Raw genomic sequence first — 144,179 nt, forward strand, 5'->3', positions numbered from 1 at the left:
GGGAGCATTTTTATTGGGCCATCATGATGGGTTTTAAAACATCCTATAATTACAAAGAAGCTACAGCATTTTTTCCTCTCTTGAGTTGAGGGTCTGCATTATCTTCAATTGATAGATTAAGAATCTGAGAATCAAGAGTATTAACTAACTTGCAAGGACACATGAAAGTTATCACACAAAAAAGCAGAGTCATAATATATCCAAATAGTCCCCATGGGTCACATATGTTAAGGGTTCTGGGTACTTTGAGAGAACATAGAATGGTTTAGCTGATGTAGTGGGCAGAATTCCAAATGGCCCCCAAGATTTTCACCCTCTGTATAATCATTTGCCCTTGAGTGGGATGAGACCTGTGATCAGGGGTCCTTTGAATATGATCTATAATATTCCCATGATTATGCTATCTTATGTAGCAAAGTAGGAGAGATATTTTAAAGATATTAGCAAGGTCCCTGAGAACTTTATGCTCAATTAGTAAAAAAGGAAGAAGCTCCTAAACAGGTCTCATCTAGCTGATTAAGCCCTGTTAAACAGACAGAATTGTTAGAAAGGCAATTTTGTCCTTGGAAGTTTGTTTTTTGTTTGTTTGTTTGTTTGTTTTAATGGAAAAAGGTACCTTCTCAGAATTGAGGGCCTCAAACACATGGCAAGAAACTAAATTTGGCTCACAGTCTGATTAAACTTGAAAAAGGATCTTTAGATGCAAATGGAAATATAACCTGGTCAACTTTGATTGCTGCCCTGTGAATACCTAAAGAGATGGCTCCTCTAAATATGCCTTGCCTCTTACACATAAAATTGTGAGATAAAAAAATAGGCATTTTATTAGGAAGACACCTGGTTTAATTTTTTATAAAGAAATAGAAAATATCATTACTTTTGGCATAAGAAGTGGTATAACCACTTAAACGTGGGAGATGCTTTAGAACTGGGCAATGGGCTCTGACAGAACATGAGAGAGCATGATGGAGAAAGGAAAAATCAATCTGACATACTGTTAGTAGAAACCTACATATTGAGGATGCTAAAGACTCAGAAGGAATCCAGGAACATGCTATTGAGGAATTAGAGGATGTAGGACAATTTTTATGTAGTAACAGAAAACTTAGAAAAATTCTGGCCTGTAGTTGTATGGAGAATGTGTAAGGCATTAACCTAGATAGACCAAAGGAGACTGCCAAGTCAAGTGGTGAAGGGGTTGCAACTTACAGAAAGATGTGAGGAAAGAACAATAATCGAGGGAAGAACAATTAAACATAAGTAACAAGGATGGGATGATTTTGAAAAGCCTCAGCCTTTCACAAAGGCAAATGATGTTAAAATCTGGAATTGGCTAAGGAAAGCATGGCAAATAGAATAGGCTAAGCATGTGACTGCAAAGCCTTTTGCTAAAACTCCACAAAGACAAAGAAACACATGCACACAAACAACTTTATAAAGATCGAAAGGTCAGAATACAAAGCGACCCAAGGAATTTTTTGAAGGGATTAAGAGTGTGCCTCTCAAAACCTCTCAAATAAACCAGAGGGCCCCTAGGAAGGACACTGTCTCTCAGCCATCTTAGCAGGAGCCAAATATACAGAAAATACTATCTCAAAAATGTCTGTAGCTGTCGTTTTTGTCTAATGAATTTAATCCCCTTGAAATCCATCAAGGTTCAGAGAGTTCTTGAGAAAACTGTTTCAAGAGAACTACTGTCAGCTTGCATGGAAAAGGATAGAGTAGATAACAAAATCAAGATGTCAGTCTCACAATATTTTTTTTTTTTTCAGGAAGGAACATGAGAGGACTATTCAGCTGCAAACACATATTTTTCATGAAAAAGGAATAATGACTCATAGGACAGAACCAAGATCCCAGAGATAAAGTCAAGTGTCACAGAGGGTTATTTTCAGACCTTGAAACCTAATCAAGGAAAATCCACCATTTACCTTGCTGGATTTCAGGACTCTTAGGGTCCAGTGACACTTTCACCTTCCACTCTTTTTCGTTTTGAGCCAAATATCTATAGTAACATTTATAGCCCCACCTGACCCACTAATTATGTTGGGAGTGTTTTAGGGCCTTCAGATTTATCCAAAATGGAGAAAATGTGCACCTGTCCTTAGATGATGCCTATAATGATATTTATGCACTTTTAGATGATACTCCAATTCAATGAGTGTCTTAGGAGGTCTTTTATGAGAATAACATATTCTGAAAGTGGGAGGGAATAAAACATTGATTTTAGAAGATGGACTGTGGAAGTCATAAGGGTAAGGTGGCCCCCAAGATTAGACTCCTCATTCTTGGAATGAACTCTGCAACATAAACTGAGTATCTGTGTCTCCCCAAATTCTTCTATGAAAATCCTACCCCCTAATGTGATGGTATTGGAGAAGGCAATGTCACCCCACTCCAGTACTCTTGCTTGGAAAATCCCATGGGCGGAGGAGCCTGGTAGGCTGCAGTCCATGGGGTCGCTAAGAGTCAGACACGACTGAGCGACTTCACTTTCAATTTTTACTTTCATGCATTGGAGAAGGCAATGGCAACCCACTCCAGTGTTCTTGCCTGGAAAATCCCAGGGATGGGGGAGCCTGGTGGGCTGCCATCTATGGGGTCACACAGAGTCGGACATGACTGAAGTGACTTAGCAGCAGCAGCAATGTGATGGTATAAGAGGTGGTGCCTTTGGGAGATATTTAGCATTAGAAGAGGTCATGAGGGTGAAGCCCTCATGAATGGGATTTGTGCCCTCAAAAGAGTCAGAAGAGGGTTTCCTTCATCTTTCTGCTCTCTAACATGTGAAGATAACAATAAGAAATAGGCAGTCTGTAACCCAGAATAGACTTTTCACCAGAACTGACCACATTGGTGCACTGCTATTGAACTTGCAGTCTCCAGACCTGAGAAATAAAAGTCTGTTACTTATAAATCACCAAGATTATAGTATTTTGTCACAACATCTGTTCTGAATAAGATATACTCCTTATATAATACATACTTTTGATTATGTGCAAGGCTTGTTATGTGGAGAAGGGATTTTTTTTTTAGGTCTTTACTACTTGTATTCACTTTATCAAAAGCAAAATTACTCTAGATTGCCTCACCTAACTAGATAAGCCCTTAAATGATGATTTAGTAGTTAGAGAGTCTCTACTGATGAAGTTCATATAGTAAAAACTATGGTTTTGCCAGTAATTATGTACAGATGTGAGAGCTGGACAATAAAGAAAGCAGAGCACCAAAGAATTTATGCCTTCAAACTATGGTGCTGGAGAAGACTCTTCAGAGTACCTTGGACAGCAAGGAGATCAAACCACTCTGGGTGTTGGTGATGGACAGGGAAGCCTGGAGTGCTGCAGCCCGTGGAGTCACAAAGAGTTGGACAAGACTGAGTGACTGAACTAAACTGAACATGCCACTTTATAATAATGCTGTAAAGTTAATAATGTTGTAAACTCATTTCTGATTGCACAACTGTGATCATCACATAAAACCACCTAAAGCCAGCACATTAGAACATAGTCCTCTTATCATGGTCTTTGCAGTAAGGTGGAAAGATACCTCTGGACAGCAGAGGTTAGACTAGGGGTACATGAATTCTTGGTAAACTACTATTCTCTGCAGTCGATAGGTACATTATTTCTTCCAAAATCACTAGCAATTAAGTATAAGGTAGGATTTAAATTTGATCGAAAAATAATAGCCATTGTATTAAAAGAATTACATTTGTATATGTGATCTAGAGCTTTATGGTATTATCTCAAATCATTGATGGCTTTCACTAGTGAAAGAGCATTTGATGTGTGTCACGTCATGTCTCCAGTTTAAATGTGTATTCAGAATCAGCTGTGCTGTGCTGTGCTTAATCATTCAGTCCTGTCCAACTCTTTGCGACCCCACAGACTGTAGCCCGCCAGTCTCCTCTGTCCATGGGGATTCTCCAGGCAAGAATACTTGAGTGGGTTGTCATGTCCTTCTTCAGGGCATCTTCCCAGTGCAGAAATCGAGCCCAGCTCTCCCACATTGCAGCCAGATACTTTACATCTGAGCCACCAAGGAATTACAAGAATACTGGAGTGGGTAGACTCCAAGGAGATCTTCCCAACCCAGGAATTGAACTGTGGATTACAAGCGGATTCTTTACCATTTGAGCTACCAGGGAAGCCCTCAGAATCAGCTAATACAATTCAAATAAATAAAAACTCCATATATCTTTACAATATTTTATAACACCCTAAAATCTTTACCAATGTCACAATTATTATTTGGTATTTTTAAATTTTGTTTTAATTTGGTGAGAAACCCAGACAATGTATTAAAAAGTAGAGAAATCACTTTGCTGACAAAGGTCTGTATAGCCCAAGTTATGGTTTTCCCAGTGGTCATGTATGGATGCGAGTATTGGACCATAAAGAAAGGTGAGCGCCAAAGAACTGATGCTTTCAAACTGGGGTGTTGAAGAAGACTCTTGAGAATCTTTTGGACTGCAAGAAGATCAAACCAGTCAGTCTTAAAGGAAATCAATCCTGAATATTCATTGGAAGGACGGATGCTGAGGCTGAAGATCCAATACTTTGGCCACCTGATGCGAAGATAAGTCTCATTGGAAAAGACCCTGATGCTGGGAAAGGGTAAAGGCAGGAGGAGAAGGGGGTGACAGAGGATGAGATGGTTAGATGGCATCATTGACTCAATGGACATGAATTTGAACAAACTCTGGGAGATAATGATGCACAGGGAAGCCTGGCGTGCTGCAGTCCAAGGGGTCGCAAAGAGTCGGACATGACTTAGTCACCGAAGAACAATGACAAAATTAATTAGTAATGTGAAACTGACAAGAAAGAAAATATAATTATTTAAAATGACATAGACTCTCAATGTGGGGCTCCAGGACTTCTGTGAAGTGTAATGTTACAGCTACCATTTTTTATTCACCTAGTAATGGAATTTATATTAGTGTCTAACTCTTACACCTTCTTTTGAGTCTCAAATAAATTAACAATGTATAATTTTATGGATCAGTGCCTGACAAATGGTAGAGTCTTCTGAAGTCATAGTGTAAACTGGCTTTAGATTTGAAGGACTCATTTGATCCCTGTCTTTTATATTATGCTGAGGATTATCATGACTGCATTGTGGCTGTTTGCTGTTAACAACATGGTCCATGAATACAAGTATCATCCAGAGGCTGTTAGAAATTCAGAACTTGGGGTAAAATCCCAAACTCTTGATTTAACTTTTAATAATCTAAAATGATTCCCATGCACATTAAATTTATGAATACTGATATAAATGATTCTTTTAATTATTCTTCATAACACTTTATCATAACATCTCTGTATAGCTAAGTCATTTCACTATTACATTATAGTAGTTGACTTTCTACACGAAGAATCTTTTTTTTTTAATTTCACTCAATTTAAAAATATAATTTCAAGCTAAAACCCAATTCAAAATGAAGTGGATAACCAGATGAAAACATAGAATACAAAATACTAAAGTGAAGAAACAGGAGGAGGAGGAGAAATAAACAAATTACATTTAAAGGCTCATCAATTCCCTGAAAATTTATCAACTAAAAAAATATATTTTTCTACTGCCATTTGATTTGTATTTATAGCCGACAGTTTGATCAGACGTGAAGGGAAAAGTGCAGTGAACATTTACAATCTTTGATTGATGTTCTGTGTAACAGTCAAGTTATGGAGGTTATTGCAAAGCACTGTCCAGCACTTTGAAGCTTTAAAAAAGCAAAACAAGAAAATATGAATTATTGCAGAGTTTCCTAGAGCAAAATGCACCAGAGTACAACATAAGTAAACTGTGGCTCAATGATTTCCACTCCATAGAAAGAGATTTAGATTGTGATGTATACGAAATAAAATACCTTAGATGTATTCACCTACAAAGTCACCCAAAGGGGACCATGATAGGGAGTCAAGTGGGGGATCAATGATGACAGGTTATTCAGAGCCTGTTGATAAATTCCTAGAAGGGAACATCTACCACTCCAGTATTCTTGCCTGGAGAATTTCACGGACATAGGAGCTTGGCAGACTATAGTCCATGGGGTTGCAAACAGTTGGATATGATTGAAATACTATTTAAAAGAATAGCACAGCTGTACTATAAAAACCACCTGTAGTTTTGCTGGGGCAGAATTTGAACACCAATGTCAGTGTAATCTTCCATGTCTTTCTTAATAACTTTTTTTTTTTAGGATCATGACTTCGATTGACATTTCTCTTTCCAACATTCTTTGAGTATCTGCTGCATGGAAGGATTTATCACACAGTTTGCCTTCTTATCTTTAATAATACACATATACACAAATGTGCCCTCATTTTATTTTATTTTATTTTTTATTTTTTTACTTTTAAAATCTTTAATTCTTACATGCGTTCCCAAACATGAACCCCCCTCCCACCTCCCTCCTCATAACATCTCTCTGGGTCATCCCCATGCACCAGCCCCAAGCATGCTGTATCCTGCGTCAGACATAGACTGGCGATTCAATTCTTACATGATAGTATACATGTTAGAATACCATTCTCCCAAATCATCCCACCCTCTCCCTCTCCCTCTGAGTCCAAAAGTCCGTTATACACCTGTGTCTTTTTTGCTGTCTTGCATACAGGGTCGTCATTGCCATCTTTCTAAATTCCATATATATGTGTTAGTATACTGTATTGGTGTTTTTCTTTCTGGCTTACTTCACTCTGTATAATCGGCTCCAGTTTCATCCATCTCATCAGAACTGATTCAAATGAATTCTTTTTAACGGCTGAGTAATACTCCATTGTGTATATGTACCACAGCTTCCTTATCCATTCATCTGCTGATGGACATCTAGGTTGTTTCCATGTCCTGGCTATTATAAACAGTGCTGCGATGAACATTGGGGTACATGTGTCTCTTTCAATTCTGGTTTCCTCGGTGTGTATGCCCAGCAGTGGGATTGCTGGGTCATAAGGTAGTTCTATTTGCAATTTTTTAAGGAATCTCCACACTGTTCTCCATAGTGGCTGTACTAGTTTGCATTCCCACCAACAGGGTAGGAGGGTTCCCTTTTCTCCACACCCTCATTTTAAAAGGATAAGGTTATATTGGTATATTAACAAGTATTTTACAATGAAACACATCAATAAAATATGTATACAGACTTTCCATAACTTATGAAAGGGTTACACCCCAATAAACCCGCTGCAAGTCGAAACTATCTTGAGTCCAAAATGTACTTAATACACCCAATATTCTAAACATCAGGGCTTAGAATAGCCTACCTTAAACGTACTCAGAACACATTAGCCTACAATTGGGCAAAATTGTATAACACAAAGCCTATTTTATCACAGACTGTTGACTATCTCATGTTATGCACTAAATACTGTATTAAAACTGAAAACTAGTATAGCTGTATGGACTGGATGATTGTGAAGTGTATTGGTTGTTTACCCTAGTGATCACATGGTTTAATGGGAGCTGTGCCTTGCTGCCACACCCCAGCATCACAACAGTGTCCTATGGCATATTGCTAGCTGGGGAAAGATCAAAATTCAAAATTTGAATAAGGTTTCTAATGAACACATATTGCTTTCAAACCATCATAAAGTAGAAAAATTGCAAGTTGAACCATTATAAGTCAGGGACCATCTATACACATATACAGAAAAATATTTACTTTTTAAAGTAAGCTCATTTAACTGTAGAGTCTTAGTTGAGTGCAGAATCTGCTGGGGGAGGCTTACAAGCTGTAGACTCAGGAAAGAGTTGCAGTTCAAGTTCAAGGGTAATCTACTGGAGCATTTCCTCTTCTTACCAGGAGCATCAGCCCTTTGTTCTGTTCAGGCCTTCAACTGATTGACTGAGGCCCACTCACATTATAGAAAGTAATTTGCATTACTTAAAATTCACAGATTTCAATGTATATCTCATCAAAACACTCTCATAGAAATATCCAGAAAAATGTCAGGCCAAATTTCTGGGTACCACGGCCCAGATATGTTTATAAATAGAATTAATTATGACAATAAGTTTAAACAACCTAAAATATCTAACAAAAATGAAAAGAAAAATAAATAGTTCCAGGAGACATCAGATAAATATTGAAAGAGGCTATCTCAGAAAAACAGAGATCTAACAGGATACTAATTACTTCTACTATATCAATTATTATTTTATACTAAATTTATTAGCATGTCATCTCTTTATCATGCTGCATTTATAATAACTTGCTATCATCTCTATATCCATATTTAACAATGTCAGTGTGTAAATGGTGTATGTGTACATATCCCCTATTGACAATCTGAATAAACTATATCACTCATTCACTCATTAGTTCACTTTCAAATATTTGAAATATTCACTCAACAAATATTTACTATGTTCCAAATGCTCGGAATGAACATAATTAACACAGTGGAAAAAATTAAGTTTCTTTATCCACCATGCCTACTTGATAGCATCCCTCCATTGAGATGGGGTGAAATTTTCTGTTAAGTACTGTTCCTGCAATCAGCTTTGCATAATATAATTAAATGTCCACATAACAGAAAAAGTTAGTTTTAAAAGTCAAATTTTAAAAATATTTATTCTTTGTTACTTTCAACCGTAACTTAGCCACCTACATACCTCTCAATGATTTGGCCCTTCCTACTTCTCAGACTTACTCTCATTTCACTTGTTAACACTCTTTATTCCAGCGATATGGACATCTTCTCTCCTGACACTCTGGATCTTGAACATGCACTTTCAATGACCGGAAATATATTTTCTTTGATTGACAATTCATATACATATTTCAGATTTTTGCTTATCATCAATTTCTTAAGGATGCTTCCTTAACTCCTAAATTAATGTAGATATGATCATATGATCCCTCAGCTTTATATTACATTTAATTGCACTAGTTAGTTCATAAGCATGCGTCATTATTTGTTTTTTGGCTGTATTCCCAGTCAGACAAACAGCTTCATAAAATATGCAATCAGGTCTGCCTTACCTATTCCAGTGCTTAGCAGCAAAACTTAACTAGAGTGTGTTTAGTTAATAACTGTTGAATTAATAAAGGAATAAAAGATTATTTAAACACAGAAACAGGTGCTTAGAGGAGAGTGATTTTTAATGACCCACAGATTCCCATTTATTTTCTACCAGTTTCACTATAGTGTGAATCTACCAGCATTTCTTTCTCAAATAACAGCTGATTTCTTCTTTAAATGGTATGGATCAAACTTAAACTTCTCTGTTTACATTTTCTCAGCTTCTGTATATTCTTATTCAGAATCATCCTAGAGAAGATCCTTTGCTTGAAGGTGTCATAAAGCCTACTCAACTCATATTTGCAAATGATTCCATAGTTAATCATCTAGTCTTAAAACCACTTCATTTTCCTTTTGATTGCCCATCTCTCAAATCTAATTATTTTTCACCATGATATTATGATTTTAGTTGAATGCTTCACACTGTGCTGACTGCTGAAAATCTAATTCCTAAACTTTAAAAGTGTAAATGTTTTTTAAAAGTGTTAATTTGTAAATCTTTACATTCCAATAAAATCTGTCATCATTATTTCAAAAGTTTCAGAAATTTATTTAGACTGCATAATTGTAATATTATATAAATTGTGGGCTAAAGCTAATTGATTCTATGTGATTACAAACAAAATGTATTCAACTTAAAAATTATTAAGCTAATAAATTGAAGCTAAATAGCCACATTATATTAATTTTTTAGATGAAGAATTTTATTTGTGCTTCTGAGTGATTCAGGCTGTTAATTGCCCTTGTCCTACTTTGACTACTTCACAAAGATAAAGCAAACAATGGCTATACCTTTATTTTTTTTTAAATAAGTTGTCTAAATCATTCACTTGGGCTAACTAAAGTACATTAATAGCATACAGAATTACCTTAATATGTGTTTGTGTGACATCTTAACAGCATAGTAGTTACTACAATTCCAACTTTGAACAAAAAAAAATGAAATAAACTATAAAATATAAATTAATTAGGTTACTGAAATGGCACATTATTTATATGAAGGAGAGAGAACTGAAACAAGCAGAGAAATGGGGTTTCATGTGCTCATTTTTTTCTATTATTTGATAATACTTGTCTTCACATATTCTACATAATTAAGACGTGAATATGTTTTCCTGTAATTACCCTAACTAATTGGCTCAGAGGATAAAGCATTTGCCTGCAATGCAGGAGACCCAGGTTCGATCCCTGTGTTGGCAAGATCCCCTGGAGAAGGAAATGGCAATCCACTCCAGTATTCTTGCCTGGAGAATCCCATGGAGAGAGGAACTTGGCGGGCTACAGGCCACAGGGTCTCAAAGAGTCAGACATGACTGAGTGACTTCACACACACAAAAAATAATTACTACAGTTTATAGCATAAGTTTAACATTGGGCATTTTCAGTGTAAAATAAATTATAACTGGCCTCATATTAAGAGATTAAAAATAACATTTACAAAAACATTAACATCTGCTCCAGGAATCTTTACTTGCTATATGATATACAATATTTCAGTCAGTTCAGTTCAGTCGCTCAGTCGTGTCCAACTCTTTGAGACCCCATGAATCACAGCACGCCAGGCCTCCCTGTTCATCACCATCTCCCGGAGTTCACTCAGACTCATGTCCATCGAGTCCGTGATGCCATCCAGCCATCTCATCCTCAGTCGTCCCTTTCTCCTACTGCCTCCAATCCCTCCCAGCATCAGAGTCTTTTCTAATGAGTCAACTCTTCTCATGAGGTGGCCAAAGTACTGGAGTTTCAGCTTTAGCATCATTCCCTCCAAAGAAATCCCAGGGTTGATCTCCTTCAGAATGGACTGGTTGGGTCACCTTGCAGTCCAAGGGACTCTCAAGAGTCTTTTCCAACACCATAGTTCAAAAGCATCAAATCTTCGGGCTCAGCCTTCTTCACAGTCCAACTCTCACATCCATACATGACCACTGGAAAAACCATAGCCTTAACTAGACGGACCTTAGTCGGCAAAGTAATGTCCCTGCTTTTGAATATGCTATCTAGGTTGGTCATAACTTTTCTCCCAAGGAGTAAGCATCTTTTAATTTAATGGCTGCAGTCACCATCTGCGGTGATTTTGGAGCCCCCAAAAATAAAGTCTGACACTGTTTCCACTCTTTCCCTGTCTCTTTCCCATGAAGTGATGGGACCAGATGCCATGATCTTTGTTTTCTGAATGTTGAGCTTTAAGCCAACTTTTTCACTCTCCTCTTTCACTTTCATCAAGAGGCTTTTTAGCTCCTCTTCACTTTCTGCCATAAGGGTGGTGTCATCTGCATATCTGAGGTTATTGATATTTCTCCCGGCAAACTTGATTCCAGCTTGTGTTTCTTCCAGTCCAGCGTTTCTCATGATGTCCTCTGCATATAAGTTAAATAAGCAGGGTGACAATATACAGCCTTGACGTACACCTTTTCCTATTTGGAACCAGCCTGTTGTTCCATGTCCAGTTCTAACTGTTGCTTCCTGACCTGCATACAGATTTCTCAAGAGGCAGGTTAAATAGTCTGGTATTCCCATCTCTTTCAGAATTTTCCACAGTTTATTGTGATCCACACAGTGATATGTAATATTATACAGCTCTGAAGCACATGTATGCGTAGAATGTAGACTCTACTGTTTGAAAAAGACTTGAACTTCTTGAAACTATTTTTCTAAGTGTTGACCTTGGACAATTTGCTTTGGCAAGCTTTGATTTCCTCCTTAAGGTGCAAAAATAATTATAGAATTTTATATAGCTGGTATAATGATTATATGATATTAATAATGATAATGAACATCTGATAGATGAATGACTACTTTCATTCAAATCAATAATTTAAGAATTCCTGAATCCAACTATTAAAGTCACAAAATCTCAATGTAGCTGTTTGATTGCATACACATCCTATTTTTTAAAGTGAGAAAATTCAATTAACTATGCAGAATATCCAAACATACTTAAGTAAATTCTGTAATTACAGTATTACTGTTAAAAATATATTTTTCTTGAGAAAGCAAACATAAGGAGTAAGAAAAAAAAACATAGACAATCAATAGCTTTATTCTAAAAATTCTAGAATATCTACAAATATTACCATCCATTGATTCAACTAAAATATCCTACTAGAAATCATAATTTAAGATTTTATGCCTCCTTTTTACTCCCAATTTGGCCTATGGTGACATTAAGGGCTCTATCAGTAGAATGTTTCCCATTGTGTATCTCTATGAAATAACTGCACCACATGGCATATAAAAGGTTTATATTCAGACTGTTATTTTGGTTTCTTTAGTGACATAAATGCACCTGTTCTCAACATAATTAGGAAGGACCATATTGAAGATAATCAAAACAAATAATGAAAAATGGTTTGCTTGATTTGGAAAATAAAGCATACTGCCTACTCAGGCATTGGGAAAGCTTTGATAGTGATGCTGTTTGGAATGAACATGTTTAATGAAAATTGATTTTGTTTATGTACAGATGTAATGGATAACCCTGTATAATTTCTGGGCACTGGATCTTAGTTATTAATTACTATTTTATAATTTACCCAAAACAATTCAAACCAAGGTAGCATCTGTTTGGCACTGAAGTTCTACTTAGATAATTTTCCAGTTCAAGAGAAATAGTTACAGAGAGTCAAATAAACTATTCAAGGTCACAAAAACAGTAATCTGCCTTGATTAGATGGGTGTAATCTACTGCAATCCAGATAGTCCATTACGAGAGTTACCAAGAAAATTAAACTTCTGTGTATATATTATAAGGGCAAAAAAATCAGGCAGTAGATAAAGAATCAGAATGAGATCTTTCTTTAATAGAAATCCTCTATCCCTTTAAAATTTCTAAAATCATATTAATAATTTATATGTTAAGCTTTCTAACAATGTAATATTCTCATTATCTTTCTCACTCAGAAAGTTAAAAAAAATCACAATGCCTCTGTTACCAAATTGTAAATAATCTTTTAAATTAATAAATATCTGATAACTTTAGCCATTTGACTAAAATGGAACTTCTTTAAAATTAATTATTTTTTAGTTTACTTTACAATACTGTATCGGTTTTGCCATACATTGACATGAATCTGCCACAAGTGTATATGAGTTCCCAATCCTGAATACCCCTCCCACCTCTCTCCACAAAACTTGTTTAAAAGATGTTGGCCTATAAACTACTCTTTAGATAATTCAGTTCAGTTCAGTTCAGTTCAGTCGCTCAGTCGTGTCCGACTCTTTGTGACCCCATGAATTGCAACACACCAGGCCTCCCTGTCCATCACCAACTCCCGGAGTTCACTCAAACTCAAGTCCATTGAGTCGGTGATGCCATCCAGCCATCTCATGCTCTGTCGTCCCCTTCTCCTCCTGCCCCTAATCCCTCCCAGCATCAAAGTCTTTTCCAATGAGTCAGCTCTTCTCATGAGGTGGCCAAAGTACTGGAGCTTCAGCTTTAGCATTATTCCTTCCAAAGAACACCCAGGGCTGATCTCCTTTAGAATGGACTGGTTGGATCTCCTTGCAGTCCAAGGGACTCTCAAGAGTCTTCTCCAACACCACAGCTCAAAAGCATCAATTTTTCGTCACTCAGCTTTCTTCACAGTCCAACGCTCACATCCATACATGACTAGATGGACCTTAGTCGGCAAAGTAATGTCTCTGCTTTTGAATATGCTATCTAAGTTGGTCATAACTTTCCTTCTAAAGGAGTAAATATCTTTTAATTTCACAGCTGCAGTCACCATCCACAGGGATTTTGGAGCCCAAAAAACTAAAGTCTGACACTGTTTCCCCTGTGTCCCCATCTATTTGCCATGAAGTGATGGGATCAGATGCCATGATCTTCGTTTTCTGAATGTTGAGCTTTAAGCCAACTTTTTCACTCTCCTCTTTCACTTTCTGAAAATTCTAATATCATAAACAATCACTGTGAAGAGTAAATAGTCACTATCTTCTTCCTATATAAACTATCTTATAACAATTTATCCCAGAACCTCATGCCATGCATTGGTAGAGTGCTCCCAGTTGTCAAGCTGATGTTTTGGTATATGCGTGATAAGCTTTACTATTAATTATACTTTGGTGATTTCCTGATTTTACTTCTCTTATTTCTGAATTCTTGACAATACAATAATTACTATATATAACCCACAATATTCTATATACATGTGCATAACACATGCACATATAATATGATTAAATATTTTAATATTAATTCTGAAGATTATTAATAATTTGAGATCTACACATTAAAATTGCAGATCTAAAATTTAGAGAACAAAACTGACTGGTTGCTTTGGACTTGACATAAAGAATGCTTAAGGAATATATTTGTGTAAAAAATAAATCAAGCTAGGAAAATATCTCTTTGCAAAAATTAAGAAAAAAACAAAACTTCCTATCCCACAGAATCAAAAGACTGTTCTATACGTCTAGTATGGGGAGAGAGGTGGGAGGGGGTTCAGGATTGGGAACACGTGTACACCCATGGCGGATGCATGTTGATGTATAGCAAAACCAACACAGTATTGTAAAGTAAAATAAAAAACAAACAAGCAAACAAAAAAAAAACTTCCTGGGGAGGTGCTAGTGTCCAATGTACAGAGAATAATATTACAACACAATAGCTAGTGTTATAATATCAGTACTGGGAACATGTAAGTATTCTTTGCACAGTAAATCTGGTTAAAGAAAAAAAAAATACTATACCATGATCATTAGAAGATTGTTACATAATGACAGCTCAAATATATGGATTCATTTTTAAATATTCTTTTTGTATCTGGAAATAAAGATTTAAATTCTACCTTTTTAAAAAGTATGCATTAAATATTTGTATATGCAATTATTTTGCAACATTCTCTTTTTATTTACATTTTAGAAATCTGTCAAGTTAAAAGATGAAATCACTTGTTTTCAAATTGCCCATATTTAAAGAATTTATGACAGAAATATTATAAAATTAGATTATGAAGTTTAGGAAAATGTTCTTTTAAAATATGCTTGCAATTTGGAATTCTTTAAAATTTAAGTGACCATTTGCAAAACTTTACATTTTACACATTCTTATTCTTCTCAATAAATGATTCTACCACAACTATTATTTTTATAGCATTAAAAATAAAAGAAAATATTTCATATGCATCATCACATACAGACAGGAAGGGCAGGCATTAATTTCTTCAGTTGTAGAACAGGCACTTGGAGGCTTAGAGAATTTGATATTTGTTTTAAGTTACTCTGATGTACAGAGTCAAATAATAAATAATATATTGTCAATCAATAAATGGTGAACAACTTATTGTGTAACATCAATGGACTCCACAGACCCTGGGTCAGGAAGATCTCCTGGAGGAGGGCATGGCAACCCACTCCTGTATTCTTGCCGGGAGAATCCATCCCCATGGACAGAGGAGCCTGGTGAGCTATAGTACTTGGGCTTGCAAAGAGTTGGACACAGCTGAGCGACTAAGCACAACAGAGCAGTGTACCCCATACACCATATTATAGTACGGTATGAATTTATATCTGGCTCATGGAAGAAGTCAGTATACTGGTTTGTACATACCTATATACGTATGGATAACACACACATATATAAAATTTCACATTTGCTGTTATTCAGTCACTCAGTCATGTCCAGCTCTAGTCATGTTATACCCTCTAGGTCTGTCCATGTTGTCAAAAATGGCACAATTTCATTCTTCTTTATGGATGAGTAGTATCCATGTGTATGTGTGTGTATGTGTGTGTTTGTGTATGTATACCACATATTTTCTGTCCATCTATCTATTGATGGACACTTAGGTTGCTTCCATATCTTGGCTATTGTAAATAACACTTCAGTGAACATAGGAGGGCAAATATCTTTTATAATTAGTACTTTGGTTTTGTCTGCATAAATAAACAGACTTGGAATTGTTGGATTGCATAGTACTTCTATTTTTAATTTTTTGAGAAATCTCCATTTTTTTTTCCATAGTTGCTGTACCAATTTACATTCTCAACAACAGTGCATGAGGATTTCCTTTTCACTACATCCTGGCCAACACCTGTTATTTGTTGTCTTTTGGATAATATCCATTCTTACAGATGTAAGATGATACCTCATTGTGTTCATTATTTGCATGTCCTTGGTGATTAATGAGAGCTTTCTAAGTGGTGCAGAATCCGGCTGTTAATGATGGGGACTCAGGTTCGATCCTTGGGTAGGGAAGAACCCCTGGAATAGGAAATGGCAAACCATTCCAGTATTCTTGCCTGGGAAATCCCACAGACAGAGGAGCCTGACAGGCTTCAGACCATGGGGTCACAGAGAGTCAGACACGAATGACTGACATGAATGAGCACACATGATGATGGTGATTAATGAAATTGAGCACCTTTTCTGTGGCCTCTGTGTTGTTTCTGTTGAAAAATGTTTATTCAAGTCTTCTTTCCACTTTTTAATCAAATTTCTTGTTTGTGACGTTGAGCTGATGTTGCTCTTTTTGGTTTGGATGCCCATGAACAAAAAAGACAAGTATCTGCACCACCTGCTTCCAAATACATTTTTTTTTTAATTTAAACAAAAAAGAACAGGACCAGGGCACATCACAATCATTGGTTTGTAGAAACTAGAAATCCTAGTGGGGAGGTATTGTTTAGTATTAAATACTTGTAACTGGTAGTTCCTCTTCAAGTTTAATTTTGTCATGTGGAAGAGGCTCTTTAGTCTTTTCCCTCCATACTCTTGACACTGCTGCTGCTGCTGCTGCTAAGTCGCTTCAGTCGTGTCCGACTCTGTGCGACCCCATAGACGGCAGCCCACCAGGCTCCCCCGTCCCTGGGATTCTCCAGGCAAGAACACTGGAGTGGGTTCCCATTTCCAACTCCAATGCATGAAAGTGAAAAGTGAAAGTGAAGTCGCTCAGTCGTGTCCGACCCTCAGCGACCCCATGGACTGCAGCCTTCCAGGCTACTCCGTCCATGGGATTTTCCAGGCAAGAGTACTGGAATGCATTGCCATTGCCTTCTCTGACTCTTGACACTACCCTCTGAGAAATTCTGTATTTTCTATCCACCTTAAACTTGTTTGAAATGAGCATTAGAGAATAGGAACTGCTAATTTTCTGAGCAGATTTCTCAAGCCTATTTTCTGCTTCTAGATGCTCGGTGTCCATGGATGTTTTAATAATTATACATTCACATATGATTTTCATCTGTTTGGCTGCTTGGTTTTATTTATTTATTAATTGTTTGCTGTTAATATTTTTCTGTGAAAGCCACCATGAATTTGTTAAGAAACTTTATCAACAACTTATTTGATTCCAATTTGTCCTCAAAGCCTATACCCATGCCCACAGGTGTTTGCTGAAATTACTTTCTAGGTATTTTATGCCTTTTTAGGTATTATGTCTTTATATCTTGTGACTTAATTTTAGGTAACTTGGGTCTTTCAGACTTCCATGGAAAAATCACTTTTTTCTATGCACCATGTTTTTCAAATAAAAGAATTGAATATGTCACCATCATTAATACAGGAATTTTAATGTGTGTGGAACTCATACTCTTAATTTAATAATTGCTTATGAATATGATTCTCCAAAAATTATTCAGTTTTATACTTTACTGAATTTTGCAAGAATTATTTTCCCTTTCTTGTGCATAACTCTTGAATTGTGTGCCTCCTTGCTAGTCTTATTCTTCCTAGTTTCAAATGACCCAATTATTTTGAACACATATCTCTTGCTAGTAATATCTTGCCAAGCACAGAAACAAATACCAACTAATAATTTCCTTTCTAGTCTCATTCTGTAGGTCTACCAAGTTTATTAAGTACATTACTTGCTTTCCTAGTTATTGCTAGTGACAGTTTTACCAAATATAAAGCCAGTGAATTGTATCAGTCACCATTCTTCAAGAGTTTCTTAGCCAATTGTTGTTGTTATGGGAACACCTGATTACTAGGTGCCAATGTCTGTTTTAGACAAGATGAATTATGGTATAATGTGCTAACAAATCACTCTGAAATTCCATGAAGTTAACCAATAAAATTTAGTTCTCTAGCATACTAAATATCTACTTAATGTTGGTGCAGGAGGAGTTAAGGGGACAAAGTGTCTTTGATTACCAAAGTCACTCAAGTAAGCAGAATAAAGATATTTTAATCTCTGCAGTGCTCCCATGAGACGGGAAGCAATGTGCCAGCAGAGCCACTGCCTATTACACTTTCAGCCAGGAAGGGATACGTATCAATTCTGCTCATATTTTACTAGACAGGATAAGTCAGCTGGCAGTAATGAAGAGTGAAGTGGTGGAGAAATAGCCTCTTATCATGTGGGAAAAAGTAGAAGAATAAAACATACTCATTGTAAAGTTTTAATGCCTTCCACTGCTAGTCATTTGTGCCATTTAACTTAAATCTATTAATTTTATGATTAGAATATATGAACTTTCGGAGAAGGCAATGACAACTTACTCCAGTACTCTTGTCTGGAAAATCCCATGGACGGAGGAGCCTGGTAGGCTGCCGTCCATGGGGTTGCTAAGAGTCGGACACGACTGAGCTGCCACATTTTCACTTTTCTCTTTCATGCATTGGAGAAGGAAATGGTAACCCACTCCAGTGTTCTTGCCTGGAGAATCCCAGGGACGGGGAAGCCTGGTGGGCTGCCATCTATGGGGTCACACAAGTTGGACACGACTGAAGCAACTTAGCACAGCAGCAGCATGTGAACTTTATGAAGGAAAGACTGCATGTAAGAAAATGCTGAACTAATTTTTAAAAATGAAAGAGAAATTCAGTTATGCATGCTGTAACATAGTAGTACAAAAGACCTTGTCAAAATACACACATGTATTGTTTTCTATAATGGCAGTTGATGATTATTAAAGACAGAGTTAAAGGGCAAGATCCTTTACCTTAAACACTAGTTTTCAGCATGCTCAAATTTTCCTGTTTATATTTTCCAAGAATGAGAAATCAGGAGTATTTGTATTTATACTATATAACCCTACTGAAATTTGAGTTTATCTAATGATTCTATACATAAAGTTTAAATATAGTTTACTTATATTCAATCAAATCCCAAAACTGGTGTTATAATTTTCACTTTTATACCTCCACTGACTAGGGATCAAGTGTAAATACTTAACCGTTCAATGATTTATACATGCTCTGAGTTTTTAAAGAAAGGTGTCAACCCACTCCAGTACTCTTGCCTGGAAAATCCCATGGACGGAGTAGCCTGGTGGGCTGTAGTCCATGGGATAGCTAAGAGTCAGACACGACTGAGTGACTTCACTTTTCACTTTCATGCATTGGAGAAGGAAATGGCAACCCACTTCAGTGTTCTTGCCTGGAGAATACCAGGGATGTGAGAGCCTGGTGGGCTGCCACCTATGGGGTCGCACAGAGTCAGACACAACTGAAGTGACTTAGCAGCAGCAGCAGCAGCACCAGAGTCTAGTTAGATTCTTTAAGATTAGGGAACTTAACAAAGTCTCAGGACTTCATCTATTTCCTTTTGATTCATGAACTCAAGCTATATATAGGTGATTATTTAGATGATTTTCCCAGGTAGTGAAGAGAATTGATTTTCTCCTTCTGTATGAGCAATATTATGTTCACTTGGAGTGATGAAGTATGTTCTTTAGGCATAGGTTCTATATACTCTCCTAGGGTTAAGGTGATTCAACATCCAGTGTTATGTAATGTGAGAAAGATAATTATATACTGAGGCCTTACAAATGAGGTTGGTATTATTATGAAACTTATAACAATTGTAAAGATGTGTGATGTATATAATAATGTTATTGTTGTGTAGTTGCTCAGTCATGCCCCACACTTTGTGACCAAATAGACTGCAATAAACTAGGCTTCCTTGTCCTTCACCATCTCCCAGAGCTTGTTCAAACTCATGTCAGTTGAGTTGGTGATGCCATCCAACCATCTAATCCTCTGTTGCCCCCTTCTTCTCTTGCCCTCCAACCTTTCCCAGCATCAGAATCTTTTCCAGTGAGTCAGATCTTTGTGTCAGGTGGCCAGAGTACTGGAGCTTCAGCATCAGTCTTACCAATGAATATTCAGGACTGATTTCCTTTAGGATTAGTTAGTTTGATCTCCTTGCAGTCCAATGGACCCTAAAGAGTCTTCTTGAGCACCACAGTTCAAAAGCATCAATTCTTCAGCCCTCAGCCTTCTTAATCATCCAACTCTAGATGTAGTGGTCATCTACATGACTACTGGAAAAGCCATAGCTTTGACTATATGGACCTTTGATAATAACAGCAATACTTAACTTACTATGTAGATATTTGACTTATGTACTATTGCTGTACTTACTACACACATGAAGTTAGTTTTTGAGTGTAGGCATGGCATGAAGATTACTCTAATCAGCCTCCTGGTGGCCTGTACACATATAATTGCAATTTATATCACCTGCTGCCTTGCAATTTGTCAGATCTCCCCTGTTACCACTTTGGCTCCAAAATCACTGCAGATGGTGACTACAGCCATGAAATTAAAAGATGCTTGCTTCTTCGAAGAAAATATACGACCAACCTAGACAGCATATTAAAAAAACAGAGACATTACTTTGCAAACAAAAGTCAGTCTAGGTAAAGCTATGATTTTTTCAGTAGTCATGTATGAATGTGAGAGTTGGACTATCAAAAAAGCTGAGCACCGAAGAAGTGTTTCTTTTGAACTGTGGTGTTGGAGAAGACTCTTGAGAGCCCCTGGACTGCAAGGAGATCCAACCAGTCCATCCTAAAGGAAATCAGTCCTGAATATTCATTGGCAGGACTGATGCTGAAGCTGAAGATCCAGTAATTGGGCCACCTGATACGTAGAACTGACTCATTGGAAAAGACTCATGCTGGGAAATATTGAAGGCAGGAGAAGAAGGGGATGACAGAGGATGAGACGGTTGGATGGCATCACTGACTCTATGAAAATGAGTTTGAGTAAGTTCAGGGAGGTGGTGATGGACGGGGAAGCATGGTGTACTGGATTCCATGGGGTTGCAAAGAGTCAGACACGACTGAGTGACTGAACTGAGGTGTGTTCTCTTTGCTCCCTGTCAGAAAAAGTGGTTGAAGATATTGCAGTTATTCCTGGTTTAGTTTGGATGAAAGCATATGTATCCTGTTTGCACTTGTTATATATAGTGAAAAAAAGTGAAAGTAAAAGCCGTTCATTTGTGTCCGACTCTTTGAATCCCATAGACTGTAGCCTGCCAGGCTCTTCTGTCGATGGAATTCTCCAGGAGAGAATACTGGAGTGGATACCCTTTCCCTTTTCCAGGGGATCTCAACCCAGGAATTGAACCAAGGTCTCCCATATTGCAGGCAGATTCTTTACCATCTGAATCATCAGAGAAGCCCAAGGATACTGGACTGGGTAGGCTGTCCCTTCTCCAGGAGATCTTCCTGACCCAGGAATGGAACCAGGATCTCCTGTATTGCAGGGAGATTTTTTTTAAGAAGCTCAGGACCACATTCTTATAATCTAGAGGTAATCAAGTTTTTTGAATCAATCTTTCCAACACACATGCTTTTATAGACAGTTCTTCTTTAGCCTTTGGATTCATGCGCCACAAAATAAACATATTATCTTCAAAATCACTGTCCATTCCTTTATTTCACTGGACATTTTGCTGTTTAACCACAGTCACCAAGAAAGTATTTGATTCCAGATTACCAATGCAACTATTCTACAACTTTTTATCTCTGTATGAATGGAAAAGTGTTTTGCTTTCAGAGCCTTAAATATCAGAGCCTTGAGAATGTGCTATCCTTTATATTTCAGGCTATAGGCAGTGATCTTAACTTGTAATGAAACCAACAGAATGCAAGGGTTAAGGTAAAAGAAACAGATCCAATATGGAGTCAGATTTGTTCTTCCTTGTTTATTTAAATATAAACCTAGATTGTTTACTCAAATGAACAAAGTTATTACTGTTTGGCTTCTATTTGAAAATGGAAAGGGGAAACAAAAAATAATGTAAATATCAGACATAGAAAGATATCTAAAAATAATAGAAAAAATATTAATCTAACAAAATATAATTCAACTTCTGAAGAAATTAGTTATCTTGAAATACATTTATTTTGTGTTTAATATTAGTCAGTCATCATATCAGTAGAAATCAAATATACTATGTTTAATCTAAATACCAACTCTTTGTACCCCGTAGACTAGGTAGGAACTATGAGCTTTTCCTTTTTAATTTGGTTCCTTTTGGGGTGAGTGAAGAAAATAAAATTCAAGTTTCGGAGTTGATGTGTGACTATGTCCGGTCAGAACTAAATCTGTCTTGGGGTCCAATGATATGATATGACCACTTAATTTATACTATAGACATTCTATTTAAAGTTTTCCAGTGAAATCATCACTCTAGATTTTTCAATGACTATAGTATAAAATTTGAAAATAAGATTTTTCAACAGTGTATAATAAAAGTGTTTTATTTTAGCAGTTAAATTTTGTATAATTGTTACAGTTACTTTTAGTGGTAGCCCCTTATTTTGTTTCCATCTAAATATTTTGAGCTGTAAAAAATCTCAAGTATTGACATACCCAAATATTTGGATAAAGAAAATTCCAGTGGCTTATTAAACATTTGACTTTGTTGATTATAAAGGTTGTTTTCTCTAAATTGATTTTATTGGTATCTGAATATAGAAAATACTAATAACCTTTGTGACATGTAATTCTCTTGGTGGCATTATTCTAGACTACGAACAAAATGATTTTACAATGTAAATGCTTCTTTTATTTTATTTATTAGTATTTATTACTTGTCAAAAATCTTTATTGCCTTGTCTTCATAGATAATTTCACTTCCAATTTTATCCATTATATATGGTGATTTTTTAGAGTAACAAATTTGTGCCTATTTTAGTCACTTGGCTTTTCCTCAGGTAGTAGCATATGTATGTGGGAGGATACTTGCTATGTATAATAAGTACAATCAATCATACCGCATTCCCTAAAAGCAGCCTTATAGTCACATGGGATGGACCAGGGCAAAGAGACAAGAACATCAAATAAGCAGGAAAACTTTAATTTAAAAATGTTCTGCAGGTGGAGAATCTAGTTGAATTCTCTTGAGAATTTGCTAGATTGCTAAAATGTTTAAAAGAAATAGCAAAGAATGTTATAAACTGAATCAAGGATATACAAGGATATACAATCAGGATATAAAAGGTCCTGAGATTTTTAAATGCCATTTTACACAGACCCACTCTTTCATTTGTTCATTTCAATAATATACACATAATTCACTGGATATTTATTGAGTTTCTGCTACCCTACTCAGTTAACTGTATTAGATACAGAAAATTCCAATATTAAAATTGAGTTTTTTCACTTCTTAAAGGGTTCAGAAATGTACTTCAATCTAAATTTCCTTTAAAGAAATATCCTGTAGCATGCTGGGGGGTACATAATAAAATGGAGGTGTGAGGCATATTTAAAAATGGAAAAAAAATCTACTCTCTTTCCACATAGAGAGGTCTTGGGTGATGTGGAGAAGAAAAAAAGGAGACAAAAGTGAGGTAAGCTTCAGACAGAAGTGATATTTATTTGGTATTGTTTAGTTGCTCAGTTGTGTCTGACTCTTTGCAACCCCATGAATGGTAGCATGCCAGACTCCCCTGTCCTTCACCATCTCCTGGAGCTTGCTGCAACTCATGTCCATTAGGTCAATGATGCCATCTAAGTATCTCATCCTCGGTCATGCTGCTCACCTCCTACCATCAGACTTTCCCAGCATCAGGGTCTTTTCCAGTGATTCAGCACTTTGCATGAGAAGGCAAAACAACTGAAGTTTCAGCTTCAGCATCAGTCCTTCCAATGAATATTCAGGACTGATTTCCTTTAGGATTAACTGAATTGATGTCCCTGGAGTTCAAAGGACTCTCAAGAGTCTTCTCCAACACTACAGTTCAAAAGCATCAATTCTTTGGCACTCTGCCTGCTTTATAGTCCAACTCTAACTTCCATACATGACTACTGGAAAAAAACATAGTTTTGACTAGATGAACCTTTGTCAGCAAAGTAATGTCTCTGCTTTTTAATATGCTGTCTAGATTTGTTATAGTTTTCCTTCCAAGAAGCAGCATCTTTTAATTTCATTGCTGCAGCCACCATCTGCAGTGATTTTGGAGCCCAAGGAAAGTCTGTTACTGCTTCTCAAAGAATAGGGGTTTGGGTAGAAGGATAGGAAGAGTACAGTGTCAAACACAGAAATTTGAGTTTTCTGGCATAACTTATTTACTGTAATGCATAGTCTTTGGAGCTGAGAATATAATGGTTTATAATGATATCATGGTTCTATTCTCATGAAGCATATAGTTAGCAGTCATTATACCAGAGAATCTCTACTTACATCTCCAGATCCACAAGCCATCTTCTCTGCTCAATCTGATGCCATTCAAAGCTTATTCCCATGGGTTTCATCATTCCAAAACCCCTGCTTTCTGGCTCATAACTATATTTGGTTAAAGGGAAGCTCTGGGAGGTGACTGAAGTGTGAATGGAATGGAAAATCAAGGCACTTGTGGCCAACATTCTAACACCTGATACCTCTGTACCAAGTGGAGTGTTTGTCAAAGACTGCACTGTTCAAATAGAAGCCAAGACTGTCATCACAACCTTGACTGGATTGCATTCCTGGACGCCTGAACAATCCCCAGACTATTATAGGCACTCAGATGTCTTTACTGGCAGAAAGCAAAGTAACACTTTTCACATAAATCAGGTCACAGTCATTATGACCAACATTTTCAAATACTATTCATTGAATTAACAGTAAAGCTAAAAATCTTTATCATCATCAGTAGGCTTCACAGTATCCTTCCTTCCCTAGCCCCTACAGCCCCAAAAACTATGTCCTTGGATATACCTCAATCATCTCTCCCCTTCTTTCTCTCTACAGTCTTATAATCCTTACTGTTTCTCATTGGTTACACCACTCATGCTTTAGGACCTCTGCATTTGATATCCCTTTGTTCATCACAAACTTCTTACTGCAAAATTCAGAATTAAATTAAAGAAAGCAAAGAAAACCGCTAGACCATTTAGGTATGACCTAAATCAAATCCCTTATGATTATTCAGTTGAAATGACAAACAGATTCAGAGGATTAGATCTAACAGGCAGGGTGCCTGAAGAACTATGGACAGAGTTTCGTGACATTGTAGAGGAAGCAGAGATCAAAACCCTCCCCAAGAGAAAGAAATGCCAAAAGGCAAAATGGTTGCCTGAGGAGGCCTTTCAAATAGCTGTGAAAAGAAGAGAAGATAAAGGCAAAGGAGAAAAAGATACACACACTTGAAAACAGAGTTCAAAGAATAGCAAGGAGAGATAAGAAAGTCTTCCTCAGGGATCAATGTAAAGAAATACAGAAAAACAATAGAATGGGAAAGATTAGAAATCTCATAAAGAAAATTAGAAATAACAAAAACATTTCATGCAAAGATGAGCACAATAAAACAAACAAACAAACAAACAAAAAAAAACCAGTATGGACTTAACAGAAGCAGAAGATGTTAAGAAGATGTGGCAAGAATACACAAAACTATACAAAAAGGGCCTTCATGACCCAGATAACCATGATGGTGTGATCACTCAACTAGGACAACACAACCTAGAATATGAAGTCAAGTGGCCTTTAGGCAGCATCACTAGAGCAAAGCTAGTTGAGGTGATGGAATTCCAGTTGAGCTATTTCAAATCTTAAAAGATGAAGCTGTGAAAGTGCTACACTCAATATGTCAGCAAATTTGGAAAACTCAGCAGTGGCCACAGGACTGGAAAAGGTCAGTTCTCATTCCAATCCCAAAGAAAGGCAATGCCAAAGAATGCTCAAGTTCAGTTCAGTTCAGTTCAGTTCAGTTCAATTCAGTCACTCAGTTGTGTCTGACTCTTTGCAACCCCATGAACTGCAGCACGCCAGGCCTCCCAGTCCATCACCATCCCCTGGAGTTCACTCAGACTCATGTCCATCGAGTCCGTGATGCCATCCAGCCATCTCATCCTCGGTGGTCCCCTTGTCCTCCTGCCCCCAATCTCTCCCAGCATCAGACTCTTTACCAATGAGTCAACACTTCTCATGAGGTGGCCAAAGTACTGGAGCTTCAGCTTTAGCATCATTCCTTCCAAAGAAATCCCAGGGTTGATATCCTTCAGAATGGACTGGTTGGATCACCTTGCAGTCCAAGGGACTCTCAAGAGTCTTCTCCAACACCACAGTTCAAAAGCATCAATTCTTCGGCGCTTAGCCTTCTTCACAGTCCAACTCTCACATCCATACATGATCACAGGAAGAACCATAGCCTTGACTAGATGGACCTTAGTCGGCAAAGTAATGTCCCTGCTTTTGAATATACTATCTAGGTTGGTTATAACTTTTCTTCCAAGGAGTAAGTGTCTTTTAATTTCATGGCTGCAGTCACGCTCAATAAAGGACAGAAATGGTTTGGACCTAACAGAAGCAGAAGATATTAAGAAGAGGTGACAAGAATACACAGAAGAACTGTACAAAAAAGATTTCACGACCCAGATAATCATGTTGATGTGATCACTAATCTAGAGCCAGACATCTTGGAATGTGAAGTCAAATGGGCCTTAGAAAGCATCAGTACGAACAAAGCTAGTGGAGGTGATGGAATTCCAGTTGAGTTGTTTCAAATCCTGAAAGATGATGCTGTGAAAGTGCTGCAGTCAATATGCCAGCAAGTTTGGAAAACTTAGCAGTGGCCACAGGACTGGAAAATGTCAGATTTCATTCCAATTCCAAAGAAAAGCAATGCAAAAGAATGCTCAAATTACTGCACAATTGCACTCATCTCACATGCTAATAAAGTAATGCTCAAGAATGCTCAAACTACTGCACAATTGTACTCATCTCACACACTAGTAAAGTAATGCTTAAAATTCTCCAAGCCAGGCTTCAACAGTACTTGAACTATGATCTTCCAAATGTTCAAGCTGGATTTAGAAAAGTCAGAAGAACTAGAAATCAAATTACCAACATCTATTGGCTCATCAAATAAACAAGAGAGTTCCAGAAAAAACATCAATTTCTGTTTTATTTACTATGCCAAAGCCTTTGATTATATGGATCACAACAAACTGTGGAAAATTCTTGAAGAAATGGGAATACCAAACCACCTGACCTGCCTTCTGAGAAATCTGAGAAATGCAGGACAGGAAGGAACAGTTACTAGACATGGAACAACAGACTGGCTCCAAATTGGGAAAGGAGTACATCAAGGCTGTATTTTGTCACCCTGCCTATTTAACTTATATGCAGAGTACATTAGGAGAAATGCTGGGCTGGATGAAGCACAAGCTGGAATCAAGACTGCCAGGAGAAATATCAATAACCTCAGATATGCAGATGATACCTCCCTTATGGCAGAAAGTGAAGAAAACTAAAGGGCCTCTTGGAGAAAGTGAAGGGGGAAAGTGAAAAAGTTGGCTTAAAGCTCAACATTTAGAAAACAAAGATCATGGGATCCAGTCCCATCACTCCATGGCAAATAAATGGAGAAACAGTAGAAATAGTCACAGACTTTATTTTTTTGATCTCCAAAATCACTGCAGATGATGACTGCAGCCATGAAATTAAAAGATGCTAGCTTCTTGCAAGAAAAGGTATGACCAACCTAGATAGCATATTAAAAAGCAGAAGTATTACTTTGCCAGCAAAGGTTGATTTAGTCAAAGAGACCTGGTTTTTCCAGGTCATGTATGGATGTGAGAGTTGGACTATAAATAAAGCTTAGCACTGAAGCATTAATGCTTTTGAACTGTGGTGTTGGAGAAGACTCTTGAGAGTCCTTTGAATGCAAGGTGATAAAACTAGTCAATCCTAGAGGAAATCAGTCCTCAATATTCATTGGAAGGACTGATGCTGAAGCTGAAGCTCCAATACTTTTGCCAGCTGATGCAAAGAACTGACTCATTGGAAATGACCCTGATGCTGGGAAAGATTGAAGGCAGGAGGAGAAGGGGACAACAGAGGATGAGAAGGTTGGATGGCACCACTGGCTTGATGGACATGAGTGAGCAAGCTCCACATTCGGTGATGGACAGGGAAGCTTGACATGCTGCATCCATGGAGTTGCAAAGGGTCAGGAACAACTGAGCGACTGAACAGAACTGACTTGTTCAAACAGCTCATCTTATTTCTCCAAAGCTTACCCTAAATTCTGACCCTATGCCACTTGTACAGAGAGGCCTCCCCTGACTATCCTGTGCCTACTGTGTATTTGGTAATCATTATTTTTCTCCGTAGCACTTATCCATAAATTGTTTCTTATCTATACATAGTCTGTGGAATTAGTTCGTAGAAATTTTTTATGTCTTATGTGGCTAGAAGCTGTATGAAGGGGAAAAATTGCTTTACCATTGTGTCATCATTATTAACATTTATTCAAAGAATAAATTAGTGGATAAAATGTTCATGATTTATTAAATAGTATTTATTTACCATCAGGGTCTAAACTCTTTATTTTTTTTAGATATAATTTTGTGTCCCAGAAGAGTTAGGTAATCTTTCTAATAATAAGACATATAATTTCAGGATTTTATGAAAAGAGAAGCCCCAAGAAGCAAAACAGTTAACTAGATATATGAGGAATGGTTAAAAATAGCCTGTGCAAAAATCAAAATTTATGAGTTGTATGTAATGGACATATTTGTACCAATTGCTATTCTCCAGTATACTTCCATTTGAAAAAAATTGAGACATGAGATTAAACTTTTTCATGTTTATTTGAAATATGAAAATATAGAGTCATGAATATAGATTTTTCATAAAGTAATTATAATTTTATAGGCTATTTATATTTAGTTCATTAGTTTAATTTGTTTTTCTGAAAGTATATTAGCAAGAAAATGATTTTATACTTGGACAAGAGCATAAGTACAAGGTGAGAAGGATATTACTGCATTTCCATAAAAACATTGAATAATTCTGTTGTAAGCTTTACAAAATTCTTAGCTTAATAATGCTGTATTTTCTATACTAGGATAATATTACTAACCAACCATCAGTAAGAAATGTGATTTGAGTGGTTTTCTTTCAGTAATTATCAAGGTGAGTGAATATCCACTAAATAAACTTGTGGAATTTGTAAAGACCACTTGGGAGAATCTGTGCATTAAACAGCATAGTCTTTCTATAATCACTATGCTTTAAACCTAATTAAACTCAAGAGAATCTAATTAAATGAAAGGGAACAATAAAGCAATGAAATGATTTGCAGATGAGTTTGATACTTGTAATCCAAAATTCTTTAAGAGTTAAACCCTATGATTAAAGTTTTAGGAAGGGGTAAATGGACTACTTGCAAAATAACAAACTCCGAATTTTAAATTCACTTGCAATTCTATTTTTAGATGAAATCCTTAAAGACAACTTAGAAAAAGAATGCTGATTTAAACACTGTGAGTAGTTTCATTGGCTCAAGGATATTTCTATTATCTGCCTCTTTTCTATATTAGCATATATGATATATATCAATATGAACATTTTTGAGCTCTATTATAGCCCCTGCATAGTTAAAAATATAATAACTTTTAATGAAGTAATTAGAGCATATGTAATAAAATTTAGAATTATTCAAATTAAATGACATTAAAATTAGTGAATCAAATATTTCAAAAATATCATCAAAAAGCTAAGGCATACTTCTGAGATTTTCTTTTGGAAATTAAATATGTATAATGTGTGCTTTTACACAATGACTATTTATCTCTAAATAGTTCCAAGAGCCTAATCATCCTAAGAGAAGTAATCTTTGCCACAAAGGTAGAATACAGTCCAAAAAAAAAATATATTATGGCTTCATCAGTTAACTCAAATGCCATTTAACTCTTTGGTCTGATTTTTTTTAATCAATGTAAAGAATTGTTAGCAAATTGTGAGAGAAATTGTGGGGAAATGTACTTATTAGTTTACGAACCAGTAAATCAGACTTTATGCAGAGATTCTATGGAAGTTGCTCCCAATATTATATCATAGTAAGCTGGAAAAAATAAAACTAATACATATTCATTTAATAGATATTAATATCTCTAGTGAGGACAACTCAAAATGAAAGTTTAAATATGAAACTGTTGATGATAAAGTTCACATGCATTATAATGTTATTAAGAAATTTAAATGCCTAATTGTACCTATTTTGTTCACTAGAGTATTAAATTCTTACTTCATTATAAAGTAATATTATTTTTTGTAAATTCCCATTTACCATATCACAAAATGCAATAAAAATTTAAAGCTTATGGCAATTATATGTATATTTATCATATATTGTATGTACATGTATATTTAAAAAATAAATCTCAGCTTTAACAATTAAACACATTTAAATGTTCATGTTAAATATTAAAGCACACCTGACAGTTTAGACATATATCAAAAATATAATTAAATAATATCTTATTAAACATTCTACTGTTAAAGTTTTTCAAAATAACTACCCTTCTTTTGTTAAACCTCTGATTAGCACTAAGACAGCCCAACTGATTTTGCATGTGCATATGAATTATTTCCAATTTATAGTCCATGTCTGTGTTACAGATTCACTCACCAGTTTTGCAGAGTGGCCGTTTTATAAAGAAAAATTTTGAAGATACCTGAGTTCAGGGTGGCAAAGCAGATATTTTTCATTGCTCTTTCTTCATTCAGATCATCCTTAAACAATGCAACATGATAGAAAATAAAAAATTTGTTCTATATTTAATGAATATTAGAGGTGTCTGTGTCCTCAAATTGTACTAGATGACCATGAAAAATGAGGAAAAAGAGCAAATAACAATGAGATGGTGACTCTAAACCTGGTGTGTATGTGTATGTGTGTGTGTGTGTGTGTGTGAACTGGTTTGCATAGAGTAAAGTCATGTTTCAGGAGCTGAAGTCATGATGCTACACAGAAAATGCAGATAAGGAAAGTGTGACAGTGGAAAAGAAAATTTGAAAGAGCATCAAAGTTGCCCTTCATCTTCTGACTTAAATCTTGCACAGTTGAGTGAGGAAAAGCTCCTCCACCAAGCCGAACAGACTTATGTCTCCTGGAATATCTGAAGCCTCTGAGAATAAGAGTGGCAATGTAGCATGATAAAAATGAGAATGATGTATCTTTGAAAAATAAGGAAACAAATTTCTTTTCCACACAGGAGATTGGAGGATATTTCTGTTAATGATCTAAACTGTTCAAGATAAAAGACCATTAAGTAATGAGAGTGCCAGTTTCACGGTTGCAGAAAATTATATGTATAATTTGATCCATGTAAAATATGGAATACTGGCTCTCATAGAACTGTAAAATACATTCCTCAGGATCTCTTGTATATAAGGTTATGGATTAAAATTTAACTTTAAATATACTAAATTTTGAAAAATAGAAATGGGTGGCAATCATCTGTCTGATGCTGATGCTAGACAGTTACTTTACCGGATCTGATTGTAACAGCAAAACTTATCTTGTTTAAATTCCACATACAGTGTGTACATAGTCATAAAGTGCTGCTTTCTAATGTATCACTGTTTGTTCAAAATTATGGGTTATTAGTTAAGTAAAAATAATTATTGTAGGTGTTGTTATTCTAGACTTAATAATATGAAACTCAGTGAACTTTATATAAAGCAAAAATCATGTGTATAAAATTTTGAAAGCAAACAGCTTTTAAAAAACATTCTCTTTTAATATTTACCACAATGTGGGTTTGAAGTTCCATGCTGTTTTATGAACTAAAGGAATAAAAATGAAAGAGATTAAAATTGAAAGGAGATGAGCAGTAGTTTATTGATTTTCATTTTAAATAAAGACCTTAAGCCCCAAGGACATCAGCCAACTGCTTTATTCCATCTCTTTTTGAGTTTCAAATACAGTAATTGGAAAAAGTTTATGTCTATTTGGGATAATAACGAAAAAGATATCTATTTCCTTATTTTTAAATTGAGCTTTCTCCACTTTTTGTTAAGATGTGTGACTACAAATACCAAAAATGCCATTAATCTATCCATTTGACTTCAATCAGAACTGACTAAAGTTGTTACTTGTCTATTATCGGTTACATTAACTATCATATCTCCTTTATTAATGTAAAATTTCTGTCCTGGAATATAAAGACATTAGTTTGTTTTATCTTTATTTCACTTTCTAAATTGATGTTTAGTTGCTTGAATGTAGGAAAATTATTATTCTTGAAATATGTGATATTATGTGCTGATAAGTAGACAAAGTGACTCATGTAACCGCATTAATTTGGATAAACACTAGAAGTTCATGAAATATATTAATAGCTTTAGGACTATTAACATCTCTTCATTCTCCAAAGCATTTAGTATGCCACAGCTTGAAAAGTTTTGAATTAACAATAGAAAAGGAAAAAGTATTCTGTGTGATTAGATGTGAAGAAGATAAATATAATCATGGCATCTGGGTGCTAGTGGGAAGTCCACTCATTGTGACTCTTGACTGAGAGCAATTGACTGAATGAATGCCTGTGGGGATACTCAGCAGATTAAGTTCCTGGGGATGTATGAACTCTGTAACCTTTTTTCATTGAATGTTGCCTTTTGTAAAGAAGTTAAACCTCTGAAAAATCAGTTGCAAAATCTGCCTGGCAGTGGTGTAATGATAATTTTGTTAGTCTTAAAAGACTTGATCTCATTTTAAAATCAAGTCATCAACCCATCAAGCACATTTGTAAATGTTGGTAGAGATTATTTGGTTATAGGGCATAAACAGTCTAAGAAATGGAACCCACGTCTCCTGCATTGCAGGTGGATTCCTTACCTGCTGAGCTGTTGGGGAAGCCTGCAGAAGACACTTAAAATGTACCCCCAGACAACTATATATAAGTAATATATATATAATATTATTAATATAATTAATATTATGTTATAATTATTATATATTATATATAAATATTAATATAATTAATATATATTATAATATTATTATATTAAAATATAATATAAAACTTATATTTGTAAGGTTTGGAAAATGAGTAAATGGAGGGCAAAAATTTAAAATAATTTACCATGGAAAGGTTGAAGTGTATCAGGTGAGAACTGTGAGTTATGTTTAGAGTCTTCCCAGAACTCCCCTCAGATAGAAAAAAACATAATTTTGTAAGCTCAAGGGATGAATAATACAGTTTAGAGCAGCTGAGTCACTGGAAATTTAAAAGAAACCTCTTAGAATTGAGACAGCCAGATAGTTTGAGAGTTAAAATCTAAACCTAAACTCTATTCTTATTGATTCTTATCCCTGGATGATTATTAAATACTGCATGTTATGGGAGGCCACAAGGAATCTGGCAAAAAAGTAGATAGAAATCCATACACAACTCAGCAGTTGGAAGCCTTCTGGCTTATGTTATATAGTTGTTTTTTGATTCTTGATATATATATAGGGGAGAAATATAGGGAAGACCCAGAAACAAAAGAACTGCAGAAATACAGTCCATATATCTTGAAGTCTGTCCAAATTTACTGGTAGTCTGAAAAGTTGTGGGAGAAATACTCACAAAGAGAAATCTAAAGAGAGTTTAAATTAGCTGAGGAGAGACATCATCTTCTGCACATTGTAATAATCTAGCAGTCCCTAGGGAAAAAAAAAAGTCACAATATCATTGACATGTAATTTACAATGTCTAGTTTTCAACCAAAAAATACTGAATGTGACAAAAACTCAGAAAATTATCACTTATGATCAGGGAAAAAAAAAAGTAGTAAATAGACAGTGACTTCTTATGTCCCTTGTTGTTTGGTTGCTTAGTCATGTCCAACTCTTTGTGACCCCATGGACTCTAGCACACCAGGCTTCCCAGTCCTTCATGATCTGGAGTTTGTCAAACTCATGTCAATGATACTATCTAACCATCTCATCCTCTGCTACCGATTTTTCCTTTTGCATTCAATCTTTCCCTGCATCAGGGTTTTTTTTCCAATGAGTCAGTTCTTCGCATCAGGTGCCCAAAGTAGTGGAGCTTCATCTCCATCATCTATGCTTCAAAAGACTGTGCCGGATTGATCTCCTTTAGGATTGACTGGTTTGATCTTCTTGCAGTCCAAGGCACTCTCAAGGGTCTTCTCTAGCACCACAATTCGAAAACATGAATTCTTTGGTGCTCAGCCTTCTTTATGGTCCAACTCTCACATCTGTACATGACTACTGGAAAAACCATAGCCTTTGACTAACAGTCGTTTGTTAGCAAAGTGATGTCTCTGCTTTTTAATATGCTGTGTCAGTTCAGTTCAGTTCAGTCACTCAGTCATGTCAGACTCTTTGCGACCCCATGAATCGCAGAACGCCAGGCCTCCCTGTCCATCACCAACTCCAGGAGTTCACTCAAACTCACGTTCATCGAGTCAGTGATGCCATCCAGCCATCTCATCCTCTGTCGCCCCCTTCTCCTCCTGCTCCCAATCCCTCCCAGCATCATAGTCTTTTCCAATGAGTCAACTCTTCGCATGAGGTGGCCAAAGTACTGAAGTTTCAGCTTTAGCATCATTCCCTCCAAAGAAATCCCAGGGCTGATCTCCTTCAGAATGGACTGGTTGGATCTCCTTTGCAGTCCAAGGGACTCTCAAGAGTCTTCTCCAACACCACAGTTCAAAAGCATCAATTCTTCAGCGCTCAGCTTTCTTCATAGTCCAACTCTCACATCCATACATGACCACTGGAAAAACCATAGTCTTGACTAGATGGACCTTTGTTGGCAAAGTAATGTCTCTGCTTTTTAATATGCTATCTAGGTTGGTCATAACTTTCCTTCCAAGGAGTAAGCGTCTTTTAATTTGGTTTGTCAAAACTTTTCTTCCAAGGAGCAAGAATCTATTAATTTTATGGCTTCAGTATTTTAAATAAAACACCAATATAAATTAGAGAAATTAACCTCTCAAATTAATCTCTTTCTTTCTAATATAGCAGTAATCTCATTGCCTATTGCAGCAGTCGTGAGTAAAGTCTCCCATACAAGTGTTCACAGTTGTCAGAACATTCTTTATAGGTGTTAAAGTTATTGAGTGAGTGAGTGAGTGAAGTTGCTCAGTCATGTCCGACTCTTTGTGACCCCGTGGACTGTGTAGCCCACCAGGCTCCTCCATCCATGGGATTCTCCAGGCAAGAATACTGGAGTGGGTTGCCATTTCCTTCTCCAGGGGATCTTCCCAACCCAGGGATCGAACCCAGGTCTCCAGCATTGCAGGCAGATGCTTTAACCTCTGAGTTATTAGGCAACTAAAAACATGGAAGCTCAATGTTTCTGAAAATATATTAGCCAAATTTTTTATAATGACAATACAAATCATATGGCAGTAAAAATATTAAAATGGTAATTAAATATGGCTAGGAGTCAAATTAATAAAACTGATCTGTGGTGGTTCAGGTGGTAAAAATTCTGCCTAAAGCACAGAGACCTGGGTTCAATCCCTAGATTGGGAAGATCCCCTGGAGAAGAGAATGGCAACCCACTCCAGTATTCTTACCTAGAGGATCTTGACAAAGGGGCCTGGTGGGCTACAGTTCATGAGGTCGCAAAGAGTGGCACACAACTGAGCAGCAGCAGCTGTGAGCCAGAGCTCACTGGCAGAGTAGGGCAGTAAATAATAAGAAATTTTATTTTATTTTTTTGTATATTATGTTCAGTAAATACACAATTGAAGGTACAGGAACATAAGGGATAACATACATGGTTTGACCTTGAATAATAAAATTTAAAAAGAACAAAGGCTTTTGCTCTTTTTGTTCTTAGAAGAAAATTAAGAAGACAATTGTTTTATGAAACTAATTTTTTTTTTTTTTTTGGCTGGCCCAATTCATTTATTTCTGAAAGATCACATAGTTTAGAAGACTTCTTGCAGTTCTAGATAAATGGAGTGTCTGGCCACCCATGACAGTCCCCATAGGTTTCAACTTACATGAATTATTAGAAAGCAGTTGTACTCTTTGGATCTTAAAATAATTAATAATTTGCCTGAATATTTAGAATTTGATAGATAGAACTATTTTAATATCTTCATCACTTTCTGTTGGTTCACATTTTTAAATTTTCACTCTCAGTACTTTTACAACTATTTTTCTGGCATCTGTAATTATGCTGTTTCATCTCCACAGAATTAAGATATGTAATGTAACAACTTGAAATGTGAGCACACTCATGAACACATTTCTTTATATTGAAAAACATAATGTTATCCATAATGATAAGATCAATTTGCTTAAGTGTATACCTGGATATACTTTACCTGGGGGGAAAAAGTACTTTCTACATATTATAAAGGACACAGATTTCAAAAAATCAGACAATATGTTTCATATTCAAAAAGTTGTATCCCCCAAATCAATGGATTTTAAATATTTCCTTTCAGGTTTAAATTAGGAAAAATCAGATAAATCATTGGACAGGGTGAAAATAGTGTGTCATGTTCCATTTTGGGGCCTTAAATGGAGTTTTTAATTGCAATTTGGTAGACTACACTTCTATAGAGAAAGAATGGGTGAGTCATGTAAATGTTTATCCATGAAAACAACATGATTCCTCTCAGTTCAGTTCAATTCAGTCACTCAGTCATGTCCGACTCTGTGGCGGCCCCATGGATTGCAGCACAGCAGGCTTCCCTGCTCATCATCAACTCCTGGAGCTTTCTCAAACTCATGTCCCTCAAGTTGATGATGCCATCCAATCATCTCGTCCTCTGTTGTCCCCTTCTCCTCCTGACTTCAATCTTTCCCAAAGTCAAAATCTTCCCTTAAAGTCAGTCTCTCCCCTCAGGAAGGTTGCACAAGCCTCTTATCCTTATCTATTAGAGGGCAGACAGAATGAAAACCACAATCACAGAAAACTAATGAAACTGATCACATGGACCACAGCCTTGTCTAACTCAGTGAAGCTATGAGCCATGCCATGTTCTGTTCAGTTCAGTTCAGTAGCTCAGTTGTGTCCGACTCTTTGCGACTCCATGAATTGCAGCACGCCAGGCCTCCCTGTCCATCACCATCTCCCGGAGTTCACCCAGACTCATGTCCATCGAGTCAGTGATGCCATCCAGCCATCTCATCCTCGGTCGTCCCCTTCTCCTCCTGCCCCCAATCCCTCCCAGCATCAGAGTTTTTTCAATGAGTCAACTCTTCACATGAGGTGGCCAAAGTACTGGAGTTTCAGCTTTAGCATCATTCCTTCCAAAGAAATCCCAGGGTTGATATCCTTCAGAATGGACTGGTTGGATCTCCTTGCAGTCCAAGGGACTCTCAAGAGTCTTCTCCAACACCACAGTTCAAAAGCATCAATTCTTCGGTGCTCAGCCTTCTTCACAGTCCAACTCTCACATCCATACATGACCACAGGAAAAACCATAGCCTTGACTAGACGGACCTTAGTTGGCAAAGTAATGTCTCTGCTTTTGAATATGCTATCTAGGTTAATCATAACTTTTCTTCCAAGGAGTAAGCGTCTTTTAATCCCAAAACAGATGGGTCATAGGAGAGAGTTCTGACAAAATGTGGCCCACTGGAGAAAGAAATGGCAAACCTCTTCGGTATTCTTGCCTTGAGAAACCCATGAACAGTATAAAAAGTGAAAAAGATATGATCCCTATATATATTTTAATTCCAATGATACTATCAGTTTCATATACTGATATTTGGTATACTATGATATACAAAATTAAGTTGTATATGTATGCTAAAAGATATGTGAGATGAATGATATCTTTCTGTGATTTGCTTCTTATTTTTCCCTTTGTGGGAATCAGTGCTGTCAGAATAGGTATAAATGGAACAAGATTAGCAATGAGCTAATAACTTTTGCAAGTAGTTGGTGAGCACATGATGTTTTTAAAATATATCATTCCTTTCATTTCTGCATTTTTGGAACAAGTTAAAAAAATAAAATATCTGTGGAATTTGATATTTCATGTAGTGGTTTCTTCCTCTCTGGTAAATTAGTATTAAATATTTTTCTTACAAAAGTAGATTTTTTTTTCCCCCACAAGGTATATTTCTAATATTATTACTTACTTCAAACTCCATTACCCTCAACACAATATAACATTCAATTGTCCCCACTTTTCTATCCTGATTACAGTTTCCATACCTGCACACAGACATCCTGTGTTCAAAGCAACCTGGTCAATTGAGTGGCTCTTGGGAAAAGAGACCACTTCTATTTCAGTACACCAGGCTTTGTACTTCCTACCTCCTGCAGATCTTCACATTCCTTCACTCATCAGATCTCAGTGAGTAATCAGTGACTAATAAGTTAAGTCATATTTTCCTCATCTTCCTTCATAACAATTTAAACATTTCCTTAGCAACTTTCAAAATTTATTATAATTTTTTTGCCTAATTGTATGGCTACACTGTGACCATATTGTTCAATATTGTGTTTGGTTGTAACTACTGGTACCCTGTAGATGGTATGGATACTCAGTAAATATATATTTAATTAACATATTAATGTAAGTCTTTCATTCACTAACTTCCTTGGGCAAGGAGAATATTATATCAGAAAATTCAGTTACATTTTAACTATGGAGTAGTCATAATTTTGTGTAAATTTACTTTGTGTATGTATGGTTAGGAAGAGCCTCTCCATGAAGGTGAAAGAAGAGAGTGAAAAAGTTGGCTTAAAACTCAACATTCCAAAGGCTAAGATCATGGCATCTAGTCCCATTACTTAATGGCAAATAGGGAAACAAAGGAAACAGTGACAGACTTTATTTTCTTGTGCTCCAAAATCACTGCAGATGGTGACTGCAGCCATGAAATTAAATACGCTTGCTCCATGGAAGAAAAGCTATGACAGACCTAGACAGCATAATAAAAAGCAGATATATTATTTTTCCAAAAAAGGTCCATATAGCCAAAGCTATGGTTTTTCCAGAAGTCAGGTAAGGGTGTGCAAGTTGGACCATAAAGAAGGCTGAGTGCCAAAGAATTGATGATTTTGAATTGTAGTGTTGGAGAAGACTTTTGAGAGTCTGTTGAACTTCAAGGAGATCATACCAGTCAATCCTAAAGGAAAAAAACCCTGAATATTATAGAAGGACTGATGCTAAAGCTCCAAAATCTTTGTCCACCTGATAAGAACTGACTTTTTGAAAAAGATCCTGATGCTGGGAAAGACTGAAGGCAGGAGGAGAAGGGGATGACAGAGGGTGAGATGCTTGGATGGCATTAGCAACTCAATGGCCATGAGTTTGAGCAAGTTCCACTAGATGGTGAAGTACAGGGAAGCCTGCTGCTGCTGCTGCTGCTAAGTCGCTTCAGTCGTGTCCGACTCTGTGCGACCCCATAGACGGCAGCCCACCAGGCTCCCACGTCCCTGGGATTCTCCAGGCAAGAATGGAGTGGGTTGCCATTTCCTTCTCCAGTGCATGAAAGTGAGAAGTGAAAGTGAAGTCGCTCAGTCGTGTCTGACTCCTAGCGACCCCATGGACTGCAGCCTACCAGGCCCCTCTGCTCATGGGATTTTCCAGGCAAGAGCACTGGAGTGGGGTGCCATTGCCTTCTCCACAGGGAAGCCTACCGTGCTGCAGTTCATGAGGTTGCAAAGAGTCAGACATGGCTGATCAACTGAACAATGACAACAAGGAATTATGTATATCAAATTATACACTTAATTTATCTTTTGATTAAAAAATGATTTTAAAGAGAATAAACAACAGGGAAATGTTTAACTCATGAACTTGAATGGTAGTTCATTGTGTTGCAAGTTAATGAATTTGCAAATTCTTAAAATTTTCAATGATATGTGAAAGCAAGGTGCATAAGACACTTAATAAATTAAACTCATTCAGTCACGCTTGCTGGGGCAAGTGCTGAGAAGTAAAATATGATGTAAATAGATGACTGAATTTTTTAAGGACGCTCTGTTGTATCTGTTGGTATAATTGGAAGACCTGTATTGACAAGATAACATTTGAGCAAAGCCCTGGACTTAAGTGAGAATGCAGGTCAAGTTGCTGTCTGGGGAAGAAACTAGACTAAAGGGATTTTTGTTACAAAGGCCTTGAGGCAGGGTTATGATTGGCAGCTCTAAGGAAAAGCCAAAGGAACAAGGTGGCTAAAGCAGCGATAGGTAATTTGTCATGAAATTTTACCAGTTTTCATAACTTAGTTGAAAGGAAGGAAGGGAGGGTGAAAGGAAGAAAAAAAAGATCCTAAAACTATGCAAAGGACTTTTATCTCCACTCTCCATCATTTCCATACACACGTTTGATTTTTTTCCTCTTATTATAACTCATAAGAATAAGCTATAAATGTGACAGAAGCTCTTTATTCCTCAATTAGTGAGACACCATTAACAACCCTAGTGAATTTGCCTGCTGGGATAATGTACTACTGTGAATGCCTTTTTTGTTTCTAAAATGTTTGTTAAATGTCTCCGTTGACATGGTAACATGTGTCCTGTAACTGATTTTTTAAATGAGTGTTGGTTTACCTTTGTGACCCTCATTTTATATGCACTTAATTGGAACTGAACAGTCAAAAATTTTTCAAGCAGCCTAGAAAATATTATTTTTTCTTCTTTTATGTGTATTGCATACTTTTGAAATCAAAGACAAATGAACTCATATGTTTTAAAAGAAAGTTAAATTAGAAGATCAGAAAACATAACAAAAAAACTTCAAATGGTGATTTTTGGGAGAATTGTATGATTTGTATATTTTACCAAGTTGGTTTAAGAATAGCTTACTTTAAATAGAAATAATATATACTTAATGTGGGTTTTTTTTTAATTGAAATAATTACCTGCAAAGGCTACTAATTATGTTGGGAAACCTTTTGGCAGTTGCTTGTGGAGATGAACATGTACTCACCATATTAACCAGGAATCTTACTGGTTACCCAAGTTCAAGAAAGAACTATGTGTGGGTTTTTAAAATACCTTTATTCTGATTCCAATTCCTTCAACTGGTGCATGGGAAACAAGAAAAGTGATTCATGCAATTAAATATTAATACACAGAGTGAACTATTGAGATATACAATATAAGTATCACTCTCAGATGCATACATAAATCAATATTCAATAAAAAGATAAACACAAAATACTGTGTATCACATGATTTTATTTCTATGAATTGCTTGCAAAAGTGAAACTATAGAGACAAAAAACAAACAAACAAAAAACTGATCAGTTGTTGATCGGAGTCAGGGATAGAAAAATTCCCTGCAGAAGAGCACAGGGAAGTGTTTTGAGGTGATTCAGGTTTATGTATATATCTAATGTTGGTAGATATATGAATGCATATGTTTATCACAACTCATAGAAATGAGCATAAAAATGGTGAATTTTACCGTATGTAAAGTATTGTTAAATATCTCCTGCTCCCCCCCACAAAAAAAAAAAAAAACACACACATACACACACAAAGAAAAGCCTAGAGAAAAGCTTAACAATCTGTTAAGCCTAGAGTCCTCACAATAGACAGCTGAGAATCTAGTGCAAATTGTGTATGATTATTACTAACTACATTCTAGTAAGAAATACAGTATTAGTGATTACTAGTTACCAAAAGCACTTTTCTTTTCTACCTATACATACATTAAACTGTGTTTCCTAGGTTCCCTCAAAATTCAGTATGGTCATATGTTGAGTTGTACACAGTGGAGTAAGAGTTAGATGGGTGTGACTTCTTGGCTTAAAACAATTTCATACTCATTCTCTTTCTGTCACCTTGACTGATGCACAGGATGATTTTAGAAGTTGTGGTTTGAAGGTATTGGAGCTAAAGATGGAAGTTGTTTTATATTTATAAAAGTGAGCAAAGAAAATGCTCAATCATGATAAGCCTTTGAAATGTTTTTGTTTTTTTCATTAATGCTCCTGCTTAAGTTCTGTTTAAAACTCTGTCCTGATTTCATTGGAAATTTTTATTCAATGACATACAAAAGAAAATTGTCAAATAATTCAAGTTCTATACTTTAGTATCTCCCTAATATTTGGCTATTAGTTCTGTATATCACTTAAAACAATATATTGCTCCACAGTTCCATAAAAATAAAACTTTCTGCTGTATCTAGTGGATTTTTCAATCTAGATATTCCTGCATAGCTCCCATTAGTCAATTATTCCTTTCATCAGTTTACCCTTCACCAAACATTTGCTGGTGTTTAATTGAAAGCATATGAATTTGCTAATATTTAACTTCTGTTGGCCGTTAAGCATGACAATTCACATGGTCCTATCATAATTACTTTCTGTAGATATAATTATGTAATGCATATCTTTCTAATCATTTAGCTTTTTAATTTAAGGAACAGTGGTAATATAGTTACCACTCTTGTGGCTAAATATCTTGTTTTCATTTTAATAGAGAATCTTTTTTATGTATATTCAGTCGACTTAATTCCAATTCTAATTTGCATGCAGCCCCAATTTTGTTTCTGTATTTTGCAAAAACTTCTGATAATTCCAAGTAAAAGATAAATAACTAAGTTATTTTCTACAAACACAGTCATACTTAGTTCTTGTATTCTGATTTTTACATGTTACATTTAACTACCTAATCCTTGGCATTCTTGTCATTTAATTATATTACATACTTTTTTTTAATCAGAAAAAGATGTTTGAAAGGATATGTGAAGTCAAACTATACAAAACTGTCATTTCCAGTGAAAGTTTTATCCTATTAAATTATTTATGTTCTGGAATTGTGAATGATAAGCATTCATTTTCAAGTGAGTGAGTGAGTGAAGTCGCTCAGTCATGTCCGACTCTTTGCGACCCCATGAACTGTAACCTACCAGGCTCCTCCATCCATGGGATTTTCCAGGCAAGAATACTGGAGTGGGTTGCCATTTCCTTCTCCAGGAGATCTTCCTGACCCAGGGATTGAACCCAGGTCTCCCACATTGTAGGCAGACACTTAACCGTCTGAGCCACCAGGGAAGTGGAGGGAGGAAAAAAAAAAACAGAAATTTTCAAGCTAATTGCTTGCATACTGTTGTTATTATGAGATCATTTTAGTTAGTGATGATCTTTTAGCTGATAAAATTAGCAACTCTTCATGCATATTAAATTTATGAATAAATTTGTAGGGAGAAGCAAAAGTAGTTCTAGTGATTATTAATCAGTCATAAAGAAAAGATGAGATGGCTCAAGTCATATTCAGTGTTTAATTTTTGGTTTTTATTATTTATAATCTCCATCTCTCTCTCTTTATATATATATATATATGTATATGTATATATATATATATCCATAGACTGTTGAAAATATAAAATTATGTTTTCAGATCAAAGAGTTCATTTATAGCAAGAATCATGCTCAAAATAATGTGACATCAACAAGGAAATGATGAATAATGGAATTAGTTATAATTTAAGTAGTAAATAATATAAGCAAGCACCCATTAGATTACCCAGAAGTTGTCTCCATGTATTGATTTTTTCTCTCCTCAAGGATCGGCATACACTTTCAAATGTTGTAGATGCTGAATAAGCATTTGCTAAATGAGGTGATTTTCTAAAATTCAAGGTGAAAACACACATGTTCATGGAGTGATCTTTCTATACTGGTTTCCAGTCTTTTCTTGGACAATTCTGAATGTGTTGCTTTCCTTGATGCACTGGTATCTTTGCCGATATTATGCAGCATTTGGTGACACAGCTAAAATGAGTGAGGCAAAGAGAGAAAATCAGCAACAGATGCTGATAAGCAAATGCACCTTTAATGTACCAATACGAAATATATTCTCATCTTTCTAGTGATCATACTGTCACTTGCTTTTGCACTTAGATTTCTTCCCATTTTGTAATAGTTTTATGAAGCACATAATAGTGATTTAAGTGACTTTTCTTAGTGTTTATACACTTATTTTTCTTCAAAATATTTAAACCACTGAAGTTTTAAACATTAATAGCTTTGATTTACAGGTTAGGTAACAGCTCAGTGCAATCAGATGATTTGCCCAAAGTCTTAGAATTAATAGTAGTCACTTCTGTGGTTAAGCAGGATGTCTGTGTTGGGTGGAGGTGGATTGTTGTAAGAGCTTTTTGTGCTATTTTCATAGCTTTACTTGGGATATTCTCCATAGAAACAGAAGGAGAAGCTAAGACAGTTTATTTGGAAAGGTCCATATACATTGGCAGGAGAGCTGGCAGGTGGTATAGGGAAGGGAATGCAACCATGAGGAATACTTTCTGTACCCAGTTACATAGAGTAATCCTACAAGGACCACTCTGAGTAATTGCAGAGTACATGCCTTTGGTGTATTGTGGCCAACAAAGAACGGAAATAGGAATATTCATTAAGACTTAATCAGAACTTAATCCTAGGTCTATTCCATTTCTAGATTGTGTGGGCTTGAGTAAGTCTCTGAACGTCAAGTCTGTAGTATTAATCACTTTTTGAACAAGTCTTCAAAGACGTTAATTTATTACAGAGACACCATCAGAATGGGCTTACCTTGTGGCTCAGACAGTAAAGAAGATCCCTTGGAGGAGGGAATGGCTACCTGCTCCAGTATCCTTGCCTGGAGATTTCAGGCTACAGCCCACGGTGTCAAAAAGAGTTAGACACAACTGAGCAACTAACACTTCACTTTCACCCTCATCACACTTCATGGAAAATCATTACACCCATACAAGTATGTTCAGATGTTATATTAATTCATATATAATGAATACAGAGATAGGAATAAAGTTGGAATATAAGGAATATATTAGCTTTAGGAACAATTCTAGAAAGGCAGGCAAATCTGAAGGAATTATGGCTATACAGAAAACACTTTTCTTTTGAAAATTAAAAAAAATGTATTGCAGTTTCAACATGGTAATCACAAGATGTATATTCTTATACAAATTTTACAGTTTTGGCTTTGCTTTATCCCACTTTGAAAACTCCACTCTCTATATATTCATTGAGGACCTGCCATGAACCCTTTATTATGTTTTGCTTACAGAAGTGACCAGTTTTCTGCCCATGAAGTATAAAACAGACAGGTAATAAACAAATAACAGGTAATACTGAGGACTGTAATGAAAATGAAAACATGCAATGCTATCAGGAGGGATGAAAAAAATCCTTTATGTTGGGAATTCAAGAAGGGGATCGCAGAGAAAGTGAGATTTAAGATAAATGAGAGCATATATGAGCCATGAACGCATATCAAACAGTAAAAATTGTTAGTACCAAGATCCATAGCAGAGGTGAGTACCCTGTGATTAAGGAACAAGGAAAGACAGGTGACTGAATCACTTTTTAAACAAAGGGTAGGGGAAGTAGATGAGGTTGTAAAGTTAGCCAGGAATCTCATCTTGTATTGCGTAGAGCTAGATAATTCACAATAAAAGGCTCTGATTTCATTCTGAACAAAATAAAAAGCTAATAAAAGATTTTGGAAAAGGGTAATACATAAAAATAGTATCTGTTATTTTCTTATCTGTATATCTATCTAGCTGTATAATTCAGACCATTGAACATAGACATAAGTAGGTCAATTTAGAAAATGATTTCGAGGTATAATAAATAGAGATTGATTGTCTTTTTTTTAACATTTTAAGAAAGAAGAAACACACTAGGTAGGACGAGGATGAGAGAGGAAGAAAAATGAAAGAGAAGAAGAAAAGAAATTAAAAAAAAGACAATAGTTATCCATTAGAAAGGTATATTGGTCTATACTCTGTTGGTTGTAAGTTTCAAAAGCTTAATTTGACAAAATTTATTTTTTCCTGGACAGTGTACATAAATAAAAACATGATTGTAAGAAGTAGAAAAATTAGACACTAGGCTTTCTCTCTTTGAATGTCTTGACTAATTTTTTTTTTTTCTTGTGAAGGTCTCTAAGACCCCTGACTTGGGTCAAATACTTGTTCTGTAGTAATCAATGTATCAAGTTTCCATGGAAAGGAAACTATAGTTTCATCAGTATGGTCATATGATCATTTCTGTGTGTAGGTAGAAACTTTTCCTATTCAAAAGACCGCTTCTCCGTCAGTCAATCCTTACTATAACTCAGTGAATAATCAGTTCTGCATGGAAAACTCTGGGAAGGCTTGCCTAAGGAGTGATATCTGAGCTGGATTTTGAAGGAGCAAATAACTCAGTGTAACTCAATATGTATTGACGGCTTATTAAATTCAAGGTACTCTACTAAGGTGCATTGAAGCATACAGAAGTGAATAAAATACAGTTTCTTCAATATGGGGATTTACAGTCTAATGAAGGAAACTGACACTTATACATAAGCCGCTGTGGAAGTTCTCTTGACATCATTAAGTTTAATCCTGAGACACACTGGGACGCCAGGCATTCTTAAATGGCTTAGATATTATAATATATGCAGCCATGACTTGGGACAAGTTAGCTGGATAAAAATTAGCCCATGGAGGATGGGCTTAGCTATAAATCAACAATATATTCATTCAATAAACAGTTATAGACTGCCTGTGTGGCCAGAAAAAGACAAGGCCCAATGAGGACAGAGATAAACATTCATTATGACTTCAACAAAGAACTTGTAATATACTGAAGAATATGGATTAATTATAATTCAGTTAAATTCATACTTTGTCAGAGCATCAAATCAGGAGTGTTTTAAATCATAGATGGTTTGTAAACAGGGCTTTCAGTTGCGTAGGACTCATCAGTTCAGTGCAGTTCAGTCACTCAGTCATGTCCGACTCTGCATACCAGGCCTCCCTGTCTATCACCAACTCCCAGAGTTTATTCAGACTCATGTCCATTGAGTCAGTGATGCCATCCAACAATCTAATCCTCTGTCGTCCCTTTCTCCTCCTGCCTTAGATCTTTCCCATTATCAGGGTCTTTCCAGATAAGTCAGTTCTTCATATCAGGTGGCCAAAATATTGGAGTTTCAGCTTCAGCATCACTCCTTCCAATGAATATTCAGAACTGATCTCCTTTAGGATGGACTTGTTGGATCTCCTTTGTGTACTTATATACTCATTAGTACTCATTGATTCAACTTACTTATTCCTTATGATGACCCTCATAAGGAGGTATGATTGTGATCACCATTTGAAAATGTGAAAATCAATGTGCTGAAAAGTTAATGAGCGTGCTCCATAGAATAAGTGAAAGATTGGTATTTAAATTGAGGTGATGCTATCAAGATAAGACAGTATGGTGCCAATAAGTATAGAAAATGTAGAAGGTTCCAGATCTTGAATTGTAAAGTATGGGAATAGAGGTGGTGGAAATAACTGAGTGGGAAAGTTGGTAAAGAAGGAAGATGAGATCAGACTGGACTGTTTCATGTACAGATTTCCAAATTGTAATATTTTTTAGGGATCAAGTGGTGCAATATTTGGCTCTGGAAGTTAATTGTTGGAAAGATATCATTAAAATGAGAGTTAGTGTTATTTCATAGATTTTTTTCATTTTTAGATAGAGTTTTCCAGAATGATGTTTAGGTACATGTGTGTGCTGCCACTCCAAAATATCCCTTATATGGGTCTTTGTTTCTAACCCATTGTAGCTTACAGAGTGTGTGGAATGCTAACACAATTGCCATAACTCTGACTCATCCTCTTTCTCATGATTTCTATGCTGAAGGTCAGTTGGCTCAATTTCTAAGTCTATTTTTGAATCCATCCTGTTATCATCATTCTAGGTGTCAGTATAATTGTATACTAGTTCAAAGTGTGACATGAAATGAACGTGAAGGTCACTCACTTGTGTCAAGCTCTTTGTGACCCCTCCAACAATAGAGTACATGGAATTCTCCAGGCCAGAATACTGGATTGGGTTGCCTTTCCTTTCTCCAGGGATCTTCCCAAAAGAGGGATCTACCTGGGGTCTCCTGCATTGCAGGCAGATTCTTCAGCAGTTGAGCTACTAGGGAAGTATGATATATTTCTATCTTAAATTAGAGCAGCAATCTCTTAAGTGTTCTTGCTGATCCAGACTTACCTATTTTTAATTACCTCAAAATATTTAACTAATAGGGTTTCCAAGAAAGTTCTGTGTTAAAAGTCCAGTTAGCCCCAGCAAATAAAATCAGATTCCTTGAAGTAGATTAAATGGACCAACAAGACCCAACTGCTGACCATTTTTCCTTCCTTGTCAATCTCAACCCTCAACTCTAATTCTTTTAACCATTCTAGTCTCCAAAGATTACCTTTCTCTCACTTTAAGGATTTTCTGGGTTTCTCTAGTTATTTTCTTTACTATTGACTATTCTGTATTGCTCGATAAAGGACAGAAATGGTAAGGACCTAACAGAAGCAGATGATATTAAGAAGAGGTGGCAAGAATACACAGAACTACACAAAAAAGATCTTCATGACCAAGATAACCACGATGGTATGATCACTCACCTAGAGCCAGATATCCTGGAATGTAAAGTCAAGTGGGTCTTAGAAAGCATCACTACAAACAAAGCTAGTGGAGGTGATGGAATTCCAGTTGAGCCACTTCAAATTCTAAAAGATGACACTGTGAAACTGCTGCACTCAATATGCCAGCAAATTTGGAAAACTCAGCAGTGGCTGCAGGACTGTAAAAGGTCAGTTTTCATTCCAATCCCAAAGAAAGGCAATGCCAAAAAATGCTCAGTCTACCACACAATTGCACTCATCTCACACGCTAATAAAGTAATGCTCAAAATTCTCCAAGCCAGGCTTCAGCACTATGTAAACTGTGAACTTCCAGATGTTCAAGCTGGTTTTGGAAACCAGAGATCAAATTGCCAACCTCTACTGGATCGTGGAAAAAGCAAGAGAGTTCCAGAAGAACATCTATTTCTGCTTTATTGATTATGCCAAAGCCTTTGACTGTGTGGATCACAATAAACTGTGGAAAATTCTGAAAGAGATGGGAATACCAGGCCATCTGACCTGCCTCTTGAGAAACCTATATGCAGGTCAGGAAGCAACAGTTAGAACTGGACAAGGAACAACTGTTTCCAAATATGAAAAGGAGTACGTTAAGGCTGTATATTGTCACCCTACTTATTTAACTTCTATGCAGAGTACATCATGAGAAATACTGTACTGGAAGAAGCACAAGCTGGAATCAAGATTGCTGGGAGAAATATCAATAACATCAGATATGCAGATGACACCACCCTTATGGCAGAAAGTGAAGAGGAACTAAAAAGCCTCTTGATGAAAGTGAAAGTGGAGAGTGAAAAAGTTGGCTTAAAGCTCGACATTCATAAAACAAAGATCATGGCATCTGGTCCCATCACTTCATGCCAAATAGATGGGGAAACAGTGGAAACAGTGGCTGAGTTTATTTTTCTCCAAAATCACTGCAGATGCTGATTGCAGCCATGAAATTAAAACACACTTACCCCTTGGAAGAAAAGGTATGACAAACCTAGATAGCATATTGAAAAGCAGAGACATTACTTTGCCGACTAAGGTCCATCTAGTCATTGTTATTCAGTCAGTCGTGCCCGACTCTTTGTGACCCCATGGACTGCAGCCCACAGGGCTCCTCTGTCCATGAGATTTTTCCAGGCAAGGATACCGGAGTGGGTTGCCATTTCCTTCTCCGGGGATCTTCTCAACCCAGCCAGGGATCGAACCCGGGTCTCCTGCACTGCAGGCAGATTCTTTACCGAGTGAGCTACAAGGGAAGCCAGGCTATGGTTTTTCCAGTAGTCATGTATGGATGTGAGAGTTGGACTGTGAAGAAAACTGAGTGACGAAGAACTGATGCTTTTGAACTGTGGTGTTGGAGAAGACTCTTGAGAGTCCCTTGGACTGCAAGGAGATTCAACCAGTCCATTCTGAAGGATATCAGCCCTGGGATTTCTTTGGAAGGAATGATGCTAAAGCTGAAACTCCAGTACTTTTGGCCACCTCATGCGAAGAGTTGACTCATTGGAAAAGACTCTGATGCTGGGGGGGATTGGGAGCAGGAGGAGAAGGGGACGACAGGGAATGAGATGGCTGGATGGCATCATTGGCTGGATGGCATCATTGACTCGATGGACATGAGTCTGAGTGAACTCCAGGAGTTGGTGTTGGACAGGGAGTCCTGGCGTGCTGTGATTCATGGGGTCGCAGAGTCGGACACAACTGAACTGAACTGATCCTATATTGTAAGCTTGAGCTTACATGTCAATTCCTCATGTAAGCCTTTCACTTCTTCCTTCTTAATCTTCAGTGATTCTATGATTATTCATGTTTTAGCCGTTTTATTATTGTTATTTTAAGCATCATTATTATTACTTATTTTCTATACCTATAGTCTGCTAAATAATCCACCTACAATGCAGTAATCACAGATTCATTCCCTGGGTTGGGAAGATTCCCTGGAGGAGGGCATGGCAACCCACCCCAATATTCTTACCAGAAGAATCTTACAGACAAAGGAGCCTGGAGGGCTACAGTCCATGGGGTCGCAAAGAGTCATACACCACTGAAGCGACTGAGCATGCATACCTATAGGCAGGTTGCATGTTCTGTGATTAGTTGCTCAGTCTTGCATGACCCTTTGCAACCCCATGGACTGTAGCCTGCCAAGCTCCTCTGTCCATCAGGATTCTCCAGGCAAGAATACTGGATGGGCAAGTTACATGCATACTATATTCATTCACAAGTTTGTTTAGTTTGGATTTTGATCCATTTATCATTTGTCTCTCTCTCTCTCAATTTGTATATGCACAGAGAGTATATACATACAGTACACATACACACACATATGTATACACACATTTTATATAATAGTATATACAATATCCTTAATATATACACATATATGCCTCTACATGTATATATACAGTCATTCACTATATGAATATATATGTATATATGACAAATAACAAAACAGAGAATATACACACACCACATACTTGTGCAGCATCACTATGCTTTCTCAGTATATGTTTATACAAAACTTGCATTGTGCATTATTCTTTTTATTCTTTTCTGTAAAAGTCTTTCAGAATTGTATCCATTTATCCTGTAAGTCTGTGATTTGAAACTGTTATTTTCCTGTGAAAAGACATTTTCTTTGACCAGATACAATTCACATATTTTCTGTTAATCTGTAATTGAAAAATTATGCTTCTTGAAAACTTTGAAGCATGTATGTATTCATAAATATTAACTTGTTGGTGTTGAATTCCTGTTAGAAAATTTTACTCTAAGGATGCCTTACGCATAGCATGTGCTAGGTTCTTTAAATGTAGGTAATCACATGCTCTGTTGCCCTCCCATAATGTTCAGTGACATAACATGCAGAGAATTTCTTACATTTTTAGATCTTGTTACAGTTAAGGCTTCCCAGGTGGCCCTAGTAGTAAAGAATCTGCCTACCAGTGCAGCAGACATAAGAGACATGGGTTTGATCCCTGAGTCGAGAAGTTCTTCTGGAGTAGGACTTATCAACCCACATTGATATTTTTGCCTGGAAAATTCCCTGGACACAGAAGCCTGGCAGGCTACAGTCTGTGGGGCCACAAAAAGCAGGGCAGGACTGAGCACAAAGCACATACTACAATTAGTGAGAAAATTTTGTTCTCCTCAAGTAAGATTTTCTGTTTTAAACCTCCTTTGAAAGTGAAGGTAAATAATCTTTTCTGTGGTGGTTGTTTTCTGCCATCATATTATGCTTACTCTTTTCCCCTAAACATAAATAACAGGTTAGCATAGGTAGCTTATTTGCACAAGACACAGACACACCTGTCATCTGCAAAGCCTGGGAAATACTACATTAATTTGGGTATGTCAACCTTCTTGAGAACAGGAAGGGTATAATAATGGTATGTGAAGTTACTAATAGCCAGGAAAGGTTATATTCAGGACTTCTGGCTATATCCTTCATCTAATGGAATATTTATATATTAGGCTAATTTCTATTGCACTACAGTGTGATATTGAGATCCTAAAATTCACATGAAATATAAATGTGCAATTATTTCTAAGAAAATTGTTTTAAGTAGAATAATGAGCCTTAGGCCATGTTGTAAGGGATGAGTAAAAGTTGGATTCACAGAATATGGGTCAGGAGAGGTCACTGAAACCAGAAGGAAAAGGTTTTTTCATCAAAATGAGTGAAAGCAGTAGAGCAGAGTACACTTGGAAAACTGTACATCAAGCCTTGTTATCGTCTGTAAGGTTGACCTTGTGCTTTTTAAGTCTAGTGTTCAAATAAGTGTTGATTTTTATTTTTCTACAGAGCTTACTTCATTATGACTGACTGTGGGCAGTTTTAATCTCCTGCTTCCTTGCATGGTCATGATCTTTGCCTTTGTTCAGAGATCCTCCCAGCACCTCTGTGAAAAAGAAAAAACAAGCACAGTATTTTAAAACAAAATAAAGAGGTTCTTTGCACTGCGTACTTATGTGTTGCATGCTTATTACAGATATAAAAGGATTCAAGATTCCTAGTGTTCTTTAATAATCACTTTCTTCATGCTCAGTCCAGCACAAGATTCTCCTTATATCATATTCTCCTATGGTATTTTTTCACATTATCTTAGGAAATAATCCACCTCAAAAGAACCCAGCTACTTTCACACAAACATTGGCAACTATTATCCATATTTCTTAATTTTAACATCTTTGTGGCTTTTTTTCTTAAAACTTTGTCTTCACTAGTCATGATTTATTTTGGTGAAAAGTGGCATTTGGATGTCCTAATCACTGGAGCAAGATGGTCTCCAGCAGTTTTTACCATTCTTGAAAATAATTTGTTTCATGGGTGATATTTTATTGGTATAAGTATCTGTCCAAATATAACTCAGATATATTCCCTAAAATTCCATGGTATGGGGATGGCTATCATATACTAGGCATGAATTGATTTTTTTTTAATTGTCTTCATATTCACTTCAGAAAAGTGTTTGAAAGGTCACTGAGCTGTTATATTGAGCTTGAAGTGAAGTGAAATCACCGTCGTGTCCAACTCTTCGTGACCCCATGGGCTGTAGCCTAACAGGCTTCTCCATTCATGGGATTCTCCAGGCAAGAACACGGGAGTGGGTTCCCATTTCCTTCTCCAATGCATGAAAGTGAAAAGTGAAAGTGAAGTTGCTCAGTCTTGTCCGACTCTTTGTGACCCCATGGACTGCAGCCTACCAGGCTCCTCTGTCCACGGGATTTTCCAGGCAAGAGCACTGAAGTAGGGTGCCATCACCTTCTCCGTATATTGAGCTTGAAGTGAAGTGAAATCACGCAGTCGTGTCCGACTCTTTGTGACCCCATGGGCTGTAGCCTAACAGGCTTCTCCGTTCGTGGGATTCTCCAGGCAAGAATACTGGAGTAGGTTACCGTTTCCTTTTCCAGGGGATCTTCCGGACCCAGGGATCGAACCCAGGTCTCCGGCATTGGAGGCAGACACTTGAACCTCTGAGCCACCAGAGCTTAAATCAGCTTAATTCTTTCCAGTTGCGACTAGGGCTTCCTTCATTTCTTCTCTTCAGCTGATGAAATTTCAAATTATATTTTTCACTTCTGTGAAGTATTTTTATAAAGATGACACTGGTTTCCCGATATCTGTCACTGGAGAGGGAGTTAGAGTTAACAGATCAAATTGTAGAAAGGCTGTGTTGAATTGAAGTAAGAATAGATTTTATCATTGAAAATCTGATTAACTACTGTAAGAGGTTCTTGAACAAAAGTAGAGGATTTTTGTCCCTAGACAATCAGGCAGTTTATTTATTTATTTTTTTAAACGTAGTTGTTTTAAAGGAAAATTAAATAGATAATCTATTGCTTCAACTTAATTAAGATTTGTGATTTTCCAACAATATAAAGCTATTATCTTAATCCATGAGAGAGACAGCATGGTGGTAGAGAACATAGCATTTAAAACCACCATTCCTAAGTTCAAGTCTTGGTTCCACCTCTTACAAGCTTTGTGATCTTGATGTGCACACGCATGGGAGCTTAGTCATGTCCGACTCTGAGCAACCCCATAGACTATAGCCCATCAGGCTCCTCTGTCCATGGGATTTTCCAGGTAGTGATCCTGATAACTTCTTCACTATAGCCTCCAAATATAAGCCTGGTATAAGATGTGGACAATTATAGTACCTGCTACATATATTAAGATAATTCAATAAAATTTGTAAAGGATGCTTAATAAAGTACATGACATAAATAGGCCTTTCATAAAATAAGTTGTAAATCTGGTATATTCTTCAAATAGAAACCTCAGAAACAGTGAACATGGTCATGGTTCTAGGGTGAAAAACTTAAAAATGCATTGTGTATAAAGGATTCATAGGTGTTTTAGTTTTTAAATCTTTCATGTTTAAGAATGGTCTTTGTGTTAAGAAAGTGTGCTATGATCACATATATTTAAGCTGCATTTTTTTTCTAAGATTTTAGATGCTGCTTCCTTGCTATGTGGTTTTGAATTTTGCTAGGACAAAAGCCTACAGATAGTCTGTGATTTTCTGCTGTTATAACAGAATTGTATTTAATTTCACTGAGGTATCCTAAATGTAAAGTTGTCCCATCAAAATCAGTGACATGGCATAACAAATTCTGCTCTTCTTTTTAATATTAAATATTTTAAAACTAAAGAAAAGTATAATGTAATAAAGTAAACACTGATAAATATAGGACTCAATTTTTTTTTTTACTGTACAAATGAATTTTGGTAATTACTACTAATAACTGTTGAAAGTCAATTAATATTATTTGTATTCTTTTGAGGATAGCCATTTTAACAGGTGTGAGGTAATACCTCCTTGTGATTCTGAGTTGCATTTCCCTGATCATTAGTGATGTTGAGCATCTTTTCATGTGCCTGTCAGCCATCTGCATTTCCTCTTGGGAAAAACGTCTACTCAGTTCGTCTTCCTATTTTTAATTGATTGTTTTTTGATATTGAGTTGTATAAGCTGTTTATATATTTTGGATATTAACTCTATATCAGTATTGTCATTTGAAAATATCTTCTCCCGTTCAGTAGGTTGTCTTTTCATTTTGTTGATGGTTTCCTTTGCTGTGAAAAAGCTTTTATGTTTAATTAGGTCCCATTTGTTTATTTTTGCTCTTGTTTCCTTTGTTTTAGCAGATGAATCAAAAAAAAAGAAAATGTTGCTATGATGTATGTCAAAATGTTCTGCCTATATTTTCCTCTAGGAGTTTTAGAGTATCAGGTCATACATATAGGTCTTAAATCCATTTTGAGTTTATTTTTGTGTATGGTGCTAAAGTATGTTCTGATTTTATCTTTTAATAAGTATCTTTCCAGTTTTTCCAGCATCAAGAGACTGTCCTTTCTCCATTGTATATTGTTGACTAATTTGTCATATATTAGGCTAAGTAGCTTCCGTTGTGTCAGACTCTCTGCAACCGTACGGAATGTAGCCTACGAGGCTCCTTTGTCCATGGGATTCTCCAGGCAAGAATACTGGAGTGGGTTGTCATGCCCTCCTCCAGGGGACCTTCCCAACCCAGAGATTGAACCCGCATTTTTTGTCTCATGAATTGACAGGTGGGTTCTTTATCAGTAGTGCCATCTAGGAAGCCCTTGTCATATATTAATTGACCATAAAAGTGTTAGTCACTCAGTCATGTCCTATTCTCTACAGCCCTGTGGATTGTAGTTCATTCAGCTAAGTGGGTTGCCATTTCTTTCTCCAGGCAATCTTCCTGACCCAGGTTCGAACCCAGGCCCCTAACATTGCAGGCAGATTCTTTACTATATTGGCTTTGATTATGTGTTTATTTCTGGGCTCTCTATTCTGTCCCATTGATCTGTATGTCTGTTTTTTTTTTTTTTCTCCTAATACCATGCTGTTTTGATTATTAAGGCTTTGTAGTATTAGGAAAAAATTAACATTAGAGGTCCAGTTGATGACTACTCTGAAATAGGAATTAATCTATCATTTTTGTTTCATTTTACTTTTTTCTTATTCAACAATACTGAAAAGTAAAAGTGTTAGTTACTCTGTTAGTTACTCATCTGTGTCTGACTCTTTGTGACCCCCATGGACTGTAACCTTCCAAGCTCCTCTGTCCATGAAATTCTCCCGGTAAGGATATTGGAGTGGGTTGCCATTTCCTTCTCCAGGGAATTTTCCTGACTGAGGGATCAAAACTGGGTCTCCTGCATTGCAGGCAGATTCTTTGCCATCTGAGCAACCAGAAAAGCCCAAACAGTTCTCAACATAATTTTATATTTGAGTACAGTTTTGTACATGCATTTTAGTGTTGTACTTACAATTTCCATCACCTGTGAATTGCCCCTATTTTTATTAGCTCATTAACTTTTGAAGAATTATATATATTAAAATATAATATTAATAGATAGTTTGATCACTTAAATTTAAATATAAATGGAGTCTAGACTAGAGATTTCCTTAAGTAGACAAAACTATTGAAAGCATGTAAGCAAAACTAAATCTGGCTTATTTCATGAACTCAAAACTTAATTTAGATTATTTCTTTAAATGCTTCTGATAATCATAAAGCAAATCTAATTAATCTTCCTAAAATGAAGTATGATAAGCAATTTAACCAATCATTTACTATTTTGAAACTTCCTTTATAATAACCTATAATACTGAAGGTTAAAAATGTCCTAATTTTCATTTTTTTATGTCATCATGTAATGTCATTTCTCTGAGCTTCACATCAGTTTTGGATCTGAATCCCCCCAGTTGATAACTCTTCATACATACAAAATAAAATCTTACTAAACACTATTTTATTGATCTAGTGGTTTTAATTTTTCTATTTCTGGATTTTTTTTTTTACTTTTTTTACTTACATTTGTAGCTTATATTTCTTCTGGCTTTATGTATTTAAAATAATCACCCTTTTTTGTTCTCTATGGGTCAATAGTTAGAGTACAAGAGGAGTTTGTTCCTATATCACAGTGTCTAGAGCCTTGGCTAGGAAGGATCAAAGAAGTTGTACTCAGATCTCTTGGAGGCTTCCTCATTCACATGTCTGGCATTTGGACCAAATGGTTCCAAACCTAACATGCTCAGTTGGAAGTTTCAAACAGAGCCCTGGATGAATGTGACCTTTCCTTGTGTCTTGAACTTCTCAGTGCCTTGTAGCTGGGGTTCCAAGTAGAGTGTCCCATAAGGAAGTGATAGCAAATGTTCTAAGAGAGTCTGAAAGAAGCTTTAGGACTTTTCCTGACCCAGATTAAAATTTCTGTCACCACATCCTCTTGCACGTAATCAAAATGGACAGTTTGGATTCAAAGGAAATGGTTAGTGTGTCTAACCTCTTAAGTATTAAGAAAGTATTAAGTGTGTCTATCTTATTGTTACGGCCTTCTTACTTTTTCTTCAGTAATTAACATTGTGCATGGTACACAGACACCTCTCTGTTAATATTTTTTGAATTAAGGAAAATATGATTACTTTCTACTTTTCAAAACTCCTTTATTTCTATGCCCATTTTTGAATTGATCAATCCCATTTTTATGGTAGTTTTAGATTTATAGAAATATTGAGTGGAAAGTACAAGCTTGCGTGCGCACACACACACACACACACACATGCACTCACACACACATACACACAACACAGTTTCTCCAGCTGTCAGCTTCTTGCCTTAGTGTGGTATATCTACTGCAGTTAATGAGTCAATATGACACATTATTACTAACTAAAATCTGTAGTTTATATTGAGGCTCCCTCTTGGTACAGTGTGTTTTGTGACTTTCATGAATGTATAATGACTTGTATCCACCATTATAGTATTATACATAATAGTTTCACTGCCCTGAAAATCTGCTACTCTACCTGTTAATTCATATCTACCCTGCCTTCCTGCCACCTGCTGGAAACAACTGATCTTTTTGATTTTATAATACCATTGTTTTGATTTTTCTATATTTTCATATAGTTAGAATCACACTAATGTAATTTTTTCAGATTGATGTCTTTCACTTAGCAGAATGCATGCAGTGTCCCTCCATGTCTTCTTCTCGCTTGCTGTCTCAACTCATTTTATTGCTGTATAATAGTCCACTACATAGCTATACCATGGTTTATTTATCTATTCACTTATCAAAGGGTATCTTGGTTGCTTCCAAGTTCCTTGGCTTATTTTTCAATTTACTTTTCTTTTTTTTTTTTTTGGTTAGTTTTTATTAGCTTTCTTAGTGCTATAACAGTTTCCATCAGCAATTTACAGGCATAGGAATGACTCATCTGGCTAAGGATACTTATAATATTCTAAATGTCATCTCTCAATATTGCAAGCAATTATGTGGAATTCACCTATCACCTAATTGTCTGTGCATCATAACTTTTTCTTCACAACACTTGAACTTGTAAGATTTCAGATGAATATTGTTAGGCCTTTTCTGCATATATAGTCTATTTTTTTCAATTATATAAAACTTAAAATCATATCATGTTAGTATTTTTGAGTATTGTCTAGAATTTTTCAAGTTTTGTTCATGGATAATTGCTTTCCTGCTCCTCAGTTTATAAGATTCACGTTATTGAGGTCTCTTGCAGTCTCCCTGTTGCGATTGCTGTTGTGTGCTCAGTCTTGTTTGACTCTTTGTGACCCCATGGACTCTAGCCCACCAGGCTTCTCTGTCCATGGAATTTTCCAGGCAAGAATACAGAAGTGAGTTGCTGTTTCCTACTCCTGTGATATTCTTCCTAACTATTTTCAATATTCACGGCTCCACTATTGGTAAGTTTCAGGAATCTAGATTCACATTCTGAACTATTTTTTTTTTAATTTTTGTCAGTTTTTCCCCCAAATTTCGAATTTTTTCAAAGTAAGTTAGTATAACTACATTCAAAGTTCTGATATAGAGTTGGCATTTGACAAATGCATAGTTATTTGATGAAAATAATTGCAAATTAATTCTTAAACTATATTTTACCCTAAACTTGTTACTTACATAATGAATTTACTAAACTGATTTGTTTTGATGAGGTCCAGTTCCATTCTCCCTGGTGTCATCTGTGGATTCTCACTGAAACTTATTCTCAAATGTTCTATTAACAATTAACAGTTTAATTTTCACGTTACCTAATAGAAACTAATAATGAATTTTGTTGATTGTATTAAATGATGATATTAAAAATAACTTAATGGTAAACAACAGCTTAAAGGAGAAGAGAGACAGATGGATGGTGCATACTGATAATAACACTGAGTTCCAGAAAGGGAGAACAAATGGAAGAGAGGAAGGAAGATAAAGAGAAAAGGAATGAAGGAAAAAAGGAAGTCTTAAGGTAGGAGCCATTAAATTTTATGAGACTTTTCCTTACCCTAACTTTTAAAAGCAAATGAGAGCTGAGAAAGTAGAAATAAAGCTTGCCAGCATAATAAAATTTGGCAGATAATTCTACTTTCTGACAACTTTATTTCAGAATGACAGTGCCAAGAATATCAGTTAGGCCCACCGCCTTGTCAGACTAATAAGGAAGAGTCTGTCATTTTCTGTGCCCCTAGTTTACTTCATGTCCCAAAGCAGACCTGTAGCCTGACTTTGGTATTTTTAAGGCTGTCCTTTTAAGTTTAATATTGTAATAAGGGTGAACATTGTCATTCAGACACTTCTCCACCCAGTATTATGCTAGGAAAACTGGTATGTGTCACCAGGATAGTTGTAACTGTCTCACTCAGAAATGTGACTAGCTTATTTTTAGTTTCTTATAAATCTCACTTTGTGAGATCATTTTAAAGTAGCATTAGTTAAAGCTGTTTTGTTTTAATATTATGGTAATTTAGTCAGTGTTATTTTTTCAAAGGCAAGTATTTACGCACTTATTAACAGAAAAAGTTAAAATTTACTCTGTTAAAGTCTTTAGCAGAAAGTTAAATTTCTTTTACAAAGTCTTCTTTAATTAAAATTCCTATTTCCAATGATGTGGAGGTATCAGAAAGGGGTATAATGTAAATGCAAAGTAAGATGTCTGTGGAATAAGCAGATTGCTAGGCTTTTCCACATTTCAAAAGCAAGTTATGTTTTATAATGACCTTTCTTTATATTTTGAAATAGGATAATCAAGAAAACATAGAATATAGAGATTATGAAACAATAAAAGGATATCAGTATACTAAATATAATTAAATAAAACATTATATGATATATATATAGAATGTTATTATTGTTGTTTATTTGCTAAATTGTCTCTGACACTTTGTGACCCCATGGACTGTAACCCACCAGTTTCCTCTGTCCATGGGATTCCCCAGGCAAGAATACTGGAATGGGTTGCCCTTTCCTCTGCCGGGGGATCTTCCTGATCCAAGAATCAAACTTAAATCATGTATCTTGCATTGCAGGTGGATTCTTTCCCACTGAGCTACCTGGGAACTGATTATCCCTCAGTAAAACATATTGTAAGAGCTCACATGATATCTTTCTACCTTTCTGTAACTTTTCTTATTTTTATATCCACCCTCTGTATTGCAGAGTGATTATGTGTAATTCAGGGTAAGTTTTTTTCTGGAGATATAAATCTAGGATCATTCAATAGGTTGTTATATTTGCAGTAAGAAATTCACATTATGTGAAAGGATTCTGCCAGCCCTATCACAGAGTATGTTTCTTTACTAAAGTGGAAAAGGAGAGAATGGGAGGAAGAGAGGAAAAAACAGAGACTTGAAACTGGGAGTTCTGGAAATTTCTCAGTTGACAAGTATGCCTCAAAAGAAGCTGTTGGATACTTATCAAAATAATCCATGCTTAATCACAGCACTTATTACTAAGTTCTATTTTTAAACACATTTTTAATGTGTCGAAACTAAATTTTAGATACATCAGGTTTAGAACATGGGATTCAAATAAATGCTTTTGTGGATGTACAAATCCACTAGGAGAAATGTGTTTCCTTTACATAGAACAAGACCTTGAGGAAAATTGTATAATCAAAGTGGGTAGTATCAGAACTTGACTGCCTCTAAGTCTGAACGATAACAAAAAACCAATATTTGAACTCCAGTTGCCATCAGTTCAACCTTTTGTTGATCTAGTCAATTTATTTGGCTTTTGTGATGGTCAACGGTGTAGCATGTAATTACATTGGGAATAGTCAGCTTGAAAACATAAACATAATCAATTATATAAGCCCAGTTGTACTGTATGACCTTCACAGAGTACTTTTTCTTTTATACTTTTAAGTCTTTGTTACTTTTTTTTTAACACTATCAATGGTAGAATAAAAATCCTTATATTTCTATTGATATGATTTTAAATAATATAAAAGAGATATATTTAGACTTCTAATTAAATTGTTTACTATATATATTTTTCCATGGGTTGTACATCCACGGATTCAGTTATTCATGAATGAAAAATATATTAAAAATTTCCATTAAGTTGCCATAGATATGGAGGGCTGCTGTGTTTTATAATGAGTCCACCTATCATTCAAGGATCAAGTCTATAGAAAAAATAATTTTCTATACATATCAATATAAGGAAATCTACTTCTATGCAGATTTGTTGAGGAATCTAATATTTGATTTTCCAAATTTTTGCACCTAAAATTCAGAATAAAATATTGAAAAACAACATAGTTCAGTTCGGTTCAGTCACTCAGTCGTGTCCAACTCTGCAACCCCATGAACTGCAACACACCAGGCCTCCCTGTCCATCACCAACTCCCAGAGTTCACTCAAACTCATGTCCATCGAGTCGGTGATGCCATCCAACCATCTCATCCTCTGTTGTCCCTTTCTTCTCCTGCCCCCAATTCCACCCAGCATCAGGATCTTTCCAATGAGTCAACTCTTCTCATGATGTGGCCAAAGTACTGGAGTTTAAGCTTCAGCATCAGTCCTTCCAAAGAATACCCGGGACTGATCTCCTTTAGAATGGACTGGTCGGATCTCCTCGCAGCCCAAAGAACTCTCAAGAGTCTTCTCAAACACCACGGTTCAAAAGCATCAATTCTTCAGTGCTCAGCTTTCTTCACAGTCCAACTCTCACATCCACACATGACCACTGGAAAAACTATAGCCTTGACTAGACGGACCTTTGTTGCCAAAGTAATGTCTCTGCTTTTGAATATGCTATCTAGGTTGGTCATAACTTTCTTCCATTGAGTAAGCATCTTTTAATTTCATGGCTGCAATCACCATCTGCAGTGATTTTGGAGCCCAGAAAAATAAAGTCTGACACTGCTTACACTCTTTCCCCATCTATTTCCCACGGAGTGATGGGACAGGATGCCATGATCTTCGTTTTCTTAATGTTGAGCTTTAGGTCAACTTTTCCACTCCTCTTTCACTTTCATCAAGAGGTTTTTAGTTCCTCTTCAATTTCTGCCATAAGGATGGTGTCATCTGCATTTCTGAGGTTATTGATATATTTTTCAGCAACATGATTCCAGTTTGTGCTTCTTCCAGCCCAGCATTTCTCATGATGTACTCTGCATAGAAGTTAAATAAGCATGGTGACAATATACAGCCTTGACAAACTCCTTTTCCTATTTGGAACAAGTCTGTTGTTCCATGTCCAGTTCTAACTGTTGCTTCCTGACCTTCATACAAGCTTCTCAAGAGGCAGGTCAGGTGGTCTGGTATTCCCATCTCTTTCAGAATTTTCCACAGTTTATTGTGATCCACACAGTCAAAGGCTTTGGCATAGTCAATAAAACAGAAATAGATGTTTTTCTGGAACTCTCTTGCTTTTTCCAAGATCCAGCAGATGTTGGCAATTTGATCTCTGGTTCCTCTGCCTTTTCTAAAACCAGCTTGAACATCAGGAAGTTCATGGTTCACATACTGCTGAAGCCTGGCTTGGAGAATTTTGATCATTACTTTACCAGCGTGTGAGATGAGTGCAGTTGTGCGGTAGAGTGATTATTCTTTTGCATTGCCCTTCTTTGGGATTGGAATGAAAACTGACCTTTTCCAGTCCTGTGGCCACAGCTGAGTTTTCCAAATTTGCTGGCATGTTGAGTGCAGCACTTTCACAGCATCATCTTTCAGGATTTGAAGTAGCTCAACTGGAATTCCATCACCTCCACTAGCTTTGTTCATAGTGATGCTTTCTAAGGCCCATTTCACTTCACATTCCAGGATGTCTTGCTCTAGGTGAGTGATCACACCATCGTGATTATCTTGATCATGAAGATCTTTTTTGTACATTTCTTCTTTGTATTCTCGCCACCTCTACTTCTGTTAGGTCCATACAATTTCTGTCCTTTATTGAGCCCATCTTTGCATGAAATGTTCCCTTGGAATCTCTAATTTTCTTGAAGAAATCTCTAGTCTTTCCCATTCTATTGTTTTCCTCTATTTCTTTGCATTGGTCGCTGAGGAATGCTTTCTTATCTCTCCTTGTTCTTCTTTGGAACTCTGCATTCTGATGCTTATATCTTTCCTTTTCTCCTTTGCTTTTTGCTTCTCTTCTTTTCACAGCTATTTGTAAGGCTTCCTCAGACAGCCATGTTGCTTTTTTGCATTTCTTTTCCATGGGGATGGTCTTGATACCTGTCTCCTGAACAATGTCGTGAACCTCCATCCATAGTTCATCCGTCATAATTCATCTATCTATCAGATTTAGTCCCTTAAATCTATTTCTCACTTCCACTGTATAATCAATCATAAGGAATTTGATTTAGGTCATACCTGAATGGTCTAGTGGTTTTCCCGACTTCCTTCAATTTAAGTCTGAATTTGGAGATAAGGAGTTCATGTTCTGAGCCACAGTCAGCCCCCGGTCTTATTTTTGCTGACTGTATAGAGCTTTTCCATCTTTGGCTGCAAAGAAAAACAACATATGCACCTTATGTACCTAAATATTAACCTATAGCTATATTTCCAATACCAGTTGATATATCATGGTTATTATTTGTGCATGTTGGCAGATATTTCTTTATATCCAATGATCACTGGAGTTCATATAAACTCAAAGTTTAATATTTAAGTAAATGTGTAAAGCATTCTTTGCATTGCATTCTTAAATAAGTCTATAACCAACAGAATTACCAAAAATTATGCAGTTTTCAAACTAAAACATTTTGTGAGCATCTCCTAGTATTACAGTTTTTTAGCCAGCCTTAGCAGCTGAATTTCGGAAATTGGTGCTTCTCCAAGTAGCACGCTTCATGCAAATTGAACCCAGATGAAAAGAACTGAAAATAGCTAGTATGTCTGTTTAACATTTGTGTAACTGCATAAGCAAATAGCACATGAGATCTTCATCTTCCAGAATATAACTGATAGCTACCACACCTTTATGTAACAATGTTTAAAGTGAGTATTTGGGGGCTATTATTTAAGAGCAGGATTTTATTCATGATATTCATTAATAATAAACTAATTATTGTTGTTCAGTCACTCAGTCCAACTCTGCAACCCCACAGACTGTAGCCCACCAGGCTCCTCTGTCACTGGGGTACTCCAGACCAGAATACTGGAATGCATTTCCTTCTCCAGGGGATCTTCTCGGCAGGGATCAAACCCACATCCCTGAATTGGCAGGCAGATTCTTTACCAATGAGCAACCAATCTATCATTAATCTAAGAATATGTCAGATAGTAATTTAGTTCTTATAACAAACACTTTAAAATTTGTGTTAATACTTCGATAACAGGAGTAAAGAAAACAATATCAAATGCTTGATTAAAATCCCATCCTCTTGCAAGGTCTGTTCAGAAATAGTGCTAGCTAGTTACATATTATAACTGAAACTTTCAATGAACGGAATGTATAATCAGAAAACAAATGCAAATTACTGAAAAATCAGTTAATATCAAATTTACAAAATAAGCTATTAGTAGTTCTTGAATATGAAATAATAATTGTTAGAGTTCATACTTTACTAACTAATCAGTGCCAAGTATGAATATATTCAACGTTGAATTATTTTATGATTCCATCATTTTATAAACAAAGCTTGCCTAAGCATGTGGGGAGAATGTTACTTTATATGTTTATCCAGGAACAGCAGACATCCAATCTCACCCTTCATGGAAACCTGTGAATACAGGATTACATTCACCTTATAGCAATATCTGCTTGTGGAATAGTATCAAATTTAAAACTGAATTTCAACTATTTTTATTTAGGAATTGTGATGAGAAAAAGGATATATTTTAATATTGCTGATTTTTTCCCTTTCTCAGCTTTACTGCAGGTAATCTCAGTGCACTGTGCTCAGCCGCTTCATGACTGAGCTCTCTCTTTACTGCAACCAATGTTCAAAAAATTCTCTTGTGATTTACACCAGCTTCATCAGAACTAAAATGCTGAGGCATATATTTGTAACTCTATAACCCAAACATTTTACATAATATATTCCCGTTAGATATTTACAATGCAATTATCATTTACCTTTGATGCAACAGACTCATTTTCCTGAAACAAGAGTATAGTTCAATTTAATAGTGGTAAAAATACACATTAGGTAACAAAGTGAAAGGAAATACACTTTACCATAAGACACACGCAGCTTCTAATTATTATATCTTCATCCTTTGCAAATTGTGCCACCAAAGAGTTTGAGAATGTGGGAAGTTTTTTCCTTAGACATGAGCTAATGCATCTTATTTTTTTTAAATTGTGTCACCATTGATATTATTGAGTATTAGACATTTTCAACATATTTTCTTTGTTACAATTATAAAATGTGTATTATAGAACATGCATGAATTTTTATGTCATGTAGAAATATATTTTCTCTTATTACTGATTATTTTCACTGACTTGTAGGCATATTCTGAGAGCACAAAAAAGATTCTTGTTATTAGAGTTCAATATATTACATGAATAAATTTTCAGATTTCACTCAGTGTTTTGTAATGTTACTTCAGAACAGTTATTTTATTGGCTACTGCTAAATCAACTCAACAGATGAATTGCTTAAAAGTGTTGTTGGCAAGGTCTCACACAGTGGTGGATATGTTATATGTACTTTAGAATATTTCTAATTGTTTTCCAGGCTTAGAATTTGAAAAGTAAAAGATATAGAGTGACCCAGAATATTTTATTTATATCAATGATCAGTATTAAAAGAACACAACAAAAAATATCACTGTAGTTTATCAAGCAAAAAAATGTTTTATCAACAAAAATGTAAGAAAAAATTATAGGAGATAATCCTTTCAGTCAAATCACTTTTATATGTATAAAACATCTAAAATAATATCTTCATTTTTCTCATCTTGCAATCAGTGATGAAAATAATTTTTATAAATAATAATGATCTATTCATTTTTTAACTATTCATGTAGACTGAACTAAAGTGTCTACAATCCCAATTAACATTTATTCAGTAACCCAAATTAAATATTTCAACACTGAAACAGATTTTAGCAATATAGGACACCTGGCATGAAAATATTCTCAGTGATGAATATGGTAGCATTTTGATAGCATAGCGCTTTAAACTTGTGCCTGGTGAAAGTTTTATCCAGAATTTAGACTAATTTCTTCAATGAGATCTTGGCGTACGTACTGCCTTGAATAATTATATATATATATATATATTTTTTTTTTTCACTACCTCTGTTCCTCTCATGGGCTTCCCAGGTGGCACAGTGGTTAAAAATCCTCTTGCCAATAAAGGAGATGCAGGAAACATGGGTTTAATCCCCAGGTCAGGAAGATTCACTGGAGTTGGAAATGGTAACCCACTCCAGTATTGTTGCTCGAGAAATCCCATGGAAAGAGGAGCCTGGAGGCTACAGTCCATGCAGTGGCAAAGATTCAGATGCTACTGAGCACACAAGTGTTCTTCTTCTCAGAGAATGTGTTACCATATTTGGAGAAGGTCATACAGGATGCCCCATTGTCGGTCTCGGTTCTTGGTAAGGACACAAAGAAGAATTTGAGGTCATACTCATGGCAAAAACACATTTATTAAGGAAAGAACAGAAAGAACACCTCAAGGGAGAGGTGGGCCAAGCCAAGACAGGTAGTGACCCTGAAGTACAGGGGTTTTCAAGACAAGGCTTTTACATATTTCTTTAGGTGGGTGTGGACTGAACAGTTTTGATTGACAGTTGCAAGTTGCATAACAACAAGCTCTCTTGTGCTTGTCTTTCCCATAATTTGGTCTATTATAACCAGATATACAAATGTATAGAATATTTATGAACATTTAATGGACTCCTGGCTGCCTAAGTTCACTTGCAGACACAGTTGTGCACCATGGGCACAAGTGCCAGAGTTGGAGAAGCCCGTATGTATAAATTTGTATCCACTGTGTGCCTAGCACCCATGCACCTGAGTTGGAAAGGCCTCTGTGGTTATTTTGTAGCATATCTGTGAGCTCTCCTGGGCCCCTTTAGGGCATGTCTGAGGGAGAGGTGCCAAAAAAGGTCCCTCTAGTCAAGGCTATGGTTTTTCCTGTGGTCATGTATGGACGTGAGAGCTGGACTGTGAAGAAAGCTGAGCACCGAAGAATTGATGCTTTTGAACTGTGGTGTTGGAGAAGACTCTTGAGAGTCCCTTGGACTGCAAGGAGATCCAACCAGTCCATTCTGAAGGAAATCAGTCCTGGGTGTTCTTTGGAAAGAATGATGCTAAAGCTGAAACTCCAGGACTTCGGCCACCTCATGCGAAGAGTTGACTCATTGGAAAAGACTCTGATGCTGGGAGGGATTAGGGGCAGGAGGAGAAGGGAATGACAGAGGATGAGATGGCTGGATGGCATCACGGACTTGATGGACGTGAGTCTGAGTGAACTCCGGGAGTTGGTGATGGACAGGGAGGCCTGGCGTGCTGCAATTCATGGGATCTCAAAGAGTCGGACACGACTGAGCAACTGAACTGACTGAGTACTTAATAATTAGTCATGTCTCACATCACATATCACTTGTTCATTAATTTAAACTTTTAATCATTATATGTTTTATTGAAAATAAAGGAAAAACAATTGTAGACCTAAATCTTCTCTAAAAGCAAAAAGTTTTAATAAAAAGTGATGAAAAAGGGAAACATTTCTGATACAATGTCTTCATATCATAGGTGATGCATTTTTCACTTCTGTTTATGTGCCAGGTACATTAAAGTACCCATGGGTATAGAGCAAGCAATCAAACAGATTTAGTGTAGTCCAGAATTCAATGAATTCATAATCTTCAAATGTTAGAAGCAACCCCAGTTAGCATTAGCTAGAGATGATAAGTGTTTATGTTACCCAAGAACTGTCCTGGAATTCGTGTTTTGTTTTTTTGTTTTTATTTTTTTCTTTGGCCAACAAGGGATACATTTCACATAAAATTGATGAATAAAATAAACCCGACATATATTTTATATCAGAGGGTTAAAGAAAATCACAGAATATAGACACAGAAGGCAAAGAAAAACAGAAAACTTTGATATCTGTATTGCAGTAAGCATTTTTAAAGTATGATCAAAGGAAATAGAGTTTTCTTAACAGTGCAGTTAGCTGTGACCAGGTACTTCAAGTGAGTTGTCAGCGACTCACTTGAAGTATCTGGTCACAGCTCACTGTTAAGAGAGACATATGGAAATAGTGCTAAGATATCTGATCAGAAAACAGTCTCTGGTTAGTGATCAGTGTAGATCAAGCACAAAGTGAGATTCATATTCTACGAGTAAGAGAAAATCAGTAATGAAAAAAGACAGTTATGAAACAGAACTTTTTATTTGTAACCTTTGGAAGTCCCTGGGTAAAATTTGAAACTCATATTCAGAATGCAAGCAGAAGCCAAAGAAAGAGTCAGACCACCCCAGATTGGTAAATGACAGTTTTAATTAGCAAGGAAACTTATTTATATGTGAGGCTTATCCAATATAGCCTCAAGTAAGTTGTCTTTGCAAGTAAGCCTCTAGATCACCCCGCAGAACCTGGTAAGTTTTTATAGATGCCTTAATGGGGTTCAATCACATACATCACCCAGATGTTACTCTCTCAAGGCTGTATGCTTGGTAACCACTCACACCATGAAAATGGTAGACAGAATGTACATTTCAAGACAGAGGACAGGTATTGTTCAGTCGCTAAGTCACATCTGACACTCTTCGACTCCACAGACTTCAACACGCCAGGCTTTCCTGTCCTTCACTATCTCCCGGAGTTTTCTCAAATTCATGTGTGTTGAGTCTGTGATGCTGTCTAACCGGTGAAGACTCTCCTACTGCCTGAGTCCCACTTAGAGGTCAATCAGCAGTCTCATCTTTCAATGACCTCCCATGATAGGAACATAAAGAAATGATTCTGTTTCTGTAAAGATGTAAAACATGTCATCGTCTTCAGTTATGAGATGAAAAGAAAAATCAGTGTCAAATCCCTACTGCTGAATATAAGTAGATAATTTATTACATTATTTTAGATCAATAAATAATAGTAGTTCTATATCATGCCCTCAATTTTTTTTTCAAATAAGTCAGTTATCAATTTCTTGATATCATGTTTTAAGAAGTAAAACATGTTGGGGATCTTTGGATAGTGAAGCACCTGACTGGTTTTGTCATTGCATCAGCTCCACTCTGACTTCCTTTGCAGAGCTGTTAGCACACCCCTACTGCAGCCTCATTCACATTCCTGTTCTGTTTCTTTGTCGATTTACTAATACATGATCCAAGCAAGACAATTAATAGAGACTTTTTACAGAATATCATTGTTTATTTCTTTCCAAGAATCTTCTAAACCAGCTTCAAAAGTAACTGCTAAAGATGGCAGAAGATTGATAAAATGAAGCTGATTGTAAGCATCCAGCCAAAATAATTGTTTCTATCATGGATATTTAAATGCATGACAGAACAAAATGCAATCTATTTTGGCCCAGAGAAGTTTCAGAATCAGATTAGTCCATGAAAGGTGACTTTGTTTATTTCAATTATCTTAACAATTCAATCCTGGGTTTATTGTAATTTAACTCTATTATGGTTTGATTCAACCTTTTAAACCTAAATAATTGGATTCAGTTTTCTGAATTAGCTAATATTCTTTCAGAATCATAATATTATGAAACTAGCAGAGATAAAGAGCACAATTTAAAAATATCTCTTAAACAATTCCAGGACAATTTACCCTGCATATATATGATATTTTTTAAAAATATACAAAATAAAAGGCACTCAATTTAAACTCTGAATAAAAGGACAAAGAAAGGACAGTTACCTATATTTAACCACTTTAAATTCCAGTAAACAGAAATTGAAACAGCACTAAGTGTCTTCCAATTTGGGTTAAAAGGTAGAGAGTTGCAATGATCTGTCAACCCTTCCTAATAGAGTAAAAAACAGTACAAATGATAAAATCCTATTTTATGTATATATGGATGGATATGGGTATGTGTTATTTATCTCTTTATTCTTACCATCAGAATGCTGAGGACTCATCAAAGAAACCTGCCTAAATAAATGGGAAAATGGAATGTGCAAATGCAAATTCTAGCAGAGAGGAGACCTGTGGGAACTTCCATCCTTCTGGCCACTGGAAAGTGCAGAGCAAACACATCACAGAGAGGGGTAAGGAGTGAGCCAAACTTTAATGCCCTTTTAATAGCTGCATGTGGCCTGCTGTGAGGAGTGGGATTCTGAAAGACAGCACATCCATATCCAAAAGCCAGTTCTTTCCCAAGGCTTTTGGCAACTGTATGGTTTCAGTTCAACTCAAGCCAAAAGCAAGCCAGGAGGGCTTAGAGAAATGGCATGCCCAAGTGACCAGGCCTCTAGCTCAGTATGCAAGGTCATAGATGGTCCAGATGTAGGGCAAGGCAAAAAGCTAAGCAAGTTCTTCTGGAGGCCTGCAGGATCCTCACCACTAACTCCATGACACACAAAGGATTTAGGGAAGGCCAGGAGGATGATGGGAACCAATGGAGGCACAAGGACTTCCCTCCAGGCAGAGGGGCGGAGGCGGAAGTACTGTTGTTTCAGCCACTCTTATCCCTAGCCCACCTGTGCAGGTTCTGCAACACCGATTAATAGTTGCTCCAAGAAAGCAACAAATGAACCTGGAAAACCCATCCACACTCATCTTCTTCCTCTCTTCCTGAAACATAGATGTAGCCCAGCATCCTTCTTTCCATTCATATGGTTGACAGCACTGGTGCTGTGAGTGAGCCACCTTGGAACATATTTTAATAATTGCTAGACAGTTTCCAGTGGTCATGTATGGATGTGAGAGTTGGACTGTGAAGAAGGCTGAACGCTGAAGAATTGATGCCTTTGAACTGTGGTGTTGGAGAAGACTCTTGAGAGTCCCTTGGACTGCAAAGAGATCCAACCAGTCCATTCTGAAGGAGATCAGCCCTGGGATTTCTTTGGAAGGAATGATGCTAAAGCTGAAACTCCAGTACTTTGGCCACCTCACGCGAAGAGTTGACTCATTGGAAAAGAGTCTGATGCTGGGAGAGATTGGGGCCAGGAGGAGAAGGGGACGACCCAGGATGAGATGGCTGGATGCCATCACGGACTCGATGGACGTGAGTCTCAGTGAACTCTGGGAATTGGCGATGGACAGGGAGGCCTGGCGTGCTGTGATTCTTGGGGTTGCAAAGACTTGGACATGACTAAGCGACTGAACTGAACTGAAAGAGTTTTTATTCCTAATGAAGTCACAGCACCATTTAATAAGCATAACATGCCTTAGAGTTTGATATACAGCCCTAGCCTAGCAGCAAGGTTGGAGATTTTAATAGGCTTTTACAAGATTCTATGAACCATCCCAAATTTCCTTTAACACAAGTGGTAGAACATGTTGTTATTGTTGTTCAGTCACTAAGTTGTGTCCCACTTTTTGTGACCTCATGGACTGCAGCACTCCAGGCTTCCCTGTCCTTCACTGTCTCCCAGAGCTTGTTTGTTTGTTTGTTCAGATTCATGTCCAGTGAGTCCCTGATGCTATCTAACCATCTCATCCTCTGCCACCCCCTTCTCCTTTTGCCTTCAATTTCTCCAGGCATCAGGGTCTTTTCCAATAAGTCAGCTCATCCCACCAGATGGCCAAAGTGCATACATTTGCATCTACATATATTATTGATTCTGTTGTCTGAAGAACCCCTGCCCAATCCACTTGTCAAATATGCCTTGTTCTCTTGAAACATGATTGTTTATTGTGTTTACTGAGTGTAATATTCTACAATTTTTAATTAGGTCATTTTTTTTTGATAGCATTGCTCAAAACTTCCAAACTCTTGCTAAATTTTTCTACTTGTATAACAATTACTGAGAGAGAAGCATTGAAATTTGAACTGTATGTGTGGAGTTTCCTTTCCCCCCCACACACAATTTATCATTTTTTCATTTTTGTATTTATAAGCTCTGTGTTTAAGTGCTTGCACATTATCCACTTAATCGTGTGATTATCTCCCAATATCCTTTCTAATATGGAAAAATCTAAAATTTTAATATATAGGCATTCAGACTTACTTATTAGTTTATATAAAATATATATTTTATATCCTTCTTTATTTTAATCTACCTGTTTATTTTTCATTTAAAATGGATTTCTTGAAGTCTGAAAATCTTTGTTTAAATTGAAACATCTTTTTTGTTTAATTTCAAAATATATACTTTCTAAGTGAAATATTATCACATTTACCAGTAAATATTTCTATTATTTAATATTTTACTAATATTTTATACTGTTATTCTGGTGGTGCTAGTGGTAAAGAACCTGCCTGCCAGTTCAGGAGATGTAAGAGACGTGGTTCAATCTCTCGGTGGGAAAGATCAAGAAGGGCATGGCAACCCACTCCAGTAATCTTGCCTGGAGAATTCCATGGACAGAGCAGCTTGGCGGGCTACAGACCACAGGGCTGCAAAGAGTTGAACACTAATGAAGTAATTTAGGAAATATGCAGCATGTACTATTATTCTGTCTCACATTTTAAAAAATATTTTTTCTACCTCTAGAATTTAGTATTATATTAGTCTACTCGAGCTGCCATAACAAAAATCCAAAAGATTTAATAGCTTCAAGAACAGAACATTTATTTGCACAGAGTTCTAAAAGTAAGAAGTTTAAGATCAAGGTGCCAACGTTGGTTTCTGTTGAGGCCTCTTTCCTTGGCTTTGAGATGGCCTTCTCCCTCTGTCTTCATGTGGTTTTCCCTCTGTGTGGCTTTGTCCTAATTTCATGCTGTCCTGTGACTAGCATGGATACTGGTTATATTGATTACCCTTCATGATAATTTGGCAAAGTTGTTAGAATGCAAAATTAATACACAGAAATCAGTCCCATTTTTATACACAAACAGTGAAATATCAGAAGGGAAATTAAAGAAACAGTTCAATTTACCATTCCTTTTAAAAGGACAAAATACCTAGGGATAAACCTACCTAAGGAGGCAAAAGATCTGTACTCAGAAAGCAATAAAGTACTAATGAAGAAATTAAAAGATGACACATACAGATGGAGAAATACGCCATGTTCTTGGATTGGAACAATCAATAATATGAAAATTACCATACTACCCAAAGCAATCTAGAGGTTCAGTGTAATACCTATCAAGTTATTAATGGTGTTTTTCACAGAATTAGAACAACACCACCAACAAACCTTTTACAATTTGTACAGAAATAAAAAAGATCCAGAATAGCCAAACCAATCTTGATAAAGTAGAACAGAGCTGGAGGGATCATGCTCCCTGACTTCAACCTTACGCTACAAAACTAGAGTAATAAAAACAGTATGTTACTGGCACAAAAATAGACATATAGATCAATGAAACGGGATAAGAAGCCCAGAAATAATCCCACATACCTATGTTCTATCAGTCTATAACAAAAGAAGTAAGAATCAATTGAGAAAAGACAACGTCTTCAATAAAAGGTGCTGGGACAACTGGTCAGCTTCATGCAAAAAAATGAAATTAGGATGTTCTCCACCACCATATATAAAAATAAACTCAAAATGGATTAAAGACCTAAATAAAAGATCAGATACTATAAAAAGCCTAATGGAAAACATAGGAAGAACACCATTTGACGTGAATAGGAGTAATATCTTTATGGTTTCATCTCCTAGAGTAATGGAATTGAAAACAAAAAATAAAAAAAGGGAGCTAATTACACTTCAAAGTTTTTGCACAGGACTTCTCTGGTGGTACAGTGGATAAGAATCTGCCTACCAATGCAGGGGACATGGGTTTAATACCTGGTCTAGGAAGATCCCACATGCTGTGGAGCACTGAGCCCCCCTGTAGGGCCTGCAAGTCACATCTACTAAGGCTGCCTGCTGCAACTACTGAAGATCGTGCACCTAGAGCCTGTTCTCCACAACAAGAGAAGTCACCACAGTGAGGAGTCCATGCACCAGAGCAAAGAGTAGCCCCTTCCTCATCACAAGTAGAGAAAGCCCTCACAGAGTAAAGAAGATCCAGGGCAAACAAAAATAAATATTTTTCTTTAAAAGTTTTTCCACCACAGTTTATGGTTTCAAAACCATAAACAAAATAAAAATATAATCTACAGACTAGGAGAAAATATTTGCAAACAATGCTACTGACAAGGATTAATTTTCAAAATATACAGTCCTAGGCATACATCTGGAGAAAGCTATAATCAAAAAGATACATGCACCCCCATATTCATAACAGCACTATTTATAATAGCCAATATAAGGTTGGATAAGAGAGATGTGGCATATATGTACAATAGAATACTGTTGTTATTTACTAAGTTGTGTCTGATTATTTTGCAACCCCGTGAACTGTATCCGACCAGACTCCTCTGTCCATGGGGATTCCCAGGCAAGAAAACTGGAATGGATTGCCATTCCCTGCTTCAGGGGATCTTCCCAACTCAGGGACTGAACTTAAATCTCCTGAGTCTCCTGCAGGTGGGTTCTTTACCATTGAGTCACCTGGGAAGCCCACAGTGGAATATTCAGTTCAGTTCAGTCACTCAGTTGTGTCCAACTCCTTGTGACCCCATGAATCACAGCGCTCCAAGCCTCCCTATTCATCACCATCTCCCGGAGTTCACTCAGAATCATGTCCATCGAGTCAGTGATGCCATCCAGCCATCTCATCCTCGGTCGTCCCCTTCTCCACCTGCCCCCAATCCCTCCCAGCATCAGGGTATTTTCCAATGAGTCAACTCTTCTCATGAGGTGGCCAAAGTACTGGAGTTTCAGCTTCAGCATCATTCCTTTCAAAGAAATCCCAGGGTTGATCTCCTTCAGAATCACTGGTTAGATCTCCTTGCCATCCAAGGGACTCTCAAGTGTCTACTCCAACACCACAGTTCAAAAGCATCAATACTTCAGTGCTCAGCCTTCTTCACAGTCCAACTCTCACATCCATACATGACCACAGGAAAAACCATAGCCTTGACTAGACGGACCTTTGTCGGCAAAGTAATGTCTCTGCTTTTGAATATACTATCTAGGTTGGTCATAACTTTTCTTCCAAGGAGTAAGTGTCTTTTAATTTCATGGCCAGTCACCATCTGCAGTGATTTTGGAGCCCAAAAACGTAAAGTCTGACACTGTTTCCACTGCTTCCCCATCTATTTCCCATGAAGTGATGGGACTGGATGCCATGATCTTCATTTTCTGAATGTTGAGCTTTAAGCCAAATTTTTTCACTCTCTTCTTTCACTTTCATCAAGAGGCTTTTTAGCTCCTCTTCACTTTCTGCTATAAGGGTGGTGTCATCTGCATATCTGAGGTTATTGATATTTCTTCTGGCAATTTTGATTCCAGCTTGTGTTTCTTCCAGTCCAGCGTTTCTCATGATATACTGTGCATAGAAGATAAATAAGCAGGGTGACAATATACAGACTTGACGTACTCCTTTTCATATTTGGAACCAGTCTGTTTTTCCATGTCCAGTTCTAACTATTGCTTCTGGACCTGCATACAAATTGCTCAAGAGGCAGGTTAGGTGGTCTGGTATTCCCATCTCTTTCAGAATTTTCCACAGTGTGTTGTGATCCACACAGTCAAAGGCTTTGGCATAGTCAATAAAGCAGAAGTAGATGTTTTTCTGGAACTCTCCTGCTTTTTCCATGATCCAGCAGTTGTTGGCAATTTGATCTCTGGTTCCTCTGCCTTTTTGAAAACCAGCTTGAACATCAGGGAGTTCACGGTTCACATAATGCTGAAGCCTCACTTGGAGAATTTTGAGCATTACTTTACTAGCATGTGAGATGAGTGCAATTGTGCGGTAGTTTGAGCATTCTTTTACATTGCCTTTCTTTGGGATTGAAATGCAAACTGACCTTTTGCAGTCCTGTGGCCACTGCTGAGTTTTCCAAACTTGATGGCATATTGAGTGCAGCTCTTTCACAGCATCATCTTTCAGGATTTGAAACAGCTCAACTGGAATTCCATCACCTCCATTAGCTTTGTTCGTAGTGATGCTTTCTGAGGCCCACTTGACTTCACATTCCAAGATGTCTGGCTCTAGATTAGTAATCACATCATCATGATTATCTGGGTCGTGAAGATCTTTTTTTGTACAGTTCTTCCATGTATTCTTGCCACCTCTTCTTAATATCTTCTGCTTCTGTTAGGTCCAGACCATTTCTGTCCTTTATCAAGCCCATCTTTGCATGAAATGTTCCCTTGGTATCTCTAATTTTCTTGAAGAGATCTCTAGTCTTTCCCAATCTGTTCCTTTCCTCTATTTCTTTGCACTGATCGCTGAAGAAGGCTTTCCTATCTCTCCTTGCTATTCTTTGGAACTCTGCATTCAGATGCTTATGTCTTTCCTTTCCTCCTTGGCTTTTTGCCTCTGTTCTTTTCACAGCTCTTTGAAAGGCCTCCCCAGACAGCCATTTTGCTTTATTGCATTCCTTTTCCATGGGGATGATCTTGATCCATGTCTCCTGTATAATGTCATGAACTTCATTCCATAGTTTATCAGGCAATCTATAGGCCCTTAAATCTATTTCTCACTTCCACTGAATAATCATAAGGGATTTGATTTAGGTCATACCTGAATGGTCTAGTGGTTTTCCCTACTTTCTTCAATTTAAGTCTGAATTTGGCAATAAGGAGTTCATGATCTGAGCCACAGTCAGCTCTTGGTCTGGTTTTTGTTGACTATATAGAGCTTCTCCATCTTTGGCTGCATAGAATATAATCAATCTGACTTTGGTGTTGACCATCTGGTGATGCCCATGTGTAGAGTCTTCTCTTGTGTTGTTGGAAGAGAATGTTTGCTATGACCAGTGCATTTTTTTTGGCAAAACTCTGTTAGTCTTTGCCCTGCTTCATTCCACATTCCAAGGCCAAATTTGCCTGTTATTCCAGGTGTTTCTTGACTTCCTACTTTTGCATTCCAGTCCCCCATAATGAAAAGGACATCTTTTGGGGGTGTTAGTTCTAAAATGTCATGTAGGTCTTTATAAAACCGTTCAACTTCAGCTTCTTCAGCATTACTGGTTGGGGCATAGACTTGGATAACTGTGATATTGAATGGTTTGCCTTGGAGATGAACAGAGATCATTCTGTCGTTTTTGAGATTGCATCCAAGTCCTGCATTTTGGACTCTTTTGTTGACCGTGATGGCTACTCCATTTCTTCTGAGGGATTCCTGCCCTCAGTAGTAGATAAAATGGTCATCTGAGTTAAATTCATCCATTCCAGTCCATTTTAGTTTGCTGATTCCTAGAATGTTGACGTTCACCCTTGCCATCTCTTGTTTGACCACTTCCAATTTGCCTTGATTCATGTACCTGACATTCCAGGTTCCTATGCAATATTGCTCTTTACAGCATTGGATCTTGCTTCTATCACCAGTCACATCCACAACTGGGTATTGTTTTTGCTTTGGCTCCAATGAACTCCTTTCATTCTTTCTGGAGTTATTTCTCCACTGATCTCCAGTAGCATATTGTGCACCTAATGACCTGGGGAGTTCCTCTTTCAGTATCCTATCATTTTACCTTTTCATACTGTTGATAAAAAAGAATGAAATAATGCCATTTGCAGAGAATATATGAGTGGACCTAAAGATTATCACTTTAAGTGAAACAAATCAGAGAGAGAGAGAGACAGATAACATTTGATATCACTTACATGCAGAATTTAACAAAAAAATGATACAATGAACTTATTTAAAAAATAGAAACAGGCAAACAGATATAGAAACCAAATATATGGTTACCAAAGGGGAAAGAAGTGAAGAGGATGAATTAAGAATTTGGGATTAATGAATACCCAATACTATATATAAAATAGATAAACAACAAAGACTTACTATATAGCACAGGGAACTATATTCAATAACATGTAGATATTGGAGCGATAATGGAAAAGAATTTGTAAAAGAGTGTCTATGTATATGTACACACACACACACATGCACACTTATAAAACTGGGTCACTTTGAAGTATACCTGAAACTGACACATCATTGTAAATGAACTATATTTCAATTAAAAATAATCCTAAAAGATATCAAAATTCCCTACAAAATAAGGTACTGCAGTAGTTTTAACATTCTTTGGCATTGCCCTACTTTGGGATTGAAATGAAAACTGACCTTTTCCAGTCCTGTGGCCTCTGCTGAGTTTTCCAAATTTGATGACATATTTAGTGCAGCACTTTAATAGCATCATCTTTTAGGATTTGAAATAGCTCATCTGGAATTCCATCACCTCCACCAGCTTTGTTCATGCTACTGCTTCCTAAGGCCCACTTGACTTCGCATTCCAAGATGTCTAACTCTAGGTAAGTGACCATATCTTCGTGATTACCTGGGTCAATAAGACCTTTTTTGTACAGTTCATCTGTGTATTCTTGCCACCCCTTATTAATCTCTTCTGCTTCTGTTAGGTCCTTGACATTTTTGTTCTTTATTGTGCCCATCTTTGCATGAAATGTTCTCTTGATATCTCTGATTTTCTTGAAGACATCTCTAGTATCTCCCATTCTATTATTTTTGTCTATTTCTTCTCACTGTTCACTTAAGAAGGCTGTCTTATTTCTCCTGAACTGAGACACAGAAGAGTCTTATACACATTTATTCTTATGATCAAAATAAGTAACAAAGAGCCATAATGATAAAAGTTGAAATTTTAGTTATTGGTTGCAAGAAAGAAGGTGATTGCCTTCAGCATGAACTTTTGCTGTCCTTATAGTTTTCTCTTTCTTGATCTAGAGAATGGAGATAAGATTATGCTGACTTAAAAAATCACCAAGAAACTCACTTTAAATGAATATTGATTCCCTCAAATATACCATATGTCGACCACTTGGGGAACATTTTATATAGATATTTTTTCTTCCGTCAAGTTTTTGCTCATAATTTTGAAAACAGGAAAATCAAATTAGGCAAGATAGGGATTGGCTATTGACATGAAAACTGAGAAAATTATTTTAATTATATTTTCTGAAGCTGCTGTACGGACAAAAATGAAGACATACCATGCTTAACAATCTGATATGTGGTAAAGTACAAATAGCAAATATTTTTTCATAAAAATTTATTTTAAGTTCTCCAAGATATAATTAAAATAGAGAAGTAGACTTTAAGGTTGACAATAATTCATTTTAAGTTAGAGAAAATTTTATATAAAATTGAGAAAAAATATGCTATGAAGAGGATAAAATTGTGTTATTAAGTATATTACAGGATAAAACTAGTCTGCTGGAAATATTTCCCATGCTGTTGTAAAATTTAAAATGACCAGATAAGCAAGATTGAAAAATAATTATTGCAGCAAATAACTGTAAATGATCATAAATTTAAAACCAATTCTTTAGAGTTACACATTTTCATGTATTCACTAAAAATAATTTGTAGAGTAGTTTTTTATTTTAAGGAAAGTTTAGGGGAACATAAATGCTGAAGACTCTAGAAATTAGAAAAACATCAGATGAAAATTTTGAGTAAATTTACATGATTACTGAATTTCATTAATTGCATACTAAAGTTAATAATCAAAACCTTTAGTACTAACTGAAGTCTTATGTGAATTCAGAACTCTTTGAAGGCTCTTTATAAGTTCTAAGAATGTTGACATTTTACAAAAGTTTTATTAATGAATCTTCTGCAGTATTGCAAACAAACTATCATAAAATATTTTGTGAATGTCTACAAGGAAAAAGGTAGCACTGAGTTAAGCCATGGGGGCCTAACCCCATGCAGTCATGAGTTCCTGATCTTTTGCCAGATTGAAAGGTTTACCGGTTGTCTGCCAGTTACACTAACTTGCCCTCTAAATCTTAGAGCCTCTGTTTGGAGAACAAGACTCTTTTATCTTTTTTTCTTTTTGAAGTTAGGCATAGCATAAACTAAACATTTCAAGCAATTATGCTCAACGACACTGTATAAAAAAATGCTTTTTAAAAGTACAGCTTATGATGATCTGAAATATCTCTTCCAATCAGTGGATGCTTGGTTTATATTAATCATCCTGCTCCTTCTTAGAGATATTGATATCTGAGAGAAAGACAGCGGTAGTAAAATAAAAGTAATGATCCAACACAAAGTTTTTAAGCATAATTTAATTGTACTCAATCTGGTGTCTGAGGATAACTTAATTGAAAGGAAACAACAGCATATCTGTACTAACATCATCTTTACAGAAAGAACTGGGGTAATATTTTTATGTATATTAAACCTCCAGCTCACAAAAGCAGGTTAATAGAACATAATGCTTGGTCTGTTACACAGTTTTATAAAAGAATTGTTCAAAGATTTACTTTGTATTTAATGCTAAAATAATCAACACAGAGAAACCACCTCATTTTTTCTGGACTAAGACATGGCCAAACTTGTCAATCTACATTGATTCTGGAACAGTTGCTAGTGATTTGACTGGAAAGTCAGATTTTAAGGAAAGAAAAATTTTGAAAGAAAAATTTTTGGTTACAGGAAGATGTGGGAATGAGGTATGTGAGTGGACCTCTTAGACTAGGCTAATGTGAAGATATTTAGTCCCTCCTGAATGACTAACACAAGCTGGAATCAAGATTGCTGGGAGAAATATCAATAACCTCAGATATGCAGATGACACCACTGTTATGGCATAAAGTGAAGAAAAACTAAAGAGCCTCTTGATGAAAGGGAAAGAGGAGAGTGAAAAAGTTGGCGTAAAGCTCAACATTCAGGAAACTAAGATCATGGCATCTGGTGCCATCACTTCACGGCAAATAGATGGGGAAACAGTGTCTGATTTTACTTTTGGGGGCTCCAAAATTACTGCAGATGGCGACTGCAGCCATGAAATTAAAAGACACTTACTCCTTGAAAGGAAAGTTATGACCAACCTAGACAGCGTATTAAAAAGCAGAGACATTACTTTGTCAACAAAGGTCCATCTAGTCAAAGCTATGGTTTTTCCAATGTTCATGTATGGATGTGAGAGTTGGACTCTAAAGAAAGCTGAGCGCTGAAGAATTGATGCTTTTGAACTGTGGTGTTGGAGAAGACTCTTGAGAGTTCCTTGGACTGCAAGGAGATCCAACCAGTCCATCCTAAAGGACATCAGTCCTGGGTGTTCATTTGAAGGACTGATGTTGAAGCTGAAGCTCCCATATTTTGGCCACCTCATGTGAAGAGCTGACTCATTGGAAAAGATCCTGATGCTGGGAAAGGTTGAGGGCAGGAGGGGAAGGGGATGACAAAGGATGAGATGGTTGGATGACATCACCGACTCAATGGACATGAGTTTGGGTGAACTCCAAAAGTTGGTGATGGACAGGGAGGCCTGGCATGCTGTCGTTCATAGGGTCGCAAAGGGTAGGACATGACTGAGCGACTGAACTGAACCAAACTGAAATGACTAACCAAGGGCCTCATAGCAGAGGAGACTCAGCACTCATGGGAATAAAATGACTGATTCTGTGGGAAACCAGTAGCCTGTCTTCTCAGTTAGACTGGCATTTACTCAATGTGTTTGGGTTAGTCTCTCAGTAGTGTCCAACTCTTTGCAACCCATGGACTGTAGGCCACCAGACTCCTCTGTCCATGGAAATCTCCCTAGGCATGTTACTGGAGTGGGTTGTCATGCCCTCTCTTCCTTCTTCCCTTTTACATATGCTTATGCTAAAAACAAACAAACAAACAAAACAACAAAAAACCATGGTAATAGATTCATAGTCTCAAAATCATGTGCTTCTCTTCACCAAACTAACTGCCATGTCTTGTTTAAAATTACAAAGCAAAGATAAACCCTGAACCCCTACTCCCAAGGGAGGGCAAACAGGTAATGAAATGCTTTTATATATTGCAATCCATCTATCATCATATGAGCAAAGAAAGTGGTTTTTCTTGTTACATTGAATATCAAATGTTTATGGATGGATGTTTGTGGATGCCAGTTAGCTAAAGTATGAAGTATTTCAATTATTAAGCTACTGTCTCTCACCTCCAAAATATACTAGTCTGTGCTAAGTTTTGTGACGCTGAGCTGGGATGATACAAGCCTTGTCTCTGCTTTATCAGCTCTCTCCTTGGGAGTTTCTATCAATAAAATTACTGGAGGGAGACTGCAGGTTGGAGGATGAAGGCATTTTCTCCTATTGTTTGCTTCCTCTTGGATTCCTATCTGTTTTGTCTTCCTCTGAGATTTGCCTTCACGATACTTCTTCACCTTGGCAGTCGGTCAGCTTCTGTAGCAACAGAGCTTTTTAGCACCAGCTCCTTGGTGTGCATTAAATAGACTGATTTCCACAGAGGCTTATTGGAGTTAAATTTCACCTCCACTACATTACTTTTTTGAACTTCCAAGTATTAATATTTCCAAATTCTTCCCTTAATTTTCTCTGCCCTTAGTTTGATAGCTGCTTAATGCCTGGGAATACATCAGTGCTCTTTAAAAAAATATATCAAATTAATAACCTTAAATCCAGCTAAGCATTCCTTTTATTAAATTCTCTCTGTTAAAATATCTTGAGTGATTTCTATTCCCTAACTGAACTCTGATCAATAAATATAGCATACCCTTTTTAATTATTTTATTTGTTCACTGTTTTCTATATCTTTGAATTTAAATACATTTCTTTTAAGGAACTTAGAACTTAGTTTAATTATTTATTCAGCTTGAAAATCACTTTTTATAGAAAATCAAATTTTATTGGAATCAATTTGAAATTAATTAATTTTATTATGCTTTATGACATGACTGGCATATTTTGTTTAATATAAGTTTTCTGAATAAATATTAAAATATCTATTATCTGGTTGCATAGAATAGATAGATGATAACTAGCTAGATAGAAAATAGAGGCAAAGATAATGGAAATATTTAGTCAGTATTCTATGAAAGCAATGTATTTTATAAAAATATATTGTGTTATTTTATTAGCTTGGGAAAAATCTCCATTTGCTCCAACTTTAGTTTCTTCATCAACTTAAGTAGATGACATTTACTTCAAATGTTGTTGTTTGATTTAAAAGAGATAATGTTATAATTCATAAACTTATAACTTATGAACAAAGAGTGAGATATACATTTGAAGCCGAGATACTAGAGAGGAGGCTTTTAAATATCTTGCAATACATGATAGGAACATTAACTGAGATGATAATGATGGACAAAGTGACAAATAGATTGTGGATTTTGTTTGAAGTGTCCTTAAGTTTGTTCATGTGTTTAGAGACAAAGAGGAGTCAAGCAAAACATGAAAGTCTGATACTAAATAACTGGAAGGAGAGACTTGCCATTTAGTGAAATAGAGAGAGCAGTGAGAGGAGCAGGGTTAGGTTTAAAAATTAAGCATGGATATAGTAAGTTAAAAGATGGTCCTGTGAAAGCAAAGCTAAGCATTGTATATGTATATAATTCTGTTATTCAGAGAAAAGGGTTACATTGACTGGAGATACATAAATTTTTAGATTTAATTCATGTAGATATCATTTAACAAAATGAAATTCAGAAACGGAATGAAAACATGGGAGAAAATAAATGAATAACCCATTGTATCAAATATCTCAAGTAGAATGAAGGTTTTGGAAACAGGGAGTTCAACTATGACTAAAGCCAAAGACAGTATTTTTTTTAATTAATATATTTTTATTGAAAGATGATTGCTTTACAGAATTTTGCTGTTTTCTGTCAAACTGCAACATGAAACAGCCATAGGTATACAGTATTTTTATATGGATAATAAAATCATCAAGAATTAGTTGCAAATAGTATTGGAGAAAGTGAATAATCCAGGCACCTGTGATGTGGATTGAAAGACTATATTTAAGAAGAAAAATTGCTACTATTTTATTTTTTTAGTGGATACATACATTTATTTTTTTTACATATATTCTTTTTAATTTATTTTTGGGTGAACTATAGGGTATTTATTATTTTTTAATATATTTTACTTTACAATACTGTATTGGTTTTGCCATACATCAACATGAATCCACCACGGGCATACACATGTTCCAAATGCTGAACTCCCCTCCCGTCTCCCTCCCCATACCACCTCCCTTCCCATACCCTCTCTCTGGTTCATCCTAGTGCACCAGCCCCAAACATCCTGTATCCTGCATCAAACCTAGACTGGCGATTCACTTCTTATATGATATTATACATGTTTCAATGTCATTCTCCCAAATCATCCCACCCTCTCCCTCTTCCACAGAGTCCAAAAGACTGTTCTATACATCTGTGTCTCTTTTGCTGTCTCGCATCATTACCATCTTTCTAAAATCCATATATATGTGTTAGTATACTGTATTGCTACTATTTTAGTAATGTATTTTATTTAAACATTTGCTAAATTCATCAAGAGACAAATTTTCAGCTAAAAAAGAAATTTTCTTACATACATACTGTTGAATCACTTTGCCAATAGTATAATTCTTTATTTTTCTATCACAGAGTTTTCCTTGTAATTGTTCTAAGTACTTGCAAATATTAATAGTTTTCCAAAGAGAAGTTTTCTGTGTTTGTAGAAGTTTGGAAAGTGAGGCATGTTATATTCTGTATAGTGGAAACATTAAAAAATTTTATACTGAAAAAAATAATTTATGGTAACTGTAGTCCATGATACTTAAATAGTGAACACTTTTTTATAGCAGACATTTAAAATATAATAAGAGTTTCCCCTGTTGCTCAGTGGTAAAGAATCCACCTGCCAGTGCAGGAGACCACCCATCCCTAAGTTGAGAAGAATCCTGGAGAAGGAAATGGCTACCCACTCCAGTATTCTTGCCTGAAAAAGTCCATGGACAGAGGAGCCTGGTGGGCTACAGTTCATGGGATTGCAAAGAGTCAGACAAGACAGACTAATTCTTTCACTTCACTTTTAAAATATAGAATAAATAAATAAATAAATAAATAAATAAAATATAGAATAGTGTCTGAGGGACATTTATTTATGAAATATTGCTCTGAAGATATAATCATGTGATAATAATCTTGGTTCATAGACAGAATAATTATTACAAGGACTAATTATTGACTCTGGCACATGGGAAAAAGACAGTGAGCAAATATTGTCTGTGATAGAACTGTTTTATTAGGCTTCCACTCCATTATTGAGTTGTAATCTAAACTATAGGAATTTATGAACTACAGATTTACAGAGAGTCAGAACAACCTTTGTCAGGAAACTACATTTGCCATCATAATTAGTTTGTCATTGTGAATTTACAGAGCTTCGTATAATATTGAAATTTCTCTTTGTTTCCTTAACAGTTATACTATCTTGAAATTAAACCTGTCAAGCAAAATATTCTCTAATATAAAGTAAAATTTAGTCCAGACATTTTTATTGCATGAGAACTGTGAACACCACAGAGTTTAGATTTATATATTTGACATAATTGCCCATTAAAGTCTAGGAGGAGGTATAGTGTTCATTCTAAGTAAAGAAGAATCACTGAACTCAATTCTAAAATGTATGTTAAGGTGTAATCCATTCCTGGTGTATTTCCTAGACATTCGAGTGAATGAAATTTTCCCCATTAACATTCCCTTTTATAAGGTTTAAAACCTCTTAATGTGACTCTGCTGGGATTTTTGTTTGTCCTGACAGTTATTTCAGTACACTTAATGATTTACTCAGTTTGTTTGGAATGGATTTGGCATCTATTCTTATGTACCAAGTACTCGTCTAAAAGCTCATATGTTAACTTTTTAATCCTCAGACTAATCCATTACGGTAGATCTTACTCTCATTATGGTCCAGTCTGAACATTTGAATAAATTAAGTCATAGAGCAGTTAATTTATCCAAAGTAGAATAGATAGTTAGTTCCAAAGTCTGAGTTTGCACCCAGTTGTCTGACTTCAGGCCAGAATACTGGAGTGGATAGCCTTTCCCTTCTCCAGGGGATTTTCCCAACCCAGGGATCAAACCCAGGTCTTCCTCACTGCAAGCAGATTCTTTACCAGCTGAGCCACAAGGGAATAGTATAATTTATATGAATCTAATTTTTTTAAGAAATCATGAAATATAGCTGATATAAGAAATTATATCCATTAATCCCGACTTATGTTAAAATATAATAGAATACTTTGATGATTTAAAAATGTATTTTGATAATCTTTCAGTCAATCCTAATCACAAATACATTTTAATAGCATTTTGGTGAGAGAGAATACAAATCTACAGATTATTTAAAACCGTTAACTACCACATCTGAAAAATCTGAAACAATACTTTCCATAGGGTACAAATTCAATAATTATTTTAAATACATTAATAAGGGAAGTATTACTAATCAACTTGTAATAATGGCTTCTGTATAAAATTTAAAAATAGCTTCTGTTTAAAATTCCATATAAAATTTCATGTTGTATCCAAAATTTGGTAGTATGGCATATAATAACTCTTGTATTCTGTACTTTTCACATTTCATCTAAACTTATTCTAGACAACGTTTTGATTTATATGCTGCATCCTATCTCTGATACATTTATTTTTATTTTAAAAATGAAGTTTGAAAGATTATAGTATATTTGACACAAACAGGCAAAACTTGGGATGAATGAAATCACTGTTTTTAGATGGTTGCTAGTCTTACATTACTAGTAGTAGTTATATTAATAATATTTTAAGTAAATAATATTAACCTGCCAATTTAAAAATCCTTCAATTTATATAGTAAATAAATTGAACTATTATAAATATGAATTTAAGTAAATTTATAACAATAGAGTGAATCAATTATACTATAAAGAAGTAGCAATTTGAAAAAACTTCACTGGTAATATTCTGAAGACATTAATATTTCTAATGTCAGTATTGGAGAGCCACTCAAAGAACTGCAACATTTATGAATAATATCACTTCTTCAGATAGCTTAATCACATGAAGAAAGGAACATCATTTTGGTTAACTGATAAATGGATATAAAAAATGCTTCAAAATTAAAAATAGCAGCCTGTTTTATTGACTAAACTGGAGCAATAAATAGAAAAGTTAGTTTTATTATTATCTATATTTTTACAAATCAGTTATTGATATGTTTTTTAAAGTATTTAATAGTAACTTATTTTAATAACAACTTTCTCAGGCTATTTCATTAAGTTATTTAAAAATTATTTAAAAATTAGCCCTCGAAAATGCGAAGAACAATGGCTTTTGTTAGTTCTATCAGCTCTGAAATAATCACCATTGTCTTTCTTTTTAATTTGCGTTCTGGATATGCTAGTGGAGAATTCTGTGTCATAGGAAAGCAGGTGCAAGGGGCTAGAACTGCTCAAATAGCTGTAAGTCACATTAAGATGAAATTATTCAATGCAGAAGAAAATATTTTTCTTTATTTTTAGTGATTTCTTTATAAATGCCACCTATACTATATAGAAATAGTATGTTTGCTAGTAGCCTCCAGTTCCCATTTTCATATTTTTAAAAATTCCCAAAGAGATTCTACACAGCTGCTAATGCTAGGCTTGCTCTTAATTTAGATAATGATAGTGATCAATTACTCATTTCAAACTAATTTCAATTGTAATAATATGTAAGGATAGAACAATATGTGAGAATGTATATCTGTTAATTATCTAATAGTGTAAGTCTTTTCTGTATTAAGCTTCAGCATGAGGACCTGAAATTCCAGGTGAGTTAATTATACAGGCAGCAGCGGGCCATGGAAAAGAGTCCCAGCATGTCTTTCGCTGAGCCCACACCCATTTATGCAAAACCATTCTTTTGTTGAAGTTATGTGATTTCTCACAATTATAGGCCTGGGGAGAAATATTATAAAGTGTTCAGAGCCTCCCTGGATTTCATTCATCTGAATCAAATGATTACTGTTTGCCTTGGACCTGTAGCCAATTTAAGTGATCCCCTAAGCAAAATTGTAAACAACTGACAAATAAATCCAAGCATATTTTAAGAATTTTTACCTATAGAAATAGGTTTATCTTCATATCAATTTATATTTCACCTTTCCCCTGGGAATACATGGATCTTTTTACTCCTTCCTGTCTCAATCGGATTAAATATTGCTCTTGCAAGACAGCTAAGCTGCACAAATCTTTATTCATTAAAAGTTAAAAAAGCATCTCATATATTGATGAATTCATCTTTTAAGCATATGGCTGCAGAAACAGATGAAAGCTTAGTGGTTTATTATTGAAAAAATGGTAACCACTGCTGCCCACTTTTAATGAAAGGTATAAAAGTATTTTAGATACTGTAGGAGAATACCATTTAAAACAAAGGTTATCACTACTAAGAATATTAAACTTGAAAATGAATCATTATATTACTTCTGGTCCTCTCAGCTCACTGACAATTATCACTACCAAAAATATATTAATCTTCTAAATTCTATAATAATGTTGGATATTTACAAGGTATTAGCACAAACAGGAGAGAAGGCAATGGCACCGCACTCCAGTACTCTTGCCTGGAAAATCCCAGGGATGGAGGAGCCTGGTAGGCTGCAGTCCATGGGGTCGCGAAGAGTCGGGTACGACTGAGTGACTTCACTTTCACTTTTCACTTTCATGCATTGGAGAAGGAAATGGCAACCCACTCCAGGGTTCTTGCCTGGAGAATCCCAGGGATGGGGAAGCTTGGTGGGCTGCCGTCGATGGGGACGCGCAGAGTCAGACACGACTGAAGTGACTTAGCAGCAGCAGCACAAACAGAGGAAGTTGTTAGTAATTAATGAATAAGAGAGAAGTGAAGTGGAAAAATATTGAAAGCCTGAATACTAAATTGAACAGTAAATAAAGACTGTAGTTTTTACAGCTGGCTGGGAGCAGCACATTGTTAAACCATTTGTATAAACGGTCCTTATTGTAAAAATGTAATATAGTAAAATAATAAACTAATAACCAACTGTAAAGTTTTATTATATTCCTATAAAAAGTTATTTTCATATACACAGTCCTGAAGTTCACTTGTGGTTAAGCTTTGTTGGTTAAGTCATTCAGATCAACTTTATAAGTCTCATGTTGGGATCTAGGCTGACGAAGCATTGTTAGTGACTATTCTCTGTATGTTATTCTCACCATGGGTCAACAGAGTTCAGGAGCAAAAACACGTCCTGTTGATCTCCTCATACACACTCACATTCCATTCAGCAGTGTCACCTCATACTGATATGCCCATTATCAATGGGTCAGTGAATGATACTATGTCCAAAATTCAGTTCAGTTGCTCAGTCATGTCCAACTATTTGTGACCTCATGAATCGCAGCACACCAGGCCTCCCTGTCCATCACCAACTCTTGGAGTTCACCCAAACTCATGTGCATCGAGTCGGTGATGCCATCCAACCATCTCATCCTCTGTCGTCCCCTTCTCCTCCTGCCCCCAATCCCTCCCAGCACCAGTCTTTTCTAATGAGTCAACTTTTCACATGAGGTGGCCAAAGTATTGGAGTTTCAGCCTCAGGATCGTTCCTTCCAATGAACACCCAGGACTGATCTCCTTTAGGATGGACTGGTTGGATCTCCTTGCAGTCCAAGGGACTCACAAGAGTCTTCTCCAGCACCACAGTTCAAAAGTATCAATTCGGCACTCAGCTTTCTTCACAGTCCAACTCTCACATCTATACGTGACCACTGGAAAAACCATAGTCTTGACTAGACTGACCTTTGTTGGCAAAGTAATATCTCTGCTTTTCAATATGCTATCTAGTTTGGTCATAACTTTCCTTCCAGGGAGTAAGCGTCTTTTAACATCATGGCTGCAGTCACCATTTGCAGTGATTTTGGAGCCCCTCAAAAATAAAGTCTGACACTGTTTCCACTGTTTCCCCATCTATTTCCCATGAAATGATAGGTCCAGATGCCATGATCTTAGTTTTCTGAATGTTGAGCTTTAAGCCAACTTTTTCACTCTCCTCTTTCACTTTCATCAAGAGGCTTTTTAGTTCCCCTTCACTTTCTGTCCAAAATTTTAATCACTGAAATATTAGCACCTCAGAGAAATGAGTATAACACTACAAGGAAGAAAAACAAGTAATTGATCACCCAATCTAGTACATCATCCTAAAACTATTTTGAAATGATAACTTAGAACTAAGCATTTTCCAATTTATTTTCATATTTTTTCTTAGTTTCAAAATCTATAAACTACATAATCCTCTGTCATTTAAATAAAATGTATTTTAACTAATGAGATCTAGAACAAATTAATGCCTTTTGCCTTTACTTTTTATTCCTCTATGCAGACTTCCTCCTCCCAGGGTACTGTAGAATCTTATTTATTGGCTTTAATTAATATCAAATATAAATGTATCTTAAAACCATGATCATCTTTATGGGAAAAATGATAGAAAAATAAATTAGATTTGCAGTAGAATAATCATTGTTGTTGTTCATTTCCTCAGTCGTATCTGATTCTTTGCAACCCCATGGACTGTAGCACACCAGGCTTTCCTGTTCTTCATTAGTCTCCTGGAGTCTGCCCAAACTCATGCCCATTGAGTCAATGATGCCACCCAACCATCTCAATCCTCTGTTATCCCCAACCTGTCTCATACCGAATGTCACAAAAATGCACAATTATATCCACTTTCTACTGATGTTCTTATGTAGCCTGAGATTACCCTATTGAAGTGAAACTATGAAATTTACCACAAATAGAATTAAATGAAAGTAATATCTAAAATGCTTAAGGGTACCAAAATAAATTAAGAAAAGTAACTAAATGCCCAAATCATCCTTGAAATTTTATTGACAATCTTTAAAGTATGTGTTCATATATTCAGTATAATGAGATAATCTAACTGAATTGCTTTTTCATACTGTTCATGGGGTTCTCAAGGCAACAGTACTGAAGTGGTTTGCCATTCCGTTCTCCAGTGGATCGCATTTTGTCAGACCTCTCCACCATGACCCATCCATCTTTGGTGGTCTACATGGCATGGCTCATAGTTCCACTGAGTTAGACAAGGCTGTGGTCTATGTGATTAGATTGGTTAGTTTCCTGTGACTGTGGTTTTCAGTCTGTCTGCCCTCTGATGGAGAAGGATAAGAGGCTTATGAAAGCATCCTGATGGGAGAGACTGACTGAAGGGAAAACTGGATTTTGTTCTGATTGGTGGGGCCATGCTCAGTAAGTCTTTAATCCAATTTTATGTTGATGCAGCCTTGTCTAACTTAATGAAACCAAGTCATGCCTGTGGGGCAACCCAAGAAGGGGGGGTCATGGTAGAGAGGTCTGACAGAATGTGGTCCACTGGAGAAGGGAATGGCAAGCCACTTCAGTATTCTTGCCTTGAGAACCCCATGAACAGTATGAAAAGGAAAAATGATAGGATACCAAAAGAGGAACTCCCCAGGTCATTAGGTGCCCAATATGCTACTGGAGATCAGTGGAGAAATAAATCCAGAAAGAATGAAGGAACGGAGCCAAAGCAAAAACAATACCCAGTTGTGGATGTGACTGGTGATAGAAGCAAGATTCGATGCTGTAAAGAGCAATATCGCATGGGAACCTGGAATTTCAGGTCCATGAATCAAGGCAAATTGGGAGTGGTCAAACAAGAGATGGCAAGGGTGAACGCCAGCAAATTTGGAAAACTCAGCTGCGGCCACAGGACTGGAAAAGGTCAGTTTTCATTCCAATCCCAAAGAAAGGCAATGCCAAAGAATGCTCAAACTACCGCACAACTGCACTCATCTCACACGCTAGTGAAGTAATACTCAAAATTCTCCAAGCCAGGCTTCAGCAATATGTGAGCCATGAACTCCCTGATGTTCAAGCTGGTTTTAGAAAAGGCAGAGGAACCAGAGATCAAATTGCCAACATCCGCTGGATCATGGAAAACACAAGAGAGTTCCAGAAAAACATCTATTTCTGCTTTATTGACTATGCCAAAGCCTTTAACTGTGTGGATCACAACAAACTGTGGAAAATTCTGAAAGAGATGGGAATACCAGACCACCTAACCTGCCTCTTGAGAAATCTGTATGCAGGTCAGGAAGCAACAGTTAGAACTGGACATGGAGCAACAGACTGGTTCCAAATAGGAAAAGGTGTACGTCATGGCTGTATATTGTCACCCTGCTTATTTAACTTCTATGCAGAGTACATCATGAGAAACGCTGGGCTGGAAGAAACACAAGCTGGAATCAAGATTGCCAGGAGAAATATCAATAACCTCAGATATGCAGATGACACCACCCTTATAGCAGAAAGTGAAGAGGAGCTAAAAAGCCTCTTGATGAAAGTGAAAGAGGAGAGCGAAAAGGTTGGCTTAAAGCTCAACATTCAGGAAACGAAGATCATAGCATCTGGTCTCATCACTCCATTGGAAATAGATGGGGAAACAGTGAAAACAGTGTCAGACTTAATTTTTTGGGGCTCCAAAATCACTACAGATGGTGATTGCAGCCATGAAATTAAAAGACGCTTACTCCTTGGAAGAAAAGTTATGACCAACCTAGATAGTATATTCAAAAGCAGAGACATTACTTTGCCGACTAAGGTCTGCATAGTCAAGGCTATGGTTTTTCCTGTGGTCATGTATGGATGTGAGAGTTGGACTGTGAAGAAGGCTGAGCGCTGAAGAACTGATGTTTTTGAACTGTGGTGTTGGAGAAGACTCTTGAGAGTCCCTTGGACTGCAAGGAGATCCAACCAGTCCATTCTGAAGGAAATCAGTCCTAAATATTCATTGGAAGGACTGATGCTGAACCTGAAACTCCATTACTTTGGCCACCTATTGTGAAGACCGGACTCATTTGAAAAGACCTTGATGCTGGGAAAGATTGAAGGTGGAAGAAGGAAGGAATGACAGGGGATGAGATGGTTGGATGACGTCACCAATTCAATGGACATCAAGTTGAGTAAACTCCGGGAGTTGGTGATGTCAGGGAGGCCTGGAGTGTTGCAGTCCGTGGGGTAGCACGGAGTCGGACACGACTGAGCCACTGAAAAGAACTGACCTGAATTGCTTAATAGTAAAAGTGTATACAAATCCCCCCTCACTCAGTGAGTAAAGAATGCATCTGCTATACAAGAGACACATGAAACCTGAGTTCAGTCTCTGGGTTGGGAATATCCCTTAGAGAAAATGACAACCGTCTCCAGAATTCTTGCCTTAGAAATCCCCTGAACAGAGGAGCCTGCAGGACTACAGTTCATGGGGCGGCAAAGAGTCGGACAAGACTAAGTGACTCTGCATGAACATGAGTGTGTGCTACAAATTGGTTATACCAAAGTTTAGACGTCACTATTGAATTGAAAATATTATTTTTAAGCAAGTTGAACTCATAGGAAGCATTGAAAATGAGATTTTATCCATTTGCAATGATGTAATGGACAGAAGAAAATTCAAAATATGCCTTAGGTCTAGTAGCTTTTAATTCACCATATATCTTCAGACTGAGGAAATTGATTGTTTCTGTTCATATATACATTGATCATCATTGTGAAAAATTCTTCTTCATGAGTGTTCAACTTTAAGTATGAATACAGAGTCTATTTAAGTATAATGCACTTAAATCCTTACACAATGAAAGAATGATTAATGTCCTGCTAAACCATTTGAAGTAACCAAAGAAACTATAGGCAGAGACAGGTGGGTTTTGTCATGGCTGGATGTCTTGTTCAGCAGACCATAGAAACAAATTAAGGCCTACATTTTACAATTTTAGTTATCACATTGATTTTCCAGGCTGGCAGCTGGCAACATCCAGAGGAATCAGACACTCTCATTCATTGTGTTAAACAAAAAGAGAGAGAGAGAAAGTTTCATTTTCAGTAACCCAAATCCAATGAATCTTACATATACATGATGTAGAAAACATATGAGTTAATTTTAAGAATTGGTATACAGCCTTTTGAAAACTTCTCAAAAGTATATAAAGCAATTTGTTTCACAATTCACATTTAGAATGGCACTACTAGTCCTTGGCTGTCCCACGAGGTAGAGGAAATCCACAGTCATCATATGAGGAATCTATCACATTTAGAACATTTTCACAGTGGTGAAGATTTGAAGTTTGTCATTATACATGTTATTTTTGTCCCAGTTTATCCAATAAGTCATTAAATAAAACTGAGTGGGTTATATTGCTTCTCTTTCACCTACAACTCAGTCTAACTGATATTATGTAGAGCTGAGGATCAAGATTAAATACATTGAAATGTGTAAAGACTTTACATGTTTCCAGTACATACAGAGATCATTATTTATTAGGTTAGTTTCACTTTTGAGAGATTAATTAGAATTTATCACATACTAAAGCCCTCTTCTGAATTTTGAAATGTGTATAGATCAAAGATCTTTTGCATTCATTAAAAGCAATCACTATTTTTAATCTGAAGTGTGAAGTCAATTCCGAAGTTGACATTTTGTTCTTTTTTTTTTTTTTTTTTTTTAAATCTCTCAGCCTGATATATTTTATTTCAGAAATAAATTTGTGGAAATATTTTAGTTGCTATACACTGGAAAGAAACCTAGAAGCACTCAGAAAATAAAGCACATTGAGATAAGAAAATTGTATTGGTATCTTTTAGCTTAATACATCTTCCTTTGTTATTTAAATATTTCAGAAAGAGTTAGGTGATGACATTTTTCATTAATTATCCCTTCCAGAGATCCTGGCTACATCTATTTGAGAAACAACTTGGGAAAACACTAAACATTTTATGGTAAGATTAAGTATAAATTGGAAATTCAGTTGAATAATGATGGCAATAATTTATTTATTTATTTATTTATTTTTTAATTTTTTTTTTGGTTGTCTATTTTATTTTATTTTTTTTTTTTCTCCGCTTTTGTTTTTGTTTTTTGTTTTTTTTTTTTTTTTAGTTTTTTATTTTTTACATTTTAAAATCTTTAATTCTTACATGCATTCCCAAACATGAACCCCCCTCCCACCTCCCTCCCCATAACATCTTTCTGGGTCATCCCCATGCACCAGCCCCAAGCATGCTGCATCCTGCGTCAGACATAGACTGGCGATTCAATTCACATGATAGTATACATGTTAGAATGTCATTCTCCCAAATCATCCCACCCTCTCCCTCTCCCTCTGAGTCCAAAAGTCCGTTATACACATCTGTGTCTCTTTCCCTGTCTTGCATACAGGGTCGTCATTGCCATCTTCCTAAATTCCATATATATGTGTTAGTATACTGTATTGGTATTTTTCTTTCTGGCTTACTTCACTCTGTATCACACCAGTCAGAATGGCTGCGATCCAAAAATCTGCAAGCAATAAATGCTGGAGAGGGTGTGGAGAAAAGGGAACCCTCCTACACTGTTGGTGGGAATGCAAACTAGTACAGCCACTATGGAGAACAGTGTGGAGATTCCTTAAAAAATTGCAAATAGAACTACCTTATGACCCAGCAATCCCACTTCTGGGCATACACACCGAGGAAACCAGAATTGAAAGAGACACATGTACCCCAATGTTCATCGCAGCACTGTTTATAATAGCCAGGACATGGAAACAACCTAGATGTCCATCAGCAGATGAATGGATAAGAAAGCTGTGGTACATATACACAATGGAGTATTACTCAGCCATTAAAAAGAATTCATTTGAATCAGTTCTGATGAGATGGATGAAACCGAAGTTCACATTTTGATACATAGATGCATTGCATATTGAACCCAGCAGTTTGTCTTAATATACTCACTAATTTACTATTAGTGAGTCTATATAGACTGGCTAATTTTCCCATTGGAGTTTATTGATAATTTTCATTGGCTCCGTACAAGTAACATATTTAGAATAGGCATTAAATACTTTTTGTGTGTTTATGATTGTTGTTTTCCATTATTCCAAAAGATATGCATTGGCTTGGCTTTATAAACTAGTCAGATTTTCAATGTAGGTAACAGATTATGTGTAGATAAAAGAGACCTGGACAGAGTGCATTGCTGACAGGACTGTTTAATCTGACATAGTACCTGCATATCCAGACTTGGAGATCTAATATTCTGCAATAAGATTGGTTCAACATTTTTAAAAGACTAACATATAATTATTTGATTCCACAAAGATTCATTTTTTAACTTTTAATTCAATGTGTTATAATCCATTAATGTCATTTTCTTTTCATGTTTACATTGTCTCAAATTTGGCCAATGTAAGTTCCTTCCAGCTGGTGCCAGAGTTCTTCTGTCATGTTCCCATCTGGTATTTTCAGAACATTTAACAGACTAAATTTAAAGCAACATGGAGAAAAATATGATATTTTCCAGCATGTTTAATACAGAAAAAAATAAAAACACTTTTCCATAGAAAGAAAAGCTGAAAACAAATTGCCCTTGTTGCTATAGATTCTTAATATTGCTACAACATTGTGAAGAGAACAGTACTGATGATAGTAGTTAGAATAACACAATTTCAAGTTAAAGTTACTCTTATATTTTACATTTCTATGAAAGAATGTTATTTCCAGCAGAGAATCTTGAAATACTCAAGAAATAATATTTCAATATAAACTGTTCACTTTTCAAAACTTGAGTTGCTATTAATTTTTAATTGCCTCCTATAGAAATAAAATTTTGCATTTTAGTTCTCCAATTAACTAAGCTTGACCATAATACCTAATTATACCTCATCAAATTAGATTATGCTATAAGAAAAAATCATTGATATTTTGAAAGAATATTATTCTTAACAATATTTACCATGCCCACTTTATATGAAGTAGGACTTTCACACTTAGCCTGCTTGAAAACAAAATGAATAAAATGGCTCAATGAGGCTCCAAATATATATGTACATTTTTTTCTACAAAGTACATTTGGCACCATAAGTAATATCTTCTCAATATTTGATTTTATTATTTTTCAAATGTCGGTGAATTGTTTGGAAATTTCTTCCATTGATGTCACCTAGGCTCACACATGCATCTGCATGTATCTGGTGGATATTACAGAGCTGGAGAGTCTAAGATGACCTTATTCATAAATATCTTAAACATGAAGTGTGAAATATCAGTGGACCAATTTGTTACATCATCTTATTTACTGTCTCTACTTTCCAGGTCTCTCACTTTCCTGCAAAATTTGTTGCAATCTGGGCAGTTCTTAAAAAGGATCTGAGTAATCCCCTATGGTATTTTATCTTCTGTTGGACTCAGTTCCATTACATTCTGTTTTACTGTGTTATGTTCTAGTTCAGTCTGTTCTTTATTTAAGAAATAATATTCTGATGTAAAATCCAACAACTTGGGGTTCCTGACTCACTAATAGGCAATGAGAATCTAACAAACTCATTTTGACAAAACGTCATTCACTGGAAGGGAAAATGGCAACCTGTTCCAGTATTCTTCCCTAGAGAACCCCATGAACATCGGAAAGGCAAAAATATATGACACCAGAAGATGTCCTACAAGCAAGGTCTTAATGACCCAGATAACCATGATGTTGGGGTCAGTCACCTAGAGTCAGACATCCTGGAATGTGAAGTCAAGTGGACCTTAGGAAGTATTGTGAAATGAACTGAAAGTTGCTCAGTTGTGTCTGACTCTGCCTCCCCATGGACTATATGATCCATGGAATTCTCCAGGCCAGAATTCTGGAGTGGGTGGCCATTTCCTTCTCTAGGGGATCTTCCCAACCCAGGGATCAAACCCAGGTCTTCTGCACTGCAGGCAGATCCTTTACCAACTGAGCCACCAGGGAAGCTAGGAAGTGTTACTATGAACAAATCTGGAGGTGACAGAATTCCAGCTGAGCTATTTCTTATCCTAAAGTTGATGCTGTTAAAGTGCTGCACTCAATATGCCAGCAAATTTGGAAAACTCAACAGTGGCCACAGGACTGGAAAAGGTCCGTTTTGATTCCAGTCCCTAAGAAAGGCAATGCCAAAGAATGCTCAAACTACTGTACAGTTGCACTCATTTCACATGGTACCAAGGTGATGGTGAAAATCCTTCAAGCAAGGCTTCAGCAGTATGTGAACAGAGAACTTCCAAATGAGACTTAGGTCTCCTACATGGAGACAACATATGAAACTTTCAGGAATAATTTTGACTTTATGTGACTTTGGACAACTAAATGCCATGGAAGCCACAATGTGTGTTTCATTTTCTCATCCAAACATGGAATTAAGAAAATCAAGCATAAGGAAAGTAAAAATGGAGATATGTAAATATACACTTAAATATATGTATATACACTTACACATCTATATAAAATTTCCCAAAGAAACTGATAATATAATATTTGAAACAAATAAATGAAAACTTCTAAGTAACCACATAAAACCTTATTTCCTAAATAAAAACTATGCATTTGGGCTTATTAAAAATTTAGCATTATAAAACTTCAAAATTATTCATGAAAATATACATTTTTTATTGTTAAAAATTTAAATGTATATCTTGGTAAATATAGAATACGATAATTAATCTTGGGCATGATTCTCAAATATACTCAATATTCTTAATAAGACAAAGGTTTTAAGTTGTGAATGTTATAAACATATTATGTTTTCAATTTTATATAAGTAGAAATTGAGACAGCCAAAGAAAAAAGGACATAATAACAATCTTACAAAGAAGGAAATAAGCGTAGATATACTAAGAATTGAGTTTAAACAGGCTTTCCTGGTGGCTCAGCAGTAAAGAATCTGCCTGCCAATGCAAAAGACATGGATTTGAACCCTGAGTGGGGAAGAAACCCTGGAGAAGGAAGTAGCAACCCACCCTAGTATTCTTGCCTGGTAAATCCCATGGACAGGGGAGCCTGGTGGGCTACAGTCCATAGAGTCACAAAAAGTCAGGCACAATTTAGCAACTAAACAACAAGGAGTCCAAACAGGAGGAAAGAAAAGTAAGGTGATTTATTAGTTGACTTATACAGTTAGCCAGTTTGAGCTCAGGAGCTAGATATTGAATATTTTACAAAGTGGGACATACAACACATTATTTTCCAACACGGATACTAACAAACATCATAAAAATCCCATAAAGAAAAATCATTATACTTTCAGTTTATAGTACAAAAAAACTAGTACATAGTTTAGTTCAGTTCAGTTCAGATCAGTCGCTCAGTCATGTCTGACTCTTTGCGACCCCATGAATCGCAGCACGCCAGGCCTTCCCATCCACCACCATTTCCCAGAGTTCACTCAGACTCACATCCATCAAATCCATGATGCCATCCAGCAATCTCATCCTCGGTCGTCCCCTTCTCCTCCTGCCCCCAATCCTTCCCAGCATGAAGTCTTTTCCAATGAGTCAACTCTTCGCATGAGGTGCCCAAAGTACTGGAGTTTCAGCTTTAGCATCATTCCTTCCAAAGAAATCCCAGGGCTGATCTCCTTCAGAATGGACTGATTGGATCTCCTTGCAGTCCAAGGGACTCTCAAGAGTCTTCTCCAACACCACAGTTCAAAAGCATCAATTCTTCGGTGCTCAGCCTTCTTCAGTCCAACTCTCACATCCATACATGACCACAGGAAAAACCATAGTCTTGACTATGCAGACCTTAGTCGGCAGAGTAATGTCCCTGCTTTTGAATATACTATCTAGGTTGGTCATAACTTTTCTTCCAAGGAGTAAGCGTCTTTTAATTTCATGGCTGCAGTCACCATCTGCAGTGATTTTGGAGCCCCAAAAATAAAGTCTGACACTGTTTCTACTGTTTCCCCATCTATTTCCCATGAAGTGATGGGACCAGATTCCATGATTGGAAATTTGACAGAAAGGTGTAGGGTTACTATTCATTGGAATTTTTGACAAGAAAGAACAAAATAGAAAAAACAAAAAAACAAAAAACTATTGTGTATTTTTGAGCTTCATAATAGGTGTCCTTCCTTTTGTCATTTGCTCTGAGGACCTAGAACAGATCTATTCTAGGAAATGAGCCTTAAAGGATAGTTAATACAAAGTGCAGCAGTAGAAAACATTTCTTCTCATATTAAACCCTCTCACTTCAGGTTGTTCTTGGTTTCCCCCATCTAAAGGGAAAGATCTGCAATGGCTCCAGTGAATTAAGGTTAATTGAGCTGCTTCAGAATAAAAGAAGTCAAGTATATATGATATCCTTTTTTCTATCCTGATTTGACAACAATTTTAAATTATTATTGGCAGATTCATGTTGATGTATGGCAAAACCAATACGATATTGTAAAGTAATTCAACTCAGTTCAGTTCAGTTCAGTTGCTCATTCGTGTCCAGATCTTTGCAACCCCATGAATCACAGCACACCAGGCCTCCCTGTCCATCACCAATGCCTGGAGTGCACTCAAACTCATGTCCATCCAGTAGGTGATGCCATCCAGCCATCTCATCCTCTGTCGTCCCCTTCTCCTCCTGCTCCCAATCCCTCCCAGCATCAGAGTCTTTTCCAATGAGTCAACTCTTCGCATGAGGTGCCCAAAGTACTGGAGTTGCAGCTTTAGCATCATTCCTTCCAAAGAAATCCCAGGGCTGATCTCTTTCAGAATGGACTGGTTGGATCTCCTTGCAGTCCAAGGGACTCTCAAGAGTCTTCTCCAACACCACAGTTCAAAAGCATCAATTTTTCATCACTCTGCTTTCTTCACAGTCCAACTCTCACATCCATACATTACTACTGGAAAAACCATAGCCTTGACTAGATGGACCTTTGTTGGCAAAGGAATGTCTCTGCTTTTCAACATGCTATCTAGGTAGGTCATAACTTTTCTTCCAAGGAGTAAGCGCCTTAATTTCATGGCTGCAATCACCATCTGCAGTGATTTTGTAGCCCCCCAAAATAAAGTCTGACACTGTTTCCACTGTTTCCCCATCTATTTCCCATGGAGTGATGGGACCAGATGCCATGATCTTAGTTTTCTGAATGTTGAGATTTAAGCCAACTTTTTCTTTCTCCTCTTTCACTTTCATCAAGAGGCTTTTTAGCTCCTCTTCACTTTCTACCATAAGGGTGGTGTCATCTGCATATCTGAGGTTATTGATATTTCTCCCGGCCATCTTGATTCCAGCTTGTGCTTCTTCCAGCCCATTGTTTCTCCTGATGTACTCTGCATATAAGCTAAATAAACAGGGTTACAATATACAGCCTTGACATACTCCTTTTCCTAATTAGCCTCCAATTAAATTAAATAAATTTATACTAAAAATAAATAAATAAATAGATGGACTTTTGCTGACAAAGTAACGTCTCTGCTTTTTAACATGCTATCTAGGTTGGTCATTACTTTCCTTCCAAGGAGTAAGCGTCTTTTAATTTCATGGCTGCAATCACCATCTGCAGTGATTTTGGAGCCCAGAAAAATAAAGTCAGCCATTGTTTCCACTGTTTCTCCATCTATTTCCCATGAAGTGATGTGACCAGATGCCATGATCTTAGTTTTCTGAATGTTGAGCTTTAGGCCAAATTTTCACTCTCCTCTTTCACTTTCATCAAGAAGCTCTTTAGTTCCTCTTCACTTTCTGCCATAAGGGTGGTATCATATGCATATCTGAGGTTATTGATATTTCTCCTGGCAATCTTGATTCCAGCTTATGCATCTTCCAGCCCAGCGTTTCTCATGATGTACTCTGCATAGAAGTTAAATAAGCAGGGTGACAATATACAGCCTTGACGTACCCCTTTTCCTTTTTGGAACAAGAACTTAGCCAAGAGTTAAAGCCAGATAGTCAGGAGATCCCAGAGATATTCCAGCAGTAAATCAACTCTATCTTACACTCTCACAGTGTACAATACACTATTTTAAACCCAGAGGATGCAGCAGGAAACAAAAGGGAGTATTTTCTATTTACCTGGAGGAGACAAAATAAATAAGTTGAATAAATATTTGTTAACTACACAGTGGTGATGTTATGGAGAAAATGAAAAGAGGACAAAAGATGTGTTGTCAGAGGTGATGCAATTGTTATTTTAAATCTAGTGGCCAGAATGACTTAATTTGCAAAAAGTGAGTAAAGACATGAAGGAAAAGGAGTGAGTCTTGTTTTTTGTCTGGGCAAAGAACAATCTAGGCTGAGGATATAGCTAGTTTACAAACCTTGAAATGAGGCATAGTGTATTGTTCTAGAACTGATGAAGTCAGTGTAACTTGAAGACTTGTAGGAGGAATTGAAATGACAGAGCTAAATGGAGGCAGATTGCATAGGACTTTCCTGTGTGTGTTTTGGCTGGAGGGTGTGGGCTGGGGGTGGGGGTGGGGATGGGGGCGTGCTTTATCATGTCAGACTCTTTGTGACTCCATGGACTGTAGACCGCCAGGATCCTCTGTCCATGGAATTTTCCAGGCAGGAATCCTGGAGCCCATTGCCATTTCCTACTCCAGGGAATCTTCCCCACCCAGGGATAGAACCAGTATCATTTGTCTCCTGCATTGGCAAGAGGATTCTTTACCACTGCCCCACCTAGGAAATGTTAGGCTCTTGTAAAGACCTGTTTTTCCTGAGTGAGATAGAAAGTTGCTGGAGGGTGTTAAACAAAGGAATGTTATAACTTGTTGGTTGCTGTGCTTAAAAAAGAATAAAGGAAGGTAACAACAGAAGCAGAAAAATATTTGTGGGAGCTGCAAATTCAGATACAGGTTAAGGCTGACTTTGACTGGCCATCTGTATATCTCAAAAACAATATAGTCCTGCCTCAGAGTACCTTCAGGGAAGTTTAAAACTTTAAACAGCACATTATAAATCATTAGCAGCCTATCTCATCCTTGTCTTGGTCAAGGGTAATAGCAGACTTCCTTGTATCTCTAGAGATAATCCTAGAGCCTTCCCATGAGATATAAGATAGTGCTTTCATACACAGCCCAGTTTCCTGACGGCAAGGCTTTTTAATTATAAATTGCAAATAGTATCATTTTTCTTTCTGCATCTTTTGTACCATTTACAAAACAGAAAAAAAAATAGTGCCAAATTACTAGCTATGCATATCATCCAATAAAATATTTTTTTAAGAAATAACTCAGTTAATTAAATAGTACAGCACAAACTGCTTTAAAACAATACACAATCTCAACAATTATTTTACCTCTTTTGACCATTACCCTTTTTCATTTTTTGTCTGCATTTTGCCTGCATTTTAATTGTCTTCTTTAGTGCTTATCATAAAATTTTGCCTGCACAATTTATAATTCTCTTATGAAGAATGGACGCATGCTAAGTCACTTCAGTCGTGTCTCACTCTTTGAAACCCTATGTATCATAACCTGCCAGGCTCTTCTATCCATGGGGTTCTCCAGGAAAGAATACTGGAGTGCATTGCCATGCCCTCCTCCAGAGGATCTTTCTGACCCAGGAATCAAATCCATGTCTCTTAGGTCTCCTACATTGGCAGGCAGGTTCTTTACCACTGAGCCACCTGGGAACCCACTTTCAAAGCACAGAAAGAACTTCTGTTTTTCTTCTAACAAGATATAAACCATAAATTTCTCTATTCGTCTTTAAACCTCCCTGCTTACTCTACTTTTGTGTATTTTTATTATTTGTCCACATCTTTAAACTCTTGAATTTATCAGCATACATTTTATTTACATTATTATTTATGTTCAATCCTTCCTTAAATTTAGAGATATTCCACCATCCTATTTTACCCTTTATTTTTTTATTGCACTCTCTCATATATATATATATATGTAACTTTTCATGCTTAGGTTTATTTTTAGTTATTTCTTCAGAGATTGTGTGGGTAGTAAAACCTCCTGCCTTGGTATACCACAGAGAATGTCATTATACCATTTTTGCTATTAAAGAAATATTTGGAACATTCTCATGCTTATGGCTCAGTGGATTCTTCCTTTACTCAAAGATCTTGTTAGTTTTTCTTCAATTAAAGGGACATAAGACCTTAGTAGCTGGCTATATCCCTATGATTATTATAGTCTCAGTCTCAGGCATGTATCCTGTTTGGCTAACTTTGTGGTTAAATTAACTTATGTGTACTCAGTAACTCAGTCATGTCTGACTCTTTGCAACCCATGGACTGTAGCCCACCATGCTCCTCTGTCCATGGGATTCTCCAGGCAAGAATACCAGAGTGGGTTGCCTTTTTCTTCTCCAGGGGATCTTTCTGACCCAGAGGTCATGTCTCCTGCACTGGCAGACAGAAGATTCCTTAACACTGAGCCACCAGGGAAGCTTGAAATAGACATATACAAGTTAATTTTTTTCAATTCTTAATCTCATTATTTTAGTGAATGTAGTCTCAATTTTGTGTCCACAGGAATAGTAAATTCAATTGGTTTTATAACTGCTTTTATATAAAATCACTTATGTCAAAATATATGAATATCACCTCACAATGAGAATTTCTTTGATTGGATTATGTGCACACATCCACACACATTGTTTCTACAAATTCATTAACTCTTCAAATTTCTACAGATTTTTGTAACAGTACACATTTGTTAATGCATTACACATATGTTAATGCTTATTTATTTTCTTATTCATAGTAGCTTTATGTTCTTACAATGCTTGTGAAGCTTATTACTTTGGGGGCTATGCACAATGCTCTGTGAGCTTTCAGGTTTGTTTCACACTTAAAAAATTGACTTTCAGTGTCTTCAGGTTCATGTGACATGCATGATTACATGGGTATATATACTCTCCGACCTGAATTAATAGTACATCAATACTAAGCAAGAAAAACATCTAAAAGAAAGAAAGGTAGTGTGCTATAAGTGGGCAAAATGTTGGAAGAATTTCTTAGAAATAGAAAGAGAAAAAGAATGGAAATTGATTGGTGAACAATTAAGCATAAAAGCTCTCAACCTAACAAGTTTAGGAGATGACGCCATAAATTAACAGAACATTCCTTAAAGAAGCTGTGAGAACTCTGAGCTTCACAATGGTGAGAGTCATGGGGTGCTTTTTAGAACCATGAGGGATAGCTAGAGTGGCCATCCTATCCTTTTTTCTCATGAATTTAAAGCCATTTTCTGTAAAAATTCACTCAGGGATAGAAATGAGAATAAAAAAGAAAACAGTGATATCTAATTGGTCCCTAGATCTAATGCTAGCTCCCACCCCAAACATACTTAAAATAAATCTCTGTCCTGTTGACTCAGAGATCCTTCCAATTATTTATTGATACACACACACACACACACACACACACACACGCACACACACACATATATAGAGTGAGAGAGAGTGAGCGCACCACTCTTACTATGTTCCAGCTATTCTTTTAAGATCTTGTACATGTCAGCAAGCAAAACAACAGTCTTTGCATTCATTAACCTTACGTTTAGCAGGGAACAGCCGCAGTGAACAAAAAGAAAAACAAGCAAATGGAAAGGATAGAAGAAAAAAGCAGTGTTTCAAAAGTGATTTTGGTATGAAAGAATTGATAATTGGATTCAGTACTAAATAAGGTAGTCAGGTTAGGAATTGTGGATGATTTGAAATGTAGCAAAAAAATAATGATGATGGAGAGAGCCACACTGATGTGATGATTATACCACAGTGTGAATGTATTTAATGCTACTGAATTGTATATTTACAAATAGTTAAAATGACATTATGTTAGCTATATTTTACAATAGTTTAAAAATGAGCTATCAAACCACAGAAAAGGTCATAGGTAAACCTTACTGCATATTGCTGAATTATAAAAAAGAATGCGAAAAGGTTGCATACTCCATGATCCCAGTAACATGGCATTCTGGAAAAGGCAAAGTACAAAGATGGCAAAAAGATCAGTAGTTACTAGGGGTTTGAGGGAGGGAAGGAGAGAAGATTCAATAGGTGAACTTAGGGGATTTATTTTTTAAGAGTAGTGGAACTATTCTATATACTTTAATTCTGGGTGCATAACACTGTATTTTCCAAAACATTTTACAGTACAAAGAATGAAATGTAATATATAATTGTAAAAAGTCATTTGAGAGGTTGCAAAAATTCCAGGTTAAAGCAAACTGTGACTTTAAAAAAAAATTTACAAACATATAAAATGACCTCAGTGATATGGGTGAGGAAAAAAGTTGCTGACCTGAGTAAGTTTGCAAATAAGGGGACATTAAAAGACCAGCGAAACTGTATATAAGTAATAAAGTTATATCATAAGGAGTATGGGTTAAAAATGCTGACGCTGCTATAATGTATACTAGAACTGAACAATTAAGGGAATGGATAGTGGGCAGTGTGGGAGCCAACTTCTTAACAGCTTGAGTGGGAGTTTACAGATAAGAAAGGAGAGAAGAAAAGAGCAGTATGAACTCATGTTTACCTTAATATAGATACAGATAACTACATACAGAAATATTACATATGTGCATTATATAAGGTTACTATACATGCATATATTACATTTCTCTGTCAGCCAAGAAGGCCTGGGACAAAAACATCCCTGGAGCAGGAGCAAACTTAAACATAGTTCTTCATGTGTAATATCATCCTGCTGTAAAAAGAAGCAGGATTCCAGGGACAAATGAATGATTCTAACAATGGGACAGGAAATATACAAGATAAGTCTAGAACATTGTTTAGTATCAGAGTAACAAGTTGCTCTGAAACAACCAAACAATCTCAAAGGAACAGAACAAATTGAAGGAACTAGCAAAAGTCAAAGCTAGAACAATTTGTGTAACAAAATAAATGAAATGCTTGCTTTTGTTCAGTCTCTCAATTGTGTCTTTGTGACCCCATGGACTGCAGCACACCAGCGCTCCCTGTCCTTCACCATCTCCCAGAGCTTGCTTAAATTCATGCCCATCGAGTGAGTCAGCAATGCTATCCAACTGTCTCATCCTCTGTCATCCCCTTCTCCACCTGCCCTCAATCTTTCCCAGCGTCAGGATCTTTTCCAATGAATTAGTTCTTCCATCAGGAGGCCAAAGTATTGGAGCTTCAGCTACAACATCAGTCCTTCCGAAGAATATTCATGGTTGATTTCCTTTAGGATTGACTGGTGTGATCTTCTTGCAATCCAAGGGATTCTCAAGAATCTTCTCCAATGAAATGGTATTGATTTATTTAAAAAAGGAATAAAATAAATATCCATAAGTCTATAATCATATAATTAAATGATTTAATAAATATATGTATAAAAAGGACAATTAAGTCTCTCATGCAGAACAGCTCCACCTAATTATTATACATTCTCTACCCTGTGTCTGAAATTAATATAGGTACTTTCATTTTTTGGTGCAACTTTGTCTCCACTGTTTCTCTGTCTTTTATGGTTTTAAATGAGCATCTTGCATGATTCTGTTTTATCTTCAGTTTTAGCATATCTGTTGCACTCTTATCCTACTTTTTTAGGTTGCCTTCAAGTTTACAATATACATGTAAATTTAGTCCAAGACCAATTTAAAATAACACTATTCGTATTCACAGGTAATACTAGTACCCTATCATGATAAAGCAATCTTTCGCTGTCATTCATTTCACTTACACACACACACACACACACACACACACACATATGTATAATGTATACAATTAAATACATTGTTATAATTTTGAACAAGTATCTATTATATCAGTTGATTTAAGGAAAATAAAAGTTTTTATTTTAACAACAGTCCTTCTCTATGAGCTTCATTGGGGGCGGAGTTGGTAAAGAATCCATCTGCAATGCATGAGACACGAGTTCTATCCCTGGGTTGGGAAGATCCGATGGAGGAGAAAATGTCAACCCACTCCAGTATTCTTGCCTGGAAGGCTACAGTCCATGGGGTCACATAGAGGGACACAACTAGCAACCAATCTTTCTCTGATGCTCCTCTCTTTTTAAATTTAGATCAAGGTTTCTAATGTGTATCTTTTATCTTCTTCTTGCTAAATAACACTGTTTTCTTGCAAGCAGTTCTACTCGCTGTTTAGTTTCAATATTGGAATTGGAAGATCTCAGAGGATATGTGGGTTTTCAAGAGGAAGTTGGAAATAACATCATCCAAGTAGCAACTGGTTATACCATCTGATACCTAATAATTTTTGAACACATGTTGATATTGTTTTATTTTGTAACAGTATAAAAGCAAAAATATGCAATGTTTGTTTTTATACTATCAGTTTAGTTCAGTCGCTCAGTCGTGTCTGACTCTTTGTGACCCCATGGACTGCATCACCCCAGGCCTCCCAGTCTTATCACCAACTCTCAGAACTTGCTCAAACTCATGTCCATCGAGTCGGTGAGGCCATCCAACCATCTCATCCTCTATCGTCCCCTTCTCCTCCTGCCTTCAATCTTTCCCAGCATCAGGGTCTTTTCCAATGAATCAGTTCTTCTCATCAGGTGGCCAGTGTATTTTATACTATACCAAGTGGCAATTATGCCACATATCAGTGATAAGAATTATTAATTATAATTAACATTCTTTCCAACAGTCAGACAATGCAAGTATTCAAGGAAAAATGAAGGCAAATCAAACTTTTAAATATTCAGAGGTCTTTGTAAAAACAAAATTGAAAATGAAGTTATAAACAAAAGTTAAAACAATTTTAAGCACAAAGCAGAGTTTCTAACAGAAGAGTTTTTATTGTTTATAAAGAAGTAAACAGTACATGCATTTAAAATAAATAATACATAATGTCAGTTTAGGTAAGTAAGTTCAAAATATTTGCTTTACCCAGAGGGACTTGAAGCATTTGAACATTTTTTGGTTTGATTTCTGAGCCATAAGCATATAAGAGTTCATTTAAATTTATGAGATAATTAAATTAATACATTTAGAAGTACAGATATACCAAATCAGCACCAAATACACTCATATAGCTCAGAGATAATAAGATAGTTTTGCATTTCTTGAGATATGATTTTATATGACAATGAAGCCAAAGTGTCTACATTGTTAGCAAAGGTAACAGGAGAATAAATTGAGGAGAATAAGCATGATATATCAAGGATTGTATTAGATAATCAAAATACACAGTCCATGAAAAAAGTTTGTTTTTTTCCAAGTGAAGATATATAAGATATATACACATAGTTAAAACATGATTCACAACTGCAGAAACTAAATAATTTGACCTGAAGTGAATTGAAGTGAAGTCACTCAGTCGTGTCCTACTCTTTGCAACCCCATGGACTGTAGACCACCAGGATCCTCTGTCCATGGGATTTTCCAGGCAATAGTCCTGGAATGGATTGCCATTTCCTTCTCCAGGGGATCTTCCCAACCCAGGGATTGAACCCAGGTCTCCCGCATTGTAGACAGATGCTTTACCATCTGAGCCACCAGGGAAGTCATTTCTCTCTTTTCAAGTTCAACATTTTAGTAAAATGAGTGGAAAACCATTGAAAAAATTTTCATCATGGAACTACTTCTCAAGTGTTTACATGGGAATCAAAAGAAAATCACTTTTTTTCTTGATACAAATATGCTTTTTTCTACCCAAATCAAAGCTATTCTTTTTGCACTGTGATTCATATATAAAGTGTGGAGTAAATTATTGTCAAACTAATTTACAAAATGGCCATGAGAATAGTGTTTAATAGTTACAGATAATTTAACATTTGCCTCCTTTATTACCTGAGAAATCCTTGTTCTGTACATGAGTAGCATTGGCCATATGTGTCTATAATTAATTACAAATTACCTACTTAATTGATGATACCTGGCACAGCTGTTTTTTTTTCCTTGAAACTGTTTAAGCATTGAAATATTCATTAATTTCTGTAGCCATTTGTACATTCATATTTATGTAATGCACTAGTTCATTTACAAGTTGAAAATTTATTCCTTATTAATCATCATAAACATTAATATTTAATCAATGAAATTTGAAATTTTACACAAAGATGCTACAATTGCTGTTACTTACTATGATAGTAGGAAAGTTTCACACCTACTGCACTTTCTATTCTGCTAGGGCTTGTAGACTTGTTCAGGACATTAATCAGAGAATGTAATGACAGCACAGCCAATCTTGAGATTCAGTAATTGCCCTAATATATTTCATGAGTCTTTCTTCCCTGAAAAATACGACTCTGCAGGAGGTAAAGTTCTGCGAAGCATTTCGCTAGAAATAAACTTCTCTAAATATGCTTAAGAGAGCGATCGAAAAATGTTTACCAAAAGGAGAGGGTCGTGGGAAGAAAGTTTGATTGATAGTTTAAGTAAGGTTCAATAAAATCTAAGATGGAGAACAGGTACATGCAGAGGGATAACCCTTGAAACACCTAGAAGAAATATTTTACAAATCAACATGATAAGCTTATGGGGGAACCCCAAAAGACACAAATAGCAAAATGTTCCCGCATCAATAGTACTTGACTTTCAAAGTAGAAGGCAAGTATGGACTGACAACAAGAAAACATATTTCATAAAAAATAAATTTCATATCAAAATGCATTTTATATATTCCATGGAGTGTACAACAGTGAATTCAAAATACCCATTACTTCAAGTAATTAAAGTGCTCTGTTTGTCTTAAACATTACATGTAATTTCATAATACAGGGAAAATTGTATTTTATACATTTCTATTACAAATCAAAAATATAGAAAGTATATATTTTTATATGTATGTCTAAATATGTACTTTGGCCACCTCATGTGAAGAGTTGACTCATTGGAAAAGACTCTGATGCTGGGAGGAATTGGGGGCAGGAGGAGAAGGGGACGACAGAGGATGAGATGGTTGGTGGCATCACCGACTCGATGGACATGAGTTTGAGTGAACTCCAGGAGTTGGTGATAGACAGGGAGGCCTGGCGTGCTGCGATTCATGGGGTCGCAAAGAATCGGACACGACTGAGCGACTGAACTGAACTGAACTGAAATATGTAAGGAATTAAGCTAGTATTTACAATTAATTTATACATACACATATATACATGCATTGCATACTTGCATGCTAGGCAGCTTCAGTCGTGTCCCACTCTTTATGACCCTATGGACTACAGCCCACCAGGCTCCCTCATCCAAGGGATTCTCCTGGCAAGAGTATTGGAGTGGGTTACCGTGTCCTCCTCTAGGGAATCTTTCTGACCCAGGAATCCAGCCCCCTTCTTTTATGTGTCCTGCATTGTCAGGTGACTTCTTGACCACTAGTGCCACCTAGGAAGCCCATAAATGAATGTATGCACACATAAATATATGTGGATCAAGTAACTAATCCACACAGTGAGAACTAAGTATAATAGAATATATGAATGTATAATCCTGATGGCTCAGACAATACACAATTTGCTTGCAATGCAGGAGACATGGTTTCAATCCCTGGCTTGGGAAGATCCTCTGGAGAAGGGAATGGCCACCCATTCCAGTATCCTTGCTGGACAGAGGAGCAAGGATATTTCATGGACAGAGGAGCTTAGCGGGCTATAGTACACTGGGTCACAAAGTCAGACATGACTAAGCGACTAACACTTTTACTTTCTTTAGTACTATAATGTTATATTATAGAAACTTTTCTTGATTAAAGAAACTATTAATTGAAAATATAAACTGATATCTACATGTCCAAAATATAGAGATTTCTTTAGAAATCATTAGATCTGATTGAGTGCTTCTTATTATATGTACTTTGCATATAAAATATAGAAAGCAAATTTTATATATCGTTTTCCATTGTTGTTGATTTGTCTTTATAATACTTGATTATGGCATGAATGTGATCATCTCATATTGAAGAATTAGAAAGAAGTCAATTTTAAAATGAAAAGTCACATTGTACAGATAACACTGCATATAAAAATAAATTTGTGAGCATAAAATACCCAATATCCTGCTATAAACTTTAAATGTCTTCAAGATAATATCTGGGGTTTAGATTAAGTTTATTTCATAAATGTTCAACAATAATCCATTTAAACCTAATTATTTCATAAAATGGATGAAATCTCTTTAAGTAAATTTCTTTGGGTAAATGGGGAAATTTCAAAAGAAGGAATTGAGCTATTAAAGTGAAGCGCAGAAATGTAGTTTCATGAATAACCTCTCAAAAAAATTAGAAATAGCAATTCATATAATATGCCATCGTTTAAATAAAACTCAGTGCTTATATACTTTCATTCTTAGAAGTAACATGTTTAGAACAAAATAAATATTAGGACAGTGATTATTTTAAATGATTCATAGGCATCTTTATATTGGTATTGCACATTCATGTTTTAATTTCATCACCTTATATTATCTTTTAGTATCTAATTAATGAGATGAGAAACAGATGCTCAGTGATATTAGTTGGCTGATTAGTAAACAGCAGATATCAAAGGAAGAACAAAAGTCAAGCCAAAACTTTCATTTTATTTTCTTTAAACTTTTTCTTGCATTGGAGATTTATGGCTCAAAGTTTTTTTCAAATGATAAATTCATGACAGAAAAGGTTCTATAATTATTTTAATAAAGATTCTAAAATCTGTTTATATGAAGAACTAGACATCACAGTTATTTGGACAAGAGAATAAAATGAGTAGCAAAAGAAATAGAGAACCAGTAAGTAACAGACATGGTCAAAGACAGTAAGGGAGGAAAATAGTTTAAGAAGAACATAGAATGATAAATGTCATACAGTATAGAATGATGAAATATGTGAATACATGGAAATCAGTAATACAAAGATTATTATCAATTTTGCAAGAGCAGTTCAAATTGTAAAAATGGTAGCCATAATGCTGTTGGTTGAAAATCAAACAATAATAAATTAAGCTAAATCTATCCGCATGTCTACAAGTTCCCTAAGGTACCAGGTAAAAGGTGAGAGACAGGGAAAGAGGCATGGAAATAGAGTGATTAATACCATGGCCTGTGGAACCTAACCTTGCTTCTGCCCAAGGGGCAGAAAGACAAATTAAGAGTAAGACAAAAGATACCATCAGTTTAGTTCAGTTACTCAGTCATGTCCAACTCATTGTGACGCCAAGGACTGCAGCATGCCAGGCTTCCCTGTCCATCACCAACTTCCAGAGCCTGCTCAAACTCATGTTCCTCAAGTTGGTGATGCCATTCAGTCATCTCATCCTCTGCTGTCCCCTTCTCCTCCTGCCTTCGATCTTTCCCAGAATCAGAGTCTTTTCAAATAAGTCAGCTTTTTGCATAGGATGGCCAAAGTATTGGAGCTTTAGCTTCAGTATCAGTCCTTCCAATGAATATTCAGGACTGAGTTCCTTTAGGATTGACTGCTTTGATCTGCTTGCTGTCCAAAGGATTCTCAAGAGTCTTCTCCGTCATCACAGTTCAAAACATCAATTCTTCAGTGCTCAGCTTTCTTGATGGTCCAACTCTCACATCCATACATAACTACTGGAAAAACCATAGCTTTGACTATGTGAACTTTTGGTCAGTAGAGTAATGTCTGTGCTTTTTAGCAGGCTGTCTAGGTTTGTCAGAGCTTTTCTTCAAAGGAGCAAGTGTCTTTTAATTTCATGGCTGCAGTCACCAACTGCAGTGACTTTGGAGCCCAAGAAAATAAAGTCTCTGACTGTTTTCATTATTTCTCCATCTATGTGACATGAAGTGATGGGACCAAATGACTTAAAGTTTTTGAACTTTAAGTTTTAAGCCAGATTTTTCACTAACCTCTTTCATGTTCATCAAGAGGTTCTTTAGTTCCTTTTCACTTTCTGCCATAAGGGTGGTGTCATCTACATATCACGTTATTGATATTTCTCCCGGCAATCTTGATTCCAAGTTGTGCTTCATCCAGCCTAGCATTTCACATGATGTACTCTGCATATATGTTAAATAAGCAGGGTGATAATTTGCAGCCTTGTCATACTCCTTTCCCAATTTGGAACCAGTCCATTGTTCAATGTCCAATTCTAACTGTAGCTTCTTGACCTGCATACAGATTTCTCAGGAGGCAGGTAAGGTAGTCTGGTATTCCCATCTCTTGAAGAATTTTCTGTAGTTTGTTGTGATCCACACAGTCAAAGGGTTTAGCATAGTCAATGAAGCAGAAGTAGATGTTCTTCTGGATTATCTTGCCTTTTCCATGATCCAATGAATTTTGACAATTTGTTGTCTCGTTCCTCTGCATTTTCTAAATCCAGCTTGAACATGATGAAATTCCAGCTGAGCTATTTCAAATCCTTAAAAATTATGCTGTTAAAGTGCTGCATTCAATATGCCAGCACATTTTAAAAACTCAGCAGTGGCCACAGGACTGGAAATGAACATTTTTATTCCAATCCCAAAGAAAGGCAAAGATACTATAATCAAAGTATTTTGTTGTTGTTCAGTTGTTCAGTTGTGTCCAACTCTTTGTGACCCTGGGCTGAAGCATGCCAGGCTTCTCTGTCCTTCACTGTCTCTTGGAGTTTGTTCAAACTCATGCCAATTGTGTAAATCATGCCATCCAAGGTATATAGCATTTTGATACAATTAAGAGATAAAGGGGGGAAAAGAAGTGATGGAAGAGAAACTTTAAGACTGTGAGAAAATACTAAAAATAGATGAAGTACTATGGTTCTAAGTAATGGTAATAAATTTGAGTCTTTTTTTAAAAATGAAGTATCAGCAGAGTACTCAGTTATAAAGGTAAACATATTGAAAATGACCTTGTAAAGGATATTTGAGTGTATTTTTTTATGTACATATGGAGATATAATAGTCTGCAGTCCCTGGAAACAGGTCAATTAACTTTATTCTGTCTCTGCTTCAGAGATGTGTTAGTTGTTGTAAAATTAGTATGCTTCCTCTAACAGGGCAACAGAAACCTCATGTATAATTTTAGACCAGGAAAAGATACCTTTCAATTAAGGTGCTGAAATTACCTCTAGCATCTATAGCACAAAACATAAAAAGAATGAATGGTGATATGAAATGAAAGTTGCATGGGAAAATAAAGCACATAAAATAAGAGATTAAAATGTGGAAAATATCTGGCAATAAAAAGTAGTTATATTGAGATGATGATGTGGAATTTTAGAAATGTGAGCCATGGTGCATTTGCCTGGTTTGATTTAATGTTACTTCTCTTAATAAAACTACATGATATCCAGTCTTGTATTTAATCCATTTTGAGTTTATTTTTGCAAATGGTATTAGAGAATGTTCTAATTTCTTTCTTTTACATGTAATTATCCAGTTTTCCCAGCACCACTTATTGAAGAGACTGTTTTTTCTCCACTGCATATTCTTACCTCTTTTGTCATAGATTAGGTAACCATAAGTCTGCTGGTTTATTTCTATTTATCGATCTATATTTCTGTTTTGTGCCAGTACAATACTGTTTTGATTTTGTAGCTTTGTAATGTAGTCTGAAATAGGAAGCCTGATTCCTCCAGGTCTGTTTTTCTTTCTCAAGATCGCTTTGGCAGTATGGGGTCTTTGGTATTTCCATGTGAGTTAGAATCTTGTTGTTGTTCTAATTCTGCGGAAAATGCTAATGATAATTTGATAAGGAATGCACTGAATCTGTAGCTTTCCTAGGGTAGTATAGTTATTTTGACAATACAAATTCCTCCAATCCAGGAAAATTGTTTATATCTCCTTTGTGTCCTCTTTAATTTCTTTCATCAGTATCTTATAGTTTTCTGATTACAAGTCTTTTGCCTCTTTAGGTAGGTTTATTCCTAGGTATTTTATTCTTCTTGATGCTTTGAGAAATGAGAGTGTTTTCTTAATTTCTTTTTCTGATCTTTTATTGTTTGCAAAAACATAGGCAGAATATTCTTTGGCATAAAATCCAACAATATCTTTATAGTTCCATCTTCTGGTGAAGTGGAAATAAAAACAAACATAAACAAATGGGACCTAATTAAACTTAAAATCTTTTGCACATCAAAAGAAACCATAAACAAAATGAAAAAACAGCCTACAGAACAGGAGAAACCATTTGCAAATGCTGCACCTGACAAAGGATCAATCTCCAAAATATAAAAATAGGCCATACAGTTCAGTAGCAAAAATAAAAAAAAAAAATGGGCAGAAGATTTAACATAGATATTTCTCTCAAAGAGCCATACAGATGGCCAAAAGACACATGAAATGATGCTCAACTTTGCTAATTATTAGAAATATGCAAATCAAAACTGCAATGAGATACCACCTCATACCACTCAGAATGGTAGTTACCAAAAAGTCTAAATGCTGGAGAAGGTATAAAGAGAAAGGAACCCTCCTACACTGTAGGTGGGAATGTAAACTTGTACAGTCACTTTGGAGAACAGTGTGGAACTTCCTGAAAAAAACTAAAAATACTGAATGGTCCTGAAATCCCGCTTCCAGGCATACATCAGGAAAAAAATACAATTTGAAAAGATACACGCACCCTAATGTTCAATGCAGCACTATTTATAATAGCCAAGAGATGGAAGCAACCTAAATGTCCATAGACAGAAGAATGGTTAAAGATGATGTGGTATATTTATACAATGGAATATTGCTCAGCAATAAAAGATGAAATAATGTCATTTGCAGCATGATGGACGAATCTAGAGATTTTCATGCTGGGCTAAATAAGACAAAGAAAGGCAAATATCATATGATACTGCTTCTATGTAAAATATAAAAAATGATGCAAATGAGCTTAGATATAAAATGAAATAGATCCACAGATATAGAAAAGAAGCATATGATTCTCAAAGGGGAAAATGGAAGATAAATGTGAGGATTTATGTTAACAGAAACACTCTGCTATACATAAAATAGATAACCAACAGGGACCTATTTAATAGCACAGACTATACTCAATATTTTGTAATAAATTATAATGAAAATAATCTGAAAAAATAAATATATATATTTATAATTGAATCACTTAGTTGAACACCTAAAACTAACACAACATGGTAAATCAGCTATACTTGAATTAAAAAAAGAAAAAAATAGATAAATGTGAATGGAGTATTAATTGGTTGCACATCTAAGAAGCTTAAAGGGAGTTAAGAGGTTTCAGCATAAATCCATATAACTATAAGGGAAATTGAATTCTTTGTCAAACCTTTACAGCTAGTGAAAACTTCAATGATTGAGATTTTTATTTTTTTTTAAAGAAAGCTGCTCATGATGGACATAATAGCAAATATGACAGAATGGGCTCTGCAGAAGAAAAGCATAGTTAACTCAAAGACTCAATGTTAGAAACTGTCAAAAATTAAATACAAAAGAAGAATCTAAAGAAAGGAGGAGACAACAGAGTCATAATTGAGCTATGAGACAGATTCAAGTGATTTTATGTGTGTTATTTGAGATAACGGAGGAGAAGACAGAAATAAGAGAACAGAAAGAAATAGATTTGGAGGAAAAAATGGCTGAATATTGTCCACATATAATAAACACTATAAAGTCATTACTTCAAAAATCTCATTGAATTTCAAACACAAGAGATATAAAGAAACTGTTCTCACCTTTTTAAGAAGCATGATGAAATTTTGCATGGTCCCACTCTGTTCTGACCAGAACACAAATCATCCCCTTGTCCAGTGTATCCTGCTATTAGTCACTTCAGTTCAGTTCAGTCACTCAGTCGTGTCCGACTCTTTGTGACCCCATGAATTACAGCACACCAAACCTCCCTGTCCATCACCAACTCCCGGAGTTCACTCAAACTCATGTCCATCGAGTCAGTGATGCCATCCAGCCATCTCATCCTCTGTCATCTCCTTCTCCTCCTGCCCCCAATCCCTCCCAGCATCAAGGTCTTTTCCACTGAGTCAATTTTTCTCATGAGTTGGCCAAAGTACTGGAGTTAGCCAACTTAACTGGGCTGACTAATCAGCTGTCTTGGTACTGCAGCACTTGTGTTCACATAACCTTTATTTTACTTGTTTTCAGATGTTCAGTCATGTCCAACTCTTTGCAACCACATGGATTGCAACAGACCAGGCTTCCCTGTCCTTCACTATCTCCTGGAATTTGCACAAACTCAGGTCCATTGAGTCAGTGATGCCATCCAACCATCTCATCACCCACTTCTCTTCCTGCCCTCAATCTTTCCCAGCATCAGGGTCTTTTCCAATTAATTGTCTCTTTGCATCAGGTGGCCAAATATTGGAGTTTCAACTTCAGAATCACTCCTTCCAAATAATATTCAGGACTGATTTCCTTTAGGATTGACTGGTTAGATCTCCTTGCTGTCCAAGGGACTCTCAACAGTCTTTTCCAACACCACAGTTAAAAAACATCAGTTCTTCAGCACTCAGCCTTCTTTATGATCCAACTCTCACATCCATACATGACTACTAGAAAAACCACAGCTTTGACTATGGTGACTTTTGTCAGAAAAGTGATATCTCTGCTTTTTAATACACTGTCTAGATTTGTCATAGCCTTTCTTCTCAGCAGCAAGTGTCTTTAATTTTATGGCTGAAGTCACTGTCCACAGTGATTTTGGAGCTAAAGAAAATACTCTGTCACTGATTCTATTGCTTCCCCATCTATTTGCCATGAAGTGATGGGACCAGGTGTGATGATCTTCACTTTTTTAATCTTCAGTCCTAAGCCAGCTTTTCCATTCTCCTCTTTCACCTTCATCATGAGGCTCTTCAGTTCCTCTTTGCTTTCTGACATTTAGGTGGGGTTGTCTGCATATCTGAGCTTCCTGATGTTTCTCCCAGCAATCTTGATTCTAGCTTGACCTTCATCCAGGCTGGCTATACATCACATGATATATTCTGCCTATAAGTTAAAAAATCAGGGTGACAATATATTAGCCTTGATTAACTCCTTTCCCAGTTTTGAACCAGTCCATCATTGCAACAGTATAATTGTTGCTTCTTAACCTTTACAGGTTTTTCTGGAGGCAGGTAAGGTGGTCTGGTATTCCCACCTCTTTAAGAATTTTCCACGGTTTGTTGTGATCCACACCGTCAAAGCTTTAGCATAGTCAATGAAGCGGAAATAGTTTTTTGGGGGAATTCCCTTGCTTTTTCTATGATCCAACAGATGTTGCAGTTTGACCTCTGGTTCTCCTGCCTTTTCTGAATCCAGAGTGTACAACTGGAAGTTTTCAGTTCATGTACTGTTGAAACCTAGATTGAAGGATTTTGAGCCTTACCTTGCTCGCATGTGAAATGAGCGCAATTGAGCAGTAGTTTGTACGTTCTTTGGCAATGCCCTTCTTTGAAATTGGAATGACAACTGACCAGAGTAGTGATACTGGCTAGTGTTTAGTTAAGCAGTAAAAGCATTAAATTTGTACAGTAAGATTGCTTGAAAGAGAGAGGCTATATTCACGTAATTTATTATATTACATTGCTATCGTTGTGTATTATTTTTAGTTATTATATTATGGCTAATCTCTTACTAGGTCTAATTTATAAATTAAACTTTACTGTAATATGTATGCATAGAAAAAAGCATAGTGTAGGTAGGGTTCAGTACCCTGGTTTTAGGCATGCAATTGGAACATATTTCCTGTGAGCAAGGGGAAAATACTGTATGTAAATAATTAATAATTATGAAGAGCAAAAAGTTAAGTGAGTTATGTGAGTGGCTCTGTGTGTGCTGTGAGGCTCAAATGAGGGAGTCTTTGAGCACAGCCTTTTCAGTACAGTCTTTTCTGTTACCTTTTGCATTTATTCTTAAATATTCTTCTTATTTTTACTTTAAATTCATGTTAAAGCTATTTTACTCCAGTTGTTGAACTTGAAGAAGAAAATATATACGTTGCCCCCCACTGCTTAAATTTTTTTTTAAATTTTACTTTATTTTACTTTACAATACTGTGTTGGTTTTGCCATACATCAACATGAATCCACCACGGGTTTACACTGTTCCCAATTCTGAACCCCTCTCCCGCCTCCCTCCCCATACCATCTTTCTGGGTCATCCCAGTGCTCCAGCCCCAAGCATCCAGTATCATGCATCAAACCTGGACTGGCGATTCGTTTCACATATGATATTATACATGTTTCAATTCCATTCTCCCAAATCATCCCACCCTCTCCCTCTCCCAGAGTCCAAAAGACTGTTCTTTATATCTGTGTCTCTTTTGCTGTCTCGCATACAGGGGTATCATTAGCGGTGAGGTCACCACCTCCAGTCTGCATGAGGCATTGGGTCAAGGTGGCGCACTGGCTGCTTTAAGGGCAAAAACAGTTGCAGTCAAGTCATTATTCACCACCATAGGCGGGGCAGAACAGAAGCAAGCGTATAATTACAGCGACTTGATTCGTAGATTGTTTTACAAAGGTCCGCAGGGGCTGACCTCAGCCACGTCAGGGGGCGTTCTGAAGACTGAGGGGCTGAGGGTGGAACAGACCCGCCCCAGCAACTTTCCTTCTTCTTAAACAGAGATACCAAAAGCATTTTAAACATTACATGAAATCGACATCTGGTTAAAAATAAAATAGTGCTTTTATTTCGACTAGCAGCTGTCAAATACTTCAAATTCAGCCATAAATGGATTCACAGAGTAGTAATATGTGTTGAAATGGCGTTATGAGTTTGCAACATATTTGAATTTAAAAGTTTCTGTTTTAAGTGTTGATTTTTATAAAGAGAAACAAGACAAACTGAATCAAATATTTGTATTTTTTATATCAGATAAATAACTTTCTATATGATAAAAAACATTTTAAAGGTGAATCAAACATGTTATTGAGTCTAAAATATTTGGAGGCTTGAAGCACATTTATACTATGAAACATTCATTTTCCTTTATACATCCTTCAAAAGTCCCGGCCTCATTTTCCTTTAATTCGATAGTAACCGTTGTCGTTGTTGTTGAATTAGTATGTCATGTCCAACTCTGTGACCCTATGGGCTGTAGCTTGCCAGGCTCCTCTGTGGTCTCCAGGCCAGAATACTAGAGTAGGTAGCCTGACTCAGGGATTGAACCCAGGTCTCCTGCATTGTATATTGATTATATTAAAGCCTCTGAGGAATGAATAATGGGAAATAAAACTCTCTCTTTACCTGGAAATCAGTGGGGTGTGTGTGTGTGTGTGTGTGTGTGTGTGTGTGTATAGGTTTCCCTCATACCTCAGTTGGTAAAGAATCTGCCTGCAATGTGGGAGACCTGGATTTAATCCCTGGGTTGGGAGGATCCCCTAGAGAAGGGAAAGGCTACCTACTTCAGTATTCTGTATTCTGGCCTGGAGAATTCCAGGGACTATACAGTCCATGCAGTCACAAATGAGTGAGAGAGAAGAGAGAGAGAGAGAGTAATCATTTTTAAATTATTTATTTTATTGAAGTATAGTTTATTTACAATGTATTAGTTTCATGTGTACAGCAAAGTGACTCAGTTATACATTCATACATATTTGTATTTTCAGAGTCTTTTCCCTTAAAGGTTTTCTTTTAAAGATTTTATTGAATATAGTTCTCTGAGCTATACAGTAGGCCCTTGGTTATCTATTTATCTGTAGTTGTATATAATCATTTAAATGAGAGAGTTTTATACCAGCTGAGCATTCATTCATCAAATATTTCATTGCTAACATATACAAGTTATTAAATAAAAAAGGCAGAACTGACTGCATGCCCAGTAAATTTTCTTACAATAAATGAAGAAATGAGTCACACACACATACACACACACATACACACACACACACATTATATATATATATAAAGTAAGGATTCCATGGTGGCTCAGTGGTAAAGAATCAACCCACCAATGCAGGAGATGCAAGTTTGATCCCTGAGATGGGAAGATTCCCTGGAGAAGGAAATGTTAACCCGTTCAAATATTCTTGCCTGAGAAATCCCATGGACAGAGGAGCCTGGCAGTCTACAGTCCATGGTGTTGTAAAAGAGTCAGACACAGCTAAGTGACTAAACAACAGTGAACAACATATATATAATAATAATATAAGTTAGAATGTCATTTCATAGAAATAATTCCAAGTGAAATCAGAGCTGAAACAAAGAAAAGTCAGCAATGTTTAATGTAACCTCCCTCCCCCAACTGAGCTTTGGTACAACTTATAGTACCACTTGATACCTACGTAGCATCTTCCTTGGAGATTCTGAACCTCAAACACCCAGCATAGCTCTTCCTGGATTCCTGACCCACAGATACTGTGAGATAATATACAGTTGTTTCAAGCCACAACTTCTAAGTTTGGTGATTTTAAGTTTGAGTGATTTATTATATTTCAATAGATAACCAGTACAATAATTATATTTTTTGTTGTTCAGTAGCTAAGCCATGTCCAGCTCTTCATAACCCCATTGGGCTTCCCTGGTGGCTCAGAGGGTAAAGCGTCTGCCTGGAATGCAGGAGACCCAGGTTTGATCCCTGGGTTGGGAAGATCCCCTGGAGAAGGAAATGGCAACCCACTCCAGCACTCTTGCCTGGAGAATCCCATGGAGGGAGGAGCCTGGTAGGCTACAGTCCATGGGGTCGCAAAGAGTCGGACACGACTGAGCGACTTCACACACACTCACACATACACAGTAGCTAAGCCATGCCCAGCTCTTCATGACCCCATGGACTGTAGCACATCAATAAATGTCCATAGGATTATACAGAGAAGTTTAAAATTGTGAAGTTAATAGGTTTATGGATGATATTTTCTTCACTGAGATATTTCTATTTTTCCCTAAAATTAAGCTAATTATCTGAATAATAGAAATTACTTAAAAATGCAATTCTTTGCTATTATAATCAAATATAAATATATTTTGAAATATTATTGTAATTCTAATGAGGTTTTTTACGACATCTCTTTTGAAAGTCTGCTCTAAATAAACATGACATGGAAACAATAGTTTACATGGTAAAACAGTGGTAAAATGTAACGGTAAATGGAAAATAATGGTAAAATATAAATATGAAGCCTATTAAAATAACTGCTTTAGCCTTCTAAATAAAGTCATACTAAGACTCTTCAGAGGAAACATAAATGACATGAATTCCAGTTATCAATCTTATACTTTTATATCATTAACTATATATTTGAAAGGTATTAAATGTTACTATATTACTGAAAAATTATTACTTATGAACTTAACTGAGAAAAAATAATCTGCCTTATCATTAAACAGGAATGACTTTCCATTCTTTACATGTAACATTATGATAACCTTACACTAGTAGAAAAGAATGACAATGTTTAGATACATACATTAAAAAATATGCTAAAACTACTTTCTTTAGCACCCTGTCAGCTGTATGTCTCTTGTGTGTAATTTACAGATTTAACTTTCCTTCTGTAGTTTTATTTAATAATGTGAGTAAAGTACACAGAAATATTAACATTAAATGTTCCTATATTGATATTATAAACATAATCATAAAAGGTTTTTTTTTAAGCCATAGGGATACCATATCCTTCAACATGACACGATTTTATTTAATTAGATAGAAGCCACATCCTGAATAACTTTTTTTCTCTTCATGAAGACATTTATGTTATCTATCTTGATTTCCATGTTTCAGTCATTTTTCCATATATTAGAATTTGTTGTAGCCTTTTTGGTTGTTCTTTGTTCAGCACCTATAATCCATTTTATCTCTTTCTCAAAGGTTTTGCCCTTTCACAGAACCTCTCTTCTATTGTCAATGACTAGTTATTCTCTTGTTGTCTCTGTTAAAGGACACATTTTATTTCAGTACAACCTTACACTTATTGCAGGTGTTAGTAGTGATAATTACTTTGAGAGTAAATACATTATAGAATTAGAGCTTCAGATGCAAAATATCAATCCCATCCCATTGATTTTCTCACCTTGCAACAAAATAAAACCTCATCTAAATTTCTGGAGAAAATATTTGCTCTTTTAAATTGCATCTGTGATTTGAACTGATGCAAGTTTAATGAACCTCCATATTATAATTAACTACTGTTCAGTATAAATTTGAAAATAGTACGCCTAATCAGAGTCACCCTGAAATAAAATGACTGAACAGCATTCTCCATTACATGTGAGCTTTTAAAAATCAATTTGAAACAAGAGGAGAGGGAAAATATAAATGATAAATGAGGATTTTCCACATTACCATGTGGATAGATGAAGAGATTTCATAGATGGTTGTTATTACTATAAATATAAAAATGCAGTTTTGGAGGTATATGTCCTACCACTTTAATAGAAAGTGATACATCATGAGGTAGGCTAAGTTAACATGAAGATCAGATAATCATGAAAGACTTTGCTCCTGGAGATCACTGATAATATGGAGGTACTCTAGGATTTAAGCGAATAAAAATGGCAAGTCTATTTATGTGCAGTGAGAGTAACTATAGTGTGCGGGCATGTTAAGTCTTCAGTTGTGTCTGACTCTGTGACCCTATGAATGGTAGCCCACCAGGCTCCTCTGTCCATTGGATTTTCCAGGCAAGAATACTGGAATGGGTTGTCACGTCCTTATCTGAATAACTATAGGATCACTCTCAAACACGTTTCAATGGGAAATGATTTGCTTAGTTTATTTGTCACAAACTGATACTTAAGGAAGAAAGTAATTTTTCATGGCTAGATATAAGCTGACAAGTCCTTTATAACCTTCACATTGAATGAAGCAGAAGCACAGAAACACACCACTTAGATGATTTCACCAAGGAGAGACATTCTGTTTACTATTGTTATTTTTCTAAAACTGACCTAACTTATTCACTGCAGAGAAAGTCCCAAATCAATTCAAAATTCCCTTGTTGTAGACGAGTACTTAGCAGCAGATATAGAAATAAAAGGAAAAGGTACTATAATTCTTACTTACAATACAAGAAAGGCAACATTTTTTTGTGCTGCATTTATTGTCATGAAAAGTTACTCTTTCAATTTGATTCTGATAATCAGAGTATGTCTACATATGGTAGAACTAATACATTCAGAAATCCTGATTTGGTGACATGATTCTTGCTATCTAACTAGTTCTCTCCTCCACACCCACTGATATGGTTTTTAAAAGATTAAATTTTGAATGAGTTTTAAGAATGTAAAGTGATATTTTATATTAAATATGTTAGTTTGTGATATATATTATATAATAATTTAGTTGAGGCCATATTAGAAGAAATCAGCAACCTCCACTTTGGAACCACTTTTCTAAATGTAGCTGAATGGAGAAAAATTATGGGTTAAATTTCTGGTGACCCTTGGAAGAATTTGTGAGACTATTAATTAGATTTTATTTTGACCTTTAAATAGATGGAATACATGAAATTTAGAACTCTGGGTTTCTGCACCTATAATAGATGAAAGCTTTTAGAGTAGCTGAAAAATCTGTGTAGCCAATATTATTAATTAAGAAAAATGAACATAGATTTAACCAGTTGCTTTCAATATAATATATATTATTAGAAATAAACATTAAACTTATTCTTAAGTAGTAAGTGTTCATAACTGGATTTATTTTCCAAAATTAAAAACCAATTTCTGCTTTGGTTATTATTTGAAACTTTGAAATTTTACAACATAATGTACACCATAACCTGTAAAATTTTAAATTAAGAGCAGGGCAAATAATATGTTTAAAAATGAGATGGATTTAAAAGTAATTCATGTGAACCAATAAATTCTCTATTTTTCATGAATTGTGTTTCAGCATTTTCAACAAAATTTAAAAGTGTACTAAACTATATTATGTGGCAAAATTATGACCCATAGGATGTTTATGCTCATACTTTATTTAAAACACATACAAAGAGACCAAGTCTCAATAATTTTCATATGTGTACCTATAAACACCAAGTAATTCATAAGTGTTGTAATCATTACATTAATGAAGGGCAGTATAGTAACCATGATACATAAATACATAACTCATAATGGTCCATGATGCCAGAAGTAAATTTTATATATATATATCGAAGGTTAGCCATTCTAATGGAGAAGGCAATGGAAACCCACTCCAGTACTCTTGCCTGGAAAATCCCATGAATGGAGGAGCCTGGTGGGCTGAAGTCCATGGTGTCGCACAGAGTCGAACATGACTGAGCGACTTCACTTTCACTTTTCACTTTCATGCATTGGAGAAGGAAATGGCACCCCACTCCAGTGTTCTTCCTTGGAGAATCCCAGGGACGGGGGAGCCTGGTGGGCTGCCGTCTGTGGGGTTGCACAGAGTCGGACGCAACTGAAATGACTTAGCAGCAGCAGCAGCAGCAGCCATTCTAATAACCTGCATTTTGTAAAGTTGCATTTTGCAAAGTTGCATTTTGCAAAGACTATGTAACAACATCTCTGTAACGTATCACAATGCTGTTCTGTGCTTAGTCATTTAGTCGTGTCTGACTCTTTGCAACCCCATGGACCAAGAGCCCCACCAGGCTCCTCTGTCCATGGGGATTCTCCAGGCAAGAATCCTGCAGTGGGTTGCCATGCCCTCCTCCAGGGGATCTTCCCAACCCAGGGACAGAACCCATGTCTCCCACATTGCAGGCAGATTCTTTACCATCTGAGTCTCCAAGGAAGCCCAAGAATACTGAGGTGGTTAGCCAATCCCTTCCCCAAGGGAACTTCCCGTCTCAGGAATCAAACCAGTGTCATCTTCATTGCAGGTGGCCTACTCGGGAAGCCCAAAACAGTGTTACCTGTTTAGTATTCTAAAGATAAAAGTTATGTTTGCAAAATAAGTAATAATACAAAACTATATTTATGATACCTGAAATATAGCTTGAATTTTAACAATGAATTATGATAGACAGAAACATGTTCTGAGCATACATATCCTCTTCATTAATTAAATACCAGTATGGAGTATTTTCCTGTTTTATAAACTGTAATAAATGCTTTCCTTTATTTACTTGCCGCATCTTGTTCAGAGATACCCAAAGCATAATATTTAATCTTAGTAACATTCAGCTTCCCTCATGGTTCAGCTGGTAAAGAATCTGCCTGCAATGTGGGAGACTTGAGTTCAGTCCCTGGGTTGGGAAGTTTCCCCTGGAGAAGGGAAAGTCTACCCACTCCAATATTCTGGCTGGAGAAATTCATGGACTATATAGTCCATGGGGTCACAAAGAGTCAGACACAACTGAGCGACTTTCAACTTTCAGCTTAAGATACTTGGAAACAATCATTTTTTTTTCTAATACAATAGTCTTATTTTTATCTATTCTGTAGTCTTTATATTTTACAGTCGTTTCCATTTCTAAAAGAGCAGTTTATTGTCTCATGAGAGTAAAAATAATAGCTATATAATTGTTCCTCCTGTTTTTCACTTTTATCATCTTATAGTCATTTCTGAAATGTGACTACTTCAATGAGGCCCATACTCCCTGGGGAGGTATACAGAGGTTTCATGATCAGATTCTTTTCCCTGCACACACCTGCTCACTATACTCTAATTACAGTCACTCAATTTGTGTTCCTGGAACAGGTTTGTTTGTATTACCTGTGTATGCATGAACCATTCCAGAATCTTCACAAGGGTGGCTGTTTTTCTGCATTTGATCTCAACTCATATGTTCATGAGAGCCTTCTCCTGACTCCCATTGTAAAGATGGTGCCTCCACCCAGGCTCCCCATTATCTTCTTTCACATTAGTGTAACTAACTTTTCCTCAAATTTTGACACATTGTGAAATAATTGACTTATTGATCATTTCTTTACCTCCCACAGAATATAATAATAATGAACACGTGACTTGTTTTCTGTGTGTCCCCACAGCAGTGACTGTCCCTGGCACATAGAATCCACTCAGTAAATATTTTTGATCCAGTGAAGAAAAATGAGCGTGAGAAAGGAAGATTAGACTTGGAATTCATTCTATGTACATGTTAGCTCTGTGAATAAGAAGCCTGAGAAAATAATTTAGTTTGCTTGAGTTTCGTTCACTCATTTTCAGACTGAGAGTGGTTTTGAATTAAGTAAATTTGAAAATCCCTTTTATGAAATAATCAAGTAATAAGCCATGTATATATTATTATTTTTATATAGGAATATATATATATATTTTTTTCTAAAAGTACAATACTAGACAGACAAGGTCGAATGGGTAATAATGCTTTTAGTCAAAGTAGAGACACATTCCACTCTTTTGTAGAAGGTAGTTTGGTGATATAAAAGGAACATAAAATATTTTTATGAAAAAGGTAAATATTATGTCATATCTACGCTAAGGGTTGGACATGACTGAGCGACTTCACTTTCACTTTTCACTTTCATGCATTGGAGAAGGAAATGGCAACCCACTCCAGTGTTCTTGCCTGGAGAATCCCAGGGACGGGGGAGCCTGGTGGGCTGCCGTCTATGGGGTCGCACAGAGTCCAACGCGACTGAAGCGACTTAGCAGCAGCAGCAGGTTGATATGTAGGACTTCCCAGATGGTGCAGTGGTAAAAAAATCCACCTCCTAATTTCATGGACAGAGGAGACTGGTGGGCTCCATGGGGTCACGGAGAGACAGGACTAAGCATCTGAGCACACACATACAAGGCAGATATGCACAGCTCACTCTGAAAAATTTTTAATAAAAACATACTATTTAGTAATATTTCATACATAATTGTTTTAAGCAATAGACATTAAATAATCTGTTGTGTCTCTCGACAGATGTGAGATTTTAGCTTGAATGAACTTGCTAAACAGATCAATTAAAATCATCATTTAGTTACATTAACTCTCCCCTCCTTCCACTCATCAATCAGTCAATTTTTCATTCATTTTTGGTTGCATGAGAAAATTTGATTCATGGTACATTTAAGTGAATATGTCTACTCAAAAATGCAGTTTTATAGTGTTGTTGCAGCATGTTTTTTTTCCAAGGAGATATTTTTTATTCAATTCAGGTTTCACAAGTTAAATGGAGTGCTTCTTTCATATGTTACCTTGTAGCTCTTAATTTATGATTTATGGGTGGTCCATGAAAAATAAAAAGCCACTCATTAAAATTAAGGATCATTAGTTTCCAATGAATTTTATCAGGTGCATGATGTGTCAATGAGAAAGATTTCTGATTCTTGTCATCGCAAACTTGGAAAGCTGACCTATAAACAGGGTAAAAAGAAGGATCATCTCGAATAAAAATAAAATATAGCAAGTCTTGTTTTATTTCTTTTCTTTTTTTTGTTTGTTTTATTTAGATTAATGAAAAATGACAAAAATAGCACACATAGGTAATCATTATACCCAGTCTCCCAACACAGTTCATCATATTGAATAACTAGTTTGAAGTTGGCATCTTTTATTTTTAACTAATTCTGTAGTAAGAGATAGAAAAACGATGGACAAACACTTATAGAAAAGTTGCCGTGAAAAAGAAGAAATCATAAATTAATTAAAGATCTGTTTCCAAAAACCTTTATTTTCCTTATTTCTTTATCGACGTCTCCCAAACTTGTAGAGCAATAATTGCCTCATAAGAGCTTCCCCTTATCGCAATAAGGGCTTCCCAGGTGACTCAGTAGTAAAGAATATACCAGCAATGCAGGAGACATGGGTTTGATCTCTGGGTAGGCAAGATCCCCTGGAGTAGGAAATGGCAGCACACAGCACATATCACAACAAAAATTTTCATTCTGTTTCACTATTTATTATGAGTGTCTTTCTGAAAGATATTTATATATACATAAAATGTTTTCCTGAATACAAACTCAATTTATATTCCAATTCCTCTCCTTTTCTTCCCACTCACTCTCATGTATTTTATATTTATCATCTCTATTTTGCTTAAATATTATAAGCATCTACTTTTTAAAAATAAATTAGCTCACTCTGGATATTATTCAAAACCTAATCATTCTATTTGTTAATGCATTTTTTGAGATTTTCTTGTCAATAAAAGATATTCAGGATAATCTCCACGTCGAGATCCTTACATAGTCATGTTTCTTTATAAGATAACATTTACAGGTTCCAATGTTTAGAACCTGATATCTTCAAGGAGACATTAATACACTTGTGACATGTGTGTGTGCCAGGTTGATTCAATTGTGTTCCTTTTTGACCCAAAAGACTGTAGCCCGCCAGGCTCCTCTGTCCATGGGATTCTCCAGGCAAGAATACTGAAGTGCGTTGCCATCATTTTCTTCAGGGAATCTTCCCCACCCAGGAACAAACCTGTGTCTCCTGCAGCTATGGACTTTTCTTGGTTTTGATAATCTGTATGACTAGTAGATTATTGATAAAATATCCTCAAATTGGGACTTTTCTATGTTTTACTCATGATTAACTTTATATAGACAAGTTCCAGTTTGGGAATATTTTATCAGTAATCTACTAATCAAAGCCTTTGGCTGTCTGGACCACAGTAAACTGTGGAAAATTCTGAAAGAGATGGGCATATCAGACCACCTGACCTGCCTCTTGAGAAACCTGTATGCAGGTCAGGAAGCAACAGTTAGAACTGGACATGGAACAACAGACTGGTTCCAAAAAGGAAAAGGAGTAAGTATATTGTCACCCTGCTTAGTTAACTTATATGCAGAGTACATCATGGAGAAACTCTGGGCTGGATGAAGCACAAGCTGGAATCAAGATTGGCGGGAGAAGTATCAATAACGTCAGATCTGCAGATGACACCACCCTTATGGCAGAAAGTGAAGAAGAACTAAAGGGCCTCTTGATGAAACTAAAATAGGAGAGTGAAAAAACTGGCTTAAAGCTCAGCATTCAGAAAACTAAGATCATGGCATCTGGTCCCATCACTTCATGGGAAATAGATGGGGAAACAGCAGAAACAGTGGCTGACTTTATTTTTCTGGGCTCCAAAATCACTGCAGATGGTGATTGTATCCATGAAATTAAAAATGCTTACTCCTTGGAAGGAAAGTTATGACCAACTCAGACAGCATATTAAAAATCAAAGACATTACTTTTTCAACAAAGGTCCATCTAGTCAAGGCTTTGGTTTTTCCAATGTTCATGTATGGATGTGAGAGTTGGACTCTAAAGAAAGCTGAGCCCTGAAGAATTGATGGTTTTGAACTGTTGTATTGGAGAAATCTCTTGAGAGTCCCTTAGACTGCAAGGAGATCCAACCAGTCTATCCTAAAGGAGATCAGGCCTGGGTGTTCACTGGAAGGACTGATGTTGAAGCTGAAAGTCCAAGACTTTGGCAACCTGATGTGTAGAGTGACTCATTTAAAAAGACCCAGATGCTGGGAAAGATTGAGGGCAGGAGGAGAAGGGGACGACAGAGGATGAGATGGTTGGATGGCATCACTAACTCAATGGACAAGGGTTTGGGTAGACTCCGGAAGTGAGTGATGGACAGGGAGGCCTGGCGTGCTGCAGTTCATGGGGCCTCAAAGAGTTAGACACAACTGGGTGACTGAACTGAACTGAACTGAATCTACTAGTCATCCAGGTTATCAAAACCAAGGAAGTCTGAGAAATTTTCACAAACAAGAGGAGACTAAGAACACATGGCTATTAAATATAATGTGATGTGGTATCCTGGATAGAATCCTAGAGCAGCAACAAGAAGAAGAAGAAAAAGTTGAGGAAATTTGAACAGACTATATATTTTAGCTGTAATATTGTTTCATTCGGAGAAGGCAGTGGCACCCCACTCCAGTACTCCTGCCTGGGAAATCCCAGGAGGAGCTTGGTAGGCTGCAGTCCATGGAGTTGCGAACAACTGAGCGACTTCACTTTCACTTTTCACTTTCATGCATTGGAGAAGGAAATGGCAACCCACTCCAGTACTCTTGCCTGGAAAATCCCGTGGACGGAGGAGCCTGGTAGGCAGCCCATGGGGTCACGAAGAGTCAGACACAACTGAGTAACTTCACTTTCACTTTTCACTTTCATGCATTGGAGAAGGGAATGGCAACGGCAACCCACTCCAGTGTTCTTGCCTGGAGAATCCCAGGGACGGGGGAGCCTGGTGGGCTGCCGTCTATGGGGTCACCCAGAGTCGGACACGACTGAAGTGACTTAGCAGCAGTAGCAGCAGCGTTGTTTCATTAATTATGGAAATTTACCATAATTATTTAAATGTTTATAAGAGGAATAACTGGGTGTTGATTATGCAGGAACTATCTATACTATATTTACAATAATTAGGTAAATCTAAAACTGCCAAAAACTTATATTAAAATAAAGTTTAAAAAAGGATCCCCATTACCAAGTATCTTGGCCATTTCTTCTAAGATTGCTACTAAATAGAGTTAAAACACTACCATATTTTCGATTCCCTAATTCCCTGTTGCCTTTCGCTCACCGCAGCTGTGTCAGGTATGAAAGCAGGAACTATTATGACCTTTATAGTCTTATGTCCCTTGTATTCAGAGAGCCTTGTACATAGAGTGAAATATAATTAATTAATTAAAAAATAGCCGAGAGGACAAATTTTATCAAATTGATATACTGGCCAATGAAAAATGGAGTTATAAGTGTATTTCTCTTTTGCTGTCAATATAGTTTGCGTGATCATTGCAATGTAAGTTATAGATATGATACACAAGATAAAATCAACGCATTTAAATGTAAAACTCTTGGTTGCAAAATAGCAATGATGCATATATATATATATATGTACATAAACTTGGAAATGGGTACTGTATTATTTTTCTTAATATTATGAAGGCAACATTCTAACTAGAATTTTGTCAAGAGTTATGAAAGAATCATTTTCCATACCCAAAAACTAGCAAGTTAACTTTCTACAATACCATGAAGGCTACCAGAGGACATGGTTCTCCTAGGTCAGACACAAATAACTTTATTATGTGCTGCAGGAGCAGTAGATACAGTATCAGCATTCTTACTAGTTCTTTAAGTTCTTTTTCTCTGATGGAGACATGAAAAGTATCACAGGATACCTGTACAGTACACTGAAGAGAATTTCAGGAGAGAAATCCCAAATTTAGGGAAAATGATTACAATGAGCTATGTATTTTTCAGGGCATTCTGGAGAAATATATATATAAGAAATATATATATATATACACACACATACATATATATTACTATATATTTATATATAATAAATATTTTATTTATAATAAAATAAATATGTATATGTTTATTTGCATACAAACACACACACATATATGTATATATATTTCTCATTGTTTCTGAGAGACAGATTTGTGATTTATCATAATGAACTGACTCACATGACTATGGAGGCAAGCTGTGGAACCAGGAGAGCCAGTGTTATAGTTCCACTCTGAAGGCTGCCAGGCTCAAGACCCAATAAAACCCAAGGTTTCAGTTTAAGTCAAAGGCAGGCAAATAAAAACAAGGCCTCAGTTTGAAGGCTTTCAAGCAGGGGGAATTTGTTCTTCCTTGCAGAAAAAGCTGTATTTTTATCCTAACCAGGCCTTCAACTGATTGAATAAAGGTAATAGACATTAAGGAGGGCAACATGCTGACTAAAATGAAATCTCACCCATAAGCACCCTCACAGACACGTCTGGAATAGTTGTGACCAAATAGCTAGGCACCCTGTGGCCCAGGCAAGTTGACACATATAGTAATCATCATAGGCTATCCAGTTCAGTTCAGTCGCTCAGTCGTGTCTGACTCTTTACGATCCCATGAGTCGCAGCACACCAGGCCTCCCTGTCCATCACCATCTCGCAGAGTTCACTCAAACTCACGTCCATCGAGTCGGTGATGCCATCCAGCCATCTCATCCTCTGTTTTCCCCTTTTCTTCGTGCCTGCAATCCCTTCCAGCATCAGAGTCATTTCCATTGAGTCAGCTCTTCACACGAGGTGGCCAAAGTACTGGAGTTTCAGCTCTACCATCATGCCTTCCAAAGAATACCCAGGGCTGATCTCCTTTAGAATGGACTTGTTGGATCTCCTTGCAATCCAAGGGACTCTCAAGAATCTTCTCCAACACCACAGCTCAAAAGCATAAATTCTTCAGCGCTCAGCTTTCTTCACAGTCCAATTCTTGCATCCATACATGACCACTGGAAAAACCATAGCCTTGACTAGACGGACCTTTGTTGGCAAAGTAATCTCTCTGTTCTTCAATATGCTCTCTAAGTTAGTCATAACTTTTCTTCCAAGGAGTAAGCATCTTTTAATTTCATGGCTGCAATCACCATCTGCAGTGATTTTGGAGCCCAGAAAAATAAAGTCAGCCATTGTTTTCAGTGTTTCCCCATCTATTTCCCATGTACTGATGGGCTGTTAGCCTGTCTGAATCTTCCTTCAAAAGAGAAATTATCTTTATTTGTTTTGATAATAAATAAACCAGCTGCTTGCTCTGTTGGGGAACAGTATAACTATCTATCAAGGTTGTTCACTGTGATCACATTTTAGAAATGATCAGTCTGTACAGTTCAGTCACTTAGTCATGTCCAACTCTTTGCAACCCCATGAAATGCAGCATGCCAGCCCTCCCTGTCTATCACCAACTCCTGGATTTACTCAAACTCATGTCTATGGAGTTGGTGATGCCATCCAGCCATCTCATCCTCTGTCATCCCCTTCTCCTCCTGCCCCCAATCCCTCCCAGCATCAGAGTTTTTGCCAAAGAGTCAACTCTTCACATGAGGTGGCCAAAGTATTGGAGTTTCAGCTTCAGCATCAGTACTTCTAGTGAATATCTAGGACTGGTCTCCTTTAGAATAGACTGGTTGGATCTCCTTGTAGTCCAACGGACTCTCGAGAGTCTTCTCCAACACCACAGTTCAAAAGCGTCAAATCTTCAGAGCTCAGCTTTTTTCACAGTCCAACTCTCACATCCATACATGATCACTGGAAAAACCATAGTCTTGACGGACCTTTGTAGGAAATGTAATGTCTCTGCATTCTAACATGTTATCTAGGTTGGTCATAACTTGGCTTCCAAGGAGTAAGCATCTTTTAATTTCATGGCTGCATTCACCATCTGCAGTGATTTTGGAACCCCCCAAAATAAAGTCTGACACTGCTTACACTGTTTCCTCATCTACTTCCCACGAAGTGATGGGACCAGATGTCATGATCTTAGTTTTCTGAATGTTGAGCTTTGAGCCAAACTTTTCACTCTCCTCTTTCACTTTCATCAAGAGGCTTTTTAGTTCCTCTTCACTTTCTGCCATAAGGGTGGTGTCATCTGCATATCTGAGGTTATTAATATTTCTCCTGGCAACCTTGATTCCAGGCTGTGCTTCTTCCAGTCCAGCGTTTCTCATGATGTTCTCTGCATATAAGTTAAATAAGCAGGATGACAATATACAGCCTTGACGTACCCTTTTCCTATTTGGAACCAGTGTGTTGTTCCACGTCCAGTTCTAACCGTTGCTCTTTGACCTGCATATAGGTTTCTCAAGAGGCAGGTCAGGTGATCTGGTATTCCCATCTCTTTCAGAATTTTCCACAGTTTATTGTGATCCACACAGTCAAAGGCTTAGGCATAGTCAATAAATCAGAAATAGATGTTTTTCTGGAACTCTCTTGATTTTTCCATGATGCAACAGATGTTGGAAATTTGATCTATGGTTCCTCTGCCTTTTCTAAAACCAGCTTGAACATCTGGAAGTCACTATTCACATATTTCTGAAGTCTGGCTTATAGAATTTTGAGAATTACTTTACTAGCCTGTAAGATTAGTGCAATTGTGCAGTAGTCTGAGAATTCTTTGGCATTGCCTTTCTTTGGGATTGGAATGAAAACTGACCTTTTCCAGTCCTGTGGCCACTGCTGAGTTTTCCAAATTTGCTGGCATATTGAGTGCAGCACTTTCACAGCATCATCTTTTAGGGTTTGAAATAGCTCAACTGGAACTCCATCACCTCCACTAGCTTTGTTCGTAGTGATACTCCCTAAGGCCCACTTGACTTCACATTCCAGGATGTCTGGTTCTAGGTGAGTGATCACAGCATCATGATTATCTGGGTTATGAAGATCTTTTTTTGCACAGTTCTTCTGTGCATTCTACCCACCTCTTCTTAGTATCTTCTGCTTCTATTAGGTCCATACCATTTCTGTCCTTGATTGAGCCCATCTTTGCAAGAAATTTTCCCTTGGTATCTCTAATTTTCTTGAAGAGATCTCTAGTCTTTCCCATTCTGTTCTTTTCCTCCATTTCTTTGCATTGATTGGTGAGGAAGGCTTTTTTATCTTTCTTTGCTCTTATTTGGAACTTTGCATTCAGATGCTTAAATCTTTCCTTTTCTTCTTTGCTTTTTGCTTCTCTTCTTTTCAGAGCTATTTGTAAGGCCTCCCCAGACAGCCATTTTGCCTTTTTGCATTTCTTTTCAAAGGGGATGGTCTTGAACCGTGTCTCCTGTACAATGTCATGAACCTCCATCCATAGTTCATCAGGCACTCTATCAGATCTTGTCCCTTAAATCTATTTCTCACTTCCACTGTATAATCTTAAGGGATTTGATTTAGGTCACACCTGAATGGTCTAGTGATTTTCCCTACTTTCTTCATTTTAAGTCTGAATTTCACAATAAGGAGTTCATGATCTGAACAACAGTCAGCTCCCTGTCTTGTTTTTGCTGACTGTATAGAGCTTCTCCATCTTTGGCTGCAAAGAATATAATCAGTCTTATTTCAATGTTGACCATCTGGTGATGTCCATGTGTAGAGTATTCTCTTGTGTTGTTGAAAGCGAGTGTTTGCTATGACCAGTGTGTTCTCTTGGCAAAACTCTATTAGCCTTTGCCATGCTTCATTCCGTACTCCAAGGCCAAATTTTCCTGTTACTCCAGGCAAATTTGTTTCTTGACTTCCTACTTTTGCATTCCAGTCTCCTATAATGAAAAGGACATCTTTTTTGGGTGTTAGTTCTAAAAGGTCTTGTAGGTCTTCATAGAATCGTTCAACTTCAGCTTCTTCAGCATTACTGGTTGGGGCATAGGCTTGGATTACTGTGATACTGAATGGTTTGCCTTGGGAATGTACAGAGATCATTCTGTCATTTTTGAGATTGCATCCAAGTACTGCATTTTGGACTCTTTTGTTTACCATGATGGTTACTTCACTTCTTCTAAGGGATTCCTGCCCACAGTAGTAGATATAATGGTCATCTGAGTTAAATTCATCCTTTCCAGTCCATTTTAGTTTGCTGATTCCTAGAATGTCAACGTTCACTCTTGCCATCTCCTGTTTGATCACTTCCAATTTTCCTTGATTCACGGACCTGACATTCCAGGTTCCTATGCAATATTGCTCCTTTACAGCATCAGACCTTGCTTCTATCACCAGTCACATCCACAACTGGGTATTGTTTTTGCTTTGGCTCCATCCCTTCATACTCTCTGGAGTTATTTCTCCACTGATCTCCAGTAGCACATTGGGACCTATCGACCTGGGGAGTTCCTCTTTCAGTATCCTATTATTTTGCCTTTTCATACTGTTCATGGGGTTCTCAAGGCAAGAATGCTGAAGTGGTTTGCCATTCCCTTCTCCAGTGGACCACATTCTTTCAGATCTCTCCACCATGACCCGCCAGTCTTCGGTGGCCCCACATGGTATGGCCTAGTTTCATTGAGTTAGACAAGGCTGTGGTCCGTGTGATCAGATTGACTATCTGTGATTATGGTTTCAGTGTGTCTGCCCTCTGATGTCCTCTTGCAACTGCTACCGTCTTACTTGGGTTTCTCTTACCTTGGACGTGGGGTGTCTCTTCACAACCACTCCAGCAGAGTGCAGCTGCTGCTCCTTACCTTGAACGAGGGGTATCGCCTCATGGCCACCCCTCCTGACCTTGAACATGGAGTAGCTCCTCTCGGCCCTCCTGCGCCTGTGCAGCCGCCACTCCTTTGAAATGATAGTTAATACCAAAACCAAAGCCAGGCACTGACTCTACTCACAAAGACATACAGAAACACAAAAGACCATAGAGGATTGTTTACCAACAAATTTGAGGGCCTTTTGTCTCCATACCTAACTTGGATTATTTGTTTTAAATGTGTTTTCCCATCATCAATGGACCACTTTCAGAGTTTGACCTGATGAGCCTTGAAACAAACTTACAAACTTATATGGCTAGGAAAGATAGTATATGTAAAATAGTATTCAAATTACATGGGCAAGTAATAACGAAAGTTGCAAAAGTTTTAAAACTTACCAGTAATTCTGTCTATAAATGACTACGGTGCCATGGCTATACAGAAGTGATTTGCTAGGTCATTGCAGAATTTAATTTTAGAACCCAATTTTAAGTAAAATTTTTCCATAGTGTACTATAAAAATACTTCATCTTCTTTATTTGTATATGGCTTCAATGGCATATCCATTTAATGTTACATAAATGTTTCATGTTTCACTTGCATCATATAAAAAAGAAATTAGGTTATGAAATTCCATATGGATGAATATGGTTATTTCCCCAAGTTATCTGAAAAATAAAAACAGAATAAAGTGGTATTCCTCCTTCTGATGATGCCCAAATTAAAACTATTGAAGACTGCATCTTTTAAGCAATATAGATTTTGTTACCGTCTCTCAATAATTAGTGGAAGGTCTGATAGCATAGTTTCATCAGAGGAAACTATTTGTTTGGGTTTATTGAACACTTAATTTAGGGGAAACTGAATATCAGTTCTGATTTTCAACTTCATATTAAATTTCATGAAAGTTAGGCGGCTATGTGCAGTCAATAATCAAGTATATATGTGTGTAATATTTTATTGTGGGGATAGATGAGAATAAGTATCACGATGAATAAGCAGCAAGTATAAGGATTAAGAAAATACTGGTGATATTGGTGTGGAAGGTGGTGAGGTTTTGTAATTCTAGCCCTTTAACTAGACTGATCTATTTAATGCTAAAAATTTGACTTACTATTCTCCCAATCCTGAGATCTAGAACATCTGCTAATGGAAATCTTACTAATTGTATATTGCATAACAAATTTAGGGTATAATGAAACCCATCTGGGACTATGGAAATAGCAAGTCATCAGTACTTTTTGAAGGAGATGTGTTTAACTTCTGAAAATGCATAGATACATTTTCACTTTTAGTATAGAAAATTCAGGTATATAGTTTTTGCAGGAGAAGAAACAGAAAATGCACTATGATATTTACACTTGATCATATGTTAGCATAGCTGAAAAACATGTAAATAGAAAGAGTCGACTGCATATATTAGTACTCAGTATCTTCTTATGATTCCACTTTCATTTCCTCATAAAACAGAGGAGCTTTTGAGAATTGAAAGAGCTCAGCTTGCTCTTGGTTACATACTTGCATCATTGATGAGGCATTTAATATTACAAAGCACCTGCATATTTTTGAATGTTTTACTTTACAGTTTGAGATAGACTATAAGAATATGTGCATGTGTTTATGGCCACAGATAACAAGCTGCAATAATGAGAAAAAGAGAAATATGATAAATTATTATTAGTGATCCTTCAGCAGGATTTCATATAGATGATATCATGCAACCTGCCAATTCAGATGAGAGCATCCAGAAATCAGCTATAGAACAATGGTTAACAGTTTATTTAATACTTGAAGTGTTTTCAATAGCACTTTGTGGGGGGTGGGGGTACTGTTGCCAGGGAACAAAAAAGCAGCTATCATCGAGATAACCTTGGAGAAATAATGACTTCCACTGTGTATGTAAATCTCCCTCACATCACTGAGTTTCAACACAGCTGAGATACTGTCACTTTTAAAGAAATGAAGGATTTTCTGTTATCAATTTTGTAAAGGAAATCACTCCCCTGAAATAAATTATAATTTACCTTTAGTGAATGCTAATGAAGGGAAATTTGAGTTTTGTCATCTGTGTCAAAGTCAAATAAAAAAACAAAAAAGCAAAGCCCAGGTATAACAGCAAAGCTAAGAAGTAGACGAAGTATGGCATGTAAGCACTAGATTATTCAGGACATGTCTGTTTACACACCAGCTCCAGCTCATCAATTAGCAGACACTGTCATTGATCATTCTGACTAAAGGAAGTAGGTTAAACTATAGTTGGCCAATCCCCATGGAGAAATTCATAGTAAATGAGGAATGAGGCAAAGCTTGGGTAAAAAACTAGGTCCTTGTGGATCAGCCTCAAAATTCACTTATCTAGCTATATCTTATATAACCATTTTGCACCCCAAGCCCCTGGCATTTACAAATGTTTCTCTGCATTTTAACCTTGACACCATTTTGGATGCTGATATTAATTTTGAATAGCAATGTTTGATAGTAAAGTATGTTTTTGTTTTTTTAAAGGGTTTCCACCTTTCATCTTCTCTGGTTGATTATTCAAAATGATTAGACTCCCAGACTCTGAAAATAGATATACAAGAATCCCTCATCTGTGGGTGGAGTTTGCTTTATGCCACTTTGCTTTTACAAAAGACTTCCATTGATAACTCTTCGTTAACGAGAGAAGTCCAAAGAGGATTTCTTGTTTTTTATGAGAAAAGGCAGAAAGTGAAAATTATATTCACGGTTTGCTTTGCAGAGAGCAGTTAGAGAGCCAGTGCCAACGCTGAGCTGTAAGAGTGGCACCTTCAAGGTACTTCTGGGGAATTGTACTATCTCAGTATCAAGATGTCATAATTTTGAATTGCGTCCATGAGCATCTGTGCTTTATCTCTCTTTCTTTTGTGCATTCATTAGCAAGATGTGTAATTCTTTGCTTTAAGTCATTTCAGCTTTCAAAAGTATCCTAGAAATTTGTTCAATTAACAGGTGAAACCTGTATATACTTTGCTTATATAAAACTCCTTAAGCATGTATATATTTTATTCAATATACTTATATCTTAAACTTCTGTGAATTAGTTGCTTCTCCTTTTTCTGTCTCAGTGCTAGCTTTTGAAGGAACCGGTTCCATATATGAAGTATGACTAACCTGAGAACACCAAGCAATGAGAAGCCCAGAGTCCAAGAGGGGTCATGGAATACCAGACACCATGTGGATAAGAGGGGAGTCTGGGGACACCAAGCTTCCAGCAGGTGAGTGAAGAAGCTACTATGGACATGGAAACGCCGGTCCCAACAACCTTAGAAGATCAATCAGAAATGAAAGGCCGCATATCCCTTCCTAAGTTACTGATATATTTTGAAGAAAGTTGCATTTTTTTTTAATTTTATTTTTAAAACATATTTATTTGGCTATTCTCGGTCTTAGTCCTGGCATGTGAACTCTCAGTTACAGCAAGTGGGATCTAGATCCCTGAGCAGGGATGGAACCTGGACCCCCTGCATTGGGACCTCGGAGTCATACACACTGGACCACCAGGAAAGTCCCTCCATGGTTGTTTAATTTACTGTTTCTGCAAGGTTTACTCTTCAGCAAAAGATAAAGAAAACATTTTTCATCTGATATAATGATCACATACCTGAATGGTCTAGCGGTTTTCCCTACTTTCTTCAATTTAAGTCTGAATTGGTAATAAGGAGTTCATGATCTGAGCCACAGTCAGCTCCTGGTCTTATTTTTGTTGACTGTATAGAGCTTCTCCATCTTTGGCTTCAGAGAATATAATCAATCTGATTTTGGTGTTGACCATCTGATGATGTCCATGTGTAGAGTCTTCTCTTGTGTTGTTGGAAGAGGGTGTCTGCTATGACCAGTGCATTTTCTTGGCAAAACTCTATTAGTCTTTGCCCTGGTTCATTCCACATTCCAAGGCTAAATTTGCCTGTTACTCCAGGTGTTTCTTGACTTCCTACTTTTGCATTCCAGTCCCCTATAATGAAAGGGATATCTTTTTTGAGTGTTAGTTCTAAAAGGTTTTGATGTCTTCATAAAACCGTTCAACTTCAGCTTCTTCAGCATTACTGGTTGGGGCATAGACTTGGATAACTGTGGTATTGAATGGGTTGCCTTGGAGATGAACAGAGATCATTCTGTCGTTTTTGAGATTGCATCCAAGTCCTGCATTTCGGACTCTTTTGTTGACCATGATGGCTACTCAATTTCTTCTGAGGGAAAACTGCTAGACTATTCAGGTATGACTGAAATCAAATCCCTTATGATTATACAGTGGAAGTGAGAAATAGATTTAAGGGCCTAGATCTGATAGATAGAGTGCCTGATGAACTATGGAATGAGGTTTGTGACATTATACAGGAGACAGGGATCAAGACCATCCCCATGGAAAAGAAGTGCAAAAAAGCAAAATGGCTGTCTGGGGAGGCCTTACAAATAGCTGTGAAAAGAAGAGAGGTGAAAAGCAAAGGAGAAAAGGAAAGATATAAGCATCTGAATGCAGAGTTCCAAAGAATAGCAAGAAGAGATAAGAAAGCCTTCTTCAGCGATCAATGCAAAGAAATAGAGGAAAACAACAGAATGGGAAAGACTAGAGACCTCTTCAAGAAAATTAGAGATACCAAGGGAACATTTCATGCAAAGATGGGCTCGATAGAGGACAGAAATGGTCTGGACCTAACAGAAGCAGAAGACATTAAGAAGAGGTGAAGAATACACAGAACTGTACAAAAAAGATCTTCACGACCCAGATAATCATGATGATGTGATCACTAATCTAGAGCCAGACATCTTGGAAAGTGAAGTCAAGTCGGCCTTAGAAAGCATCACTATGAACAAAGCTAGTGGAGGTGATGGAATTCCAGTTGAGCTGTTTCAAATCCTGAAAGATGATGCTGTGAAAGTGCTGCACTCAATATGCCAGCAAATTTGGAAATCTCAGCTGTGGCCACAGGACTGGAAAAGGTCAGTTTTCATTCCAATCCCAAAGAAAGGCAATGTGAAACAATGCTCAAACTACCACACAATTGCACTCATCTCACATGCTAGTCAAGTAGTGCTCAAAATTCTCCAAGCCAGGCTTCAGCAATACGTGAACCGTGAACTCCCTGATGTTCAAGCTGGTTTTAGAAAAGGCAGAGGAACCAGAGATCAGATTGCCAACATCTGCTGCATCATGGAAAAAGCAAGAGAGTTCCAGAAAAATATCTATTTCTGCTTTATTGACTATTTCGAAGCCTTTGACTGTGTGGATCTCAACAAACTGGAAAATTCTGAAAGAGATGGGAACACCAGACCACCTGACCTGCCTCTTGAGAAATCTGTATGCAGGCCAGGAAGCAACAGTTAGAACTGGACATGGAACAGCAGACTGGTTCCAAATAGGAAAAGGAGTACGTCAAGGCTGTATATTGTCACCTTGCTTGTTTAGCTTATATGCAGAGTACATCATGAGAAACGCTGGACTGGAAGAAACTCAAGCTGGAATCAAGATTGCCGGGAGAAATATCAATAACCTCAGATATGCAGATGACACCACCCTTATGGCAGAAAGTGAAGCCTCTTGATGAAAGTGAAGGAGGAGAGTGAAAAAGTTGGCTTAAAGCTCAACATTCAGAAAATGAAGATCATGGCATTTGGTCCTATCACTTCATGGGAAATCGATGAGGAAACAATAAAAACAGTGTCAGACTTTATTTTGGGGGGCTCCAAAATCACTGCAGACAGTGATTGCAGCCATGAAATTAAAAGTTGCTTACTCCTTGGAAGAAAAGTTATGACCAACCTAGATAGTATATTCAAAAGCAGAGACATTACTTTGCCGACTAAGATCCGCCTAGTCAAGGCTATGGTTTCTCCTGTGGTCATGTATGGAAGTGACAGTTGGACTGTGAAGAAAGCTGAGCGCTGAAGAATTGATGCTTTTGAACTGTGGTGTTGGAGAAGACTCTTGAGAGTCCGTTGGACTGCAAAGAAATCCAACCAGTCCATTCTGAAGGAGATCAACCCTGGGATTTCTTTGGAAGGAATGATGCTAAAGCTGAAGCTCCATTACTCTGGCCACCTCATGAGGAGAGTTGACTCATTGGAAAAGACTCTGATGCTGGGAGGGATTGGGGGCAGGATGAGATGGCTGGATGGCATCACGGACTGGATGGATGTGAGTCTGAGTGAACTCTGGGAGATGGTGATGAACAGGGAGGCCTGGCGTTCTGTGATTCATGGGGTCGCAAGGAGTCGGACATGACTGAGCGACTGAACGGAACTAATGATCACATACTTAAATCTGTCAAGCGTTTCCCATGTTTTCACTTTCTGTTTTACTCTAGAGGTCAAATTCTTTCCCAGTGTTTCACCAAAACTTAAATCTTAGGTCTGTGCAAAACTGCTGACAAGTCTTGTGCCTATAATAAAAATTTTAAAAATAAATAACATATTTTAATCCCACTTAATGAACTCTTAGTAAAGCCTGAATTAAATGTTGTAACCTCCAGGCATTTAAATGAGAAGCCAGTGTAAGGGTTCAGTGGCCATTTGTTTTTGTTGTTCAGTTGCTAAGTCGTGTCCAACTCTTTGTGACCCCGTGGATTGTAGCACACCAGGATCCCATGTCCTTCACTATCTCCCAGAGTTTGCTCAGATTCATGTCCATTAAATTAGTGATGCCATCCAAACATCTCATCCTCTGCTGCCCGCTTGTCCACCTGCCCTCAATCTTTCCCAGCATCAGGGTCTTTTTTAATGAGTTGGCTTTTCACATCAGTTGGCCAGAGTATTGGAGCTTCAGCTTCAGTATCAGTCTTTCCAGTGAACATTCAGTGTTGATATCCTTTAGGACTGGCAGTGGCCATAAATGTACAC

General features: G+C 36.6%; 1 non-coding gene across 1 annotated transcript; it reads left to right on the forward strand.

Moving 5' to 3' along the window:
* Nucleotides 1-122,043: 122,043 nt before the first annotated feature.
* On the forward strand, nt 122,044-122,115 carry TRNAS-GGA (transfer RNA serine (anticodon GGA)). The gene has a single exon. It is a non-coding gene; the product is annotated as a tRNA-Ser (tRNA).
* Nucleotides 122,116-144,179: the final 22,064 nt, after the last annotated feature.

This window comes from Ovis canadensis, chromosome 16 (genome assembly GCF_042477335.2).
Source record: "Ovis canadensis isolate MfBH-ARS-UI-01 breed Bighorn chromosome 16, ARS-UI_OviCan_v2, whole genome shotgun sequence".
In the NCBI taxonomy this organism is placed as follows: Eukaryota; Metazoa; Chordata; class Mammalia; order Artiodactyla; family Bovidae; genus Ovis; species Ovis canadensis.